This window comes from Sitophilus oryzae, unplaced genomic scaffold (assembly GCF_002938485.1).
Source record: "Sitophilus oryzae breed Bouriz unplaced genomic scaffold, Soryzae_2.0 scaffold_1145_pilon_pilon, whole genome shotgun sequence".
Taxonomy (NCBI): domain Eukaryota; kingdom Metazoa; phylum Arthropoda; class Insecta; order Coleoptera; family Curculionidae; genus Sitophilus; species Sitophilus oryzae.
In genome coordinates, this window is record NW_022145777.1 from 193,673 (window position 1) to 337,851 (window position 144,179).

The 144,179-nt window shown below is 31.0% G+C and overlaps 6 protein-coding genes across 16 annotated transcripts; 2 read left to right on the top strand and 4 right to left on the bottom strand.

Annotated features, from left to right (window-relative positions):
• Positions 1–3,156: 3,156 nt before the first annotated feature.
• LOC115886541 lies at positions 3,157–4,164 on the bottom strand. The gene is made up of 3 exons (XM_030905765.1): positions 4,016–4,164; positions 3,618–3,887; positions 3,157–3,274 (listed from the first exon to the last, which is right to left on the bottom strand). Exons 1-3 carry the CDS (start codon positions 4,018–4,020, stop codon positions 3,157–3,159), a joined length of 393 nt encoding a protein of 130 aa, XP_030761625.1. The 5' UTR covers positions 4,021–4,164.
• Positions 4,165–4,399: 235 nt separating this feature from the next.
• On the top strand, positions 4,400–57,448 carry LOC115886336 (dnaJ homolog subfamily C member 13-like). The gene is made up of 25 exons (XM_030905434.1): positions 4,400–4,699; positions 4,769–5,033; positions 5,093–5,255; positions 5,310–5,490; positions 9,633–10,310; positions 21,708–21,915; positions 21,988–22,143; positions 23,706–23,960; positions 25,578–26,170; positions 28,683–28,842; positions 28,949–29,215; positions 32,653–33,141; positions 34,968–35,122; positions 35,178–35,379; positions 36,040–36,228; positions 40,865–41,000; positions 41,063–41,247; positions 42,931–43,122; positions 47,206–47,553; positions 48,165–48,386; positions 48,443–49,152; positions 50,490–50,706; positions 50,920–51,105; positions 54,618–54,999; positions 57,323–57,448. Exons 1-25 carry the CDS (start codon positions 4,632–4,634, stop codon positions 57,430–57,432), a joined length of 6,717 nt encoding a protein of 2,238 aa, XP_030761294.1. The 5' UTR covers positions 4,400–4,631; the 3' UTR covers positions 57,433–57,448.
• Positions 17,541–19,054, bottom strand: LOC115886354. 10 transcript variants are annotated; one of them, XM_030905468.1, is made up of 4 exons: positions 18,574–19,054; positions 18,356–18,443; positions 18,185–18,273; positions 17,541–18,106 (listed from the first exon to the last, which is right to left on the bottom strand). In XM_030905468.1, exons 1-4 carry the CDS (start codon positions 18,584–18,586, stop codon positions 18,018–18,020), a joined length of 279 nt encoding a protein of 92 aa, XP_030761328.1. In that variant the 5' UTR covers positions 18,587–19,054; the 3' UTR covers positions 17,541–18,017. The 10 variants fall into 10 exon arrangements, 4 of the variants coding, with proteins under 4 accessions (XP_030761328.1, XP_030761324.1, XP_030761315.1 ...); XM_030905464.1 differs by having other exon boundaries at positions 18,356–18,450; positions 18,492–19,054; XR_004050892.1 differs by having other exon boundaries at positions 17,545–17,727; positions 17,910–18,106; positions 18,166–18,273; positions 18,356–19,036.
• Positions 57,449–58,461: 1,013 nt separating the features above from the next.
• LOC115886345 (E3 ubiquitin-protein ligase UHRF1-like) lies at positions 58,462–71,627 on the bottom strand. Its single transcript, XM_030905446.1, has 10 exons — positions 71,355–71,627; positions 70,971–71,296; positions 70,755–70,910; positions 70,238–70,404; positions 69,917–70,100; positions 68,874–69,105; positions 63,992–64,203; positions 62,758–63,040; positions 60,579–60,944; positions 58,462–58,940 (listed from the first exon to the last, which is right to left on the bottom strand). Exons 1-10 carry the CDS (start codon positions 71,514–71,516, stop codon positions 58,779–58,781), a joined length of 2,250 nt encoding a protein of 749 aa, XP_030761306.1. The 5' UTR covers positions 71,517–71,627; the 3' UTR covers positions 58,462–58,778.
• A 509-nt stretch (positions 71,628–72,136) lies between these two features.
• Positions 72,137–78,762, top strand: LOC115886419 (mannose-1-phosphate guanyltransferase alpha-A). 2 transcript variants are annotated; one of them, XM_030905564.1, is made up of 6 exons: positions 72,137–72,317; positions 72,368–72,566; positions 72,623–73,006; positions 73,060–73,339; positions 74,625–74,889; positions 78,563–78,755. In XM_030905564.1, exons 1-6 carry the CDS (start codon positions 72,278–72,280, stop codon positions 78,637–78,639), a joined length of 1,245 nt encoding a protein of 414 aa, XP_030761424.1. In that variant the 5' UTR covers positions 72,137–72,277; the 3' UTR covers positions 78,640–78,755. The 2 variants fall into 2 exon arrangements, with proteins under 2 accessions (XP_030761424.1, XP_030761415.1); XM_030905555.1 differs by having other exon boundaries at positions 72,144–72,317; positions 78,579–78,762.
• Positions 78,763–80,944: 2,182 nt separating this feature from the next.
• LOC115886430 lies at positions 80,945–106,852 on the bottom strand. The gene is made up of 17 exons (XM_030905578.1): positions 106,722–106,852; positions 106,531–106,669; positions 106,294–106,477; positions 105,976–106,241; positions 104,582–104,728; positions 104,401–104,525; positions 104,028–104,140; positions 100,642–100,763; positions 96,967–97,188; positions 94,451–94,837; positions 90,792–90,903; positions 90,559–90,729; positions 90,378–90,488; positions 87,494–90,315; positions 85,490–85,656; positions 81,333–81,441; positions 80,945–81,204 (listed from the first exon to the last, which is right to left on the bottom strand). The coding sequence occupies exons 1-17, from the start codon at positions 106,745–106,747 to the stop codon at positions 81,025–81,027; spliced, it is 5,403 nt and encodes a 1,800-aa protein (XP_030761438.1). The 5' UTR covers positions 106,748–106,852; the 3' UTR covers positions 80,945–81,024.
• Between the last annotated feature and the right edge of the window lie 37,327 nt (positions 106,853–144,179).

Below are 144,179 nucleotides of genomic sequence, written 5' to 3' on the forward strand. Positions count from 1 at the left end.
ATATACGCATGCAAATTTTCAGTTTAATATGATAATTAAAATTTAAAATTTGGCCCCCTCCTCCTAAATACGGGCCTCTGACAGCTCAAAAACTCAATAATTTTGTGTTGTCAAAAACCAAGTGTTGTTTGTTATCGCTTTCAAGTAAACCCGTCCTCCATCTCTCTAAGTAGCTTTGTTTTTAAACTAGTAATAAACTCCAAATATTAATCACAATAAATCAAATTTAACATACAAACTATATCCGAGCACAACGCGATATGTCGTATTCTAGCTTGTTCTGTTAGAAATTCCACAGCGTGCAGACAGCACCGTTTACTCGCGCGGAAATACCGATCGAAGCAGTGACGTCAGGCCGCGTTTAGCGGATTCAAACGATTACGATAATTTCGCACGGATTTTTGAGGCATAAAGCTTAATTTTCATGCATCCGTTATACGTTGATACGTTGGTCCGACGGTGCTCTGATTGGTCATAGCGTTTTCGCGCCACTTTTCATCCGTAAATATTTTACTTCAGCCCGTCAACGGACACGTTCATACGATAACGCATAGATAAATGAAACAAGTTTAGATTGGAAAGTGCCCATAAGGACAATGTAAACACTATTTGGCGCTATTCTTGCAACGGACGCGACCCAAAACTTTTGAAAATTTCGGAGCGGTTCGGCTTTTTCCGGAATTATATCGCCAAATATTGTTTATTCAAATTTATTATTATTTTCGTTTAATTTTATAAATAAAATACAGTGTGTTGCATACAAGAAACTTTATTTTATATAAGGACGCATGTATGAAATACCTATGAAACATTGGAAACCGACGTTATGCCACGATCCACGATGGTTTTGCAGTTCACAGCACAGCTTTTAAGTTTTAATGCCACTTTTCCACAATTATCACCGGTTGGAGTAAATAAAACTTGAATTGAACTCACAAGATAGCAATAATTACTTTGAAAATGGACGCTATAAACACTTTTCGGAATTAATTTAATGAGAGCGGTTTAGATTTTGAAAGATTATTATGATTTTTGAAGATTCTGACTTTGACAAGAGAAAATTATTTCTGTTCATTGCCTGGAAACTTATATGGTGAAATTTTGATAAAATAATTTAGTACTCACTAAAAACACGGTATGTCGCTAGTGGTAGGAAAAATAAAAAAGCGGGGAAAAAGCTTAAAGCGGGCTCTTAATAAGTATATATTTATTTTTTTCTCGGCAACCGTTTGATGAACAAGAAAAACTTAAAAGATCAATTTTATTGAAAAAGGATGGCCAGTCAAGAAAAACATTTATTTTCTTTAAAAAAGCAGTAGTGTACTATTTATGTTAAGCAAAATATCGATTTTTTTTTAATTTTTAACACCCTGTAGATCAGAAAGGAAGTACTTTAGACCCAATGGTTATATAAAAATTATTTTAAGAACAGATGAGGAATCACACCACAATTTTTTAGACTAATTAGGAAACACCCTGTATATTGTCAACTTGACAATGATTGTTGATAAATCAAAAAATATCTTTTCTGTGAAAAAAGCCCGATTTTCGCAGGAAAAATTTTGGTTTTTATTGAATTTGGGCCTGCGTCTGCAAATACCCGGTATGTTGTTTAATATTCTGTCTATCTAAATTTTAAATATCATAGTCAGAAATAGTTTTATTATTTATTAACTGTAAAAATGGTATACTTATAGGTTTTATCAAATATTGTGATTTACTTTCTACCTTGTAGTCAAAATTTATATTTAATAAACTGTAAAATATATATATTCTTATGTTTTATTAAAATTACTCTGATATACTAATATATCAGTGTAACTTTAAAACTAAATCCTTTGAAATCAAATATAAACATAAAAAATATTTACAGCAGAAAAGGCGAAGGCGCTGGGTTAAACGTAGTCTCTACTAAGAACACGGAGGGGCGCTTTGACCCAAAATTTTACTATTAAGTTTCATATCTATCTTATCAAGAGAAAATTATTTCTATTTTTGTTTGCCGTTGTTCTTAGCGACCGCTATAGCAGCGCCAGATCGCGTATAACGGTCGCGACCCAAAATAATTTCGCGACCCAAAATTTTTAAGGGCTTTCCAATCTAAACTTGTTGCATTTATCTATGCGATAACGGACATTTTGACACTTTTTTGACAAATTTAATCTAACTTTAATAAAAATATAAGTAAAATAGCAAAATCGTTATGGAAACGAAAATATAAAATAACACCAACGTATATCCGATAAACTGAGGCATGAAAATGCAATAAATTTAAAAACTGCGTTATTTTCTAACCAATCAAAGTCTTTAAATTCTACCAATAAAATTAATATCGTATCAACGTATCGTCGGACAACGGATGCATGAAAATCAAGCTTAAGTTATGAAAATGAATGTCTCTGTTGATATAAATAAGCATTCGTCAAAAAATGAAATAAAATATTTATAATTTTTTTATAAGGTGTTACTTTTTACCACACTGTCTAATACACATACAAAATTCAGTTTTTTAGTATTTGAAGTAATTATTATTAATCAACGTAAATAGTCAATTAATGTAGTTTGAATACTGGGATCATATTAATTGGTGCACTTTAACAAAAAATATTTAAACAGTTTTTTATTTTTTAATAAAATAAACGAACTATACCGACAATATTAGTATCTGTACTCTTTGAAAATTTGTTACATCTTTAAAAATAATCTAAAATGTCAATATTCCATGGGTATAGTGATAAATGAGGTCTAAATTATAAGAAAATGCATTTTCTACGAAAACCTGAAGAGATATGTAAAAAATGGTATAATACAATTTGGTAGCCAATTAAATTGTGCATCTGATTCTCGTAAAATATACAGAGTGTTCCAAAATGTTGTTTTTGGTGTTCCTGTAAAAAACTAAACGTTTAGCTACAATACTCCGTGCCATATGTGGTGAACAACCCTGTAGACATGTATAAAAAATATATATTCCATAATTAAATATATAAAAAAAAATATTTAATTATTATCTATATTTAAAAAAAGAACCATTCATACAAACACCATACAATAAAAAATATAAATATGTAATATGATATACAGATTAAGAAACAAATTAATAATTAATTTTTTGGTATTAAATTTTTTTCTGCATTAATATGCACTCCCCTGGACTTACCTTTGCCTACTCTTTCTAGGTGCCTCAGACTGGATGCCTTCTATGTCTTCTTTTCCAAGTGTATGCGTAAATTTATTGATCTGTTTTGGATGTTTCAGTTGTTTTGAATTTTCCCTGTAAAAATATTTTAGGTCAATTTTTATTTAAGATCAATTATTCAATAGATCATCCAAATTTTCAGAAAAACAATCTAATTTTCAATTAAATGAGACAACTGCCAACGTCTTGTATTCTTTTGCTAGACAGACTATGTATAAAACTTATAAAGTAAATAAGATCTAAAGTAAATTCTATTATTAAATTTCAATAGCTTTACTTATTCGAAATTGTATTTTTTTTGGGGTTTCCATTACATGTTGGTACACATAACAAAGGATTATAGTACTTATATTGGCAAGTTATCCATATACCTTAAATTAAATCATAATACCTATGGAATTTTATATGAAAAACTTACGTAGACAATGTCTTTTTATAAAGTTCAGAATATTTTTCGCATAGAGACAACAAATATCTCATTTGGTTTAGAGCTGCTTCCCTCCTTTCCTCAGCCTCCGTCTGCTTATCAGCTACATCATTACTCTGACGATAGTATTTTCTCTTGGCTGTAGGTTCAACCTTTACACCGAATTCTCCAGCATTTTCAGCAATCTCTTTTGTTGCTGACTCGTTTGTAGGTACATTGATAGAAGATACATTAGATAGAAACGATACGTTTTCTTTGTCACTAAAAATTAATATCGACATTATTACATTTGTTAACAATGTGTTTATGAAATAATCAAGAATTAAATCTTTATAAAATAAGTACTTCAAATTTTAAATATTTAAATAACTAAACTGTAAATGACTTACTCCATTATTTCGTGAACAATTTTGCTTCTAGTTCCTTTATAATAATTGTAATATCAGTATTAAACAATATCACTGAGACAAAATGTCACAAGAATAAAAACGGACAAAAAATTAAATAATAACTTTTGGAGGGAAAAACGATTTTAAAAAGAAAAATAGGTTAAAACAAATCATGGGAAGTTAGCTATAATTTTTAACTGACGTTACCACAGCATAATATTTTCGTTCATATCTTTCATTCAAAAAGTAAATAGAAAATAGAATTAAAACAACAAACAAGGTTTATTTTTAGATATAAATCAGGTGAATCATTTTATAATGTTGTTCAGGCTGTTATACGTACCGCAACGTGTTTAAAAATTATAATGTATTTTGTATTTTGAAACCGATAGATCGAATTTATCGATACCCAAATATCTTGTTTTGATGATAGAATTTGACAGAAAACAGCTGTTGCTGACACCCCTTAAATTATTTTTGTTTTTTTTGCAAATCTATGTTTTTGTGCCTTTGCTCTAGAGTTCTTATCCATCATTATTTAAGACCAAGTAATAGTTAGAATGTAAAACAATTTTATAACGTTGGATTAAATAATTTACAACGAGCTTAATACAAGATGATTCCCCTTTCGGATAATCGGGACGTTGCTTGTTTTCTTGTGACAAAGCACTCATGGAAGGGAAAGTATGTTTATTATTCAATTAATTTTAAACACGTTAAAGTATTTTCTTTAAAATATACTTATTGTTTTAGGTATAAAAGGATATTTTCTATAGGTTCAAGAGGTATAACCACTTATAACCCTACAACATTGGAAGTTACAAATAAGTGGGCATACAATGACTTCCATTCTATTCAGCCTGTTAAAGGTGGCAATACGCCTAATGAGTTTCAAATATTGGTCAAGAAAGAGAAGAAAATTGTAAAAATGAATTTTTCATCTGAGCACAGAAGTAACATTATATCAGAAACTATGAAATTTAGACATTTATTTATGGAAAAACCAAGAGAGATAAATGTAAACATATAGTATTACTCATCTATATATTATGTGTACACATCAATGTTAATTTGTAGAGGTATCAAGCATATAAACACCACTGGTCAGATATAAGGCTCCCTGTTCTTCTTGAAATAACACCGTACTCTTTAAATCAGTTGGATCCTACGACAAACACTATTCTTGCAAGCTACATGTTTAAAGATTTTGAAGGAATTTGTACGATGTCTGATTATCCAGGTAGGTCTTTTTTGGATCTTTAAAATTTATTAAGTAAAATAATTGATTTTGTAGGTGGATTTGTAATAGTTTGTGGTGGTTTCGGTCGACTCCACTTATTTCAGTCTGTGGATTTTGAAGAAATCAAAGTAAAAATTTTAGAGAATGCAGCAACAAATTTACATGTCACTATTAAAGTATTAGGTCAGCCAATTAGTTTAGAAGATTTTCAAAGGCAGAGATTTGGAAAATATAGGTAGGTTATTGTTTTTGTGCTAATTAAACATTATTACAAGAACTATCTTTAGTAAATGAAATTTTTAAAATTTAATATTTTTATACACCAGATCTATGAAAAGTACTTCATAGTTATTTTTATTCTTAGAAAGATTTAAGTGTGTTTTATAAGTTAAAGATTTAAGTGTGAAAGATTTAAGATTTAAAGGACCAGGAATGTGATATAACTGCTAAGTGAAGTTTAACACTTGTGTGTATTTATTTATTTTTGTTATGATTTACAATTAAAATAAAATAAATATTTTTATATATACCTACTAAACTTATATGTAATATAAACTTCGTTATAACTGAGGTCTAGAAATCCAAATAATCAACAAATAACAAATTCTTTACTTTTGTTTTGTAATTTATTTTTTTTGCATAATATGAGAAGAGGAATTATTTATTTGTATTGTTTATTTTTTATCAATAGTAATTTTCAAAAGTCATTTATATACAGGGTGATTCAGTATTTTTTTACAAAATATATGAACAAAGCTCATTTTTGTATAAATAATTGGGTTTGGTTTGGTTGTAAAAAAAATATACATTTACGACGTTTTTTAAGTAAAAACGGTCTCTTGGTAAAAATCGCTACAAGCTACCATTCTCAAGATATTTAGAATGAAAATAGTTAATACATGTCATTATTGACAAAACATAAACATGTTGAGTAGATAGTTATTTGACTGAAATGATAAATTTGGGAACTTTTTATTTTTTTAAATTAATCATAAATTTTTCTTTGAAAAAATGATGCTAAAACAGTTTCTGTTGAACTTTTGGCACAAAAACATTTTCATTTTATGATTTCAGTCTATTAACTACATATTCAGTAAACATGTTTAATTTATGTCAGTGATGACGACAGGTATTGATAATTTAGATTCCAAATATCTTGAGAACCATTGCGATTTTTACCAAGATACCTTTTTTACATAAAAAACAATCTCTTAAAAAAAGGTCGTAAATGTATATTTTTTTACTCAGTAGTTTTATACAGGTAAGGACGAGTAAGTTATTAGTCTTCAAACAAAGCTTCAAACTAGTTAAAAAATATGTAGGTGGCGCCCTCTACAAGTAGGAGTCTTTATTATTAGGCCATGTGTATTGAGATACTAATAAAATGGTTTATAAGCACTTATATACTATTTAATCTCATATGTATGTATGTATTGTGTTAATTAAGGGAAATAAATAAATTAAAATTTACTAATATCTTCGGTAAAAAAAAACAAAAAAATACACGTAAATAAAGCATTTGTTAATACTGGACTTGGTCGCTTTCTTTTGAATACCAATGATATGTTAATAGAGGAAATAATAATATTAAAGATTACTAATACCTACGGGTTTGTTAATAGAAACTTCGATTTGACATCAATCAAATTTCTCAAAAAACTTCCAGACACCAATTTTCATCCAAATGTTGACGTTACTTCAGAAATTATTTGGAAAAAATCGTAACAAAAATGAAACTTCTACACCCTGTATCTCCGAAACTAAGCATTTTAGGACGTACATTTATACGAACTTTCTTACTTATTTTTATGTGCAGAATATGCTGCCGAAGTTTCCGGAATACAGTTCGGACCACCCTGTATATCTAGAGTTACAGTACAATTATCTCCATGATGGTTCTTAACATGTTAAAATTTTCATTAGAAGCCAGAATCAAGATTATAATTCTACAAAAAATAACATTTATCATATTAAATACAAACTAATGAAATAATGTTTATAAAAGTGGTAATTTAATTATGCTGTTAAAAAAAATCGTTATCGCTAATTTTACTTGGCGAAACAAGGGTTTCATATTACTTTTAGAAGTAAATATAATGTTTATCTCTGCAATTTAATTAAACTATAACATGATACACAAGCCAGACAAATTAACCATTTTTTAGTTAATTTAAATTTATAATTTAAAACAAAACATATAAAACTATGATGTTAATCTTCCAACAATTATGTTTTGTCGCACGTTTGTGATCGTCTTGTACAGCTTTGTGAAAATATCAGTTTTGGTTTAAGTTTATTTTAAATTATCGCAAAGTATCATCGATAATGCAGATTTTTTAATGTATGGAGTGCATGTGGTCCTTTAAAATGAAGGACACCAACGTACTAAATTAGATCACTGATAAAATTCTTTCAACAACCACTATATAAGTATTTATGAAGTTTTATGCAATGTCTTTTTTTATACAGGGTTATTCACCACATACGACAGGGAGTATTGTAGCTAAACGATTAGATTTTTACAAATTGTAAGTTTGGGTTCGTTGAAGGACCATTAGAGCTACAATTTAAACATATTTTTACAAGATACAGAGTGGCCTAAATAAATAACAAATAACAAAGTTGTATTTTTTTAACTGGTATCATTTGTATCATTTAAACACTCTGTATATTATTACATTTTTAGTTTCTAGGATTAAAATAAAGGTAAATTTGATTAAGGTTTATCACACTTAAACCTTACCGTTTTTGAAATATTTTCAATTTTGTGAAATTGCAGTAAAAAATTTATGGCTTTATTTCTCTACTGGTATCAAAGTTTTTAATACTAAATATTTACTGAAGTTTATTTATTGATCAGTTATTGGGTTGCAATAATAAAAGTAATACTACCTCATACAGAGTGTCTCAAAATGTATTTTAAATAATTTCTAGCTTTAAACGGCAATAACTTGTTTAATTTAAATGGAACACCCTGTATATTTTACGAGAATCAGATGCACAATTTAATTATCGTACCTCGTATATTTTAGGAAAATCGGATGCAAAATTTAATTGTCTATCAAATTGTATTATACCATTTTTTATCTACCCCTTCAAGTTTTCGTAGAAAATGCATTTTCTTATAATTTAGACCTCATTTATCATATACCCATGGAATATTGACATTTTAGATGGTTTTTAAAGCAACGAATGTACAAAATGAACAGGTGCTAAAACTAGCTAACTAGTGCTATATTACTAGCCCATTTGTGTACAAAAAGAAAACTATTTAAATCTTTATGTATATCTTTTAAAATTATTTCCGCCCAAATATTAATTAATTACATACTTAATTGTGTTAGTTAATAAATTATTATAAATAAATGTGGATTTGAGTCAGAAATCAATATAATAATAAGTTATCGAATTAAAGTCTCTGTTGTTATAAATAAGCATTTGTCAAAAAATGAAATAACATTTTTAAGGTGTTACTTTTTACCACATTGTCTAATACACAGGCTAAATTCGGTTTTTTAGTATTTGGAGCAATTATTATTAATCAACGCAAACAGTCAATTAATACATTAATTGACTGTTTGCGTTGATTAATAATAATTCCAGTATTCAAACTACAGTTTGAATACTGGAATCATATTAATTGCTCCTCTTTAGCAAATGTTTAAACAGTTTTTATTTTTTAAAGAAATAAACGAACTATATGGACAATATTAGTATCTGTACTCTTTAAAAATTATCTAAAATGTCAATATTCCATGGGTATATTGTTAAATGAGGTCTAAATTATAAGAAAATGCATTTTCTACGAAAACTTGAAAAGATAGGCAAAAATGGCATAATACAATTTGGTAGACAATTAAATTGTACATCTGACTAGTATAAAACATACAGGGTATTCCATTTAAAATAAAGTTTTAGACACTCTGTATAAGATAGCATACTTTTTTATTATTGCAACACAAAATTTAGTAAATAGAAATACTTCAGTACAATATTTGGTTTTAAAAACTTAAATACGCCTAGAGAAATGAAGCATTAAAATTACTACTGTATTTTGACAAAAATCTAAATATTTCAAAAAATAAGGTAAGATTAAAATGTGGTAAACCTTATTCAAATTTACCTTTATGTTCATAGTAGAAACTAAAAATGTAATAATATACAGGGTGTTCGATTTAAAAAAATACAACTTTGATATTTTTTATTTATTTGGGACACTCTGTATCTTGTAATAATATTTTTAAATTGTAGCTGTAATAGTCCTTCAACGAACTCAAAACTTATAATTTGCAAAAATCTAATCGTTTAGCTACAATACTCCGTGTCGAATGTGGTGAACAATACTATAGACTAATAATCATTTTTTTTCTTTTGCAGCGATGACGAATTCCTAACATCCGTCTCCGAGTTCGTTGTGCACAAGATCCACAAACCGCGCCACTCGGAACCCGTGCGCCGAACCCTTTGCTTGTCGGAAGTCTGTCTGCTCGAACGCGACCCCCAAACCTACAGTATTTGTACCTTACAGCCGTTGTGTGATATTTTCGCTTTAGTCCGTAACAATGCAAACCCTCAGTTATTTAGTATAGAATATGTGAACGGCCAGATCCGAACCTACACCACCACAGACAGGGATTCGCTATTAGCGTCTTTGTTAGATGGAGTACGTGCTTCGGGAAATAAGGATGTCCACGTCACCATGGTTCCGACCCAGAGGGGATTTCGCCTGGGTCCGTTGCACATACCGGTCGAAGAAGAGGCGGAGAGTTTACACTTGAAGTTTCTGCAGAATCCGCCCAGTCAATATCCGTTTTCCTTGTGCGTGAGGAGGTTCAACGCTAACGTATCGTACAGTGGTCTGTTGTACAGCGTTACGCAGGAGGGTATTTTTTCGGAGAACAAGGAGAAGCCTATTATCAGCGCTCTGCAAGCGCTTGTGGTTAAAGAAGGTGATCAAATGACGATAACGGCCGAAGATTTGGAAGCTCAGTTTCAGGCGTTGAGGCGATTGGTGGCCAGTAAAGTTGGTTATGCTGCATTTACCAAAGCGCCCGGGTAAGCGTATATATACAGTATGTCCCCGGATTGTCTTTTCAAGAGGAAACCCTTTTTTTATTATTGACCTTTTGAGAAAAATGCATGCTTCAAAAAAAACATTTTGCTTATTCTGAAATGGTTAATCCCCATTTATACTTTTCCATATTTCCATAGGTACCGTTTTAGAATAAATTAAGAAAAACATGAAAATATGGTTGAATTTTTTCCAAGTCCTAAAAATTAAAACGCGTGTCTATGGTAATATCCATTCAATTTCATTCTTTGATAGATGGTTATTATTAATTTTAATTAATGTCATATTCTTTGCTGTTGTTAAAGTATCATATTTTCCGATAATTATTATCACCCTTTCCGTAGCATTGAACTAAATAAATTTTGTGCTTCTTTAACATTTTAAAGCAACAAAAAACATTACGTTAATTAAAATTCTATGAATAACAATCTATCAAAGAATGAAAACAAAGTTATATCTATACTAATAGGTATATAAAATCCTTAAGTGACTGACATACTGATTAATCACGATCCTGCTCAAACCACTCAACGTAAGAAGCTCAATTTTGGCATACAGGTTGATTCTAGGGTGTAGAGGTTTGATAAGAAGGGACTTTTCGAAATTCCAGTTCCAAGAGGGTAAAACCACCCATCAAATATTACAATATTTTTTATTTAAAACACGGTCAAGTTTCCGAAAAAACGCTTAAACACGTATATTTTATTTTGTTTTTTTACATATTTTAAGATTTTTTAAAAATGTATACAGGGTGTTCCGAAAAATCTGGTCATTGATTAATCGCCATCCTGCTTAAAGCGCTTGACGTAAAAAGCTGATTTTTGGAAAACAGATTGACTTTAGGGTGTAGAGGTTCGATGAGAAGGGATTTTTCGAAACTCGAATTCTAAGGGGGTGAAACCAAAGACATCTAAATAAAAGGAGACGAAACAATTTACATTTTACCGCGATCACGAACCGTGTTGCACAAAAATCGATGATGCCAATTTTAAGTGACCGGTGGTAGATTTCGGCTGATTACGGTTTGAGTTCTAAATGCTATTGTCATTACAAGGTCATTAGACTAAATATTTGTGTAGATATATATTTTAATTATAATACATTAATTATACTAGGATTATACCTTTGAAATTATTATTAGTTTTCTAATTAAATTATATTAAAATTACGATTAAAATATATTAGGGGAAATTACTAAGACAATCCGGCATCGCTACGGATTAATTTTTACTACAATTGTCGGAATCTGTAGAAATTACGCTGACATTTGACGTATTCATTCAACTTTTGTCCAACGGAGCATTGTTGCGAGTTTTCTGCGACCGTTGGAAGTGTTTGTGGATTTCGGACAACTTTCGAATAATTATTAGTGTTTATTGCAAAGAAAACTATTTAAAGTAGTTTTTTAACTATCTACAATGGTTCGCCAGTGCATAGTTTGTGAAAGGTGGACTATTCTAACTCCTGATTGATATTTGGACGGTAAGTGTTATTACATTTTTTTACCTTTAGCAATGCCTTTACAGTAGCGTATCTAAGTACTTTTAGTTATAAGTAGATTATTACAAAAATACGTATATTTTCATATTTGCTGGCGTTTTTGATTGTGAAATTAGACTTATCTGTAGTATCGTATCACCGACTTATCCTCAGTTAGACCTCAGGCAAAACCTTGGCAAAACCGATCTACGTTTTAAGTCAATTATTTTAAGTATTTGTCCATTTCGCTGTTACAGTTGGTGGTAAAAAATGCTCACGGGTAATACTGACTGTTCTCAACTTAACATTTAAAAACCTTTTTTATATTATATATCTAAGTACCAACTAACATTCGAAACCGCTATAAATATCATAAAAATTGTGTATGTTATGGCTAATATCTGCTGAAATAAAACAGCTGTTGCTGTTATAGGTAGTTAATACCTGAAATTTGAACACGATTTGAACATCAAAATTATTCAGTTATATTCTATATTAACTATGTACCTATATATATGCTAAATTAGTATGACAAAGTTAGCTAATGTTCAATTAAAGACATTTAATTTTTGTAATTACTTCAGACTTTGGCTAGATAATTTCCACATTTCTCCCCCAATGTTGAAAGAAAACTGTTTTTGCAATCTAAATATTAATATTATTGAACTCTAGTTAACATTAGCAGGTTTTAGATATTAACCGTAACACATGATTGATCTATTATTTATTTATTATAAAAAATTCTATAAGTAATTATATAATAGGAAAGGTTTAGATATAGGTATTCAAAATTCAAATTAAAAAAGTTAATAAAATAAATAAAATTATAATGATGCTTCAGTACTTAAAAAATATGCACTGTTTTGAATAATAATGATAAGCCTTACTTATGATAATTCTTTACTCTTTCATTTATGATATTTTTTTTTTTAGTTTTGGAACCCTTTACACTTTTACCCACACTTACCTATACACCCATACACACGCACACAATTCACAGACGAGTACATAGCTGGTGTTTTAAATAGAGGAAAATAAACCTTGGAAAATTTTTCCTTTAGGTTAATTTTTCCTTTTTTTTACCGCATATTTTTATTATTTTACATATATTATTAAATAGATTTATAATACTTAATATGTATGTGTTGCATATGTAACCAATAGTACTTTTGTAGCGTTCCTATAATTACTGAGCTTAGACAATGATCGATTTCACTCTTGAATTTGAAAAATCAAACTAATGTGTGTCCAAATTTGTTCTGATGATTTTGATAAGAGCAATATTATGATCGCCGAATTAACTGATCGAAGGCAAATAAGACCAAATTCTGAGCCTCAAATAGATAGTACCATTTTTGCTGGGGCTTTATCATACAGGTAAAAAGCAGTCAAATACATTTTAACAGTTAATAAATAAGTATTGTACTAATATTAGTATTTACTCTAGGTTTTCTTCTAGTTTGTACCGCCACCCAAAAAATGTTTTAGGTAAATGAACCTCCAGACCAGCTGAGGGACTAGAGAAGGTCCCTACCTAGTCCCGCGATTGGCAGTTTGGCTGGCCCCTCAAATTTGTAAGAACATTGATACATTTTATACATGTATTTTAATATTGATAATTAATTAAAATTCACAGGATTTTGCCTAAAATCATACAAGATAAACTAGCCCTTCTCAAGAAGCCCTTCCCTCAAAACAACAGAAACGGCATTGGAAAAAGAAGTTGGAATTAACCAGTATGTGCTCTTTGTAAGTGTATTCTGGATGTTTGACTGACAAGGCTTAAAAGCTCTTGTATTTTTAACAGAATGGGAATATAGCTGTATTCATAACAAAGTAATATATATAATATAATAATAATATAAAATGCTAATGTTTATCTGTGTCGTCTCTACTGAAGTAACGACTTGCTCTAGAAAGTTGCTTTTTTTACTAAAAGATAGCTAATTGGCTCATCGCCGGATTTTTTATTTTTCATTTAATTAAAAAAAATAATAAGTATTTTTTTTTCCTGATGTCGTGGCGGATGCGCCAGGCTTCAACTAGTATGTAATATATTTTAAATGAAATACTCTCATTATAACTATTATTGTCAAGTAGTGTACTGTGCCTTATTGAATACAGGTGTACACCCTCTTGCGAAGTATTTACTTTTTAACATACAGGGTGTCACAATGTAAGTTTAATTTTGACATATCCAGGTATTTCTTTAAAAAAATAGAGACGCGAAATTTCGTAGACACAATTTTTGCGGTAAAAAATCTAAATACATTCTTAATCATACTTTTGACGTAACTATAGTAGACGGGATACTTTGACACATTGAGCTTTTTCAAAATAACATTTTTTCTGCTTTTGTTTGCCATCTTAATTATTTAAAAATTGACATCTCTATCTTTCTCGCAGAAAAGGGGACACTTTGTTTATGTCATTAGCAGTAATAGATTTCAAGGAAGCTGTTATAATATCTAATAGAACAATATAACGTAATATAACATTACTAATATCACTTTGTATCTTATTAATTAAGCACTTTATGGGTTTACTTCCCTATCTTAATTTTTATAAAAATACGAGACTTTATCGGTCGAATATCCAGAAACCCTGTATAATTAACATAGCTATCTTTTATTTTATATGTTTTGTCAAGGATATGTTATTTGGAATTATTTTCCACATTATAAGATCATAAACTACATAATTTTTGCCATAGTGTTGGTTTTTGTTTACATATATTTTCTATGAGTGAGCTTTTGTTTTGCACTAGAAAACATTCTCGCTTAATGATAAATTTAATACTATAGAAGGAAATTATTAGTATTTAGGAAAAAATTAAAAACGAAAATAGGTTTTATTGAAAAATTAATTATTAATGTTTTTTTGTTTGTTTACAGCATAGTAAGACAATCCTCATCTTCTGATCTCTCAATAGTTGGATATTTATTATCTCAAGAAAGTCGTCAAAGTATCAGAAAAAGGTAAAAATTACCTCTACATTATATACAAGGTGGTGCCTCTCCTACGACGCGGAGGCTCCAAAGAGAACGGTGGTTTTTATCGTTAATGTAATTTTGGGAGCATATGTAGGATAATGGAAAGCATTTTATAGAAATATCAAGAGTTCTGCGGGGTGTCCCCAAAAAAAGTTATGCATCAAAGTTTTTTTTTGTAATGGAACACCTATATATTAATTGATTTTCGGATTCTAGGAAAGAAATAAAAGTGAGTTTTGTTAAAGAAGCATATGTCTAAAATGTAAGGCTTGTCATATTTCACATTTGGTGAAAATAATGAATAAACTTTAAATTTCAATAACAGCTACCTAGATGGAAATTTACTCATTGTATATTTAACCAAATTAAAATTTGACCTTAAGCATTCTATTAATTGATGAATGCACACTGCAATTAAAAGATCGGAATAGTATTCTGGGTGTTCAAATAAAAGGGAACTTGCTGTGTTCATTTCAAATAAAAGGGAATAAAATTACATTTTAGTCCAATAATGAAATTCACCTTTATTTTTCTCATAGAATCCGAAAATCAAATAATATATAAGGTGTCCCATTCCAAAAAACAAAACTTTGTTGTGTAACTTTTTTGGCGACACCCTGTAGAACTCCATATTTTAAAAAAACACATATTTTATCACATTTATATGTTTAAATGCTCTAAATTAACCTACATATACTCCCAAAATTTAATTTCAATACAAACTCTTTCTCCTTGGTAGCATTTAAGAGGCGCCACCCTGTATCTTAAGTAAAATTGTGCATAAGTTATTTTAATTTCAGAAAGAAGTATGTTAATGAGGCATTATAATGATATTATGTAGAAATTTAAGTCTTGTAAAAATTTGGAAACAAAGAAAATGAAAAATACATACTTTACAAATAGGTCTTAGAAGATTGAAAAATAAAATAATATCAATGCATCAGTTAATTGATTACTTAAAAGAAAAATCTTTGATAAGTGAATCAACTGAATTGACCATTCAGGTATGAATATAGGTATGCAGGGTGACATTTTAAAAACATAATGGTTATAAGTCAAAGGTTATATGTGAGGATCCAAAAAATATAAAAATCAAGTAAAAATCGCTAAAAGCAATTTCTAATAATTGAAGCTATATCTCTTACTGTTTCTGAGATCCCAGTGCTTGTAATTATTATCTTGGACACACTATTTTATATATATATATTTGAGTGGCGGGCGGAGGGGAACTATAATAATGTAAAGTTATCGGCCATTTAATAATTTAGTCCTACAGCCATTATGTCAAAATCTGTCCCCAAGATTCATTAACAAGTTTTAAATTTAGTTCTGGTCTAATTTTGTGAATGATACACTAATCCATATGACAGTGGCATAAATACGATTAATGGAAGGTTCTAATTTCCATGACAAGGCCAGGTCTAAATTTTAAAACCCTTTAGTGAATTTGGATGTGTCTAAAAAAGACTAATAATAATATTATAGAGATATAACATTAATAGAGATAATATATGTTTTTTAGGCTTCCTTAGCTGAACCAGTACAAAGTATTTTTGAAAGAATGTTAAAAGGACCTGCCACACAAAAATCCAATCTTCTGCTACTATCCTTTGCTTTAACATTGTCATTTTATTCGCCAAAAACATTTTATAAGGGATACTTAAACTGGCCCAGAGTTTTCTTAGGAGGCCTCTAAATTCCATTTAGTTTTCAACAATATTTTTGATATTTTTAACTCTCAGAATGGATTTACAAAATATTCATATAAAAAAATTATCAAAAATATAAGAACAACATACTTTTTAATAATTTTGAAATAATTAAATTGTATATTATTGGACTTACTTTAAAAGAAAGGTCAACCATAGTCACAAAGAAAAACGGGATTTTTGGGCTTTCTAATTTGTATGGAAAGCTTACAACGTATGTATAAATACTATGTAAAAGAAAATCAATTATTAAAATATATTTTGACTAACTGGTGGAGGTCCACGTATACAAAAAGCAAAAACGGAAGATAATAATATATTCAATCAATGTAAAAATGAGAAGAGCATTGTGGGATTAAAAAACATGATGGTGATAGATTGTCTAAAACTAATAGGAGTACTGGTATTGTAAGTACTAACCTTTCATTGTGTTTTTGAATTTTTTATTACTTTGAAGAGAATTCAATATATTTAGATATTTTTTCAGTCTCAAAACAAAACTGATGGTTACAAAGAAACAGAAGAAAAGGGATGATACTAATTTACTAGACAAAAGGCTGTTCTTTTGTAATATGGAGATGGGCAAAATTCAAAGTAGTAGTATTCAAAACAGAGAAGAACATAAGCTAAAGAAAAAAAGGGTTGTTAGACATTGAAATAAAAAAAGAACAGTAAAGTTCTCAAAGAGAACTTATTTAATAATTTTAATTAGTGTTTATATTGTCATGTAAAAAATGTAATATATGTTATTTCTGAATAAAAGACATTTAATAATGATATTTTATAGAAATTAATACTCAAGAGATTTAATAACAACATAAAAACATGTTTAGAATAAGTTAAAAAAAAATATTGCCCTAATCTTTCAAACTAATTTATTATTTCTCTTCTTATTAATTTGGTCCATATTTATTTCATCTAACGGCGGCAGCTCTTGTTCAGGCATCATTCTGGCTGTATTGTGTAGCGCATTGAAACAACAAAAATCTAAAAAATTTAAGTACATACATTAAATTTTTTAAATTTTTGTTCTATAATTAAACAGATAATATTTTTCTTAACTCACTGTTGTGCAATAATAACTGACATTGTGTTTTGTAATTTTGGTCTTATACCATAAAACACATATTGGAAAGTGGCGTTTCCATATAACGATAATTCTGAAACATTTCTTCAGCTCTATTTCTGCATATATCCCCTCAATGCATATGCAATCTCACCTTATAACAGATAATAAAATAATTTAATAGAGTATATGAACCCTTTGAATATTTTCACATTTAATTTTAAAAAATTTCTTTCAATTCATCTTATTCGTAAAATATTTAAAATTGAATACCTACTCAAATATTTAAGGAATATATTTTATATAAATGATCTAACAGTAAGTAAATATACGGACCACTAACCAAGCAGGATTTAATTTGAAAAGTCACCAGTCTCCAAGCGGGTCCTTAATTTCCAAAAATGGTGGCTTCATGCACAGACCCATGCCAACAAGCAATCAAGTCTATAGTTTTAAGACTAGCATTTCCAGTAATTTAAATGTTGGGGAAAATAATGCTTTTCTATTTCTAAATACCTCTCCATCAATACCCCCTGTAAAGTATAAGAAACCTTGTGCTGATAAATATTGAAGAAAATATATAGGTACTTACCAGGTGAATGTTTTCTTACATTGTGTTCCATCAACTATCCCTATAATCCCAGGAAACCCAAATATACTATAAAATTGTTGTTGATTTAAGGCAGTTATGCTGTTGTTTCTGGAAATAGTAAAGAACAATGGTTCAAAGTATAAATATAATTAATTTATCTTACATTAGATTTACTAGCATTCCAACTTACCTCTCATTTTGATATTCTAGATTTTGTTCAATTAAACCGAGGTAATTAATAATGATATATATTACAGTGTCGTTTAAAAGTCTCTGTCCTAAAAACTTAAGGAGGTTCATTTCTTGGCAATATGATTTTTCCTTACATCCATTCTTGAGGAAATCCATTTTCAATGAATATACCTACTGATCGACGTCTAGGATATCAAAAGTAATCATCGAACTTACGTAGAGGTATCATAATACATTTTTTAGCTTTCTCAAAGGAATAACAATAATTCTTCCTCGTAAAACAATATTTTTGTGTCTAAGATAGGTTAAGTGACCACTAGCCTGGAAATTTGACCGCTTAATTTAAATATAAATTCAAGTTAGATTAAAGCATAGTGCAAGAAAATAAGCTAAACATAGTGTTAAGTTTTGCTTAAAAAACTTGGTGCAAACGCCCCTACATTGTATATTATCGATATTACTACGTATATTACAAATTAAAATTTAAATTAAAATACACAAAATAACTATTTTAAAATTTTTGATAAAAAAACACCACACCACCGTCACGCCACTGATGGAGTAAAATGACAGAAAGACAGACGAAACTCAACCGTGTTGTCATATTTATGTACCCATCTCTTTTTAACTCTCATAAAAGTGCCAAACCATGTATGATTCTAAAAAATTGAGTTTTATGAATGGAGTGTTCTGTCTACCTATATTTAGATGTCTTTGGGTGAAACCATAAAATAATAAATACAAGAAGTGTCAAGTCAATGTTAAATTATGGAAACAGCGTGGCTGTCTGGGTAACTAATTTTCAGGTATGGCGGCTGGGACATTTGACATGACATAGACATGACAATTTTATGAAATTTATTTCCGTTTCCGGTTTTTAATGGCGGGCTGTTCAGGAGGTTTAAATGAGGGTTAATATACTTTTTACTCTTTCTAGTAGTAAATAATACAACAAAATTACTCAAAAATATTTATTTGGAATTTAGAACAATGTAAATATGCAAATCAACACAATTAAAGAGCTATAAACCAATAAACTACTGTATCAATATTAAATATTTAAATAATATCAGAGATGCTGTGTTAAAGCGAATTAGTAAAGTAACAGTGCATTGACTTACAGAAACTTGAAGATAAATAAATGTTTTCACAGCTTCACGGATAAATAACTGGAAGCAGGAAAAAGGCAACCGGAACCCACACAAAACCTGGAATCAAAAAAAATATGTAAAAAACATAAATATAGGTACATAAGACTTTTGTGAATTAAATCAAACAGGACTTGAATGAAAATAAAATGAATAAAAAATATGATACATATACATCTAATACCTCATTTGTATTTTAAAAATAATCTACATACATAGATTTATAGCATTATTGCTATGAAAATAGATAATAGCAATAATGTGATATGTAATTACGCATTTCTGTTCATCTTGTAGAAAATTAATGTAGGCTAATAATAGTTCAATAATCATAATTTACCTTGTATAACTTGCTTTCAATTGCTCAAAATCACCGATCAGTCTTTAAAGTAGAGATACGGAAAAATCCTTGGCAAAGAATATCCCAAAATCCTTGGGTTTAAAGCTAAAAAATATAAAAACAGTTAATATATTACCTATTTATATATATAATATGGCCCATACCTACTACACGCAGAAACGTCGATTTCATCATTTTCTTCATGTAATTAATATCATATATACTTTATTAAAGTGTTAACAAGGAACTTTATATTAAAAAACATCTTTGTACTTATAAATTTCAGCCGAAATATCAGAAACAAACTTCCAATCAAATCTAAACAGCAAAAATTAAAATGGCGCCCGACCTTGCCAGAGGACTCGGGAGCTGACGCTGACACACAGACAAAAGACAAAAGAACAGGACGCCGACGTGCATAAAAATGTTCCGTAGCAGAGATTGACAGAAATATAGAAATATTCAGATTTTTGTCTAGGACAGTCTAGAAGGCCATGCTTTCTGCCTGGGTAGAACCGCGCCACAACTGTTTCCAATTTTCCGGTTTACTGTCACCCCCCTGGGTGAAACTATCCCTAAAATATTAAAATATTTTTTATTTAAAAACCGGTGAGTCTTTCGGAAAAACTCTTAAACACGTATACTTTATTTTGTTGTTTTACATATTTTAAGATTTTTTATAAATTTATACAGGGTGTTTCATAAAATATGACCATTGAGTAATCACGATTCTGCTTAAACTGCTTGACGTTTAAAGCTGATTTTTGGCAAACGGATTGACTGTAGGGTTTAGAGGTTCCATAAGGAGGGGTTTCTCGAATCTCAAATTCCAAGAGGGTGAAAACGCTCCTCAAATATTACAATATTTGTTATTTAAAAAACGGTTAGTCTTTCGGGAAAACGCTTGGACAAGCATGATTTATTTGTTTTTTTTTTACATATTGTGAAATTTTTTGAAAAAAAGTTGGGTAATTTCTTAACCACGATTCTGCTTAAACTGCTTGACGTAAAAAGCTTATTTTTGGTAAACGGATTTTTCGAAAGTCAAATTCCAACGAAATGAAACTACCCCTCGAATATATATACCAAGTTATATAATAATATCGCCATATTGTTTTTTCTCATGCTGACATAAATGTGAGACAATTTTATCCAGTTTGTATGTTAATGGGAATTCTTGCTTTGCTTTATCATCACCATTACAAATGATTAATTCGACGCGAACGAAGTCGCTGGTACACGCTAGTAACCATATAAACGCGTTTTGAGTTTTAGGACTTTTTAGGACTCTTATTTTTCTCTTAAACGGTATAGAAATTTGGAAAAGTATAAACGGGATTAACCATTCTAGAACAAGCAAAAAATTTTATGAAGAATTAATTTTTCTCAAAATGCCAATAATAAAAAAGTTTATTTTTTCCTCTTTTAAAGACAATCCGGGGACATACTGTAGAGAATTAATAATACAGGGTGGGTTGCACACAATTTTTAATACAATTTTTTTTATTTGTCATACCATGCTGGCATCTCTTTTATTTTTCGGTCGGTATTTACATGTGTAGAAGTAAATCGCATAGGGTTCTCTCTTCATCTTATTAAGTCGGAGTGAGAGAAATGCAACGATGTGCAATTGCGGCCTTGCCACATTTCTCCGGTACGCCTTTCCCTATCAAGTAAAGTAAAATCACGATAGCAAACCGTTTATTTTTAAGACCTTTTTTTCAAAAAAGATAACTAGATAAAAGAAATCTAAGTTTTTTAGCTTTAAATATTTTGTAATTTTTATGATAAATTATAGTAATATTCTATTCAGAAAATTCAGAAATTGTGAAAATTTTTATACTCATTATTATTATATGTAGATTTAGGGAAGCTGTAGGGATGAAAGTGGTTAAAGCACTAAAAAGGAACGATTTTGGAGTGACGCATGCCGCTATCGATATGATCTGCGCTCTGATGCATCCCATGCATGACGATTATGACCTGAGACAAGAACAGTTGAATAAATCATCCTTGTTACAGACCAAATCGTTTTTGGAAAGCCTGTTGAACATGTGGACAACTCACATTGTAAGTTAATCATTATATTGTGTAAAATTTATACATTTGCCCACAATTTTCAACGAATTTATTATGTTTCAGGCTCAAGGTACTGGCGCTCTAGTAGTATCAGCAATGCTAGATTTTCTCACTTTTGCGTTATGCGTACCATATAGCGAGACCACCGACGGAAAACACTTTGACTTGTTGCTGGAAATGGTTGCCGAAAGAGGGCGAATGCTTTTTAGACTCTTTCAAGTAAGATTGTTTTAATTAATATAATCAAATTAGGATTGATTGACGTATTCAATTGTTTTCGGTCACTTCCTGTTTCACCGGAAATGACTACAACTTTTGATTTTTAAATGGCACTCTCGGTATTTTTTTTACCTTATTTGATAGAAAATAACACTCTGAATAGAATGACATATCATATGTCAACTTTTGACATTTTCGCATATGGTTTATTTGAAATTATAACTGGCGGTTCGTAACGAAAATTTGACTCCAAATACCAAGTATGTGGTATCAAATTATTCATAAAAAAATTCTTTTTCTAAATATGCTAATGAGCCACCCTCGTTCCATTTGAAAAAATTGAGATATGATTTAAAATACGATTTGAGCATTTTCTAACTGGCCAAGACAAGACACTAAAAACATTACACGATCAAATCTATTTTTCTAAGGCTCCTTGATTAAGAATTAGTGTTTTTAACATAACCATGGCACTCTAGATTAAATTTTAAAATACGATTTTGTTTTAAGCGAAAATGTCAAAAATTGACATATTATTCGTCATTCTATTCAGAATGTCATTTTCTGTCGAATAAAGTTAAAAAATACCGAGGGTGCTATTTAAAAATCAAAAGTTGTAGTCATTTCCGGTGAAACAGGAAGTGACCAAAAACAATTGAATACGTCAATCAATCCTAATTTACGTCATATACTAACATACCAAGTCTAGTTTTTTTATCTGAAAAAATAAAAAAAGTTATAGGGGTGAGCCACTTTTGAGACGCACCCGGTATACTAAAAAGTCAAATAATTTACAATATACTTAAAAAATCGTAAAAGATACTTAAATCGCTACAAGATACTTAAAAAATCGTAAAAATCGGTCCACTAGAACACAATAATATATAAAACTTTAAAACGCATCAAAATTTGAAAGTGTTCGTTTTTAGGGTTCCGTAAAGCGTAAAAACGGGAACCCTATTACTAAGACTTCGCTGACCGTCCATCCGTCCGTCTGTCACAAAGGTCTATCTTATGAACTGTAATAGCTAGACAGTTGACATTTTTAGAGATGTTATCTATGTTGCCGCTATAAGAACAAATACTAAAAACAGAATTAAATAAATGTTTATAAATAAAAAAGTACTTTCACTAAACATTATCTTTTAAGTAAGAATTTTACATAGAATCTTTCAAGTGCTCGGTGGCCGCGTGGTTAAAGCGTTAGGACTTTACGCTGCTATGACGTTGGAGCCGTAGTAAGGCAGGTTCGAATCCTAGTGAAGGCGATTTTTTTTAAACGTTTTTTTTTAATTTTGACATATTTTTACATATTTATTTTTACTTTTTACATATTTATTATTGATTAATACAATTTTAGTAATGTGTTTCTTCATTTTTTTTAAATTACTTATACGCGCATTCAAAATTTCAGCTAAATCGGAAAAAAAGTTTATAATAATATAGTGTCTAATGTTGTATAGATAATGAATGGTACGGAACCTTTACCCTTCCTGCGCGAGTCCGACTCGCACTTGACCAATTTTTCATACTACGGAAATAAAACTATTTTTTACTTTTAGCATCCATCTATGGCCATTATTAAAGGTGCCGGTTTAGTAATGAGAGCGTTAATAGAAGAAGGCGAATCGGAAGTAGCTGTAAAGATGCAAAACCTGTCTCTGGCCGAAGGAGCCTTACCGCGCCATCTGTTAGCGGCTCTGTACACTCAAGGCTCCGACGGCAGGTTGTTGACGCACCGACAACTGTCCAGACATCTGATTGGTCTGTGGGTGACCGGGAATCCCATAGCAATGGGACTTCTTAAGAGAATCATGGTAAGATAACTTATATCACGGTTAATTTTGTTGATTTTTCTATATGAATATGTTTTTGTTGTTCTTTACTATAGCTTTGTATCATTACTCATTGAGGAAAGCTTGATTTTCATGCATCCGTTGTCCGACGATACGTTGATACGATATTAATTTTATTGGTTGTATTTAAAGGCTTCGATTGGTTAGAAACCGTTAACCAATCGAAGTCTTTAAATTCAACCAATAAAATTAATATCGTATCAACGTATCGTCGGACAACGGATGCATGAAAATCAAGCTTAATTCCTTAAAGCCAATTCTTCACAGACAGATTCTGTGTCTGTCTCTTTTTTTGATAACCGGCTCATTACCATTAATACCACATTGTTCGGATTACATATTAGGATTACTTCTGTTTTAGTTTGTTGGCAATTATAACTTATATTAACTTGATATTTCCTTGCATTTTTTTATGAAGGCTTGTTTATTTAGGTTTATAAGAACTTTAATACTACGGTAATCGCAAAACAATTTCCGATACACGTCATCAGCTTTGAGTGACAAGCGATGGCGACAGCGCTGCCAGATTGTGATGAATTTATGAGATGAATCTTAATGTAAAATTGAGAAACAATATATTTATTATATCATTTTTAAGGATTTTTACGTTTTATTTTTAATTTTATTATTTTTTAGTTTTATTGTTAATATTTTAGTAATTAATTGATTTATTTGTTTTATAGCTTATTTTACTTATTACATATTGGCAAAAACTAGTCCATTATGAAATGATTAGAATATTCTAAGCGTTATTATGGGTTATTTATTTATTGATGTACATCTTACAACACCACAAGTGGTAATAACAAGTAAGAGGGTACTCTTAATGCACAAACTAATAATAACAGAATTTACTAAAAACTAACGTAGAAATAACTTTGAAAGTGCTGTAATGTGCTTATCAATCAAACTTACTTCTCTGACTGCAGTTAAAGGTAATAAAGGACCTTTATTGTCACGTTCTCGTTCAAAATAGTTTATCAGGGAAGCTACAAGCTCTTTGCTTCGACTCTTTAAATGCTTCGGCATATTTTCAACATACAACTTCAAGAAATGCAATACAAAAACTTGAAAATAGTTCTTAAAAGAACTCTTTGTGCTTAAAGGTACAATTTTAATAAAAATACTATGAAAATAGGCAAAAAACGAAAATTACTCATAAAGATTCAAAAACAACACGATATTATACAAAATAATGACTGAAATTATCATAATTGTGAAATAATAAACGACAACGTTGCTGAACGTGGCTCAATGTGACCAACTAGCGATAATAAATTTCGGTTTAAACTAATTCTTGCAGCTTTAAACTAAATAAAATATCTGTTACAATCATTTGCTCTATAAAGTAAAATGAAGAGCTGTTCGGTATCTTAAATTATACAACAAATTTAAACATTTTTTTCAAAATTTCATTTAGTCAGGTTTATAAGCTGTAGTGTCAATTTCGATATGATTGATGACGTGCATCGGAAAATGTTTTGTGATTACCGTATATTGGTTATTTCTGTATGTATACAGGGTCAGCAAGTCCAGCTTTGGGTGCCGATTTTTATACAATTGTACATTTTTTTGCAGCCCATCGGTCTCATAAGCTTCCTCGACTCCCAAGACAAAATCCCCGACTCCGCCAAAGAGCAAGAGCTCCTAAACCACCGCGACAACTTAAAAATGGCCCAAGACCACGCGTCCAAAACGAAACGCAACCCGAACCTGGTCGCCGTCGAGAGACAGATCAAGAACCTAGAAAAACAGGTGGAACACTACACCAACCTGGCCCTGCAACACTGGGGCTCCCGGGTTGGGATGGTCAGCCTGAAACGCGAGGAGAAAATAAAAGAACGGCCGATAGTTTTAAGAAAGAGACGGGAAAGAGTCAAGGCCGAGAGCAACTGGGCGCTGTTCTACTGGAACTTTAGCCAGAACCATGCGCTCTCGAACTTGATCTGGAACCACAAGACGAGGGAAGAGCTGAGAAGTGCCTTAGAGAACGAGATCCGGACGTTCTCGAACGACAGGGAGTTGGCGGGGAACGCGCTGGTGGCGTGGAACCATCAGGAGTTTGAGCTGAGCTACCAGTGTTTGGCTGATGAAGTTAAAATAGGGGATTATTATTTGAGGTTGTTGTTGGAGATGGATGAGAGCAATGACGATTCGCCAATTAGAAAATCGTGAGTATAGATACAATAATACTTATACGAGAAAGTGCCTTACTGCAGTATAATAAAGGCGACTACATAGTCCAAGAAAATAGGCCTCAGTGTGTCTCCCAAAAAAGTTGCACATCAATGTTGTGTTTTTTATAATACCCTATATATTAATTGATTTTCGGATTCTAGCAGAAAAATAATGATGAATTTCATTAGACAAGTATACTAATGGCTGGCAAAGGTTAGTCTTGGGTCGAGATTTCCGTATGTAAGAAGAGTACAATGCGTTTTATAATGTACTGAAGAAAGAGAACAGTAAACACGTTGTCAAATATACGAAATGAACCGAGAAACTGCGCACATTGCTAAGAGACGTGGAAGGGGATATAGCAGATTTGTCGCAGTCCACCGGTCGACCCAATCAGTACCTCTGTCAGTACTTAAAGTTCTAGGGAAAGGTGTACATCAGCTTCACGATTTAATTACGTCTCGCGATACTTTATTTGTATATTTATTAACGAGTCGTAATTTTTCCTATAGTTTGAAAATGTTTAAGTGCAAGTTAGAAACACTTACATTTTTGGTAAAAATAAGTGGAATTGAGTTGGTGTTCGACAGTGGTCGCGCTATTAGAACTCTGAATTCAAAAATCGATATCTCGAAATCCATTAGAAATAACTGATTTTAGTTTTTTTCATAAACTTTCTTAATATTTCTGCTATATTTTCTTCGTAGACAGTATGTGAAAATTCTTATAAATAAAAAAGTTACACGATTGCTGAAAATTGCTATGCACTAAAAGTAAATCGATGGGTTGTTTAAAATTTTTGAATGGAAAAAACAACCTTATCGATTTTTTCTTATTTAAACATATTGTAAAAGATCCGATCTTCAAAATAAAAAAAAGTGTCAATATCTAAAGTAGTTTTTAAGTTATGGCGTGTTATGTGTTAAAAAGTTGAGTTTTTAAATTACCGCGATTACTGAAGTTTTATCGTTTAAAAAAAAACGGACACCCTAACGATATCCTTATAATTCAATTTCAGATGCCCAGAAACATATCTAATGATTTTATCTAGTTATCTTTTCGAAAAAAAAACTCGTTTAAAAATAAGCGGTTTACGATCGTGATTTTACTTTACCTGATAGGAACAGGCGTACCGGCAACGCCGCAACAGCACACCTTCGCATTTCTCTCACTCCGACTTAATGTGATCCCTATGCGATTTACTTCCACACATGTAAGTACCGACCCAAAAGTAACAGTTGCCAGCACGGTATGACTAAGACGTATGGTTTTTGACATATTTAACGAACGTTTTCTAAAAATGCAGAACAAATTTTAAATTGCAATAAAAACTACCTAAATTGGAATTTACCTAGTATAGCCTAATATTTAATTAAAATAACTATTGTTCTTTAAATCAAACTAAAATTTGACCCAAAAAGTTATACAGGGCGAGACAAAGTTAATATTGAACATTGGTCACCTTTAAAAGTAAGTTACTCTTTTATTTTAAATAGAATATCCAGTATATTATTCCGATATTCAACGGGGAATTCATGTCTCTTCAAAATACTATAAAGGTTGCCTACCCCTCAAACAAAGATTTTCATAGATATTTTCATTTTTATGGTTCAGTGTCAGTAGGCATTTATTATTTGATAAAATCTAGGTGGCTGTGAGTTGTCGTTAGTTCATAATAGCTGTCAAATTAGTTTACCTTTAACAACTAGTCGTCTATGCTAAATCAGGAGCATTTAGATTTATCTATTATGGACTTTTTTATAGAGACGTATTATAGACAGTGTTTAAAAAACTTGACCAATTATTGTCGACATCATTTTATGCAGTGAAGAGTAAAGGAAATCTTTTGAGCAGTTGATTTCATCTAGCTAATCTTTATTACATAATTATAATACGTGTATAACTAGTTATTCTTAATTCTGTAATAATTAAAATATGTTTTAAACGTGTCTTACCTTAAAAATCTTTTTATTACCGTTGAATATTTTAGTCTACATCTTTTAATTTTTATTAAATTAACGAATGGTATATCACAACCACCTAGATTTTATTAATTAATAAAGATCTACTGATGCAAAATCATAAAAATGAAAATATCTAGAAAAATCTTTGTAGAATGTCAACCTTAATAGTATTTTAAAGATTTATGACAGGATAAATTACACTTTAGGTAGTTGTTATTGAAATTTAAAAGGGGGGGGGGGGGTATTCTTCATTTTCAAATGTGAAATACGTCAAAAACCTTACAATCTAGGGATACGCTTCTTTAATGGAACTCACCTTTATTTTTTTCCTAGAATCCGAAAATCAATTAATATATAGGGTGTTCCATTACAAAAAAAAAACAACTTTAATACGTAACTTTTTTTTGGGGACACCCTGTAGAACTCTCTATATTTTTGAAAAATGCGCTAAATTAACATACATCTGCTCCCAAAATTTCATTTCGATCTGAATCGTATGAGAGGCGCCACCCTGTACAATTTATGATTGATCACTTTTTAGATATGAATTTTTCAATGATTTGTATCATCGTTTTTTACTTACTAACAAAGTAGAAATGAAATGTATGTGCCTACAAGCGATGTCAATAGTGTATGGAAGATATTTCGAAGATATTGGTCCGTTCAGTGATACAAAATACATGATTATAATGTTAGAAAGGGTAAGAACAGTTATTATAATCTTCTGCTTTTGATATTTTAGAACCTTCTTTCCGTATATGTTTTTTAAATATTTACTTCAATTAAAATAGATGCCTTTCATTTTAGTGCGTTGATAAAATAGAAAGAGATAGACTGATCGTGTTTATATCGAAGTTGATATTACACCGAAAAAATGTAAGGGATTTGCTAGACGTAAACGGAGTGAAAATTTTGGTGGATTTAATGACGCTTGCGCATTTACATACTGCTCGGGCGGTGATTCCCACGCAAACGAACGTGATAGAGGCCGGTCCAGATATGAAAATAGAACAGAAAAGAGAATGGCACTATAATACCGAGGATGGTGGAAAGGGGCCTGTTACTTTAGATGAGGTAAGTTTTATTTGCTTTTCTAATTTAATTATTTGATACTTGATAAGTACCACCCGACGCTTAGTCTGTGAACAGATTCATTGAATATGCCGGCGTCATATAGTGAATTCCGTGATTGCCTAGTTGTTTCACGTATTGCCGATAAACGTAACTCTTCAATTGGTTAATCATTTGACTGCGGATCTCAGGCTTCCCAGTGGAAGCCTGACGGAATTATTTCAGTTTTTTCTTCGTCCCAGGGCTCCCAGTTCACCCAGGTATTCCCAGACGAGTCTCGACGATACCTTTGGGCTCATAAAAGCCTCAAGTGCCGCCTGACTTTCATTTCATTTTGAGCATTTATTGATGAACTTACCTGAGTAAGTTCTTCTGTTGTTTTCTCTCGCACATTGTAGAATGGCGAAGATTTCTGCCTGGAATAATACGGTTGAGTATTTATCCAAGGAAAAGGATAAACTTGCCCTTGGTCTTTCCTCAAATACTCCAGCTCCTGTTCCTTCAGCGGTCTTCGACTCTTCTGTATACCAGGTTAGTCCGTCATGAAGGAATGTTGTATCTTTCCACATTCCTCGGTCTATTTTTATTCAACTCAAATAGTTTTTGGTAGTAGTAGCAGCAAAAAGGTTAACTCAACATTTACTTTACTTTTTCTTCAGGAATAAACGCATATAGTAATCGCAAAACATTTTCCGATGCACGTTATCAATCATATCAAAATTGACACTAAAGCCTATAAACCTGATTAAATGAAGTTTTGGCAAAAATGTTTAAATTTGTTGTATAATTTAAGATACCGTGCAGCTCTTCATTTTACTTTAAAGAGCAAATGATTGTAACAGATATTTAATTTAGATTAAAGCTGCAAAAAATAGTTTAAACCGAATTTTATTATGGCTATGTTGGTCACATTGCGCCGTGATCAGCAACGTTGTCGTTTATTTAACAATTATTATAATGTCAGTCATTATTTTGTATAATATCGTGTTATTGTTGAATCTTTGTAAGTAATTCTCGTTTTTTGCCTATTTTCATAGTCGTTTTTTAAAAATTGTACTACCTAAATTTGGGAGTTTTTATATTGCATTTCTTGGAAATTTCTGATTTGAAAATATGCCGAAACATTTAAACAGTCGAGACAAAGAGCTTGTAGCTTCTCTGATAAACTATTTTGAACGAGGACGTGACAATAAAGGTGCTTTATTACCCTAGTCAAAGAAGTAAGTTTGATTGGTAAGCACATTATACCACTTTCAAAGATATTTCTACGTTAGGTTTTAGTAAATATTGTGATTATTAGTTTGTGCATTAATGGCACCCTCTTACTTGTTATTACCACTTGGTTTGTGGTATTGTAAGTTGTACATCAATAAATAAATAAATAACCCATAATAACGCTTAGAATAATCTTCATAATGGACTAGTTTTTGCCAATATGTAATGTTACGGATTCCGTGGGTCCACTATTTAAACTCACGATAAAATACTTAACGAATTTATTTGTCTCACTCTGTACACACAACTTATACTATTTACAACACAATTTATGCAACTACTATTACTCTAACGGTATTTCGCGGTATTATGAAACTTCAGACTTCAGACTATCTTCAGACTGTCCAACTGTCGTAAGCGCTCCTTTTATATAGCTGTGGTGAGTGTTTCGCGAACAATCCCAAATTATCGGGACGGGTCCGCCATCTACTAGTACATTCTATTGTCTGCTTCGCTTACTTGTCGACTTGATTAAGAGATGGCGCTACAACAAAAAAATGTCTTCAGATTTCTTGACACGTTGCGGTTTTAGTTGCTCGCTTCTCCGACAGATGGCACCACATACACCTTGACAGTAATAAATAAAATAAGCTATAAAATAAATAAATAATTACTAAAATATTAATTAATAAATTAAAAATAAAAATCTTTAAAAAAATGTATAATAGTGTTTCCCAATTTTACATTAAGATTCGTCCCATAAATCCAATCACAATCTGACAGCGCTGTCATTTTCACAGCACAGCCCATTGCTTGTCACTCAAAGTTGATCACGTGCATCGGAAGTTGTTTTGCCATTATTTTAGTTTTATTTTTAGTTTAAGTAGAATCAAAATATAGCTTAATTGCAGGGTTGGAAAAAATCATGATTTTTTTAAAAAAATCAAAAAAATCAGATTTATTTGATTTAAATCAGATTTTTTTGATTTTAATTCAAAACAATATTTAAATTGGTTTTTCAAATGACTAGGACTTAGTTCCAATTAAAGTCCTATCCTAAATGGCTAAATCTTTATAACTCTGCCAACGGGCAGAGTTATAAAGATTTAGCCATTCAAAATGGATTCAAAATCAGTCCAACGATAACGATCGATAACATTAATAATTCTAGGGTGCGTTTTGTCATTTTTCCACATCGGTCACCAATATATTTCGCAAAAAAGTCGCTCGCTTCAGATCAAAAGGATTTTTTTTCAAACGTCTCAAAAGTATTAATTTTTGTCATTTTAACGCCTAGGTATAAAAGTAAAGCACTGTTACGCCTAAGCACAAAAGTACAAAAATATATTATTAAACAAAAAAAAATATTAAGTGTCAAATTCAACGAGCGTACAAATTGTTGCTCGATTGCTGTTTATATTATTTGCAATGTTTGAAATTGATTAAAAATGATTTGTAATGTTTTAAAAAAATAGTATGTATGTTCTGTTAGGAGTAAAAATGTACTTTTTGTGCCTCCTTGTAACGTCGGAATAGCTTTACGATGGTCCTTCAAAGGTACAGTATCATCAAAAAATGTATAATTTTTACTCCTAATAAACAACAATACACTATTGTTCGGAAATACTCTTAAGTTGAGAATGAAATTAATGTCAAAGTGTAAAATACTTACTGCAGATCAAAATGTCGGTAAGAATTTGAAAAAATACAACCATTTCAAAAAAAAATATAAAAAACATATTTCCTGACAACGATTATTATAGATTCTCGGGAATGAAGATATAGTCTCTATATCAGAAGAATCTAGTTCTGCACTAGACTGCGAATGATATGTATTTGAACAGTGAATTTTTGTCACTTATACATAAATTTTAAAATAAATCCCTGCGTTTAGCGGTCTAATGGAATCACACGAAATTACTTAAAAAATCAGTCCAACATTTAAATTGATGAATATATATTTTTATATAGGTTTATAACATTTACAATTACTTTTCGATTTATTATCTGTTATATCTTTTATAGAAATATATTTTATAGTTTTCTAGGACACATTTTTATAACTTTTAAAAAAAAAGCTATTTTTTGATTTATAATAAAGTTTTAATAAAATTATTTTTTTTTTATTTAAATCAATGATTAAAATTAAAAAAATCATTTGATTTAAATCACGATTCAAATCATGATTTAAATCATGCCAACCCTGCTTAATTGTATTTTTCCAGATGAAAGAACTGTTCCAAAAAGGCATAATAACACACAAAACCCGTTGCTGGGCGATGGGTTTGGACGGATGGCGTGCTCTATCCCAACTCCCTCAACTAAAATGGTGCTTACTCGCTAAAGGAAACCCAGTACTAAACGAAAGCGACCTAGCGGCGAATATATTAAACCTTTTAATCAGGATGTGCCAATACTTCCCGAGCAGAGACGCTGACGAGGCCATCATACGACCGCTACCGAAAGTAAAGAGGGTCCTGAGCGAACAAACGACTCTATCTCACGTTGTACAGTTGCTGCTTACGTTCGATCCTATCTTGGTAGAGAAGGTGGCTTTGTTGCTTTGTGAGGTTATGAGAGATAATCCTGAAATGCCCAAAGTGTATCTTACCGGAGTGTTTTACTTCATTTTGATGTATACGGGGAGCAATGTTTTGCCGATCGCCAGGTTTCTGCAGCTGACGCATATGAAACAAGCATTTAAAGCCGAAGAAGTAAGTAAAATATTTATACAGGGTCAATAGTGTGTCAGGCAGCTGTAGCTCTTATAATAAAAAAAAAACTTAGTGCACGGCCACACAGAAAGCGTTTTTTGCGTTTTTAGCGTGATGCGTCTTTTGCTTCTAAAACAAAATAACAGGATTATATAGGAGTGGCCCCACCAAAAGCGTCTAGCTTTCGGCGTGTCTCGCAAAAAACGTAAATGAAAACAAATCAATTTGTTTTCTGTAGCGTCTTTAGCGTTTTCTATGAGACCCCGTCATAGGCGGACGTAATATTTAATAATACACTAAAAATAAATTAAATACATAGTATGCATTTTTTTTAATTTTAGGATATATTATCTAAAAATATTTTTATGATAACATCTACTGTTTAGGAAGATTCTATTAAATTCAAAATTTTGAAGGAAATGTTTTTTGAAAGTAGGAAAAGATGTAGTTTGAAATGTTGAAAAAGTAATAAATTAAAGGAATATTTTCTTACGCGTAAAAAATAGTTTTTTATGCATAAAAAGTTTTTTTCTGCGTAAAAAAGATTTATTAACACAAACAAATAGTTTTTGACAAGTAAAAAATAGTTTTTTACATGTAACAAATAGTTTTTTACACGTAATTTTTTTTGCGCAAAAAAAATTTTTTACACGTAAAAAATATTTTTTTTTGTGTAAAAAGTTTTTTACCAGAAACATTACGATATTTATAGCAAAGTAAGTACAGACCTCCTATAGTAAATATCTAGTCTAGTTTTTCTTTCAGGACTTTCCTTGTATTTTTTATTTGCTTTAAGTTTTTTATTATATGAGCTGGAGATGAGCAAAAACCGCCAACTGCGATTTAATCGCAGCGATTTTAAAATCGCAGTCGCAATCTGCGATTGGCTTTCATAGAAAACTGCGATTGCGATTTCTTCTACCTGCGACTTTTATTTTAGGGAACCAGTATTACTATAGCTGCGATTTGCAACTTTGTTGCGATTGTGATTTTGTAAACTGGGATCATAATTTCTATCTGCGAGTTTAAATTTTTAGTAGTTGCGATTTGAGATATTGTTGCGAATGTATGTTTGTGGTCTATTGAAGCATTTTATAGTAAACTGCGATTGAATTTTATCTCTGATATTATTTATTTATAGAGAAGGTATTATTTTCTAGGACCACGATCAAGAATATACCGGGTGTTTCTCAAGAGTGGTTCATCCTTATAACTTTTTTATTTTTTCTGATAAAAAAATGAGATTTGGTATCTTAGTATATGACATGAATTAGGATTGATTGGCGTATTCAATTGTTTTCGACCACTTCCTGTTTCATCGGAAATTACTAAGTACAACTTTTAATTTTTAAATAGCATCCTCGGTATTTTTTTACTTTATTCGATATAAAATGACACTTTGAATAGAATGACATCTCATATGGCAACTTTTCGATATGGAAATCGTATTTTAAATTTCAATCTAGAATATCGTGGCTATGTTAAAAACACTAATTTTTAATCAAGGAACCCTGGAAAATAGATTTGACCGTCTGATGTTTTTAGTGTTTTGTCCTGGCCGGTCAAAAGATGCCCAAATAGTATTTTTAATCATATCTCAATTTTTTCAAATGGAACGAGGGTAGCTCATTGGTATATTTAGAAAAAAAAAATTTTACGAATAATTTGGTTTGGTAAATATTAAAATCGCAATCGCTGATTACAGTCGCTACGATTTAAAAATCGCAATCGCAGTTTTGCTCATCTCTAATATGAGCTACTTTCCTTATATGTTTTGTCTGTTTAGTAATTTGTTTGAAATCCATTATTAATTATATTTATTTCAGAATGTTACGTCACTTATAATGCAAAAGAGTATCCTAGGTAGGCTTCTTCCCGAGGCCATGGTTAATTACTTAGAAAATCACGGAGCTGAAAAATTTGCCCATATATTTTTAGGCGAATTTGACACTCCTGAAGCTATCTGGAGTTCACAAATGAGGTATAACTTCTTCCCTTTTAGTCTTTTACGTACATTAACACACCTTCGTTTGTAGACGTATGCTTATTGAACGAATAGCGGCTCACATCGCCGACTTCAGTCCAAGACTTCGCAGTCATACTATGGCTAGATATGTATATATTCCTATACCAACAATAAGATATCCTCAACTGGAACATGAACTCTTCTGTAACATATTTTATCTTAGACATCTTTGTGATACAGTCAAGTTTCCTGATTGGCCTATACCGGATCCAGTAAGCAATATATAAAGACTGTTCAGCCATCGTTCATCGTTACGTCATCATTATTTGTCAAATATAAGTTTTAGGGTGTGTCTGAGATCAGTTCATATTATTTAGAAAATTTTAAATACATTCATCTATTATTGATTGAGCAAGTTCCGCTTTTTTCGGCATTTATTCATTTTTTCTTGGACTATTCATCACGATCCCTTTAATTCCAATCCTTTGGACTGTTGAAATTCCTATTTTTAAAGCATCAGCAACTCGCTATATTATTTAAAAATGCTATCGGTTTGTATTTTACATAGGAATATTACACTTTTGCATTGTACTTACCTCATATACGGCGTCCAGGGGCAAGAGTGTTCTACCAGCGTCTCTTTCTTGAGAAAAATAATTAGTAAGCTTAGCAATGAGCTCTTGTTCATTTTGTTTAAATTTTTGAGGCTTCTTTGCAATAAAAAAAATTAATTTTGTTTTACAGCAAACACAATTACTAAAAAGAATATGCAGTAATTTACGAAATACCGTAATAACGTCACCAATCTCTTTCATCTGGTTGGCAAGTGATTGAGAGAGTTCGACAATATATGACGTGACGTTGAACGATGATTGAACGTTCTATACATTTTATTGCTAGGTATATCTTAATGTAATTGAAATCGATTTTAGGTTGGCCTTTTAAAAGATGTTCTGGAGTCTTGGAAATCTGAAGTGGAAAAAAAACCTCCTCTGATGACTGTAGAGGAGGCTTATAACAGTTTGTTTTTGGAGGGAACCCATCATGAAGAAGCGACTATTAGAAAAGCTTATTATAGATTAGCTCAAAAATATCATCCTGATAAAAATCCTAATGGAAGGGTAAGTCAAGTGTTTATACCACATTTTTGAAGCGAAACTTCTTTACGCGCGCTGGGAGTATAAATTCAAGGTCGTGACACTGTCATATTTATTTGAAACAAATAATCAACGAGAATATTCGTATAATTTAATAAAATTACTGTAAATCACTGTAAATAATGAATTGTTTGTTATTGACCTGTAATTTCTGTATTATTAATCCGGTAACTGATGGAGATATACAGTTGTGATTGATTAATATTTTATTTTAAGATGAAACTTTTGTTAACAACATTCTGAGAATTCGAATAATGCATTGAATAATGACGAGACAAGTGACATCTGTTTATAAAAGGCAGCGATTTAGATTGACAATTTGGTTATGTAAAATTTAGAGTTACAATTTTACAAAAGAAATACATATTCTGTGAGTTTACTGGTTGCCTAACGATTAACATCAATTTAAAAATAAATCCCCAACACGAATAATGAACAAAACATTTAAACAAAAACAGACCACAGAACACACAAAACAAATTGTTGGTTAGTAGCAGTTAGTAGTAGCACAGATTAGGTATCCTATAAGTACACAGATAAAAATCTTGTTCCTAATTCGTGGTACGAAAATGGCTTTTTATGACGATGAGCAAACGAGTAAATTTTCTTGTGCGTAAAAATAAACTCCCGTTTAAACAGCGTAATAACTGGGCCGGTCACAAGGCCGGTCAGGCGCTGTCCACAATTTTAGAGGCCATAAGTGGGCGTGCTTGTGCGCAAACTAGTAACCTAACTAGTGCGCGACTCCGAAAATTGGAACCACGAAAAACAATGCTTTTGACGATAAGTTTATAATCTGTGGTAGTAGTCAGAGATACAGATGTAGTAGTATTTTGGTTTAATGGCCACAGCTATCCGGTCGGGTAATAGAATTACGTTTTTTTTAATAAAAATTAAAAAAACATAAAATTATAAAGCTATAATAGGATACGGTTTTATATTAACTCTAATTTTTTTGAAGTTTATAAAAAGCATTTATAAAAAAATATATATCTTTATAATTTAATTATAATCCTTCAATTTAATAGCTGTTAGTAAGAAGTTTCACTTCAAACATGCGCACATAGTGCACACCATAGACTTAAAATAAAATATAGACTACACTATTTACATCTAAACGCGGCCAAACAATCTTTTTTGTACACATGTTTACTTCTGGGTACAGTCGACCGAGCCTTCCTCATCCAGCCTATGTTGTCACGTCTTTAATATTATCAATATTTTTTTTCTTGTTATACACATATATTGAGATATTAATACTACAGTTTAATAAAGTAGGTTTTAATATTCCATAAGATGGTATTAAATAGTCCTTATACTACTAAATTATAAGTCGGATACTGTTTAAAAAGGATAAGTTCTTTACAATATGACAACACCGATTAGAGGCGAGGGAGCCTATTCATTCATTTATTACCTTGTAATACGCGTCGCACGTGTGCGGCAAAGCTTTGTTGCCGCTATGTCCCCGGCTGTATTAACGCATTTTCTTAGCTTGTAGACCTTAAGTGTTGATTTTATTTTCTGTTCAAGAACTATAAAATATGGTTCGCCAGTGCCAAATTTGCAAGAAATTTGACTTAAATAATCCATTTAAGTCTTAAAACGACTTTCGACCGGTAGGCAACTCTCAATTTACCAATTGGGAGTCAGTGGCGTTGTTGTAGAAAGGAGCTTATTTAGATAATATTTTAGTAAAATGTAAAATCTGAATTTTTTCTCTTACATAATCATTTATATAAAGGTTTTTGTAACAAAATCATAATTATTGTAAGCCTGTAAATAATTAATAATGTTTTTATTAAAAATATATTCCGGTTTATTCTAAAAATTATCTTCAGTATCTAAAATAACATACAAGAATTTTAAAATGATATTACATTATGAAACAATATTTTTTAATATACCGGGTTTGTTTCAAAAGTGAAAAAGCTCACCCCTATAACTTGTTTATTTTTTCAGATAGAAAAACAGATTTGTATGGTAGTAGGTATATGACATAATTTAGGATTGATTGACGAAATGATTATATCTTTTGATTTTTAAAGGCACCCTCTGTATATTTCTACTTTATTCGATAAAAAATGACACTCTGAATAGAATGACATATCATATGTCAACTTTTGACATTGTCGCTTAAAAACATATCGTATTTTAAATTTCAATCCAGGGTACCATGGTGTTTTTAAAAACACTAAGTTTTAATCAAGGAGCCTTGGAAAAATAGTTTTGATCGTCTAATGGATTTCGTGTCTTGTCTAGGCCGGTTAAAAGATGTACAAATCGTATTTTTAATCATACCTATGTCAATTTTTTAAAATGGAACAAGGGTGACTCATTAGCATATTTGGAAAAAGCATTTTTTTATGAATATATTGATACCACACACTTGGTATTTCGAGTCAAATTGTCGTTATGAACCGCGTGTTATAATTACAATTAAACCATATGCAAAAATGTCAAAAGTTGACATATGATATGTCATTCTATTCAGAGTGTCATTTTCTATCGAATAAAGTAGAAATATACCGAGAGTGCCATTTAAAAATTAATTAAAAGTTATAGTCATTTCCGGTGAAACAGGAAGTCACCAAAAACAATCGAATGCGTCAATCAATCCTAATTTATGTCATATACTGACATACTAAATCTTCTTTTTTTATTTGGAAAAATAAAAAAAGTATGGGGATGAGCCACTTTTGGGACGCACCCGGTATAATAAAGACAGTACCGAGTTAAATAAATGTAGTTATCATTTTATCCACTTCCTATCACCTTCCTTGCTTTAATGGAACAGATTTATGTTTTCTCTAATTTACATAATAAGACATCACTTAACCAGAAAAAAAATACAACAGTCAACGTTTTTTTTTCTCTCCCTGTCGCCGATTCTATTATATCTGTAGAATAGATCCTGTATTGATTAATATTAGGGGTTGTATATGTTTGACTAAAATTAATATTTTTTTAATAATTTCAAAAATTACGTAATTTCGATTATAAAATTTCTTAAAATTTTATTATTTTTATCCTTTTGGACTCTAAGACGTTTTTCTAAACTTTTATTTAAAAAAACCTCTCCTAAATCTTAATAAAATATAAAAAAATTACCCGGCTATGATACGGAGAGTTCAGGTGTACTTGAGAAACGAAAGACAGTGTTGCACTCTTCGTCAGAGTCGTCAGAGAACGACGGTTACGACGGAGACAACCTATATATCGCTCGTGTCGCACTCGTTATAACCTAAAACAATAACACAACAATAACAAGACATTGTCTGACCGCATGTTCCAGCTATTTATGAATGAGATGCTCAGTCTATATTTTATTTTAAGTCTATGGCGCACACACTTTTTTTTCTCTCCAAAAAAATCTTTTTTGGGTATTTCGCCACTGCACTGCAAGAAAATCTACAAAATAAAATAATTATTTTTTGTAAACACTTCTGCATTAAACCTAAACGGACACTGCTTGTCAGAAGTTATGTTTACAGTTATACAAATTTGCCTAACAAAGAAAAAATGCTTAACGTTTCGGAAAGTTTATCTCTTTCCGTCGTCGGAAGCAAAAAAAAATACAAAGAACATAAAAAAAACTATTTAAAATATTAAAATTCAACTATTCGAGAACACTTTACTTTTTTAAAACAGGTACGTCTACAAGAAACCGTTGACGTTCTGTTAAAATGACATTGTATCCATTATTTATTACGTTATTTTTTTCTTTGTTAGGCAAATTTGTATAACTGTAAACATAACTTCTGACAAGCAGTGTCCGTTTAGGTTTAACGCAGAAGTGTTTACAAAAATAAATATTTTATTTTGTAGATTTTCTTGGAGTGCAGTGACGAAATACACATAAAGGAATTTTTTGGAGAGATGAATCCGCTACATAGGTATAGATTTTTTTTACACTTTTTTATTTTGAAATTCAGCTGAATAAGTTTATGAATTGGAATATATTCCATACTAATATATCATTTTAACAGTCGTAATTATTTTTGAGAGTAGTGCAACGCAATCAGGGTTTAATCGAAATCTCTATACAAGGTGTTTCAAAAAACAGATGCCATCTGTCGAGGGGAGATTCCTCGGTCTCTTGGTCCAATTCTGCTTTGTTTCGTAGTTACAGGAGGGGGTTAAAGTCTTTTTTTTTTTTCGATTTATTATAATTTTCTTCCAGGTGCTTTTAGCGATTTGAATGAAATGTTGACGGTAAAAGTTACTAGAAGTGCTACATATTTAAATACTAAAAAAGTGTCGACATATTCATCAGGGACGTGCATATATGGGTTATCATTGGAATATTTTTCTAAGAAAAAACATGTGCGACACTGACTTTTTTTTATTTTGGGCCGTTTAATGCCGATTAAAAGTTGTCTCTTGATATTTTATCGATTTCGATCATATCGCAATGCTTATTGCGAATATTTGTTGAATTAGTAATGAACTAGATTATAATTTACTGATATGAAATAAAAATTGATTTTGTCATCACTTGTTTAAGAGATACCCTTTATATTCTATATTCTAATTATTTTTTAATAATGTTTTTTCAATGAATTATGAAAAGAGAATACTGATTTAATTTTTGATCTAGGAACTTTTTGAAAAAGTGAATCAAGCTTACGAGTTCCTCTGCAGCAGAACAAGTTGGAACACGGACGGTCCAAATCCAAACAATATCGTTTTAGTATTGAAAACACAATCCATCCTGTTTCACAGGTATTCCGAAGGTAATAATTGAATCCTTTGATTTATTTTGTATTCTTATTACTTTACCGAATTTTTGTTACAGTGTTACAACCGTATAAATACGCTGGCTATCCTCAACTTATCAAGACCATAAAAATCGAAACTGCCGACGATCAGCTGTTTTCTAAGACCGAGCCTCTTCTTGCGGCCGCTACCGAATTGGCTTACCACACCGTCCAATGTTCAGCACTTAATGCCGAAGAATTAAGAAGAGAAAATGGTCTAGAGGTACATTTACTAGAATTTATCTGACGAAACTTGTTTCACTGTTGATTATTCGGCACGTGTTCTTATTGTTTAAGAGTCCGTTTCACTAGTCCGATAAAGTAGCAAAATAAGCGTTCGGCATTTAACGTTTTATGTAAAACTGGCTAGGTATTTTTACACAAATGAAGAAGGAAATTAAAGATAAAGGATTATACTATGTCGGTATTGTAGCACATTTTGAGATAACTTCTTTATTTTTAATTTTTTGATGGTCAAACATCAACAAAATATACCTTATGTTTGGATTAAATTTTCTCGAATATAAAGAAATAATTTAACATTCCGAAAGATTGAAGTTTTGTGATTATAGTGATATATAATTTATATACTTTTGTAACAACTTGGTTGCTATGTTATGGCAAATGCTGAAGCTCGGCAAGCCTTAATCAAAGCACGTGTGTTTGGAATTTTGGGTGTGTCTTAACACCCAATTATTATTGGTTATTAAGCCACACCCAATTATTAATTATTGGGTATTAACACCCAATTATTAATGACAGGATCGGGCTAAGCTTTAGGGCATATTTTTGAAATATAATATACAGGGTGGTCCGAACTGTATACCGGAAACTTTGGCAGCATATTGTGCAGATAAAAATAAGTAAAAAAGTTCGTATAAATGTATGTTCTAAAATGCTCAGTTTCGGAGATACAGGGAGTAGAAATTTTATTTTTATTTCGATTTTTTTCAAATAATTTCTGAAGTAACGTCAATATTAGACTGAAAATTGGTATCTGGTAGTTTTTTGACATGAGACATTTGATTTTGATGTCAATATGAGTCCTATTTCCTACATGTGTTTTAAGTGTTTTTAAGAGTAGTAACTTTTTGTCCGTACCTGTATAAAACAACTGAATGAGAAAATATACATTTCCGTGATTTTTTACGTAAAAAATCTCTTGGTAAAAATCGTTAGGAGCAACCATTCTCAAGATATTTAGAGTGGAAATACTCAATACATGTCATTATTGACAAAAAATAAGCATGTTGAGTAGATTGTTATTTTACTGAAATGATAGACTGGGTAACTTCTAATTTTTTAAAATTAATCATAATTTAATTAAAAAAATGATGATAAAACAGTTTCTGTTGAATTTTTGGCACAAAAACATATCAAATTTATGATTTCAGTCTAATAACTATTTGTCAGCATGTTTAATTTATGTCAATGATAACAGGTATTGATAATTTCGATTCCAAATATCTCGAGAACCATTACTTGTAGCGATTTTTACCAAGAGACATTTTTTAAGTAAATAATATCGTAAATGTATATTTTTTTACTTAATAGCTTTATACAGGTACGGATAAAAAGTTGTTACTGTATCTCCGAAATTAAGTATTTTAGGACATACATTTGTACGAACTTTTTTACTTATTTTTATCTGCAGAATATGCTGCCAAAGTTTCCGGAATACAGTTCGGACCACCTTGTATATATTTCCTTCGGCCACACACCCGCTTTATCCGACCCCTGAGAGCGATCTGAACAGTACAGCGTAATAGACTCTTAAAACAAAAAAAAAACAATTCCCCGTAGTTTTTCGTCAGAAGCAACGATTTTTTTGGGGCTTAAAAAATTAGTAAATTAAATTTTTAACGACCACCCTATTAATTATTTATCTTTTATTTTGTTTAAACAGATTCTTCTAGAGGCCTATACGCGGTGTGTCAATGTCTTAAGCAAATCTTCGATTCCGAGTGACGTTGCCGTTCAAGTGTGTTTGCACATCACCAAATGTTTTACTGTAGCCGCTCAATTCCAGGCATGCAGAGAGCGAATAGTTAACCTACCTCAACTTATAAGGGATCTATGCCGAATTCTCCATTTTAAGGTAATTTATCAAATGAAAAAAATGGTGTGTGTGCTATGTGCGCATATTTGAAGGGAAACTTCTTACTCTCGGCTATTAATTTGAAGGATTTGAAGGACATGTTTGAAAAAGTGTAGTTTTAAATGTTGAAAATAATAAATTGAAAAAACTATTTTTTACGCGTAAAAAATAGTTTTTTGCTTGTAACAAAATAGTTTTTTTCACGTAACAAATAGTTTTTTGCACGTAAAAAATAGTTGTTTGCGTGTAACAATTTTTTACGTTAAATCCGAGCGTTCGTTATATCCCTGGGATCGTTATAACCGAGCTTGATTGTATAGTCTGTGAAACGAATAACTTTGAATTTGACAGTTCCCGCGGGCTTTTCTAGTGTTAATTTTATTAGGTTAGAAACTTGCGGCCATGCTGACGCAATGCAAATCTAATAGAATAGTCTCGGAGCGAGATTTATGACGTCACGCTAGTTAGATACTACGGATTAATAAATATGTTGTAGAATACATGGAAAACATAATTATTCCTCGTATTTTTGGTTTGCATTTTAAAAATGATATAGTTTACATGAAATATACATAATATACAGTTAATAAATACAATATATCGTCCTATTGCTGCCAAAAGTCACTAACTAACATTTTTCCGAACAACCAAATTCAATCACTATGTTTTGAAGCGGAGAATCGATTGCAAAAGTCATTAACTACGATTTCTGGCTATTTATGTTTTATTTTAATACCGAATAGTTACTAACTATAACATCTTTATGCAATGCAATTCATCTTTAGACGCCTTTTTCTCGGAAGTAATAAAAAGTAAGTTAGTGACTTTTGGCAGCAATGGGACGATATATATACTTACTTATAGTAATAAATACTTTGGCAAATAAACTATGAACCATACAAACGCAGCAAATGTTTTACAATATACAAATAATGAATAAGTAAAATATATTTTAAATTTTGGGGTTTGATATCTAATTTAACAAAAAACATTCGATATCTACTAATAGTGATGTATTATTATTTGCATTCAAATTTATATGTATATTTTGCAAGTATCAATGTTCGAAAAATTATATTTGCCAAAAATGCAATATCATAAAAAAAGGCGTCAGCGATGACTATGAAATAAAGATCGCTGTCATTTTATATGTAAAATTATTCTAAAATTTTTGATTTTCTTGGGATTTAGGTTCGGAAAAAACGCTGATTACGTTTTCATTTGGTTTTTCATTATTTTTATTTGGTTTAAAAAAAAGCGTTTCGGCTAACATTATCAGTGTTCGTTTCAGTAACCTCATCAGTGTTGTGTCATATGAAAAAAATAGTATCGAATATATTCCAAAAAATTACATATAAAATATTCACACCACACAACACATAATGTTTACTGCAATTAATAAACTAATATAAACTTGTCAAGTATGGCTGGACCCTAAATTAAAATTTACGGAACACATAATTCGAACTGTACAGAAATCTGGAAAAACACTAACAGCCTTGTCTTGCATCATGCCAAACATTGGGGGACCAAGATCCTCCAAAAGAAAAATATTAGGTAGCGTAATACACTCTCAAATACTCTATGCGGCTCCATTCTGGCACACCGTAACGAGTAATAAAAGCAGAACAAAAAAACTCGCGGGGATCCAAAGACTTACTTCCATCAGAATTGCAAGTGCCTACAGAACAATCTCCACAGAGGCAGTAGGCGTAATAGCAGGCGTCCCACCCATAGACCTATTAATAGAGGAAAGGAAGGAAATTTACAATGGAGTACAGAAGCAAATCGCAAGAGGGGACCTACTCGACAAGTGGCAGGAAAGATGGGTGAGAGGAACAAAAGGAAGATGGACATATAATTTGATTCCTGATATTAGGCAATGGATATCCAGGCCATGCGGAGAGACTGATTAATTTGTCATGCAAGCTTTATCGGGACATGGTTGCTTTATGAAGTATCTAACGGAAAGAAAGAAACGGGACTCAGATAGTTGCAACTACTGTGGAAATAGTGATGACGCAGAACATACACTGTTTAGATGTACGAGATGGGACTACATTCGTAATGATTATAAAACTCATACCGGCTCAGTTTTCAATGCGGAAAATATGATGAAATACCTCACTGGGACAGAGGAAATGTGGAAACTAACTGCAGGGATACTAAGACAAATATTAGAGGAAAAGGAAAATGATATAAGAAGACAGTAAACAGACAGCTATCATGGCGAAGTAATGCGGAAGCGATTTCCACCATGATCAGCGTTAGGGAAGTGTGGGTTTTTTTTAGCCGGTAAGAATCCGGCACTACCCGGCAATAAGGACAGTAGTTTACTGTTATTAGTGCTGGGTGTCTTATGCAAGATTCTCTTTCCCACAGAATAAAAAAAAAAACTTGTCAAAAGATGACCACATATTTTTTTAAATTATTATTCTTAACACTAAAACTATTTACATCGACTATGGAGTACGATTTCAGCCATATATTTATTAATCCGTAGTATCTAACTAGCGTGACGTCATAAGTCTCGCCCCGGGGATGTTCTATTAGAGACGGCATTTAGTCTGATATTTAGAAATGTCAAAAGTTGATGACATTTTACTTTTGACAATTATGCCATTTCGTGTTGATTTTTGCATGAAGAGGAAAAACTGTCACTTATTTTATTATTTTCCTTTTCTATTTCAGGAAAGTAAAAAGAGTTACCTATCTGATTCGTTCAGGCACTCAATTTAAAGAATATCAGTAACTTTTTTAACAGAGGGATTTTATATTTGCCATGTTGGTAAAAAATAACGGTCAAAATTCAAAGTTATTCATTTTATAGACTATATGTATAGAATATTCAGCCATCGTTCAACGTCACGTCATATTGTCGAACTCTCTCAATCACTTGACAACCAGATGAAAGAGATTGGCGACGTCATTACGGCAGTTTGTAAATTACTGCATATTCTTTTTAGTAATTGTCATTGTCGTTTGATTTTGGGTTATAATTTTATTGACGGACATCGATCAATGTCAAAATGAAAATTTGATCGTTGCTGTAAAACAAAATTCAGTTTTTTTTTCAAAAATGCCTCAAAGATTTAGCCAAAATGAACAAGAGCTCACTGCTAAGCTTATAAATTATTTTTCTCCAGAAGGAGACGCTGGTACAACACTCTTGCCCGTGGACGCCGTATATGAAGTAAGTACAAGGCAAAGTTGTAATATTCCTATGTAAAATACAAATGGATAGCGTTTCTAAATAATATAACGAGTTGCTGATGCTTTAAGAATAGGAATTTCAACAGTCCAAAGGATTGGAATTAAAGGGATCGTAACTGATGAAGAGTTGAATAAAAAATAAGTAAATGCCGAAAAAAAAACGGAACTCGCTCAATCAATAATATAGGAACGTACTTAAAATTTTCTAAACAATATGAATTGATCTCAGACACATCCTAAATCGAATATTTGACAAATAATGATGACGTAATCGTGAACGATGGCTCTTTACATACATTTATCATGCATGTATCAGCTTCGCAAGAAAGGCAATTTCACACTTATCCACTCAGGAACGCGGAGCAAGATCTTTATCTACCTACCCCACGGCTCAGAGTTAGTTAAAAGTTTAATATGTTCAAATGCACAATCACCTGCCATTTGAAATCAAATCCATAACATCATTTTCTTCATTTCGCAAAGCATTGAAATCTTATTTACTAGAGACGGCTTCCTGCGCCGTAAATGACTTATATTTTGATAATCGAATTTGATCTTGTAAACACTGGTCTAATGTTTGCTATTACTATATTTACCAACGACATCGAAACAAATTTATCTAGAGGTCATTGATATTTACTATAAACTTACTAAATATTTTTGAATCTTATTTTTATTTTTTTATTCTTTGACATTGGAAACATTTATAAATGTTTATCTTAAACAATAAGACTAACAATGTTATTTGTATATTGTTTTGTATTCTCTTTTGTTTGTTTGTTTACTTTGTTTGTTTATTTTACCTTTAATAAGGGTATTTATTTATTTATTTATTAACTATTTAATTTTTTCATTATTTCTTAATTATAGCATTTAATCAAGTTGTGCTCGGTGGCCACCGAGTGCATCAAGGCTTTAGCAGCAGATCCTATCCTCCAATTAGAACTACTTAAAGCAGGAGCCCTCTGGCACCTGTTATTATTTATCTTCAAGTACGACTTCACTCTAGAAGAAGGCGGCGTAGAGAAGAACGAAGAAACTAACGAGCAAGAAATCAGCAACAGGTTAGCCAAAGAGGCCGTCAAGGCTTGCGTTTCGCTGGCCGGTTTGAGCAATGTCGAGAACGGTGCGCCTAAGAACGAGCTGATTATGGGAATTTTGAGGACGCTTCTGACGCAATACGTCGTTAATCAGATGATAAGTAGTAGTCCAGAAGAGGTAAGCTTCACGTGTTTTAGTTATTTTTGAAATATAATCACAGTGACATTATCAGCATATCTATGCTGAAAAAGTTATACAAATTGAAACACAAATAGCGTCAAATCTTTTACGAAATGTTTGTTCCAAAAAAATATTTCTAGACATAGGAAGGCTCAATCTGAAACAGTATTTTTCTATGCCAATGCTTTGAATAAAAAGATTAAGGAAGGAGTATATTAAAAATAAAATAGTTTTGGGTACCTAGGTCGACTCAGCCTTAAATGAGTACTTGGGTTTCACAATCCTGAGGTAATAATAGGCGGTTGAAGCGTAGTGCTAGCCACATTACATTCCTTGTATACTGAACGTCTCTACCATGGCAAGCTGTACCTTGCTACTCTCAAGGCGTTAAACGCTATATACGGGAGCTATTATTTATATATTTTAATAACTACCAACATTTATTGACAACGTGGAATAGAACAAATTATTAAAAATAAAATTAGAACGGCATTGATAAACTGGAATTTAAATCGGCCATCTTAGCTATATCTATACATCTAAGCTATATAAAATATATACAGCTGTAATAAGAGATTTGAAATACAACAGTAACATTTTTGTTTTAGATTCTGAAAATTCTCAACTCTAACAGCGAAACGCCTTACTTAATATGGGACAACGGTACCAGAGCAGAGCTAAACGATTTTCTCGAAACACAAATCTCACATAGAGGTGATATAGACCTTAATGTAGCGGACATATTTAAATATTCGGCACACTGTAACGAACTAACCATCGGAGGCATATTTATCAGGATATACAATGAACAACCTACCTTTCAAATACAGGTTTGTGTCTTTATTTGCATAAAGTAATTTTTAAATAAATTTTTGTTTTTTTTTAGAACCCAAAGAGTCTTGTCATAGATATACTGTCATACCTCGAAAAACGGTCTGATACACTGTTTAATTTAATGAATATAGCTTATTCTGTCACGATTAAGGATACGTTGGAACATTCTTCTATGGCTCTACAAGCACTCACCAACGTCATACGTAACAACTCTGGGGTAGAGCTTCAGTGCATTGGCCATTTTAAACTACTATTTAGGTTACTTACTGTTAACTTTATAGCAATTCAAACCGAAGCTCTAAACGTTATATCGGTCATAACCAGGAACAATGAGTGTATAAATGACATCGCAGCGTGCGAAGTTCTTAGTTTCCTACTATTAACGCTATATTCTACCGAGGATTTTCAACCGCAAGTCCTCGAAGTTCTCCACGCGCTCATGACCAACACCAAGATAGTTAAGGAAGCCCTCAACAGAGGCGCTGTAATCTATTTACTGGACTTATTCTGTAACTCGTCGAGTCCTCACATCAGACAGTCGTCCGCTGAACTTTTGGCCAGGATGACCTCGGATAAGTTGGTGGGGCCTAAAGTGAGACTGGCGGTGGACGCCTTTTTGCCGCCCATTTTTGCGGATGCCATGCGTGACAGTCCGGAAACTTCCATTACTATGTTCGAGACGGAGCACGAACATCCGGAGCTGATTTGGAACCAGGGAGCCAAAGACAGGGCCTGCAATATTGTTAGGAAGCTTAAAAACGAGTAAGTATAGTGTGTCCAACGACAAGATCCTTGACAGTGATAGATGTGTTTGTCATTTTAATTTGAAAGTAGTTTATTTTATTTTACAATGAAATAAGTTGGTACAACTGGAACGCATAGCAGGAAATTAATATACAGACTGGGTAGATTACACGAAAACGGAAAGATGTAGAAACACAATATTTTATGGGTATATATGGGAAGGCAATGTGCATAATTTAAAATTATTTTGAAATGTACAGGATGTGTCAGAACTAAGATCCATACCAAAGTTATATTTTTTCTTGTGGACCACCCGGCATTTTATTTCATTTTTGGATTCTTGGACATAAAATAAGACATTTACTATAAGGGTTTAATATGTTTAAAAGCTTTGGTTTTTGAGATATTTAGATTTTTAAATATGCATGCTCTAATAAAAAAGTTTGTCAACACCTTGTACATTACTTTTCAGAATTAATTCTTGTGCTGAGTTTAAAGGTAGATAAATAAACTTTACTGAAAAATTTGACTGCTTCTGTAAATGTATACAGGGGTATCAAAAATTGCTGGTCTATTTTAAATATTTATTTTACATAAAAACTTCGTTACTTCAATACAACACTATGTATTCTTTTAAATAAGTCGAAGCAGATTTAAATGCTCTTTCAAACTATATTAGGGTTTCCTATACCTATATTGCTCAAATTTTGAATAAAAAGCGGTTTTCAATAAAATTGTAATCAAGATGGCTGATGTCGCCATGGCAATTTTCTAATGACACTTAGTAGCTATTTTCAAAATAGACATTAGTTTATGGACTTTATTTAAATTTATAACAGGTTATTTTTATTTAATTTACCTAGAATAAGGTTAATAAGCAAGTATTTCTATTTTATCAAGAAAAATGAAGCAGTATCTGCTGACGGAGGGAATGGATGTGTTACCAGTGATTCTATTTTGTGAGGACAATTGCTTGTTGGCCTGAAGGGTTTATGGTCAAAGATAACGTAGAAATTTTCTTGACAAGAGTTTTTTTGAAATGCTACTTTTCCTATTTCGCAGAGCTGTTAGTGTGATATGTGAAAAACCTATTAGGCAGAAACCTCTAGTTGGAAGTGAAGAAAATGAATTTGTCTCCTTGTCGTACTCATTTGCCAGTTGCGAAGTCTTGATTGACGTGATGACTTGATTGAAGTTGATTATATTAGTCAAGATATTTTCAAATTTTTCCAATTAACCACTGTTAGTTCTCTTAGCAAATATTTTATAATATAGACTGACAAAAAATTCATCTAATTTATCAAATCTTTAACACATTTCTCTTTTCTCGCTACAACTAATACTTATTTTCATAGACACTATACGGCTCAAAGCACCAATCCTTCTACACAGTGGAAAAAGCCGGAAACCAACGGTCTTGGTACGTTTGCTGTGCCGAACGAAGTAATGGTAGGCGGAGTATACCTCAGAATATTCATAGCTAATCCTGCATGGACTCTAAGAAAACCAAGAGAATTCCTATCCGAACTTTTAGAAACATGTTTGGATAACATGGCCAAAGATAAACCCAATGTAAGTGTTTGGAACTAGAACTTAAAGTTAACATATTAAAATATGAGTCAAATGTATGAGTCGTATGCAATATATAGAAGTTAGAAATGCGTAGAAACCAACCTAACCTTAGCTTAAAAACATTTTCTAATCACCTATAGTAGTTACAAGATAATCCAAGGTTTTAGTTTAATGGTGCATGAAATATACTAAAGTATTTTCATTCTATTTTAGGTAGCTTTGCTCGAATTGGGTACCAGTGCTCTCTGTGCCTTGCTCCAGACTCAACCAGCCCTGTTGGATATCATTCCCTCCTTAGGTCATATTCCTCGTTTGTGTAGGCAGATGGGGTCAAACAGTAAGCAGATTGTTGTTCCTAAATCGGGTATATTGATCTTAAACTCCTTGTCAATGAGCAATGTAAGTATACTATCAATTTACGGTAATCGCAAAACACTTTCCGATATACACGTCATCAATCATATCGAAATTAACACTAAAGCCTATAAACCCGACTAAATGAGATTTTGCCAAAAATGTTTAAATTTGTTGTGTAATTTAAGATAACGAGCCGCTCTTCATTTTACTTCATAAAGCAAATGGTTGTAATATATATTTTATTTAGATTAAAGCTGCAAAAATTAGTTTAGAGCGATTTTTATTATCGCCATGTTGGCCACATTCCCCCGGGATCAGCAGCGTTGTCGTTTATTATTTGGCAATTATAACGTCAGTCATTATTTTGTATAATATCGTGTTGTAGAATCTTTGGGAGTAATTATCGTTTTTTGCCGGTTTTCATAGTATTTTTTTTCAAATTGTACTTTTAAGCACACACAGTTCTTTTAAGAACTAAATTTTCGAGTTTTTGTATTGCATTTCTTGAACTTGTGTGTCGAAAATATGCCGAAGCATTTAAACAGTCGAAGCATGGAGCTTCCTGATAAACTATTTTAAACTGGAACGTGACAATAAAGGTCCTTTATTACCCTTGACTAGTCAAAACAGTAAGTTTGATTGGTAAGTTTTTTAAACAACTACCACTGCGAACGGCAGCTTTTCATCGGAGAGCAGTCGTGGAGAAGGCATTTCACTGGAAAGAAACTAACCAACAATAATAAATCGAAAATACAAATATTGGGCGCCAGGCATGAACAGAGAAATAAAACACAGTTGTTTATTACTTAAAACTAGTGACTATATTCATTCATGATGTATTCTGATGGTAAATAGCATTGTACAATTTTAATAATTATTATAGGTGGTTATATGTCGAGTTAAGCTATGTTAGAAATAATATTAAATATATTCAATGAAAAGACTATAAAAAAAATACCATACATGTAGTTATAGAAAAGTTATAGAAAATGTATAAAAGGTAGCATTACTTTAATTAATTTGATATATTTTATATGATGTTAAATCGAAGATGTTGCAACCCGTAGATTCTAGAACCTATGTTTGGTTATTCATCTGTTAATATAGCGCAATAATAATATCTATAGAAAGTAATACTATTACAAGATGTAATGTAATGAAACCTAAGATCTAAATCATATTGTAACTACTAAATCGACATAAATGTTCTTAATAATCTAACCACTAAACATAGTCGATAGTGTACGATATTATTTAAAATGTACGTTATTATGTTAAGACTGAAAATTGACTAAAAACTAGAACTTAAATCTACACTTAGCTGTTCTTTATGTAATCATGCTTCAAACAGTAACAGCGTGAGGTGGGCTCGCATCTCTGTACTGTCTCTGGGCCAGTGCAACAAAAAGAGCCAGGGTGAGGACACCATGAACCAATACAGCCGTGACTAATGACTAGGCTTAGAAATAGGAAAGAAGCAGCAAATTATCCTTTATTTTCAAACAAAATAAAGGATAATTCGTCGATTCTAAAAAAAGAAAGAAAAATCACTGTTCCAGTGTTTCCACGGTCAATGCCACTAATGCCAGTAGTAATATCGCAACTAATACTACTAATGCTACAACTGATCCGCGAGCAATGCCCATACCACTAAAGTCGCTACTAATGCCAAATTGTACTATACTGCTAATGGCACTAAGGCGATCGCTTTGTACACAACAATGCCATCGCGGTTTACACCTCGCATTAGTATATCACTGATTGGCAAATTAGAGGAAACCAAGAATGTTTTTCTCATTTTATCAGCAAAGTCGCAAAAAGTCGCAGTATTTTATTTTACTGTATGAAAGCCCAATGTTTACTAAGTAAAACGTATATAGACAATATGCTGAATTCTTCGAAATGCGCAACTAAATCTCTAAGTATAATAAAAATGTCACAAATTTAATCAGATTTTCTGAACGCCTAACTTTTAGTTGCAAAAAAAATTGTTAGTATAGGGAATATCAAAATAAATAATACGTTTTTGTAGAATACATACCTGCAGCTTGCTGAGCCATTTTAAATCAAAACAATAATATAACGTAAAAAGAGCACAAGAACAAGAACAATTTATAATTTTAAACATAAAATTTAGCCATTTACCTCTTATCTGTGAGAAGTAACAACTTTGACGTTTCGTTGAAACAAATGAATGCAACTAAACACACCCATAGCAACGCCATTCATGGCAGACATGATTTAACTTATCATTTATCTATTTTGGGAAATCTTAACAGTTTTGCTTTTTCGAATTTCGACCACCTTTTTCATGCTAATACCCTACCGTGAGGCGCCTTGAAACGATCTTGACAGCCCTCCACAGAAGCAGTGATACGATAACAGGGTTGTTGACTAGAGAACGTAAAAATTACGCCCGGCGCGTTAAGTAAATTATCAGGCCTGAGAGATAGGGAACCCGGTGATGATACGCCAGACATCATATATTATATATGAAAGACATGCAACGAACTAAAAACTTTACAACATTATACCACTTTCAAAGTTATTTCTACTTATTTCGATTTGTAGCGAGGAGCTGCTGCCTTAAATTTTAATATTGCTATTGTGACTACTGTTAAGAAATAAATTAATTACTAAAATACTAATTATTAAATTAAAAATAAAACGTAAAAATCTTTAAAAAATGATATATAAATATATTGTTTCTCAATTTTACATTAAGATTCATCTCATAAATCCATCACAATCTGGCAGCGTTGTCGCCATCGCTTGTCACTCAAAGTTGATCACGTGCATCGGAAATTGTTTTCCGATTACTTTGTTTTTAATAGCCTTGTTAGGGCGGTTAAGTTATTCTAAGGAAGAATTTTTTTACAATACCCTTCATAAAATATGCCTTTCCAGCGACGAGAAGAACAGACTGCATCTAAGAAATGACATACATCTAAAAAATGATCTACTTTTGAATTAAAAGGGGTTTTCTAATAAATTGAGTAATACTCTCCTCTAAACTTTCTCTTTTTAATTTGACAGATGTCGAGTAAAGATTTTTTTTGGGAACGTTTGTTCGTTAAACAGCAAGCAATGGATGGTTGTCAAAAGTAAAATCGATAAAAAATTGAGGTTTAAATGAAAATAATATTAAATTATTAAGTAGTAATCAGTCATGAGAAAATTAACCTGAACACAAACATGATCATAAATGACTCTCAAAAAAAACACAAAGCACAATTTTTTAAATTATTACTACAACCAATAGCAGCACACAGTAAGGCACTCATTTTTTGTCAATCCGTCTCTGTGCTGGGGGGACGTAACGCTCGAACCTCGCAGGTCGACGGACGGAACTCAACTGAAACGCTCTGCAATCTGCCGATATTCGACAGATTGTAAAAACTGGCAGAAAATATTTGGGAGAGTGTAACTACTTTTTTCCTTCTACTATGATACACTTCCCCGCGACTGATTAGTTGATTAAATTAAAGTGGTCGATTTAGCGACCATCAACTTATAAAGGGTAAAATAATCATTTTTCTTTCTCTCTTCTTCAGATATGCGTCAGCGCTATAGCCCAGACCGACTGCATGTACACCCTCAAGCACGCGATGCAGGTCCGAAAGGACATGACGTCCGTCGCGTGCGAAGCCCTCAGTCGTCTCTTCTCCAACAGCCAGGACCAGCTGGTCAAGCAAGCGCTGGACGTCGACTTCATCCCCTTCCTCCTCGGCTTACTGGAGGCGCGGCTGGAGCTGATCGAGAACCCCGCGATGACCAAGGCCCAAATCGTGAAAGCGCTCAAGTCGATGGGCAGGAGCTTGCTGTATGGGGACAGGGTGAACGCAGTTTTGGAGAAGAGCAGCGTGTGGGCCGAGTACAAGGATCAGAAGCACGATTTGTTTATCGGTAGTTCGAACGTAGCCGGATATTTGACGGGTAAGAGATATTATGTACAAAATCAGTTGTTGCTTGTGAAATTCAAATATACCATACATTTACTACAGGTAGACCAATTGTAGTAAAAATCTAACATAGTTATGATTAAGGGACATAATTTGAATGCTACAAAAAACATTATAACAAATTTAATAATAATGTAGGATTATGTGCAGCGATAGGATTTTTCAAAAATGCAGTAATATTTATAGGCCAGTAAGCCAGGATAAAAATAGGGTATTACCTCCGAATTCTTGACACCCGCACCGATTGATGTGAAATTTTAACAGCGAACAAAGATATATGGATGAAACAAAAGTTACATAGTAGCGATGTGTGCTCTCACCCTGGGGGTGAGTGTCCTTCTCGTGGGTAAAAAATAAATCACCCATTTAAATAGTATGTAATATAATGCACATAATTCTAACCAAAAAATGTCCTATAACATTTTTTTTCAGAAAATTAATATTTTCCGAGTTATTTAGGATTGAAAAATGTCGATTTTTCATCTAAAAACTGCATATTTTTCTGCCATTTTTTATAAATAACTCGAAAACCTTGCGTTTTATCGCAAAACTCATATAAAGCTTTTGAAATAACGAATCGATTCATTTTTTGTTGATTACCGTAGGTGTAATAATAGCCGAGTTATCACTCTGTAAAGGCGATTTTTTATTTTTCGAAAACTAAATTGCAACCTTTTACTGTAAAATAATGGCGAAAGAACACATTTTTCGAAGAAAATGAATATCCAAACCAAAATCTATGACTAAAATCATAAAAATAAAAACTATCAATTTGTAGGAAATTACACGAGCTACAAAATAACCTCTATAGTTGAATAGTCTTGAACTCATTTTTACGAGACTTTTGGGTTTTAAGGGCTCAAAGAAGGTGGTCCTTACACGCAAGTCAAACTAAAAAAACGTAATAAAGAAATCTACAGAAAAATTGAAAGAGAGCAAAAATATTGCAAAAAAATAGACCTTCAATTTTACTCTGTTGCATTTTTTACGTATTTTGTTTAGTTTTTGAGATATGACAAAAAAATTAAATTTGAAAAAAAACAAAATAAAATTATTTTCAACTTTTTTCCAAATTTAGGCATTCTAAACCGCTCGAACTTGCAGAGCCCATTGTTAGTACCTAAATTCAGCCAACTGTACATGTATTACGCTTAGTTTTTATTTTTATGATTTTAGTCATAGATTTTATGTTAATTTTTTTCCGAAAAAATTAGGTGACCATTGAGGTGTTGATCATATCCACTGTTAACATTTCACGTCAATCGGTGCAGGTGTTCAGAATTTAGACCCTAAAATCCTCGCTTACTATTAGAACTGCGATGTGATCGCAACTATTCTAAAATCGCAATCGCATTTTGCGATTACCTTTCTAAATTAATAAAATTATATAAGGATTCTTGCCACTTAACTGCTAATATAGAAATTTAATTCTACGCTGTGTTTGTCATAATGCGGATCAACCTGCTCTCACTACCGGTTTCAGAGCCCTACTCCATTATCAGGTGAGCTTGGGAGATCCACAAAATGACAACCACCAGCGCAGAGATAGTTAATTCCGACTTGTCGGAAAGTATCGGTTAGATATTAAGTCCCGAACGGGAGATAGCGGCCTGCGTGCAATGGTAGTACTTTCGTACCACCGAGGCGCAACTATCGATAGTAAAAGGATGGTAAAAGGCTTTTTTTCAGGCAAGCCAAATTATAAAAATAGAAAACAAATTTCTTGCAGTAGAGGTATATAATAAAATTATATAAGGATTCTTGCCACTTAACTGCTAATATAGAAATTTAATTCTACGCTGTGTTTGTCATAATGCGGATCAACCTGTTCTCACTACCGGGTTCGGAGCCCTACTCCATCATCAGGTGAGCTTGGGAGATCAACAAAATGACAACCACAGCGCAGAGATAGTTAATTCCGACTTGTCGGAAAGTATCGGTTAGATATTAAGTCCCGAACGGGAGATAGCGGCCTGCGTGCAATGGTAGTACTTTCGTACCACCGAGGCGCAACTATCGATAGTAAAAGGATGGTAAAAGGCTTTTTTTCAGGCAAGCCAAATTATAAAAATAGAAAACAAATTTCTTGCAGTAGAGGTATATAATATAAAGGTAAGAGGTAAAGAGGTAATTAGTCTAGAGATTTTAGTTTTTTAAGCCTCCCATACTGAAGTCCGCCATATTGGGAAGTTTTAAATGAATACAAGTATACAAAGGTGACTTAAATTTCTATCTGCGAATTTGAATTTTTAGGCAACCAATATTAATATAGTTGCGAATGTGATTTTGTGTTTCAGGTGTGCCATCATCAGCAGGCTATCTAACCCAAGGTCCTAGTAACAGCGTCCACATAGCTCCGCCGCCCGTAGACAAAGAAGATTCTACGTTGAAATATGACGGAGTATAACTTTTATTGTGATAAATCAAACCTTTATGTGATAACTATCAGTGTGTACTTGCCAAGATGCGCGCACGCGTTATACCAAAAGACATATAGGTACGGACATTCCTCAGTTTTCTAGCAATAAATCATATTTGAATTGCATGTATAAAACTAAAATATTCAACTATTGTAAGTAACTGTAAAGTAGTTTGTACGTCTTAAGTATGCTTTATTGGTATTAATATGCCTGAACTGAACAAACTATATTTTTATGAATCTGTATGACAGTTTTGCCCTCTGAAGTTTTTGGAATACATTTCCTTTTTTTTTCAAAAATCTAAAAATAATAAGGCATTTTTGTATATGATACGTTTCAACTACTGTATCTTAATTAGATTTTATGATTGAAGTCCTTTTTGTTAATAAATATATATTGTAAATAAACATGCTTGTTAATGTACTTACAAATAATAAACTTTATTTAAGGAATGGTGATATTACATTTTCATATCTGTCTATTTTGACACAGTGTAAGACCTTATAATGTAAGTTTTGATTTTCATCTAATCAAACTTTAGACTCTCGATATCATCAAATATCAGTATTATTGATTCTATTATATTACACTTAAAAAAAATTAAGGCAATACCATAGACCTTAATTTATTAGATAAAATCTTGTTCAGTTGATCTATTAAAATTCATATACAGGATGTGCCAAAAAGTTCACAACAAATGCTTAGGCGCACTGTTTTCAGCATACCCAAAAATAAATAATTTTGACATATGCCGAGTGACAATTGTCATGACGGCTGATATTTTTTCAAAGTCTCAGTACATGGTATATATTTGTGAAACATACTTTTTGCATATTATGTAAAGAGGATTTTGTAATGGTAAATTTATTGCATACTTTTTGGCATACCCTGTATAAAGAGTCCATAATTTTATTGCGCTCAAAAGTCAATAATTTAAATAAAAATATATTTGAATTTACCAGTCAAGAGGAATAATTATTTAGTGAGACATTTTAGGTAATTATATAAACTCAATGTAAAGGAAAATTACTTTTATTTATTAAAAAATATACTATTTGATAAAATACAATGTCGGCCGATTTATTAAAATTAACATGTCTTTTTAAATTAGTTAGCTTACCTAATAAAAACAATCTAAAATTATTTTATATATTACCTATACTATCTCCTTAAAATTCAATTAGTGGAATTTTTTAAAATTAATCTTCATTATAGAGACGTTTAAAATTAATTAATACCTTATTACGTTAAATAAAACAAGAGAGATTAAAATTATGTAAATATAAGTCAAAATTTATATAAATTGAATAAAATGCTACATTCTACCTAATTTCTACTTTGTACCATAACCTGGGAATAGTAAATTTAGAGCTACGCTCAACTTTTCGTTCCTTGGTAATTTTCCAGTCGCTTCTGATTTGTCCAGACTTTCTCTACAGTGAGGACAAAAATAACTGTCGGATTCGGAATGTTTGAAAGATTCTTTTAAGCATATCTGAAAAAAATAATACGTCAAATATTAGATCCCATAAAGAATAACAGAAGAAAAAACTAAAGGACTCTCTAATGTATGAATACTCAGCATATATAGCAGTAAGTAATGTATGAATATAAAAATAGTTATTTGACTTTCCTTTGACTATATAGTAAACGCCACGAATGTTTGGGAGTGATTCATCGCTTGATGAAGGGAATTGCATTACCTATGGGGAATTCCATTTTATTATATATTTATAACCATTGCCTGGAAACTTATATGGTAAAATTTTGATAAAATAATTTAGTACACACTAAAAACACGGTATGTCGCTAGTGGTAGGAAAAATAATTTTTAGAGGTTACTAATTTATTTGGTTGCCTGTGATATGCATATACAGGGTGTTTCCTAATTAATCTAAAAAATATAAAATCGTTAGAAAACGAATTAAGGCGGGCTCTTAATAAGTATATTTATTTTTTTCTCGGCAACCGTTTGATGAACAAGAAAAACTCAAAAGATCAATTTTGTTGAAAAAGGTTGGCCAGTCAAGAAAAAAATATATTTTCTTTAAAAAAGCAGTGGTATACCATTTATGTTAAGCAAAAAAATCGTTTTTTTTTTAATTTTTAACACCCTGTAGATCAGAAAGGAAGTACTTTAGACCTAATGGTTATATAAAAATTGTTTTAAGAACACATGAGGAATCACACCATAATTTTTTTAGACTAATTCGAAAACACCCTGTATACCTATTGTCAACTTGACAATGACTGCTGATAAATCAAATAATACCTTTTCAGTGAAAAAAGCCTGATTTTCGCAGGAAAAATTTTGATTTTTATTGAATTTGGGCCCGCGTTTGCAAATACTGGTTTGTTTTTTTAATTTCCTATCTATCTAAATTTTAAATATCATAGTCAGAAATAGTTTTATTATTTATTAACTGTAAAAATGGTGTTTTGTTGTTGTGTTGCATCTTGCAAAGAAACTAACAAAACTGCAAAAATGTACGTGTTTCCAAAAGACGATAAAGTATGTATCTTAGATAAAAGAAAAATATATGGTATGTATTCATTGTTTGATTTTTTTCGTTCGCTTTAAAATCTATAAATCTCGGTCTATTCATTAGACAGCCAGTCGACTTCCGATCATTTACATGAAACTGTAAAATAAATTGTAAAATATATATATTCTTATGATTTATTAAAGTTACTCTGATATACTAATATATTAGTGTAACTTTAAAAATAAATCCTTTGAATTCAAATATAAACATAAAAAACATTTACAGCAGAAAAGGCGAAGGCGCTGGGTTAAACGTAGTCTCCACTAAAAACACGGAGGGGCGCTTTGACCCAAAATTTTACTATTAAGTTTCATATCTATCTTAATAGTAGATTATTTTCTTTTATCTATGATTTATAACCAAATATATGTTTTGACAAAACTTTGACAGTTAAAACAACAAATTACAACAGATTATATATTGATTATTATATGACTTGAAACACCACGGCACTGGAATTAAGTTTTATGTGACCTTGAACAGATTAGTTCACATGGTAGCGACCGATGAATCACTCCCAAACGTTCGTGGCGTTACTATACACGCATTATAGAGTGATACAGATTAAAAAACTGATAAATAGTTACCTGACATAAATTGTGTCGACATTTGAGCGTCACTGGATTAAATACAAGCTCGATGCATATGATGCATTGGAAAATCTCTTCAACCTTATCCAGAAATGCCTTCTTTCCATTCTTAACTGCTGACTTACACTCAATCCATAATTTTTCATTCACTGTATCCTCCTTTATAGCCTTTTCTATAGCACTGTCAATTTTGAAAACTTCTACTTTCTTTTTCTTATTGAGTAGGTTGTCTAACGGGCCGCTAGTGGTTTTTCTTTTATGTCCTTTTTTCGGTGACGATTTTTTCGATGCCGTTATTTTCTTGTTTTCTGTCTCTTCTTTCTTCTTCTTAGCTTCCTCAAAAGCTAGGTACCCTTCGGGGTACTAAAGAAAGAAATAAAAACTATAGAAATATTTTAAATGGTTAATACAGGGTGAGCCAAAAAGTTTGCAACAATTTTATTCCGTGGTTGGCAACAATGAATTTAAAAATTGCGTCCTCGTTTACGTAACAAAAAATTTAATTGGTATTGAATATATATTATAATTTCACATTTATTGCAAACTTTTTGGCACTCCAAAAGTAGCAAAGATTAAATATAGGTTATCTACCGCAAATATGGAGTATCAACCAATTGTAACTGTTAGTGTTGGGAAAAATCGGATGAATTCAATCCTCGAGGATTCCAATAATCGAATGATCATACGAGGAATCCTCGGTCATAAAATTTTCTCTGTATAATATCTCGATCGACACCTGAATAATACTCGCCGCTGGGTGTGAGTGATTTTGCTTGCTGTTTTTAACACACTGTTGCCATGTACTTGAATGACTTAAATAATGTAATAAAAATAAATACTAATTATTTTAAACACTTTTTTTATAATTTTTAATATGTTCGTGTATAATTTCATGTGGGAAATAAAATTTTCATAGGTTTTGCTTTAAATTGTGGTGATTTTGTTTCTTTAACTCCGACTTTGAGGCTAATCTGGAAACCGGTCAGCACATTTTCGGGCCAAATGAAACCAACTAATTCTAGGAAATACGTGCGGCTTTTTAAAAAGGGCTTCTAATTTATTGTTTATTTGTCGGCGGTCGGTCATTGAGATAAAAAATATATTTTGTTTTACTTTTTAATAGCGTACTTTCACCGAAAATAAACTGTAGGACCTAATAAATTGTAGTAGTATTGTGTTATTGTGCATATTTTAAGTTTTTGTGCGACATAATATCCAGTTTTAAAATTGAATTTACCAACTGTATTGTTTGGGCACAGCTTAACTAATAATCGAAAAAAAATTGTTAATGATGATTGTTTCGGATTTTCAATCTCTTTCTCTTGTGAACCTTCATAATAGAAAAATATTAACTAATAAAATTTTACTTAAGGCCGAGCCTAAGGTTACAACGAGTCAGCTGTCGCTTTAAAAACTGTTTGAAAAAAAATGAAATAAAATATACAGCAATATTGTTATTGTTCTTGTTGGCAAATTCCGCAAATCATTCACTTTATATCTACGTTCCATCACACTAAATTTCGATTATACTTTCATCAGAATATAGTCTCCCAACGTACAACTACAAGCAAAGGTTTTTTTTACAAGAAAGCACGTAAATTGAAAATTAAAAATGCAAATAAAGCAAAATCTCCAAAGCCTTAACCCAAATAAACAACTGTGGTTTTGTCAAATGGAATTTTGAAAGTCGAAAACTGACGTATTATGAATTTTCAGATCTTTCAATTCTGAATTATTACACAGAAAAAATAACATTATATTATTATATCAATGGTTAAAAAACTATAAATCTTAAAATATAAAGTATGCAGAAAAAATCTTTATAATTTAAATAAATATTATAATTAATATATCCTATCTATCTAAACAAAAACAAAACAAAAATAAGTAATGTATTTCTGTTCAAAAATGCAGGTTACTACTCTGAAAACCGACTATTATTGCGAGCGATATGCGAGCAAGTGATTAAATGGTTATCCTCTGTCCTCTGTAAAAAAAGTTTCAGCATTCATTCACACCCGATGTTAGTTGCGTGCCGAGTAATCCTCGAGAATCGACAAAAATACTCGAGACATACCGAGGATATGAATACTCGGATGACCGAGTATTTTTCACTCGAGTGATCCCATCACTAGTAACTGTTTTAACAAGTAGAACAAATCTCCATAAAACTTACAATCATCTCATACTGTTTGGCATTCTCTTCCCATGGTGCCAGAGCTGGGTCGTCCCTCCTCAAAAAGTACCTCCAGACCATAAATCCAGACTTTCCTTTTTCTGGATAATACTTAACGACCTTATAGAGGCCGTCATATCTATAACCATCCTCCGGAGCATACTTGGAATGTTTCGCTAACTTGTAACTTCTCACTACACGTACGGGTTTGCCGGATTTCCAGTCCGTGGCTTCTGCACCCTCTTTGTCGTTGAAAGGCGCGTTGCAATTCAACGCTAAGGCCCTGTTATAAAATGATTTGGTAAATAAAAGTAAACAGGAACACGTATAACTTCGATGCATATATACGGTAATCGCAAAACATTTTCCGATGCACATCATCAATCATATCAAAATTACACTAAAGCCTATAAACCTGAGTAAATGAAATTTTGGCAAAAAAGTTTAAATTTGTTGTATAATTTAAGATACCGAGCAGCTCTTCATTTTACTTTATAGAGCAAATGATTGTATTTTATTTAGATTAAAGCTGCAAAAATTAGTTTAAACCAAATTTTATTATCGCTATGTTGATCACATTGCGCCGTGTTCAGCAACGTTGTCGTTTATTATTTGACAATTACCATAATGTCAGTGATTATATTGTTTAATATCGTGTTGTTGTTGAATTTTTTGTGAGTAATTCTTGTTTTTGGCCTATTTTCATAGTCTTTTTTTTAAAAATTGCTCTTTTAAGAACTAAATTTTCGAGTTTTTGAATTGCATTTCTTGAAATTATGTGTTGAAAATATGCCGGAGCATTTAAGCAGTCGAAGCAAAGAGCTTGTAGCCGTTCTGATAAACTATTTTGAACGAGAACGTGACAATATAAAATTAAAAGAAAATAATAATAAATTTGAATAAACAATATATTTGGCGACATAATTCCGGAAAAAGCCGAACCGCTCCGAAATTATCAAAAGCTTTGGGTCGGGACCGTTGCAAGAATAGTGCCAAATAGTACCGTATGATCGAAAAAAAAACGTCGTCCAGTTTGCTTGGAAATGACGATCGATGACATTTCCCATATAATTTTACATATAAAATGACAGCGATTTTCATTTCATAGCCATCGCTGACGCCGTTTTTATTCGATTATACGGTATTTACATTGTCCTTATGGGCACTTTCAAATCTAAACTTGTTTCTTTTATCTATGCTTCCTTAATCTTTTTATTCAAAGCATACAACTTACTTGTTTGTTCTGGTCAGCTCTTGGTCGAAGCTCTGGTTACTTGTGCGCTTGTTACCTGATAAATCTCTTCCTCCCGAACCGGTGTAAAAAAACTCGTTGCCGTAGTCTATATCGTCCTCGTAACCGCCAGATAATACGATGCTGTATGCGCAGTCGGATTCTTGTCCATGTATTCCTGCTACAGGCGGTCGATGAACACCTGATTCGGCAACCTAATAATGAATTAAATGAAAATAGTAGGTCACTTCTTTCAACAACAAATTTTTTATTGCAATATCATAGAATAATGCAATGTAAATGTTGAAACTTCTTTATTTAAAAGTGCGTATACATTAGTTGCGTGTTGATACGTGTTTTCAAGCTGCGCGCAAACCGCTTGCCGCGGACCATCTGTCGGTTTTTCGACGCTCCGCATTGTATAGAATGTTCAGCCATCGTTCAACATCACGTCATATATTGTCGAACTCTCTCAATCACTTGCCACCAACATGAATGACAATGATGAAGACATTACGACATTTCGTAAATTACTGCATATTCTTTTTAGTAATTGTCATTGTCGTTTGATTTGGGGCTATAATTTTATTGATGGGCATCGATCAATGTCAAAATTAAAATTTGATTGTTGCTGGAAATAAAATTCAAATTTTTTTATTACAAAAATGCATCAAAGATTTCACCAAAATGAACAAGAGCTCATTGCTAAGCTTATAAATTATTTTTCTCGAGTAAGAGACGCTGGTAGAACACTCTTGTCCATTGACGCCGTAAATGAAGTAAGTACAATGCAAAGGTGTAATATTCCTATGTAAAATAGAAATTGATAGCGTTTTTAAATAATATAGCGAGTTGCTGGTACTTTAGAAATAGGAACTTCAACAGTCCAAAGGACTGGAATTAAAGGGATTGTAAATTGTAACTCAGTGGCGGCTCGTCAGGTGCAGTAGGTGAAGGGACACTTCACCAAAAAAAATACTCAAATTAAAGAAAAAACTTTATTGCTTAAAATATTAATTTAGTTTAATATATTTACATGTATCTAAATAATAAAATGGTAATTTATTATAAGATATTTATTTTTTTCCGGGCGGACCTCTGCATAATAGGTCCACCGCATCGTTAATTCCGGCCGAAAAAGTAGCATAATAGGCCCGCACGCACCTACAAGCCAGAAATGCAAGTGAAAATGTTTGCATTTCTGAGCCAAGCGGCTACACGGTTTCCATAGTAACGTGACGTCAGCCTAGCGGCAGATGTAAATCCCCCCGAAATTTATTATCGGTGACCGATTGAATGAGTTTTTGGGTTTTGGGCAGTTCTCTTCGTCTTCCTTCAAACTTTCAACTTAGTTGTTCAGGAAATGCGTAACGGCGGGTGGCGCACAGAGGGGATTTTTTCCAAATTCGTGGCCAAAATGATTTTTGTAGCATAAACTTACTATTTCTTTTCGAAACTAGTATTTACATTAAAAGTGAGTCATATTTACTAAGAAAATGTCTATTATACACTTTGATGCTATACAGGGTGACAAAAAATTGCAAAGTTCGAAACAGAGGTAATATTAATTGTTAGAAGAAAATATTCAGTAGTTTTCATCTTTAAACATGTATTTTTTGCAAATTGTTCTTATGTTTTCATTTTCATTACATATAAATTTTAAGGGAGTGTACAACCCCTAAAATATGTTTTATTTTAAAAATTGGTTAATTTTGCAGAAAAATGGTTGAACACGTATTTTCTATCGCTTTTCACCAAAATCAATAGTTTTTTAAATAAAAAATATTTAAGAGGTTCATCCCTTAAAATTTGGGTTTTGAAAAATACCCTACTTATTGAACCTCTACACCTAACAATCTATACGTAAGCCAAAATTCAGCTTTTTACTCCCATTTGTTTCAGCTTGATGAAAAGGGGGTTGTATTCACCCCCTATGGGACAATCGTTGTGGAAAAAAATATCTTCGTATGTCAAAAACAAAAATAAAAATACGTGTTCAAGCATTTTGTCGCGAAACCAGTGGTTTCTTAAATAAAAAACATTTCAATATTGAAAGGATAGTTACAACCCTTTTAAATTCAAGTTTTATAAAATTCTTTCTTATTGTTCGCCTACTTTGTATAAGAAACCTGTGTGCAAAATTTCGAGTCTCTAGACCCAGAGGTTTAAGCTGTGCATTGATATGTGCCTATATCCGTCACTTACAGTCACTTTCACAGACATTTTTTTAAGTGTCCGTTAACTAAAGGACAATTAAATTTAAAGGTTCCATTTATTTGACGTGACGTACAGGTCATCAATCAGTGTTAAAATGGCACTTAAAAGACCCTTAACATAACGGTCTCTTAAAAGAAATGTTGATGCAAGTGGCTGTTAGTGTGTGTGTGTGTGTGAGACAGTTTATTCTATTATATAAGTAGATTTCACATTACGTTTAGAGCCAAAAATCTGTTATTTTGAACAGATTAGCAAAAACTAGCAGTCACTTTTAACACAGATAATAAGATTAAGCATTGATAAATAAGACAGTGAAAAGCATTGAGCTTAATACACATTAATAGGGTACCAAATGCTTAACCGAATGAACGCTTAATTTTTTCTTTTTTCATTTTGAACAATAGAAAACAAAACCAATAAAAGTTTATATATGCATTTTTAAAGTACTACTAAGTAAAATATTATATTATTCTACATACATAAAGGTACACAATCCATGTTTCACTTTTCGCAAAAAATTATTGGAAACACATAAAACCAAACGTCATTAATAACGAAAATTTAAGTAATGACAGCCAGCATAACATTTTGTCTTGCCAAAGCTAACTTTGGATCAACGTAACTAGAGAATACGGTAAAAATTTATAATAATTTTTTTTTAGCTTAATAGATAGATATGTTGCCTGTCGTTTCAAATATTAATTATGAGAATATTGCTCATTTCAGAATTTTAAATTTTGACCACGAATTTGGAAAAAATCCCCTCTGTGTGGCGTGGCGCATAATTTATGCATTTATGCTAATATTCGGCTACTTCCGCGAGTAATTAACCGTGTAAAGACTGTAAAGTTGTTGTTGATTATTTATTGTTGTTTGTTAATGGTTTTTGTTGATTTAACTTGTTAATTTTTGCTGTTTGTGTTATTGTTGTGTTTTAAAACTGCTTTGTGTGTGTGTATGTGTAAAAAATGAACCCAATTAATGACTTGGTGTGCAATTTATTGGAAACTCCCTTCAGACGGTGGACAGATGAAGATAAGAGGGATGTTTTATCTCAAGGGCGACCAACTGAAACTTTAACAATAAATTGCAAAAAAGAAATAAGAAAAAGTGGTAAATCTTATAATATTAAATTTAAGTCTTCCTGGTTTTCTGATTTTAATTGGCTATGTAGTAGCATTGTTTTACAAAAATTGTTTTGTTGGTCGTGTTTACTATTTTCTAATAAACATGGCATTTGGAATAAAGAAGGGTTCACTGATTTCGTAAATATAAGAAGATCTTTGCATAAACACGGGGATTCTGCAGAATATTTAAAATGTCAGTTAATGGCTAAGAAATTTAAAAAAATCAAAATACAATAGCCAATGCTTTAGAAAAAAACGCTAGACTCTATAAGCTTAATTTTAATGACAATGTTCATTTAAATAGACCTTAATGAATATAATTAATTAATTAAATGACGATATTACCGATAAGTTTGCATCAATAAAGAACAGAAAAATTGAGCTGATATACAAAAATTAGTAAGGTTAGTAATATAAAATAAGTTAAATTTATTTTGGTTAATATTGTTTAGTAAACATTAATGTAATAATAATTAATGTAGTAATTGAATAATATTTGAATGGCTCCTCCATTGTAACCAACAATTTTTTCAATATCGAAATTTCAGTGAGAAAGCCGAGGAAAAACCGTTATACCTACGAAAATTACAACCTTATTTCACTGAAATCTCTATTTTGAAAAAAAATGTCGGTTACAACGTTTTTCGGGGAAGCCATTCAATAATTACAGTGTTCGCCATAAAGTTGGATCCATATGGACGGTTTTTTTGGTATTAGAGTTAAAAGAAACTTTTTGTGACAATCAATTCTGCTTTAAAAACAACTTAAAATGCACCAAGTCAAAGTTGAAACATAATTTTGTTAGTCACATTTTTTAAAATAATAATAATTTAACCAATTTTTAAAAATTTCTTTTAAATATTTTGTATTTGATGTTAGCTTTCAACTTTGACTAGGTGCATTTAAAGTTTTTTTCAATACAGAAGTGATTGCCACAAAAAAAAAATTTTTAAAACTCTAATATAAAAAAACGTCTATATGGATCCAACTTTATGGTGGACACTGTATATAATGTTGAAACTGGTTGTATCTCTTTTTACTTAATGTGTTTTAGCCCAAACTAAAACGAAAATATTATAGGTATTTGTGTATAAATAATAACAAAATAAAATGTTGACAAAATGGTGAACGCAGCAAAAAATTTTCAAATATTTTAAAAAAATGTTGACAAAATGGTGAATGCGCCAAAAAAATTAATTTTTCAAAATTTGCAATTTAAAAAAAATGAATTCTTCACCTAATTTTATACCCACGAGTCGCCACTGTGTAACTGATGAAAAGAGTTGAAGAAAAAATGAGTAAATGCCGAAAAAAAAAACGGAACTCGCTTAAAATTTTCTAAACAATATGAATTGATCTCAGACACACCCTAAAACTCATATTTGACAATTATTAATGATGACATAACAGTGAACAATGGCTGAACAGTCTTTATGTTTGTTGTTCAATTATATAATAATATAATAAACACGCATTCCGCGCGCCTTTATCTGTGACTTTGTTTTCTTTGAATAAATTCTCTTTTTATGTTAAAAACTTACCCCATGTCTAAACTTCCAGCAGAAACCAACTTCCACGCCTGGAATCGCTCCAACATGTGTTTTGGATACTTTATCGTTGCGTTTTGTCAGGCCAACACAAGCCATTCCCTTGCCCCAATCTCGCTTTGTGTCTTTCACCTGGCTAGGCATGTTCTGCTTTTTCTTGCTTTTCTTCAGTTTTTCTCCTGGCTTTACTATTTCTGAGTCATCTGTTTTGCACTGAGGGCAATACCTACAAAAATAAAATTGTTAAAAACAGAACAATTTATATGAATAAAAAATTGGTCAAGTGCGAGTCGGACTCACGCACGAAGGGTTCCGTACCACTCATTATCTATACAACATTAGACACCATATTATTATAAACTTTTTTTCCGATTTAGCTGAAATTTTGAATGCGCGTATAAATAATTTAAAAAAAAATGAAGAGACACATTACTAAAAATTGTATTAATTAATAATAAATATGTAAAAAGTAAAAATAAATATGTAAAAATTAAAAAAAAAACGATTAAAAAAAAGTGGCCTTGACTAGGATTCGAACCTGGGGTGCGATTCTGTAAACATATTTCCTGTCTAGTGACTCATCAATCGTATACAAATAACATAGGCTAGGCAAGAAATTTCTTGCTACGGAGCTTACAGAATCCCACTGCTGCCTTACTACGGCTCCAACGTCATAGCAGCGTAAAGTCCTAACGCTTTAACCACGCGGCCATCGAGGACTTGAAAGATTCTATGTAAAATTCTTACTTAAAAGATAATGTTTAGTGAAAGTACTTTTTTATTTATAAACATTTATTTAATTCTGTTGTTAGTATTTGTTCTTATAGCGGCAACATAGATACATTATCTGTGAAAATTTCAACTGTCTAGCTATAACGGTTCATAAGATAGACCTTTGTGATAGACGGATGGACGGACGGACAGCGAAGTCTTAGTAATAGGGTTCCCGTTTTTACCCTTTGGGTACGGAACCCTAAAAATGAATAATAAACTTTAATCACCTAAGCTTTAGTTTGTCATCTACTAAATTTACTCACCAGTCATCATCTGGTATAGCTTCAAGTGGTGGGTTCAAACACGTTGTGTGATGCCCCTGATCACATTCATCACAAAGAACAATCTTATCCCAATCGTTCTTTCCTCCACAAATTTTGCAACCACACGCTTTACAGAGTTTCATCTTATTGTCTTTGCATTTCTCACAATAATATGGATATACACCTAAAATTTGTTGTTTATAAATGTCTATTAAGTATATTTTTTTAATAATTTTTAGTGAAGATTATTTGAATCACTGTTTCAAAATAAAATCAGTGAATATTTTTCAGTTTTAGTTCTAAAATTTTGTTGTATCATACGTTTCTTATGACTTTTCACTTCCTCTCTAGATTTCTTAGGCTTAGTTTCCTCTATTCGCATGACCTCCTGGATAAATTTAATATTACAGTCATCGATGCTACCATCTACAATAAAAAGCTTGCCTATAACGTCAACACTGGCAACTTTGGAAATTTCAAAATCATACCTGAAAAAATATATAAAAATGTTTTTTTTTATTAATACTTAATAAACCATATTTTTTAAAAAGATTATTGTATGTTGATGTTTGTCTACTTTTAAATTGACAATATACAGATATTTAGAGCCAAAATATTATACACCATCTAGAACAGATCGATTGTAGATTAGATAATAGATATATTGTGTCAATTATATTTTTAATATGCAACTTCGATATAAGTAACAACTTATTAGGAAATAAATATCAACTCTTATTAAGTATATGGCACATATATATATTTAAATAATTTTTAACATAATTTTCTTTCTAAATACTTAATTAAGATTTTTTTATAGAAGTTATAGAATTATTACCAGAGGCCTCTACTTCTTGGTGAATCAATATTATAATTAACTAAAACTCTCATTCCTGGTGATAATTCTGGTATTTTATAGGTATAATAACTTCTAGGCCTTATGTTACTAAATTCTACGTCTTCCTCAAATGGTACAATTGATACATGTTCAGCACTAGAATATATCTTAACAGTCAATAAAGAGTGTATCATTGAATAGGTTTTGATAATTTACCTTTTAACTCGAAATACAAGATGTTCTTCCTTAACTTTCTCATCACTTTCTTTTCTAAAAACATCTATTATAGAAGCCTCGTACCAAGCTCCAGTGTCTAAGAATCTGACATCCACTAAATCATTTACATCATAAAAGTCTGATACAGTTTTAACTAAAACATCCTTCGCTACTGGTTTGCTTTCACTTTCTTCCTCAACTATTGTTGATGGTGTCGATAAGACATCGTCTTTAGTGCTTTGTTCCACTATAATTTGTCTTTTAAATACCACTATTACGTCATTCGGTAAAATTGAATAATCATTTACATTGTGGCCGTTTACCAACTAAAAATCTATTTGTTACATCTATTTTATTTACTATATAATAAAAAAAATAACGTACCTCTTTGCCTTTGTAAAATAAGCGTTGTAAATTCGGTTCTAAATCAATTTCACTAAAAACTAGTTTCCGAAGTTCTTCAATTGTTGTTGTTTTTGATAACGGAATTACGCTTTCCCTTTTTGATTTGTCTTCAAGCCAGTCGGCTTTAATTCTAATATACATTTTAAAAAAAATTATATCATCTATATAAAACTACAGTCATGCTACGATAATTTTGAATTTGAGCCAGATGCCAGATTCGTGAGATTCGGGCTTTGTTCATTTGTTTGCCTTTTAAAAAATATAGGTTAGGTGCGATTGATTAAAATTTTATTGGCGGGAAAATTATTTATTAGGAATGTACGTATTAACAGAAGATATCGATTTTTCCTTGAAATTGTCATATATAGTATTTAAAAAATAAACAGAAGTTTTAAGAAATTTAAGTTGAACTGTACGGCTAATTTTTCAAGTTACCAAAAATACTTTTTACAGAAATTTGATTAATTATTGTTTTCCATTTTTTTAACATACTTATTGAAATAATCAAATTAATTTTAAAAAAGAAATTAGATTAGGAGTTAAAAAGAGGGAGATTGTCTTTTATACAGTTGTAAGTAGGATATTTTACTATTATTGGATTTATGGATGTTTTAATTAATTCTTATATTATTTTTCTGTCGGTACGATTTGACAGCAAATAAGATACGAGTTCAGGTCAGGGAGGGTGGGTAACTCTATTTTCCGGCCGGATACGCCTAGCAGCTTAGGCCTTTAAATTTATTAAAATTAATGGAAGATTTAGCAACTTAGCCTCGAAATTAAAAATGATAAAAATATTTTTAAAAAATTGTTTACGTGTCTTTAGATAAGCTTTATTTTATTAATAACGCACATTTACTTAATTTAAATTATATACTAACAAAGAAAACAAAAATCTCACTATGTTAAAGGCTGTGATCCTAATTGGAGGCCCCCAAAAGGGTAACTTAATTTGTTTGTTATTAAAATGCATTATCGTAATTTTGTTATAGGCACCCGTTTTCGTCCATTATCGCTAGACATTCCAAAGCCCCTATTTCCCGTCGCCGGACTTCCAATTATCCAGCACCACATTGAAGCTTGTTTATCTGTAAAAGAGCTAAAAGAAATTTTTATTATCGGATTCTATCCAGTTACCCAAATACAACAATTTGTGAATGACATGCAGTTGCAATATGATATTCCCATAAAGTGCTTCAACATATTTGAGTGCTTGTAAACACTCTAGTTATTTAAATATTTTTTAGGTATCTCCAAGAGTTTACAGCATTGGGAACAGCAGGATGTCTGTTTCACTTTAGAGATCAAATCAGGTTGGGTTCTCCAGATGCCTTCTTTGTAATGAATGGCGATGTATGTGCTGATTTCTGTTTAAACGATTTATATCAATTTCACAAAGACAGATCGGCAGAAGCGTTTATTACAATAATGAGTACAGAAGCAACAAAACAACAATCGTTAAATTATGGTTGTTTAGTATTGGACAAAAAGTCTAATGAAGTTACTCATTACGTCGAAAAACCAAGTTCTTATGTGTCTACACTGATTAACTGTGGTGTTTATGTTTTTTCTTTGAAAATATTTAATATTATTGGAGAAACATTCATGTCAAAGCAAGAAGACTATTATAAGTATGTTTATAAAACATAATGTTTGATAACTTTTATATAATTTTCCTTTTTAGGAGTAATGGAAATGGAAGTAAAGATGCAGGTTATATCCAACTGGAAAGAGATATTTTAACACCCTTAGCTGGTACAGGCAAATTGTTTGCTTTTCCTGTGTCAAATTGGTGGTCCCAACTTAAAACTGCCAGTTCTGCTATTTATGCTAATCGCCATTACTTGGAATTATACAGAACAAAGTATCCTGAAAGGCTAGCAGGTGGTAGACAGTCTGAACAATGTAAGATAATTCCTGATGTTCACATTGATGATTCTGCTCAAATTCACCCAACAGCAGTGGTAAGAGTTACTTTATATATATTTATAGTAATAATTTATAAATGCAGTATTTCATTGGTTAATTATCAAGTCATCAATGTTAGTTCAAATTAGTTCCCAATTTTCCACATGATCATACAATTCAAGCTCATTTAATGTAAAGTATTGAAATAAAAAAATGTCTATACCTATGTTGCGGATTCATTTCTCCAAAAAATTCTAATATGGCTTATAAGAATATACCTACAGGGTGGCGCACCTCATTCGCTTCGGTTGATTATACGAAAACGGAAAGATGTAGAAACAAATTTTTTTATGGGTATATGTAGAGAGGCAATATGCATAATTTCAAATTATTTTCAAATGTACAGGCCTTGTGTGCAGTGTCAGAACTAATATCCATACCAAAGTTATATTTTTTCTTATCGAACGCCCTGTATTTTATTTAATTTTTGGATTCTTGGGCATAAGGCATTTATTATAAGGGTTTAATATGTTTAAATGCTTTGGTTTCTGAGATATTTAAAGATATTTAAATATGTGTGCTATAATAAAAAAGCTTTTAACACCCTGTACATTACCTTTTAGAGTTAATTCTTGTGCTAACTTTGAAGCCAGAGAAATAAACTTTACTAAAAATGTTATTGCTTCCTTAAATGTATACAGGGGCATCAAAAACTGCTGGGCTATTTTTAATATTTATTTTACATAAAAACTTCGTTATTTCAAATACAACACTATGTATTTTTTTAAATAAGTCGAAGCAGATTTAAATGCTCTTTCAAACTATGTTAGGGTTTCCTATACCTATCTAGCTCAGATTTTGAATAAAAATACAGGGCGTTCCATAAGAAAAAATATAACTATGGTATGGATCTTGTTTTCCCACATATACCCATAAAATATTTTGTTTCTATATCTTTCCGTTTTCGTATAATCCACCGAGGCGAATGAGGTGCGCCACCCTGTATATACTGCTGTTAAACAAAAGATGTTTATACTATGCTATATACTGCTGTTATATAGCAGTGTTTACAAAAAATAACTATTTTATTTTGTAGATTTTCATGCAGTGGCGAAATACATATTAGAATTTTTTGTATTGAAATAGTAGCTTTTCAAAATTTGAAATAAATTAAAATTCTCAGTAAATTTAATTTGAATAAATTTACTGAGAATTATAGGAGATCTCAGTGACTTTTTTAAATAAAAAAAGTATTACATTATTTTGAAGGGATGCGACGCCCATCACCCGCATCATTAAAAAACTTTGCTACCGCTGGTAACAGGTATTCCTTATTTTTAGATTGGACCTAATGTAAGCATAGGGCCTGGAGTAATCATAGGGGCTGGCGTTAGAATAAGGGAAAGTATAATATTAGACGCTGCCGTGATCGAAGAACGCAGTCTGATACTGCACAGTATTATTGGTAGAAATTCCAAAGTCGGTAAATGGGCTAGAGTAGAAGGCACACCCTGTGATCCTGACCCTAATAAACCGTTTGCTAAAATGGAAAACCCTCGCTTGTTTAACATCGATGGAAGATTAAATCCTTCTATTACAATATTAGGTAAGTATCAAAGTTCTATACATTAATTCTAGAAATGCCATAGAAAACAATGATTATGTCTAACAAGTAAAATTAAGTAATGTTTAGAAAATATTTTCTTTAGTTTATTTTAAAAAGATAAAAAAATAAGTCACGCCAATATACAGGGTGTCCCAGAAATAAGTGCAAGTATTTTATTGGGTGGTAGATCTGGCCAAAAGAAACATACTTTCTCTTTACCACTTTCAAAATAAATTTAGAATAACCGAGTTCTTTGAGAATTTAAAAAAATGCAACATTTTCAGAGCCGCTGGCAGTAATCGATAAATCAGCGACAGATACCAAGCAATTACGCCTTATACTACCAGTTAAAATGCTTGCATTTATTTCTGGGACCCCCTGTATAATAAAAATAATAAATAGTCTTTATTGTAATACATAAAATACGTACCAGACATAAAATAAGAATCACAAAAGGCACAATTAAAAAATATATTGATATGTATAAATGTATTTTAAAAGAATATTTTCAATGTTAAAACATTTTTCTAGAGATTCAAAATATCTAAAATATTGTTCTAAGAACTCATTTTAAGATTTTTTTTATGAATTTGTTTTTTTTATATTTAAAACTTTTTATTTTCTTTAACATGGGTAAGCCCATGTAAAATCTGTTCAGTAAAAGAATATATGACATATACTGGGTGTTTCAAAAAACATGTGCCATCTCGCGTGGGGAGATTCCTCACGTAAAAATAAGATTAATTTTTCATATCGGCATAGGTTCGATTCCGCTTTGTTTCGTAGGTACAGGGTGTTAAAGTCTTAATATTTTTTCGATTTATTATAATTTTCTCCCAAGTACTTTTAGCCCGAATGAAATTTTCAGGGCAAAAGTTACTATAAATGCGACATGTTTTAAAGCTAAAAAAGTGTCGACATATTCACCAGGAACGCCACTGACTTTTTTTTCTCTTGTTAGCGAAGTAAGCAGTTTAATGCCGATTAAAAGTTGTCTCTTGATATTTTGTCGATTTTGGTCTCCTTGATGAGATAAACGCAATTTTGATTAATTTGCCTTGATCCAAGTCTAATAGCAACCTTTAAAAAATTTAATATCATTAACTTGCGAACGTTTTAAATAAGTACTCATTGATTCCTCTCAAAGTTCCTATAAACTTGGTTATGGAAATGCATAGTTTTAGAGTTATAAGATGTTAAAAATTTTTAAAATTGGATTTTTTGTAATTATTTTAAATACCATTATTTTTTTATTTGAAATTGCTCTAGGTTGGACTAATAGTAATAATAACTAACAGTAATAATATTTAATAATAAATTAGGTAAAATATATAATTTTTTAATTTTATTTTTATTTTAATAATTTTATTAATTATTAGCGATGGGAACTATCGAATGAATTAGACTATCGAATGATTACTGAATGAATGATTTCAACTATCGAATGGTTTTATTCGAATAAAATCATTCATTCATTTGTATGCTAAAGCATATGTGACAACCTCGCCGTGCGACTAAATGGTTATCGTTAAGCCACGACTATCGAATGCTTTTGATAAATGAAATTTAGTATTCGTTTGATTTTTGTTTGCGTGAGTGCATTATTAGTTCTTCCAATTTTTTATAACTTCGCCTTATAAATACTGTGCTATTTTTGCGTTTATTAATAATATTTAAAATACTAAAATAGTAGTTTTTTTTTAATTGACGAATTGTGTGCGTGTGCAGGTGGTCAAAAATTTTCCGAAAATTTGTGTGATTTTCCGTAGCCCGATCTTTCAATTATTTTATTTTATATGGTATATGGTCTATTTTTTAATGGGAAATTTTGAGAAGTAGCAATTTTTAAGAGAGATGAGATGAACTTAGAACTAATTTTAAAAATACATATTTGTATTTTAGATGTTTTAATAATATGAATTAGTTGAACTTAATAATCATATTTAAGTAATGTGGTTAAGTAAATGGTTATCGAACTCAAACTATGGGATGAGAAAATTAAATTGAAAGTTTTACACGTGCCAATTTAAAAAAAAGTTAACAATGTTTGTATTTTGTTTATGCTAATTCTCTTACATGTAGTTTTTTGCGAAGAAATATTTCATTTATTTTTTAAAGTAAATGCCAGTAAAAGTAAATATTATTTTTAAATAGTAATATAAAGTACCTAATATAAATAATTTTGATTTCTAATTTTTTATTTATATTTTCCTTCCCTTACACTGCATGCTTAGAAAATTAATAAACGTTTATATTTCATGATTTTAAAGTTTGTTGTTAATATAACAAATTAGTTCTGTAATTATTATTATTTAATAAACCAACGTTGGCCAAAAAATGTAAAGACTATATTATTTTTAAATAGGATCTAATATAAATAATTTTGACATCTAATTTGTTGTTTATATTTTGCTACTACGTAAAAAAATGTTTATATTAAATTATTTTAAATTTTGTTGTTAATAGGTATAACAAATTATTACTGTTATTATTATTTTTTATTAAACCAGTCTTTGCTTAAAAACATTAAAAATCATTTTCCTACATCCAAAATAACAAGTATTATTGCAGTGTAACAACAGAATATTAATAAAAAAAATGCAAAATATATAGACATACTATCCCTAACTAACTAAAGCCAAACAATAATATTCTTTGCTAATATCAACTAATACCAATATATGGCAACAGCGCCCTTCATAATGTATTTTCTGTGTAAATACTAGCACCAAAATAAAAAAAAATGTGTCCTTATCTTTATATGACTCCGCAAAAAATCAAAGATGCCGACTTCTTTCATAGCATTGCCACCGACCGCTGTCGGGTTTCTCGGAAAGAAACCTACGTCGCCGGGCGACAACTAAAATCCAGTTAATATTTTATGATAATCGATCCTGACGAATAAATGAATTTCATAAATGAATGAATTTTATAAATGAATGGTTTTTGCTGTCGAATTACTAGAATACAATATTTCAAGGCAGATGACGCATCTACTCGATAATTTTTATTCGAATAGTTTTCAACGAATGTTTTCTTACTAGCTATCGAATTATTCGAATGAATTGCAACTATCGAATGTTTCGATAGTATTCATTCGATAGTTCCCACTACTATTAATTATGATTAATAAAATTGCGTTTATCTCATCAAGGAGGCCGAACTCAACAAAATATCAAGAGATAACTTTTAATTGGCATTAAACGGCCTATATAATTTTGATATCAAAAGAAAGTCAGTGGCGCACGTTTTTTTTTTAAATTTTCCTGTTATAACCCATATGCACGTCCCTGATGAATTTATCGATACTTTTTTAGCATTAAAATATGTAGCACTTATAGTAACTTTTACCCTCAAAATTTCATTCGAATCACTAAAAATACTTGGAAGAAAATTAGAACAAATCAAAAGATTATTAAGATTTTAACACCCTGTAGCTACGAAACAAAGCAGAATCGGACCTATGTTGATATGAAAAATAAATCTTATTTTTAGGTGAGGAATCTCCCCACGAGAGATGGCACATGTTTTTTGAAACACCCTGTATATTAGTAATTTTTAAGTATAGTTGTTATCTGTGATTCTAATTTAAAAAATATATTGTTTTTTCTGACATTTTCTGGAAAAAAAAATCAAATCTTTCTTTAGATAAAATATTATATTGTGATTACAGCATACAACATTTTTAGGTTGTTCAGTGAGTGTGCCATCAGAAACCATACTTTTGAACTCCATTGTACTGCCAAATAAGGAACTGTCAAAGAGCATAAAGAATGAAATTATATTATAATTTTTGTCACTAATAATATAAAGGAATATTTAAATATTCATATTATATGTATATGTATACTGTAAATAAACATCTAAAACAAATAATATTCTATATATTTGTCTCAATCAACAGATATTATTATCTATATTTATCTGATTGATTGATTATTTGATTTTGTAGTGGCTTTTGAAATGATATACAATGTCTGTCAAACTAACTTCTATATAGGGTGCGTCATAAAGTTCGCAAGCAATGGGAAACTATTATCAGATTATAGACTTTGTTTTTTCTTTATTGTGTTTCGTGGTTCCAATTTTCGGAATCGGGCACTAGTTAGGTTACTAGTTTGCAAGAACGGATATAGGCAAAGGATTGCTCATCCTCATAAGACGTACGTTCGCCTCTTCCCGCGCTTCAGCTGACAGTTGTGACGTCATTGTAGCCCTTGTCAAAGCCTTCGTGGCCTTGTCATGATAGTGTGTATTATTAGTTGCCTATGGTAAACTTATAAAAATAACAGCTGAGAAATTTTGAGTTAATTATTTTGTTAATTTTAAATGTGAAAAAGGTGTCCTTAAAGTTTTTAGAGCTATAGAGTGTATAAATACGTTCATTTTGTGTTGTGGATTGCGACAAAGTGCATACTAAGTGTCCACGATTTTGTTTATTAATTATTTTAAAGCAAAATATGGAAGTACTCTAAAAAGAATGCTTGCAAAAGGTGATGCTGGGACCTGCTGTTCTTAAAAATGCATTATCCGAGTATTTAATACGATTTATACAGTTAATTTTCAATACTGCATACATATAAGATGTTTAAATAAATAAACTAAATAATGAACGTTTTGCATTCGGTAACCAATAATGCACGTGTGTGTATTATTGGTTGCCGGATAAGGACTAATAACAAATACGTTTAAATAAAATATACGACGGCCTCCCCATAAGAGCAATGAGAGGATTTACGTCCCAGTATTGTAGGAGGACAGAAAATCGAGTCGAATGTTCAAGACATAGGTTCATCCTTGTTTAGTCAAACCTCCTACAAACCAAGGATTGACTTATGTAGGAAATGCATTGAAATTCTATAGCCATCCTTCAATATCGGGACAGGAATTTAAGCGGTACCCTCCGTATACTTTATTTTAAACGTATTTGACTAATAACCATGACAAGGGCTACAATGACGTCACAAAGCGAGTAGTTTTCGCATGCACCTGGCGGACACTTGGCTGAATGAGCAGTCCTATTAGGTTAACTGTTCTTGACTAGTTTGCGCACATAGCACGCCCACTTATGGCCTCTAAAATTGTGCACAGCGCCTGACCGGCACAGATATTAGAGAGATATCGGAAAACCGAATAGCGTCATCAGTATTTACGCGTACCTTATCATGGTTACGATATGCGCGAGTCAATTTTTAACGCAACACCCGCTAATCGTTACCGCCTGACGTCATTTGCGGATCAATTACACCAAGCGCTATTTCTAAATAACGTTTAAAAATTGCTTAAATGGCCATGTGCGGGTATTTGACAAACGGGGCCGGCCAGCGAGATCTTTTTAGGTTATGTTTGAATTGTTTTATTAGGTAATTTGATATTTAAGTAGCTTGGATTAGTTTTAATTAAATAAATATGGCCCAAAATATGGATTCCACCTCTTCTAATATTAAAGAACCTATAAAGAGGCTTAGGTTTACAGCAGATTACGACTTAGCCCTTCTAAGAGAATTTGTTGCTTGTTGCCCTAAATCCACTGGCAGACGTTGAACAATAAAGCACTGGAAATAAGCACTTTAGCCCTTTAGTTTTAAAATACCTAGTAAACAAAACAATTTCAAAGTTAGGTTAAGTTTAAATAGCGGACGCGACGCGAACAGAATTCTTTCCGATCCGATAACTATAAATGAAGAGAGTTTATACTTTTATTGTTAATCTAAGGTTTATACCACCTCACGTAAAGGAAATAACACCTGGCCTTATTAACGTCCATGCACGCTATTCGGTTTAGCGATATCTCTCTATTACGCTGTTTATTGTTATTTTACGCGAGTTTATTTTTGCGAACAGGAAATTTTACTCGTTTGCACATCGTCATAAAAAAACAATTTTCGTACCACGAATTAGGGATAAGATTTTTATCTGTATACTTATAGTATACCTAATCTGTGCTATTATCGAGTATAATAAAACAAAAACTAAATAATAGGAAAATTTATATTATTCTAATATAACGGTACAAAAAATAAATAATAAAGTAACTTTTGGACCCTATGAATAATATTTATAAAATTATGGCATTTATTTAACAAATATCACAATGGCGTACTCAGATCTAAGGGCAGTTTGAAACGTACAATTTCAATCGCTGTCATCGCTCAGAACCTGCATAATTCTCCGTCTTTTCGGCTTCTGTGTTTTATGTTCTTGGCTCTTTTTCCTCTTTTTTTGTTCCTTCAATTTCCGTTCCAGAACTTCTAGTTCGGACAGTTCGTGGTTTTGAGACAACTCTTCGTCATCAGCGTCCACACAAAATGAATCCTATAACAAAAATATTTTACATTAGCTTTGTTTACAACATTAATAAATGTTTTCCAATATAGCATTGTAATTATCTTGGGATTTTAATGTGTTATTAAAAAAAAAACGATCATAATTAAGTACAATACCTCAAGGTAATTGTCTATGTCCTTCTCTACTGGCTGGGAAAAAACGTTGACAACATTTTCGGCAGGCTTAAGATGTATCTTGAATTTAGCTCGATTATTAACAGGACTTCTAAAATATAGTAAAGTTATTATATTGAAATTACAATTACGAAAATATACAGGATGGTCCGAACTGTATTCCAGAAACTTCGGCAGCATATTTTGTAGATAAAAATAAGTAAAAAAGTTCGTATAAATGTATGTCCTAAAATGCTTGGTTTCGGAAATACAGGGTGTAGAAGTGTCAATTTTATTTCGATTTTTCCAAATAATTTATGAAGTAACGTCAATATTTGGATGAAAATTGGTGCCTTGGAGTTTTTTGATATGAGAAATTTTGTTTTGATGTCAGTATGACTCCTACTTGTAGAGGGCGCCACCTAGATATTTTTTAACTGGTTTGAAGAGTAATAACTTTTCGTCCGCACCTGTATAAAACTACTGAGTAAAAAAATATACGTTTACGACATTTTTTACGTAAAAAAGGTCTCTTGATAAACATCGCTACGAGTAATGGTTCTCGAGATATTTGGAATCGAAATTATCAATACCTGTCATCATTGACATAAATTAAACACGTTGACTAAATAGCTATTAGATTGAAATCATAAATTTGAAATGTTTTTGTGCCAAAAGTTCAACAGAAACTGTTTTATCATCATTTTTTTGCAAAAAGTTTATGGTTAATTTAAAAAAAGTAAAAATTTCCCATACATACATACATACATACATCCGTACAGCGTTACTCGCTGACGAGTATTCGATACACATAAAGAAGATGGTCACGCAAGGCGTTTTCTTTCATGAGCTTTTCTGTGACTGAAAAGACCGATACGTGATGTTATCTGCCTACCGCACTCCGGACATTCAAAAATCTCATTGCTTTGTTGCCTCTTTACTTTTTGGTTGCCGCTGTTAACTGAGTTTACAACTCTTCTCCATTGAGTTCTATTGTGAGCTGCTTTTTCCCACTCATTCTGCATGTTAATTCCCTTTAAGTTTTCGTGGAAAATGTCCTTGTACCTTTTCAGTTGTCCACCCGGCCTCCTCTGACCGTCTACAAGCTCACCGTAAAGCAGAGATTTTGGTATGCGGTTTTCTTGTATTCTACATACGTGACCAGCCCATCTTAAGCGGGATTTTGTGACCATGACTTCTATACTCTCGCAGTTCGCTTTTTCAAGGACCGATACGTTTGAGACATGATGGAACCACCGGACTCTAAAGAGTTGTCTAAGGTGTCTCTGTTGCAACTTGTTTAATGCGTTCATGTGTCGACGGTACGGCACCCAGGTTTCGCTCCCATATAACATGGTGGGGATTATAATTGCTCGGTACACTGCAAGTTTTGTTTTTGTACTTAAGTCATGATTGTAGAAAACCCTGTCTTTTAATTTCCAGAATGCTCTTGAGGCGCTACTAATCCTGCGCTGAATTTCAGAGTCAATATTGGCCTTTTCCGAAATCAAACTGCCAAGGTAATTGAATTCCGCCACATATTCCAATAGTTCTTCTCCGATTTTTATAGCATTGTTGTGATCTTCCGGGGGAGTGCACATGATTTTAGTTTTGTCGATGTTTAGCTTAAGGCCCAAAGCCTCGTATGCCCAGGTATATGTGTTCAACCTTTCTTGTAATTGCTGTACCGTGTTTGCAACTAGAGCGCAGTCGTCAGCGTATTGAAGTTCTGTGATAAATTTTGTACGTGTTTTTGCCCTGAGTCTTTTTATGTTGAACAGACCGCCGTCATATTGGTATCTAATGCCCAATCCTCTCTCCTGCAGTTTGCTGTCCACTAAATATTTCCCAAATTTATTATTTCAGACAAGTAACTATCTACCCTCAACATGTTTATTTTTTGTCAATAATGACATGTATTGACTATTTTCATTCTAAATATCTTGAGAACGGTTGCTCGCAGCGATTTTTACCAAGAGACCTTTTTTAAGTATAAAGTCACGGAAATGTATATTTTTTCACTCCATAGTTTTATACAGGTACGGACGAAAAGTTAGTACTCTTCAAAACAGTTAAAACACATGTAGGTGGCGCCCTCTACAAGTAGGAGTCATATTGACATCAAAATCCCCAAATTTCTCATGTCAGAAAACTCCCAGACACCAATTTTCATCCAAATATTGACGTTATTTCATAAATTATTTGAAAAAAATCGAAATAAAAATGAAACTTCTACACCCTGTATCTCCAAAACTAAGCATTTTAGAATATACATTTATACAAACTTTTTTACTTATTTTTATCTGCAGGATGTACTGCCGAAGTTTCCGGAATACTGTTCGGACCACCCTGTATACATATTACAAAATATAAGTAATGTATTGCAGTCTTTTCCCATTGTACTTATACCTTTGGTATTTTATGTATCATACAATCGGAAAAAGACGACTGGGAAAGGACAATCGATGACAATTTTGGCGAGGTCAAGCCCTAGAGGTCATTTATTTGGTCCGTACTCTTTTTTATTTTTTATTGCGCCAACTGCCTGTTGGTCTAGTTGTAATTTATTTTAGGTTGTAATTTATTTTATAGGCTTGGTGCATGTCAGTTGATTTAAAAAAAATCCGACCAGCAGCGCTGTCTACGGTAGAAATCAGACATTTTCGCTATGTATTTCAAGGCGCCCCGGTTACAGTTCATGCTGATCGCATTAAAATAATATTGCAACTGTGGCTTTGTCATAATATTTAAGTATTTTAGTTTTTTGATAGTGCAGTTATTAAAACTATAAAAAAACTGAAATACGAGGTTTGTGTGATGTAACGCTATTTTTGGTAGTAAAAAATGAGTTAAAAAGAATCCGAACTAGGCGTCGTGTTGTGTTGTGACAATTTCAAATGTTAATAAAATTGTCGAAAAAAATGTTAACGCGTAAAGGAGAGCGTTATTGTTGGATGCAATAACATTTAATAACTCAAGCTTCCCGGATATTCAACTCTCCCGAAACAACATTTTATAGCTTTATAGTTTCTCAAACCGATTTGATCAAAAGCAAAAATGGATTCAAGCAGTTCGACGAAACAAGTGAATTATTATAGTTAAGCAACTCACATTTTCATTGGAGGATATTGTCATATATCAAACCAATAATCAACCAGAATATTCGTATAATTTGACAAAATTACTGTAAACCACTATAAATCCGAATTGTTGGTTAGGTTCAAACATTTTTCTCTTCTTAAATAAATTTAAGTGTTAACATTATTAGGCATTTGCATAAAAGTGTGTATTTTGGGTGGTTTTACACAAAATTTGCAGGCTATTGAGGGAACAGAAAATGTACAGATGGCAGAAATAAATTGAAAATAATATTTATATTAAAACAGCATTATATGTCACTTTTTCAAACGTCCTTCAAATCCTCCAATCTAATAGCTGTTAGTAAGAAGTTTCACTTCAAAAATGACATAATGCATACACAATTTTTTTTGTTTTTATTAGGGTTCCGTACCTAAAGGGTAAAAACGGGAACCCTATTACTAAGACTTCGCTGTCCCTCCGTCTGTCACAAAGGTCTATCTTATGAACCCTTATAGCTAGACAGTTGAAATTTTTACAGATAATGTATTTATGTTGCCGCTATAAGAACAAATACTAAAAACAGAATTAAATAAATGTTTATAAATAAAAAAGTACTTTCACTAAACATTATCTTTTAAGTACGAATTTTACATAGAATCTTTCAAGTCCTTGGTTGGCTGCGTGGTTAAAGCGTTAGGACTTTACGCTGCTATGACGTTAGAGCCGTAGTAAGGCAGGTTCGAATCCTAGTCAAGGCGACTTTTTTTAAATCGTTTTTTTTTAATTTTTACATATTTTTACAAATTTATTTTTACTTTTTACATATTTATTATTGATTAATACAATTTTTAGTAATGTGTTTCTTCATTTTTTTCTTCATTTTTTTGAGTCCGACTCGCACTTGACCAATTTTTTTGTTTATCACAGTAAAAAAAATAATGATCACTTATATTTGTAATTTTTATATAACTTTTATTGCTTTTTCTGGTGTAAAGATAGATCTTATTTTTTTGAAATTCGTAAAATATTTCTTATTATAAAAGTGTGAACATTAGGACCGGTTTTTTTTTCAAACTTACCTTAAGGATTGCAAATATTTTGCATGCATTTCTGTATTCACGTATTGACTTTCATCATTAACAAAACTTCCTTCATAACAATCAATGTTTTCTTCCCTTTCATCATCAGATATAAACACGCTTTCATCCTCAGATAGTTCAGCTTCTAAGTCCAGAAATTCATTAGGCTAAAATTAAAAAAGTAAAAACTACATCACACAGTATCATTGAATAACATTTTCGTTATTAAATAATTATATTGACATATTTGATTTTTTTTCTAACAATTTTAATACCCAACTAATAAAATTTATTGACTCAACCTAAAAGAAACGAGCTTCTAAAGGTACGCGCACACTGACTAGAGCAGCACGCGCCGCAGCGACCGAAGAAAAATATTGTTTGTATTACCACAGATTATACTGATTATAAACTTTGTTTTTTCTTTATTGTTTTTCGTGGTTCCAATTTTCGGAATCGGGCACTAATTAGGTTACTAGTTTGCGCACATAGCACGCCCACTTATAGCCTCTAAAATTGTGCACAGCGCCTGACCGGCACAGTTATTAGAAAGATATCGGAAAACCGAATAGCGTCATGCAGTATTTACGCGTACCTTATCATGGTTACGATATGCGCGAGTCAATTTTTAACGCAACACCCGCTAATAACGTTACCGCCACATGTAATTTGCGGATCACTTATACCAAGCGCTATATTCTGGTCGCTAGACAACCAGGGCCGGCCGGCGAGATCTTTTGTTTTAGGTTATGTTTGAATTGTTTTGAATTATTACTTTAGTTTTATTAGGTAATTTGATATTTAAGTAGCTGGGATTAGTTTTAATTAAATAAATATGGCCCAGAATATGGATTCCACCTCTTCCAATATTAAAGAACCTATAAAGAGGCTTAGGTTTACAGTAGTTTAGCCCTTCTAAGAGAATTTGTTGCTTGTTGCCAGAAACCCACGTTGAACAATAAAGCACTGGAAATAAGTACTTTAGCCCTTTAGTTTTAAAATACCTAGGAAACAAAACAATTTCAAAGTTTTAAATTCAAAGTTAGGTTAAGTTTAAATAGCGGACGCGACGCGAACAGAATTCTTTCCGATCCGATAACTATAAATGAAGAGAGTTAATACCACCTCACGTAAAGGAAATAACACCTGGCCTTATTAACGTCCATGCACGCTATTCGGTTTAGCGATATCTCTCTATTACGCTGTTTATTGTTATTTTACGCGAGTTTATTTTTGCTCACAGGAAATTTTACTCGTTTGCACATCGTCATAAAAAACAATTTTCGTACCACGAATTAGGGACAATATTTTTATCTGTATACTGATAGGATACCCCTAATCTGTGGTATTACTTTCAATGAAGGTGCGCACCCTAGCCAGAGCCGCACGAATCGCATCGACGAAAATGCGGCCAGCATTGTAAGGCCAGAATGATTTTCGGTAAATGCGGCTAGTGCTGCTGACGTCACACGCAATTCCTTCCACTCTACGTAGCGTAGGCAGCCGAAGAGGAGATTAGAAATTCAATATGCTAAGAAAGTTCGCAAATTTTTCATGGCTTATATTAAAAAAAATAGTTCATCCTCAATTAAATATGGAAATAATGTGGATTTTTGCAAATATTGTGAACCTACAACTTTCGATTCTTTTTCGTGATTTCTTCTTCTATTAGCTATTAAGGAGCTTATAATTATTTCTTGTTCTTTGTCATTTATTGTCGAGAAATATTAAAAAAAACACGTTTATCACCGCAGACAGGACTCCGGAAGCTACTGATGAGAAATTCGATTGGCAAATACGGGTGTTAGTAGGGGAAAAAAGAAACTAAATAGCGAATAATGCGGCGCGTTCGGTACGGGTCAGTGTGCGCGACAAGAAAAAAAGTGCGATGCGTGCGGCGAGTGCGGCTCTGGTCAGTGTGCGCGTACCTTAAGAGCCTAATTTTATTTCGATGATATACACCTATCTTAGTATTTTTATTCAGTGGAAAATATTAAGTCTTACCTTTTTCTTCTTTTTATTACTGCTAACTTTCTCATGAGTTTTACTTTTTGATGTACTAAATCCTGGAACAGGTGGTTTGAGAAAATGAAAATCGTCAAAATCATCAACACTGGAACGAGTTTCTTCACGATTTTTCCTGCTAGATATTTTCCTATTATCTAATATCTTACTACAATTACCATTTGTACCATTATCTATATACAGATACGAATTTTCACTACGTTTTTTTGAACTAGAAGCCTCAACTACCGGCGGTATAAATGAACTACTGAACTCTTCATAGTTCGCCAAGTTGTCAAAAATGCTCAGATCGTGTACTGGAGTTGTGTGTGAATTTTTAACAACTTTTTTCTCTGAAAGTCGAACATTTTCTTTCTGTGAAGACTTATTTATTAAACTTAACATTTGGGTTATGGACAAGTCGGAATTGTTTGTCGAACTTAAAACGTGTTTAGAGTTATCAAAGCTTGATAATTCTAAGGATGTATTGTTCTGTAATATTGATACATCAGCATCTTCGTTGTTGCTTAAACGTTTCCTTTTATTACAATCTTTTGGACTCTTTTTCGGTTTTGTAGTTTTCTCAAAACTTTCATGTTTTTTGTTGATTTTTGACAGAGGACTTGGTTTTCTGTTAACGTTGTAAATAGGAGTTTCAAAATCATCATCACTATCATTAAACGATAAATGTCTCCTCGTTATAGTCCTAAAACCCTTTGGTACATTTGACCTACTGTTTGTTTTTTGTGATTCCAGATCATTATTAACATTTCTCTTTTTCCTTACTGTAACATTAGTGCTATTCTGAATATTCCGTGGTAATTGATCTTCAACTGAAACTGCATTTGACAAGATCTTTCTGTCTATCTGACTAGGGAGAATAAACTCTAAGTCATCATCACTAACATCATCTACTTTGTTATCAAAAATCATCTTTTTAGGACCACATACTTTTGATTTTGTATTTCCAAGAATTGGAGACATGTTAGTCTCCATAGTAGTTTCTTGCTCTATATCTGTAATATCAGGGGTCCGATCAGGGCTTTTAGTTACTATTCCAAATTCAGCAAGATCACATATTTCACTTATGTCAAGAATATCTTTTTGACTAATTTCTGTTTCACTTTCTTCCCGTTTTGTGTTGGATTTTGGTTCTTTGATTGACAAACCAAAATAAGACAAGTCACATATTTCATTTATATTAAAAGTGCTGTTTCTGAAAGCAGAATATTCTTCTGTTATTGACTTGTCTTCAACACATGCTTTGCTATCTTGTTTCACACTTTCTTGTTTATTATGGTAAGAGATAACAGATGAAGCTACATCGAAATTCTCTAAATTTGTTGTATTTTCATTCTGAGAACTGTCAAGTTTGAAGCAAAAACTCTCGGTTTCATTATCTCTAATAATGTTTTCTTCTTTGAGAAAAATATCTGTAGATTTTTTTTGAGATTGGTCTAATACAACATTCAAATTTTGAGTTTCTTCATCATCGATATAATTTTGATTAATATTTATTTCACTATCTCCTTCAATAAATAGATCTTCAGATTTTCTTTGTGATGCAACATTCAAATTTTCAGATTCTTTATCACGGTTGAGAGTAATACAATTTTGATTAATATTTACTTCATTATCTCCTTGATGAAATAAATCTGTTGATTTTTCTAGAGATGCAATACTCAAATTTTCAGTTTCTTCACAATTTCCTGAACTATTAAGTGTGTTATTTTGTTGGTGCTTTGACTTCCTCATTATTCTCTTTTTAGCCCGTTCTCTGTAACTGGAAGTTATAACTGGAGAGGTGGGTTCATTCTCATCACTTAAAGCATCTATATTTGATACTGTAGGGGAGTATATAACCGTCTCTTCTGATGTTTCTATTGTGGTGTTCCCGAATAAATCTTCTAATGAGTCTAAATTAAACATTTTCAATAATTCTTTTTCAGACAGATTTTTTGAAGCGCAATTATTATTATTTTTGCATAACATTTCGTTTTGCGATTGGTGATGTATTATAGATTCCCCAAATTTGTCTACTAAACTTAAGAATGATTTTGGTGCTTCAAAATTAACAGATTGGTTTGTATTTTCTTCATTTCCATTCTCGTTTTCAGATAGACCTATCGATGCATCATAGTTTTTGTATAACGTGTCGTTTTGAGGAGACTGTTCACCAAATTTGTCTAATAATGATTTTGATGCATCAAAACTTACTGAATGCTTAGTATTTTCTTTATTTCCATTCTCTCTTTCAGATATATCTCTCGATGCGCTAAAGTTTAAATTTTTGCATAACTTATCATTTTGAGAAGGGTCTTGTATTATAGATTCACCGAATTTGTCTAATAAATCTATAAACGATTTTGGAGCTTCAAAATTGACTGACCGATCTGTATCTTCTTTACTTCCATTCTGTTCTTGATCGCTTTTTTCTTTTTCTATTTCAGCTATATCGATATTTTCAAAAATCTGCGAATCCAAATCATCACAAAATATTATGTCATCGTCGTTTTCATCCATTTTATGCCCTAATAAAGAATTGTGGAATACTTTTAAGTCTGAGAGGGATATAGTATCCAGTATATCCTCTGATGGTATCCAAATATTATTATTTACAGTGGAAGGTTGATCTACAGTTATCCACAAATTTTCTTCATGTAATCCAGGTGGACAATGTTTGCATTTTGATTCCCAATCGTTCATTTCACTCAGCACATAGCTTGATATTACTTCAAAAACTTCTTTAGGAACATTGCACGATTCTGAGGTAGTTTCTTGGTAGTTTTCTTGCATAGTTTCAACAAATTGAGTTGAAATATCTGAATTCAAATAACAAAAATTCGGTTAAAAATCAATTATGCGATGATAAGAATAATATTACCATCATTATACTTCTGAGTCATTTGAAAATCATTTTGGCTGGAAACCTTTACAAACATATTTCTTATATCTCCTTGCTTTAAGTTTCTTTGGGAGGTATTTTCGGAATACACTGTAATACAAAATAAAGATAGAGGAATAATAAATTACACTTGTAAAAAAATAATTAATAACCTACTTACATTGAATTTGTGTGGGGATGTTGAATCTTTTTGAATCAGCCCAACTAAGTAAATTGGTTAATAATTTGGTATTTCTAGAAGATCCGATCATGTAAGGCTTGTGTATAGTTCTTTGTTTATCAATATATTTGGAAAACATATTGTCAAACTGGTAGGCGGTAGAATTATTATCTGTGGATAAATACGAAAAAAGCAACAATAAAAAAGATACATTAAAAATTACGTAATTTTACCTTTCATAAAATACATATTGCGTTTAGGAATTTTACTAGGTATATCAGTTATTTGCAGGTTTTGTGAAAACACTAATTCTGATGAACTGCTAGAAATGGACCGTAGCATATCCTAAGTTTAAAAGCAAATTTAAAGTAACCAATATAATTTTACATATAAGTTCATATCAAATAAACTTTTAGTCACGTGATTAAGCTTGACCGACACAACTTTGCCCTCTTTTACGACATTACTACCGCTTTCCCGTTCAAAATATTCTAATAAAGTTGCGATGAGTTTTTTACGGCTATTAAGCTATCTTGTACACTTCGCACTAAAAGAGGTTCTAAAAAGAACAATGTTCAACTGCAAAAGCCTGCTACTAAAAAATTTTAAGCTTAAAATATCACAATACAATGAGGAAGATGCATATATTTTATTTTTCGCCAGAAACTGTTCAATTTATTAGAATAAATATGTGTAAATGCAAAAAAAAAACTTTTTTCTTGAAAGCAGTACCACAATTTTATAAAACGGGCCATTAAAATACTATGGATAACGCAAACGACGCACAGTGCTTCGAACATATGGCTCTAGAGGACAAAAATCCAAAACTTCTCTTTTATTGTAAGCAATTTATTCAAACTAGGTTTATTTGACACAAATGATGAGTACTCTCATTGTACTAAATGATGATGTTCTTAGTCCCACGTTTATGAAAAAAAAATCTTATAAATAATAATAATGTTGGAGCTGTGTTCCATCTAAGCAAATAATAAGTTATAGTATGAAAACGGTGTAAGTATTAAATAAATTCCTGTGATAAAAAGAATTTAAATAACATTAGAACATGATTCCTACAATATAAGCCTATATAAGATAAAAATGTTTTTCTTTAATGAAAAAGAAACATTAATGTTATATTTAATTAAAAAAAAACTTAAGATACTATAAATTTACTTTAGGACAACAAAATGCATAGATCGTAACTACTCTGATTCAGGAGAATTACTGCTGACAGAATCTTCCAAATTTATAGTATCCAAATCACAGGTAGATGAAGTATCCTCACATATAATATATTTCTGTACATCATTTTCTAATATGTTACTTTTTCGCGTTGTTACTGTTCATTTTGTCGGTATGAGGGGTTCGGATGTTAATAGTTACATCTTTAATATACCTTCTCCATATATTATTTTTTCCTTTTCTTGGGTATAACATTTTATAATAAATTGAAAGATGGACATTTTTTTTATGCGACGTTTCGCTCCAACATAGTGGACTTTTTCAGGCACAAGTGGTGTCTCATTTGACTGGAAGGTTCATCAATATCTAATAAGAACATATTTTTTGAAATACAAATAATTTGAGTTCTTGTCCTTATGATCAAGCCAAGTATTAGCCAGATCGGCATTGCTTATCAATTTTACTCCATCTGAAAAGTATTATAAAATAAAGTTCGTCGCAAGCAGACGCAGGTGAACTATACAAAAATTAAAAGTGTATGAATATGGCAACAAAAATATGCAATAAATACGATATGTTTTGATATGTTTTTTTAAATGCCTTTTTGAAGTTTGAAAACGTAAAATTTTTATACCCATTTAAGAATAATCTTAAAAAATAAATAAAAACTAAACAATCACGAACTTGTTTAGAAATAAATTTAAAGTACATACCTTGTTTAACAATATCCATAGTTGCTTTCAATTAAGTACATACCCGTTTAACTCCATAATATACAGAACTACTATGAATGTTATTCTTTTCACTGATGAGATAATGATCTCAAAATTTATTTTTAGTGAAAATATTTGCTAACAAAAACGCTGTTTATGAAAAATAATATACAGGATGGTTGAACATTGCTATAAGTATAAAATTATATATTCAGATATTAGTAAATTTTAACTTATTTTTTGATTTTTGTCCATGGGACGAAGCACTGTGCGACGCCTCGCGAATTGAAACGATATTCTATTGGTCACCCGCCGTTCTCGCCGACGCGCGATGGCCAGCAGCAGCCAGACGTGTTCCGTTTATGTATGTATTTAGGTGGCGTACTAAGACATTTTTGTTGCTTTTAGCGTTGATTGAAGGAGCTTTTTATGCTTTTTTGTGCAGTTATTATTTGTACGTGTTGTGTGTTCTGAGAATTTTTTTAAGTAATGGCAGATTCCGGGTTTGTAAAAGCACAATCAGATAACTTGCCAAAAGTCGATGCTTTTATGTTGGCTGCTTTTATAAATACAAATTCCCAATTTATTGGTGCTGAATTACGAGGAAAAAAACAGAGAGGTATGTAACATTTATTCTTTGTAGTATACTGAGGCATATTTAAGTATAAGTAGGTACCTACTGTTACGAACTTTTATATAGTTATAAATTAATGTTATAAACTAATTTTTCAGATCAGGTAGGGAGACGTATGGAGATAATACTGTAGGTTATGTAGAAGTGAAAAGAGACAAAAATATTTGTTTAGTACGTGGAAAAATAACTCCAGAGCATAGCGTGAAACAGAAAGTTTTTTTATATATTGACACCCCCTTACCCTTGTTATTTTTAAAGATTGTTTTTTTTACGAAATTATAGGAAATAAATTGTTTATCAGTAATGAAAATATTATACAAGGTGTCCCATAAGCAAACGCCAAAATTAAGTTACTTTTTTAAGTGAAACACCCTATATATTTTTGGATTCTTCGGAACTTTCTAGATATTCTAGATATATTTCATGTATAATATCCTATACCTATCTTCAAATGTTTACGAAATATTGACAGTTGAAAAGCGAAAAATACCTACAATTTTCTGGACCACCTTTTTTGAGACAGCCTGTATAACTAGAATTAATTTTAAAAGAGAATATATGAAAAACCATGCAACTTTTTTATTTAATGTTTTCTTCTAAAACTTGCGGTTAAGGCTGTATGTGGGTGTCAAAATATAATGAATAACCCTGTACATTCAAATTTCATATACCTATGTAAGACAATATACATAAATATATGAACTTACATCAAAATGATCTTCACAACAAGAAATAGAGGATAATTTAACGTAAAAATAGAGGATAATTTAACGTTTTTCTTTTAATCTCTTCTCATGGCCTTGGACCATTTTTTTCTGTTTTCGCTCATCCATTACTATTTATAAATATCACTAAATACTAATTATGTATTAATTAACACAAATAACTAAAATTTTGACTCGGATTCAACAACGTTTAAAAGCAAACTGTGTAAAATAAACACGCGTCTGGCTCCACTCAACCAGAAGAACGGCGGGTGCCGTCACAGCGGCAAGGCGCGGTAGAGAGCGTTTGCCCGGCCATTTAAATTAACAATATTTAATTATTTTATATTAGAGGCATTTCTTAACCGATATCAACGATTTTTTTTTGTTCAATTTGTAATTATATGAACTATTTTTTAAAACCATTATTTAAAAACATGCATTTTCCTCATTCATTTAAACCAAAAACTCGTAATACAAAACTAAAGTGTCAAAACAAATAACAATGTAAGGAAAAAAAAATAAATGTGGCAACTTGACATTTTATACAGCAGGACTACCACCTTTTTAAACCAATTTAAAAATCGCGCCCTCGATTACGTAACTAAAAGTTTAATTGGCATCAAATATAGATTTGAATTGATTTTTCCACTACTCACTTTGATAGATTTTTTCTTCTCTAACTTCTTTACTGTTATAAAAATTTTCTCACATTTAGGAGTTAAATTATTTGGCACCAATCTAGGGCTTTCATTATACATGCCAGCGCACAGCTGTTTAGAACCCAGTACGAAAGTAGAAATATTGTTTTTGTGTATAAGGCAATCTTTTAAGGTTTGCTGTTCTTTGCCCTCCGTTACCAGTACCAGAACTTTACCCTCTCTTTTTCTCCCGGTTCTTCCCATTCTTTGTACCATTCTGATTGGCGATTTTGACGATATGTCGAAGCAAACAATTAGATCTACTTCGCCCACATCTAAACCTTCCTCTCCAATACAAGTTGATAAAAGTGTGTTACACCTGCCTTCTCTAAATGCTTTTACTACCTAAAATACAATTAAATTCTTGTACAATCGAGGGGCAGACTTTCTAGAGGTATTTGTCCATTTTTTCGACTTTTGGCAGACAAAGAAAAACTGCCACATTTTTTGCTGGAAACTTACCGAAAAACTAGTGTACTTTAAAAATTGGTCAAGTGCGAGTCGGACTCGCGTACGAAGGGTTCCGTACCATTCATTATCTATACAACATTAGACACTATATTATTTTAAACTTTTTTTTCCGATTTAGCTGAAGTTTTGAATGCACATATAATTAAAAAAAAATGAAAAAACACATTACTAAAAATTGTATTAATCAAAAATAAATGTATAATGTAAAAATTAAAAAAAAAACGATTAAAAAAAAAAGTCGCCTTAACTAGGAATCGAACCTGCCTTACTACGGCTCCAACGTCATAGCAGCGTAAAGTCCTAACGCTTTAACCACGCGGCCACCGAGGACTTGAAAGATTCCTGTGTAAAATTCTTACTTAAAAGATAATGTTTAGTGAAAGTACTTTTTTATTTATAAACATTTATTTAATTCTGTTTTTAGTATTTGTTCTGATAGCGGCAACATAGATACATTATCTGTCAAAATTTCAACTGTCTAGCTATAACAGTTCATAAGATAGACCTTTGTGACCGACGGAGGGACAGCGAAGTCTTAGTAATAGGGTTCCCGTTTTTACCCTTTGGGTACGGAACCCTAAAAATGGATAAAAAATCGTACACCTACATGTGCAAAATCTAGTTTTGATGAAAACTATTGACTTTACTTTAGACGTGAAATTTGTCTTTATTTTTCTGCTACCACAGTCTGTATCCACAACTACATGGTCCCCATTCATAGTTCCATTCATTATTTTAAGTAGTATTTTTCAAAAAATAGAGAAGTTGTAGTACAAAAAAAACTCTTCATCTGGCAATGACAAACAAACAGCACTATGTCCACAGCACACAAGGACATACTTCTGTTTGTTTGTCTACCGCCACACAGTGGGGTATTTGACACAGATAGTTGATCGAAATTTTTTTATGTAGACCTTATATAAATTATTGCTATTTTCAATTAAAGAGGAAATAATATGAACAAAATAAAGGATAATTCGTCGATTCTAAACAAAGAAAGAAAAATCACTGTTCCAGTGTTTCCACGGTCAATGCCACTAATGCCAGTAGTAATATCGTAACTAATTCTACTAATGCTAAGACTGATCCGCGAGCAATGCCCATACCACTAAAGTCGCTACTAATGTCAAATTGTGCTATACAGCTAATGGCACTAATGCGATCGCTTTGTACACAACAATGCCATCGCGGTGTACACCTCGCATTAGTATATCACTGATTGGCAAATTAGAGGAAACCAAGAATGTTTTTCTCATTTTATCAGCAAAGTCGCAAAAAGTCGCAGTATTTTATTTTACTGTATGAAAGCCCAATGTTTACTAAGTAAAACGTATATAGACAATATGCTGAATTCTTCGAAATGCGCAACTAAAGCTCTAAGTATAATAAAAATGTCACAAATTTAATCAAATTTTCTGAACGTCTAACTTTTAGTTGCAAAAAAATCGTTAGTATAGAGAATATCAAAATAAATAATACGTTTTTGTAGAATAGATACCTGCAGCTTGCTGAGCCATTTTCAATCAAAACAATAATATAAACGTAAAAAGAGCACAAGAACAAAAACAATTTATAATTTTAAACATAAAATTTAGCCATTTACCTCTTATCTGTGAGAAGTAACAACTTTGACGTTTCGTTGAAACAAACGAATGCAACTAAACACACCCATAGCAACGCCATTCATGGCAGACATGATTTAACTTATCATTTATCTTTTTTTGGGAAATCTTAAACACATTTGCTTTTTCGAATTTCGATCACCTTTTTCATGCTAATACCCCACCGTGCGCCAGTGGACATACAGTACATAGAAAGTTTAAGGTTTTTCGCCATTTAATTCGAATGGGATAAAATGTATTTAACACGTCATTTTTGGCATCATATTGTAACTCTGTGTATGTAGTGTCTGCTCCTCAATTATTGAACTACTCATTTTTAATATTTCTGGTACAAAGCACTTATTCAGTAGTATATCATACTAACTACTAAAGTAAACTTACCCCTATTTGTATTTTCTGAGTGACTCCTGATCCCTGCCCAAGAAAAATCATAGGCTGTATAAGGGGCCTTGACTGAAGCAGAAGTGTATGAGCTTCCATAACTGACTCTCTATATTCAAAGAAAACTATGACTCTGGTGTTGCCTGCTCCAGTGAAGTGTGACACAAGAACATCTCGCAATTTATAATATTTTGGATGTCCAAACACAATATCAGTTGGAATCTACATAACAGATAGTAATTTGATACAGTATTTATTTTAATAAATACGTTATATTACACAGGGTTGTTCACCACATACGACACGGAGTATTGTAGTTAAACGATTATATTTTTACGAATTGTAAGTTTTGGGTTCGATGAAGGACTATTAGAGGTACAATTTAAAAATAATTTTACAAGACACAGAAGTGTCCCAAATAAGTAAAAAATATCAAAGTTGTATTTTTTAAATGGTATATTACCCTGTATATTATTACATTTTTAGTTTCTACGATTAAAATAAAGGTAAATTTGATTAAGGTTTATTACACTTAAACCTTACCGTTTTTGAAATATTTTCAATTTTGTGAAATTGCAGTAAAAATTTTAAGGCTTCATTTCTCCAAGGGTATCAAAGTTTTTAATACTAAATATTTACTGAAGTTTATTTATTGATCAGTTATTGTGTTGGAAGAATAAAAATAATACTACCTTATACAGAATGTCTAAAAATTTATTTTAAATAATTTCTAGCTTTAAACGCCAATAACTTCTTTAATTTAAATGGAACGCCCTATATATTTTAGGAGAATCAGATGCACAATTTAATTGTCTATCAAATTGTATTATAACATTTTTTACCTATTCCTTCATGTTTTCGTAGAAAATGCATTTTCTTATAATTTAGACCTCATTTATCAATATATATATACCCATGGAATATTAAAATCAATATAATAATAAGTTATCAAAACGAACGTCTCTGTTGTTATAAATAAGCGTTTATTAAAAAATGAAATATCATTTTTAAGGTGTTACTTTTTACCACACTGTCTAATACACATACAAAACTCAGTTTTTTAGTATTTGAGGCAATTATTATTATTCAACGCAAACAGTCAGTTAATGTAGTTTGAATACTGCAATCATATTAATTGGTCCTCTTTAACAAATATTTAAACAGTTTTTTTTTTATTTTTTAATGAAATAAACGAATTGTATCGACAATATTAGTATCTGTACTCTTTACAAATTTGGTACATCTTTAAAAATAATCTAAAATGTCAATATTCCATGGGTATATTGATAAATAAGTTCTAAATTACAAGAAAATGCATTTTCTATGGAAACTTAAAGAGATAGGTAAAAAATGGTATAATACAATTTGATAGACAATTAAATTGTGCATCTGATTCTCATAAAATATACATGGTGTTACATTTAAATTAAACAAGTTATTGCCGTTTAAAGCTAATAATTATTTAAAATAAATTTTTAGACACTCTGTACAAGGTAGTAGTATTTTTTAGCGATGGGAACTATCGAATGAATTAGACTATCGAATGGTTACTGAATGAATGATTTCAACTATCGAATGGTTTTATTCGAATAAAATCATTCATTCATTTGTATACTAAAGCATATGTGACAACCTCGCCGTGCGACTAAATGGTTATCGTTGCGCCACGAGCCACGACTATCGAGTGCTTTTGATAAATGAAATTTAGTATTCGTTTGATTTTTGTGTGCGTCAGTGCATTATTAATTCTTCCAAATTTTTATAACTTCGCCTTGTAAATACTATGCTATTTTTGCATTTATTAAAATATTTAAAATACTAAAATAGTAGTTTTTTTTAATTGACGATTGTGTGCGAAGTGGTCAAAATTTTTCCGAAAATTTGTTTGATTTTCCGTAGCCCGATCTTTCAATTATTTAATTTTGTATGTATATTATGGTTAGATTAGATTACATTTTTTAATGGGAAATTTTGAGAAGTAGCAATTTTTAAGAGAGATGAGATGAACTTCCAATTAATTTTAAAAATACATATTTGTATTTTAGACGTTTTAATAATATGAATTAGTTGAACTTAATCATCATATTTAAGTAATGTGGTTAAGTAAATGGGGTTATCAAACTCAAATTTTGGGGTGAGAAAATTAAATTGAAAGTTTTACACGTGCCAATTTAAAAAAAAATGTTAACAATGTTTGTATTTTGTTTATGCTAATTCTCTTACATGTAGTTTTTTGCGAAGAAATATTTCATTTATTTTTTAAAGTAAATGCCAGTAAAAGTAAATATTATTTTTAAATAGTAATATTAAGTAATAAAAATTAATATAAATAATTTTGATTTCTAATTTTTTATTTATATTTTCCTTCCATTACACTGCATGCTTAGAAAATTAATAAATGTTTATATTTCATGATTTTAAAATTTGTTGTTAATATAACAAATTAGTTCTGTAATTATTATTATTTAATAAACCAACATTGCCATTTAGAGCTATATCATTTTTAAATAGGATCTAATATAAATACTTTTGACTTCTATTTGTTGTTTATATTTTGATACTACTTAAAAAAAATGTTTATATTATTAAATTATTTTAAATTTTGTATAACAAATTATTAGTGTTATTATTATTTATTAAACCTGTCTTTGCTTAAAAACATTAAAAATCATTTTCCTATATCCAAAATAAAAGTATTATTGCAGTGTAACAACAGAATATTAATAAAAAATGCAAAACATATAGACATACTATCCCTAACTAACTAATGCTAAAGAAAAATATTCTTTGCTAATACCAACTAATACGAATATATGGCAACAGCGCCCTTCATAATGTATTTTCTGTGTAAATACTAGCACCTCAATAAAAAAAATAATGTGTCCTTATCTTTATTAGACTCCGCAAAAAATCAAAAAGATGCCGGCTTCTTTCATAGCATTGCCACCGACTGCTGTCGGGTTTCTAGGAAAGAAACCTACGTCGCCGGACGACAACTAAAATCCAGTTTATATTTCATTAAAATCGATTCTGACGAATAAATGAATCTGATAAATGAATGAATTTTATAAATGAATTGTTTTTGCTGTCGAATTACTAGAATACAATATTTCAAGGCAGATGACGCATCTATTCGATAATTTTTATTCGAATAGTTTTCGACGAATGTTTTCTTACTAGCTATCGAATTATTCGAATGAATTGCAACTATCGAATGTTTCGATAGTATTCATTCGATAGTTCCCACTACTAGTATTTTTATTATTGCAACACAATAACTGATCAATAAAAAAACTTCAGTAAATATTTAGTATTAAAAACTTTGATACCCTTGGAGAAATAAAGCCTTAAAATTTTTACTGCAATTTCACAAAATTGAAAATATTTCAAAAACGGTAAGGTTTAAGTGTAATAAACCTTAATCAAATTTACCTTTATTTTAATCGTAGAAACTAAAAATGTAATAGTATACAGGGTGTTCCATTTAAAAAAACACAACCTTGATATTTTTTACTTATTTGGGACACTCTGTATTTTGTAAAATTATTTTTAAATTGTACCTTTAATAGTCCCCTAACGAACCCAAAACTTACAATTTGTAAAAATCTCATCGTTTAGCTACAATACTCCGTGTCGTATGTGGTGAACAACCCTGTATACATGGCAGATACTTACTTCTGGATATGTACCATCGGGCAAAACTTCAACATTAGGAATGGGACCCAAGTAATCTCTAACATTATTTAATATACTTCTTATTTGAGTATTGCCTTTAAGTAAAGGTTTCTCAATATGTTCTAAAATTATATGTTCTTGTATATTTGCATGCATTTATTATATAGGGTGACCCAATATTCCAAAAATAAAATGCCAGATCGTAGTAGCTATGAAAATTTTACAAAAATTCTCATAGATATACAGAGTGATTCCCAAATAAGTTTTTACACTAAATCTATACCGGGTGTTGCATCGTCGAGCGGGACATAGGAAATCCCATGTAAATTTTAATGCGGTCAATTATTGGTTTCCATAATTATTTTAGAGAATAATTCTATTTAGGTTTATTGAAGAGCACTAAAACCCACATTCAAAAGAATAACTTTAGATATTTTTGATTAGCCCGTTTACGAGTTATCTCGCCGATTTCTTTTTAAATATTTCTCCTTTGTTATGGCCCTGTATTTACTTATGAGCACAAGTCAAGGTAAAAGATAACTGTCAAATGAAGTTGTCATTTCAGAAATTTATCTATTTAGTGCTTTATTATTATTATTAAAAACTCATACCTACATTGAAAATATTAGCCATGAATTACACTACCGAAGAAAAAGTATTGATGATTAAATGGTATTATCAAGGAAATAATTATCAAAAGGTGTCGGACATGTTTGCTGCTCTGTATCCGAATAGACCGATACCTGGAAAATCTACAATCGCAAGGAATATCCAGAGATTTGAGACCAAAGGTACCCTAATAAATAACTGCAGATGTGAAGCAAGGCAGGAACAAAGAGAGGATGCAAGAAATGATACCGACTTGGAAGTTTTATTGCGCGTGGAAGAGAACGATGGAAAGATCAGCACAAGGAAACTTGAGGATGAAATAGGAATAGATCACACTACAGCGTTTCGAATTTTGAAACGACATAAATACTATTCCTTCAAATATGAAAAGCACCAAGAGCTACGAGATGGGGACGAAATACGGCAGCAGGCGTTTTGTTTTGATATGATGAAAAGAGCAAACACGGATAGGGAATTTTTTAAAAACATATGTTTCACTGACGAATGCACGTTTACCTTAAATAATGAACCCAATGTTCAAAATTATCGATATTGGAAGAAAGAAAACCAACACAGGTTTGTCGAAACAAGGACGCAATATCCACAGAAAGTAAATGTTTGGGCAGGGATATTCGGACACAATATTATCGGGCCATTATTTCTTACGCGAAATTTAAATGCTGAATATTATTTGGAACTACTCGAAAATCATATTTTACCTGCTTTACATGATGCCGCTAGGGAAAATCAGGAAGTTTGGTACCAAATGGATGGCTGCCCGGCACATAGTACCCTGGCTGTTCGGGAATATTTAGACAATAGTTTTAACGAAAACGTTATTGGCTTAAATCATACAGTAAATTGGCCAGCAAGGTTTCCTGATATTTCGCCAAATGATTTCTTTCTCTGGGGCCATTTAAAAAACAGGATATACAAGGATAAAAAATACCCAAATCTAGACGAGTTAAAAAATGCTATTTCTGCCGAATGCAATAGAATTTCAGTTTACCAACTAGCGAATGTAAGAAGAGAATTTTATGATCGCCTGGGTTATTGTCTAGCAGTCGATGGAGGAATATTTGAACATCTTCTTAAATCCTAAAGTTCTAACAATTTAATAGTACCTAAATTAATAAGTTTTTGAATGTTGTAACAATACTATAATTAACCTTGTAATTGATTACTTTATTTTACTTTAATTCATATTAATTTGTATTTATAAATACATCTTTAAGATTTCCGATGTAGGAATGAGTTTTCAATAATAATAAAGCACTAAGGCTGTATTCCGTTGCAAAACCAGGCGAACTAGACCGGTAAACTACGGTAAAGAGCGGTTCCTGAAAAACATCGGTTTGATACGGAACGGTTTGGTAAAATACTGGAAACGTCAAATGTTGACGTTTTCTAAATTTCAATACCTCTACTGACCTCTATTATAAAATGTATCTTTTATGCATTTTTAATGTACCTATTCTCTGCTTTTACGTTTGCTTATTCTTTTCAATGGAGTTTAATATTGAAAAGTACTTTATTAATAAACTGTTAAACTCTTTAGACAGCTCAAGTGAAGATTTGCAGGACCAATATTAAAACAGATCAATAATAAATAAACAAATCTAATCAATATTTATATTTTTATAGCTTACAAAACATTCACGATTACTTGTTGTCTTGTTTTTCATGTTTTCTTTAAATGTTCCTGACAAGAAACAATGGCTGCATGATAAGTTTAAATGGTCCTAAAAAGTCATTCTATTTAGTTAATAAAATTTATTTACCTTTACTGCCTACCTCCATTGCTTTTGGATGTAAATACAAAATATTATAACAAATTTTAGAAATGAAATGAGAATTTCACTCGAACTTCCAATATTTGCTTGATTTCTGTCACATAAATGACATTGATTGGCAAACAAAACCAGAAAAATCAGCCTTCTCGCACTGGTTAGTTTGGTGACAGTTATTCAGTTCTAACCGAATTTTTCAGGAACCGTGTTCCGTAATAAGAAAACTTTCAGGAAACCGATAGAAATGGAACATAAAACCATAACCAAGGTAAGCAACGGAATACACCCTAAATAGGTAAATTTCTGAAACGACAACTTCATTTGACAGTCATCTTTTACCTTGACTGGTGCTCATAAGCAATAATAAAAACGTAATAAAAATAATAAAAGCATAATAAAAACATTTCATTAGACTACACGATCACACCAATACCTTACTTCAGCCTCTACTTGAACCAGTACCTACAAGAAGACTTAAAAGACAATGACCATCTGATTTGAAAGAATATTAAGGAGGATTTTTCACTGGAGAAGACCTCATCACGTTAACTGGAGCGTCATTGCTCTCAAGTCATCAAATTAGCGCATAGAATTTCCTTGCAAATATTCTGATTGCTAATAAATCATAATAAAAAAAAAATCGATTTACAAAAAAATCCCATCTCACAATTTATACAGAGTGGTTTTTGTAAAAAAATGGTGAATAATAATTTCACCAGAGAGAAGACCTCATCACGGTAACTGGAGCGTCATTGCTCTCAAGTCATCAAATTAGCCAATAGAATTTCCTTGCAAATATTCTGATTGCTAATAAATCATAATAAAAAAAAAATCGATTTACAAAAAAAATCCCATCTCACAATTTATACAGAGTGGTTTTTGTAAAAAAATGGCGAATAATAATTTCACACAGGAATCCTCATATGGTCATTTTTTTAGATATAGGGTCACATTTAATATAAAGACAATACATAATAGCATACTAACCATCAAAAAACGAGAGAAAATTTCTAAGTCCATGCTTAATCAGTAGCTCATAGGCATGGTACAGTGTCACACAGATGTTTAGACATCTCATAATCTCAGAATAATTAGAAGACCTACAAATAGGTATATATTTTAATGTACATTTTATTAAAAAAAATTGTGTGTGTGCACTATGTGCGCATATTTGAAGTGAAACCTCTTACTAACAACTATTAAATTGACGGATTTGAAGGACATGTTTGAAAAAGAGTAGTTTGAAATGTTGACAGAGGAATAAATTGAAAAAATGTTTTTTACGCGTAAAAAATAGGTTTTTACTTTTTTTACAGCGCGCGTAAAGAAGTTTCACTTCAAAAATACGACGAAAAATTACTTGGTTCCTCTACACTTATTCTGGAAATCTTTCATCAGCATAAATATTTTTCCTTTAGTTAGTGAGCCACAGTTTCCTTGAATTACATTAAACTTTCTAAGGGTCTTGACATAATATTCTAAAATCTAAAATAAATTTAGTTCAATAAAGTTGATTGTAAAAGTAAATAGCCAAAAGTTACATTTAGGTATTCATCTTTCACTTCTTGCAGTTTATTACCCAGAGGTACTACAATTGTTTCTAAAGACCGTTGATACACATATGGATGAACGTCTATACTTTCCTCTGTCCTGAATTCCAAGTGTGAGATCATTAAGTTTTGAATAACCTACAAAAATAGTTGATTAAAAAAAGATAAAGTTGAGGTGTCAAGTTGGCTTTAAAAAAAACATGGCCTAATGTCATATATTGATAATGGACCCTGAAATCTACACACAGATAAAGGAAATTAGAAGGGGAAAGGAAAAGAGATTAGATTGGAAAGCCCGTCAAAATATATAATAATTGTTTTGGGTCGCGACCGTTGTACGCGATCTGGTGCTGCTATAGCACTTGCTAAGAACAACCGCCAAACAATAACAGAAATAATTTTCTCTTGTCAAAGTCAGAATCTTCAAAAATTATAAGGTCTTTCAAAATTTAAACCCTATTTACTCAAACCCGTGATAATTGTGAAAAAGTGGCATTAAAAACTAAAAACTGTGTTGTGCACTGTGAACTGCAAAAACCATCGTGAATCGTGGCATAACGTCGGTTTCCAATGTTTCATAGGTCACACATACATGTCCTTATATAAAATAAAGTTTCTCGTATGCAACACACTGTATTTTATTTATAAAATTAAAAGAAAATAATAATAAATTTGAATAAACAATATTTGGCGACATAATTCCAGAAAAAGCCGAACCGATCCGAAATTATCAAAAGCTTTGGGTCGCGACCGTTGCCAGAATAGCGCCAAATTGTGTTTACATTGTCCTTGTGGGCACTTTCCAATCTAAATTTGTTTCATTTATCTATGAATCTACATAAACATAGTCCCAAATTGCAGCAAAAGACGCCCATTCCTATCTAAAATTCACTATAAATTACGTTACTGCAGCAAAATCCGTCTTATCCACATATATTTGCTTTTTATAGTCATTATTGTTGCAGATCCCCCATTTTTTCATAGGCTTTTTACACAAGTATAATATTACTACTGGCGTTTTATCCATTTCAAATTGTTACCTAATTTTAATAAAATTATCTAATAAATCAAGTTAGGATGTAAATATCTTGCTGTAGTAAACACTGCAATATGCATCACACTGCAACAAAACCCATCTTATCTGAATTATTTTTGTGTTATTTCTCTTTAAAAATTAAATATTAATTTTATATCTAGAAAAAGGAGATACAATACGATGATTCCACTCAACGGTTTTTTTAAATAACGCTTCAAACATTTGCTAAAGCAGTTTTTGCATATTATCTCAAAACAACCTCAATTCTAGTTCTTATCTCTTATCTGTTAACTACTTTTCAACAAACTTTATGAAAAGAACAAAAATTGTATCATAAATTAATTCTTACTTCTAAGACATCATTAACATTATTTCCTGGAGTAGCACTTAAAGCCAACACTCGAAAGTACTTGTGATTTTGTGCTACTAATCTTCTAATAACTTCACAGTAAGCATGGTTTCCTCTAGCTTTGTGGGCTTCATCAAATACAAGGCACTTTATACCTTCCCCAAGCTCTGTTATACTGTTCAAGTCGTTTTGTAAAATTTGTGGTGTAATAAAAAACACCCTTTTTTGTTTCCAAATGTCTGTTCGAGATGCTGATGCTTTGGCACCTAAAATTAGCAGGTAAATTTATATTAAAAATGTTATATTTCTTTATCTCACCTGTTAATTCAGCAGTTGAATCTGGTGGAATTGCCATTATGTTATAACACGCATCAACTTGTTGCTTAACAAGTGGTTTTGTAGGAGCCATAAATATTATTTTTCCTTGGGGATACCATCTGTAGAAATTGTACATAACAACTGCCGCTATAAATGTTTTGCCTAAACCTGTAGGAAGACTCACCTAAAAGGCATAATCTTTGTAGATTTTATAAAATGGTTTCGTTAAAATTTTACCAATGTATTTTTAAGTAACGCCTTTTCGATAATATTGTACTGATAATCGCGAGTAGGATAATTCGTTGGATAAATCCATGTTTTTCCAGCTTGTAGATCAAAACCTTCAGTATCAAAATCTTTACTTAATCCTAGCAACCTGCAATAAAAACCTTTATGTCCTTTTATCAGAATTTGTTTCGCTAACTTACTGGCTGTCGGTAAAATTAGTTGCCATTTAATAATATTCTTTTTATTATTCCAAGACTAGGCGTAAATATAAATTTAAAAAAATATTTACAAACATTACTGTTTACATAAATTTCAGAATTTTATGACATACAGGGATACAGGTTAGGTTTTGCAAATCTACTTCTTTTCAGTATAGAAATGTACAACATCGATTTTTGAAATATCGATATTATGGAGTGTTGAGAGACATATCTCCATGTGTGTACTCCGTGCATTAAAAAATGGCCAAAAAAAGGGAAGGCTTAAGATGGCGCTGGTGTAGCAAAAAGCTAAAATTTAAAATATGCGCCGAAAATGTTGAACAGGAAATTATTCAAAAGACATAAATATTTGACGTGAAGGTGCGTGTTTCAAAGAAAAATCAAAGTTTATTTTCATGTTACGTGAAAAAAAAATTAAAAAAGAATTAAAAAATTAATTATTTAAAGATTTTTTTTATTCTCGCAACTCTAGAATCGATAGATTATATTAATTTGTTAAATGCTCGTTTGTAATTTTTTTTTCTTTCTTTTTGTCATTAACGTACTTTGTGTCTAATGTGCCATACGCTAAATAAATAAATAATAATTAATGTTAATTATAATTAAGAAAATCTGTACACTGCATAATCGATATTTTTAAAGATGTATAAAAAATGATCGAAAAACAAACGGCGTCCAGTTGGCTTAGAAATGAACATCGATGACATTCCCCATGTTATATTTAAAATCGTGGCTTTGTCTTAATAATTAAATATTTTAGTTTTTTTTCTAGTACAGCTATTAAAAACTATAAAACACTCAGGTAGTTAAAATTAAGTGAAAAAGAACCGGAACCGGCGTCAAAAAAAAAAAACAACCGTGTGACAAAGTGACAATTTCAAATGTTAATAAAATCTCCGAAAAAATTGTTAACGCGTAAAGCAGGGCGAAATTACGTGGTTGTTGGGCGCGATAACATTGAATAACTCAACTTTCCGAGATATTCGACTCTCTTGAATCAATATTTTATAGTTTCACAGCTTCTTATACCAATCTGATCAAAAGCAACAATGGATTCCAGCAGTTCGACGAAACAAGTGAGTAAACAAGTCCAACTATATAGTGCTTAATTTTTTTACGAACATCTAAAATTATAATTATGTACCTTTAAAAAATATATTTTAACCGAAATAGCCCCAATTATGTCTCCGCTATCAAAATCTGTGCGTAAAACTATGCTAGCTACCGTAGTTGAACCCATTTAACTTTTTTTTTATTAGTTAACATTATTTTAGCTGGAATAATAATTTATAATACAAGTTAGACCTTCTGAAGATGTTTCTGACTTTTTTATTTTTACCAATTTGGAATTTTATAATTACCAGTAACAAAAATGTAAATAGGAAAAATATTTGTTATAATTTGTGTGTATATTTTAGTTACTTGTTCCTTATATAAACTACTAATCTTGTTTGTCTTCAAACAAGCGCTTAGACCTTTGCTGTTAACATTCTGACTTTGGTTTTCTTTGATGTTTGAGCTTATTCTGTTTGATCCGGGTCCGACAATGGTTAAACAGGGGAATGGGAATTTTAGTGTTTGTTTGCGAATTTGTAATTTCTTGATTAAATAGGAGGCAACTTTGTCTACTAATTTCTCAGAGGTTGGCTCATTGAGCTAGATACAGGATTAGTAAATACAGGGTGGTCCGAACTGTATTCCGGAAACGTCGGCAGCATATTCTGCAGATAAGAATAATGTATGTCTTAAAATGCTTCGTTTCAGCGATACAGGGTGTAGAAGTTTCATTTTTATTTCGATTTTTTTCAAATAATTTAAGAAGTAACTCCAATATTTGGAAGAAAATTGGTACCTAAAAGTTTTTCGACATGAGAAATTTGATTTTGTTGTCAATATGACTCATAGATAAATGAAACAAGTTTAGATTGGAAAGTGCCCATAAGGACAATGTAAACACTATTTGGCGCTATTCTTGCAACGGTCGCGACCCAAAACTTTTGAAAATTTCGGAGCGGTTCGGCTTTTTCCGGAATTATATCGGCAAATATTGTTTATTCAAATTTATTATTTTCGTTTAATTTTATAAATAAGATACAGTGTGTTGCATACAAGAAACTTTATTTTATATAAGGACGCATGTATGAAATACCTATGAAACATTGGAAACCGACGTTATGTTACGATCCACGATGGTTTTTGCAGTTCACAGTTCACAGCACAGCTTTTTAAGTTTTTAATGCCACTTTTTCACAATTATCACCGGTTGGAGTAAATAAAACTTGAATTAAACTCACAAGATAGCAATAATTACTTTGAAAATGGACGCTATAAACACTTTTCGGAATTTCTTTAATGAGAGCGGTTTAGATTTTGAAAGATTATAAAAAAAAATAAAATTATGATTTTTGAAGATTCTGACTTTGACGAGAGAAAATTATTTCTGTTTTTGTTTGCCGTTGTTCTTAGCGACCGCTATAGCAGCGCCAGATCGCGTATAACGGTCGCGACCCAAAATAATTTCGCGACCTAAAATTTTTACGGGCTTTCCAATCTAAACTTGTTGCATTTATCTATGATATGACTGCTACTTGTAGGGGGCGCCAGCTACATATTTTTTAACTGGTTTGAAGAGTAATAACTTTTCGTCCGTACCTGTATAGAACTACTAAGTAAAAGAATGTACATTAACGATTTTTTTACGTTTAAAAAGGTATCTTGGTAAAAATCGCTACGAGTAATGGTTCTTGAGATATTTGGAATCTAAATTATCATCAATACCTGTGATCATTGATATAAATTACCTGTTGACTAAATAATTATTAGACTGAAATTATAACTTTTTGTGCCAAAGGTTCAACAGAAGCTTTTTTAATATCATTTTTTCTAAGAAAAATTTATGAATAATTTAAAAAAATAAAAGGTACCCAAATTTATCCATTTCAGTCAAATAAATATCTACTCAACATGTCTATTTTTTGTCAATAATGACATGTATTGGCTATTTTCATTCTAAATATGAATAAAAAACGGTTGCTTGTAGCGATTTTTACCAAGAAACATTTTTTATGTAAAAAATCACGGAAATGTATATTTTTTCGCTCAGTAGTTTTATAAGGGTACGGACGACAAATTATTACTCTTCAAAACAGTTAAAACACATGCAGGTGGCGCCCCCTTCAAATAGGAGTTGTATTGACATCAAAATCAAATTTTAAAAGTCAAAAAACTCCCGAACACCAATTTTCATCCAAATATTGACGTTACTTCAGAAATTATTTGGAAAAAAAACGAAATAAAAATGAAACTTCTACACCCTGTATCTCCGAAACTAAGCGTTTAAGGACATACTTTTATACGAAGTTTTTTGCTTATTGTTATCTGCAGAATATGCGGCCGAAGTTTCCGGTTAGGTTGTGATGTTAATATATAATATTTTATAAAATCACACATATTACACTGTAAAATTCTTTGAAAAAATAAAATATTTGACAAAGAAAACAAAAGAGCCTTACACAGGCAAATTTTTCCTCAAATGTCTTTTATAAACGATCTTTGACAAAAAAAAAATTATAGTGTAATACCATCTTTACCTAGTTAATAATCTTGCCCCATTTGTGTTAGTTAGATCTCTTCGTAAAGACAACGAAATATTAGTTACTTGATTATGTTAAAAATAAAAATAATAACATAGAGTAAAAAAAATACATACAACCATAATTTAGCAAAAATCTTTGATAATGAAGCCCTCGTTTATTTAAGCCGTAGGTCATTGTCTGTCAATTTTGGCAATCTATCAATTTGAATAATTTATTATAATCATACCCCGTTTTAGTGTCGATCCCTCTATCAACTTGAATTTACATAAAGCAAGGATCAGTGGTTTTGAATTGAAGGGTAAGTTCTTGACATCGTTCAGTCTCCTTTATCCGTTATAGATTAACATATTTTTTGTTATTGAAATTGGTGTAGAACTATTCAATATATTCTAACTCACCGTCAATCTTGATAGCATCGACAAGATTAACAACTTACGGATTATAGTATAGTGATATGGCATAAATAGGCTTGATTGATGTCTTATGTTTTATTAGTTTATAGTCAAGATAATGTGGTACAAGCGATTAGTAAAGTAGAATTAACAAAATGTAGTTCATATATTAAAAAATTATGAAAAATATTTTTTCAATGAGTAATAATTTCTTTCTTATTGTCTTATTATTGTTCATAGTTACTTAGAAATGGGGGAGGGGTAAAATCTACCAGAAAAAATAATCACATATAGGGTGTATCGTTTAAGAAATATGAGATTTTTTAATTTTAAGTAGTTGAAATTCATAAATATATTTGAACACCCTGTAGCATCTAAAATAAAATGGCAATCAAGATGGCTGGTATCGCCATAACAATTTTCTAGTGACAGTTAGTAACTATTTTAAAAATCGACATTAGTTTATAGACTTTATTTAAATCTATACCAATTTACTTTTATTTAATTGACCTCCAATAGTTTAATAAATAATATTTATTAATATGTATTTATTATTCTATCAAGAAAAAAAAAGAAGTAGTTCTTTGTTTTATTTTACGATAACTTGTACATATATGAATTTTTTATAAAAGAGCCATTTACGGCAAATTCAATTTCTTCACTTCCAACGACAGGTTTCTGCCTAATAGGTTTTTTATAAACTACACTACCAACTCTGCGAAATAGGAAATAGGACAAGTAGTTTTTCAAAGGAACGCTTATCAGGAAGATTCCTATTTTCATATCTTTGAGCATTAGCTCTTGAGGCCAAGAAATAATTTTCCTCACAAAAAAAAAATCACTAGTAACATCTCCATTCGTTCCACAAGCAGATATGGCTTTATTTTTCTTCATAAAATAAAGAATACTTACTTATTGTGGGTAAATTTTAGTAAACTGTTTAAATAATAATGTCCATACACTAATGCATAGATAAATGAAACAAGTTTAGATTGGAAAGTGCCCATAAGGACAATGTAAACAATATTTGGCGCTATTCTTGCAACGGTCGCGACCCAAAACTTTTGAAAATTTCGGAGCGGTTCGGCTTTTTCCGGAATTATATCGCCAAATATTGTTTATTCAAATTTATTATTATTTTCGTTCGTTTATTTCTAAATAAAATACAGTGTGTTGCATACAAGAAACTTTATTTTATATAAGGACGCATGCATGAAATACCTATGAAACATTGGAAACCGACGTTATGCCACGATCCACGATGGTTTTTGCAGTTCATAGTTCACAGCACAGCTTTTTAAGTTTTTAATGCCACTTTTTCACAATTATCACCGGTTGAAGTAAATGAAACTTGAATTAAACTCACAAGATAGCAATAATTACTTTGAAAATGAACGCTATAAACACTTTTCGGAATTTCTTTAATGAGAGCGGTTTAGATTTTGAAAGACTATTATGATTTTTGAAGATTCTGACTTTGACAAGAGAAATTTATTTCTGTTTTAGTTTGCCGTTGTTCTTAGCGACCGCTATAGCAGCGCCAGATCGCGTATAACGGTCGCGACCCAAAATAATTTCGCGACCCAAAATTTTGACGGGCTTTCCAATCTAAACTTGTTGCATTTATCTATGCACTAATGTCGATTTTGAAAATAATTACTAACTGTCACTAGAAAATTTCCATGGCGATATACCAGCCATCTTGATTGCCATTTTATTTAAAAATCGCTTTTTATTCAAAATCTGAGATAGGAAACCCTAATATAGTTTGAAAGAGCATTTCATTCTGCTTCGATTTATTAAAAAAATACAGGGTATTGCATTTGAAATAACAAAGTTTTTATGTAAAATAAATCCGTAAAATAGGTCACTAATTTTTGGTACCGCTGTATAAATTTAAGAAAACAATAACATTTTTCAGTAAAGTTTATTTCTTTACCTTTAAACTCAGCACAAGAATTAATTCTGAAAAGTAATGTAAAGGGTGTTGATAATCAATTCTCTTGTAGCATGCATATTTAAATATCTTTAAATATCTCAATAACCAATGATTTTAAGCATATTTAACCCTTATAATAAATGCCATTTTTTGGGCCCAAGAATCCAAAAATGAAATAAAATACTGGGTGTTTCATAAGAAAAAATATAACTTTGGTATGAATCTTAGTTCTGAGACACCCTGTATATTTCAAAATAATTTTAAATTGTGCACATTGCCTCCTCACATATACCCATAAAATATTTTGTTTCTACATCTTTCCGTTTTCGTATAATCAACCGAGGCGAATGAGGTGCGCCACCCTGTATAACATTATTAATTTATTAGGTAGAATTTTACCTAAAATCTGAAAATAAAAAAAAATAGAAGGTTGCATTTAAAAAACATTCGGCAAACAATTTCCGACAGCGTTGCCAGATTGTGATGGATATATGGGACGAATCTTAATGTAAAATTGGGAAACAATATATTTATTATATAATTTCTTAAATATTTTTACGTCTTATTTTTAATTTAATAATTAATATTTTAGTAATTGATTGATTTATTTGTTTTATAGCTTGTTTTACCTACTACATATTGGCAAAAACTAGTCCATAATGAAGATTATTCTAAGCGGTATTATGGGTTATTTATTTATTGATGTATAATTTACAACACCACAAGTGGTAATAACAAGTAAGAGGGTGCCATTAATGCACAAACTAATAATCACAGGATTTAATAAAAACTAACGTAGAAATAACTTTGAAAGTAACGTGCTTACCAATCAAACTTACTTCTCTGACTGCAATCAAGGGTAATAAAATATCTTTATTGTCACGTTCTCGTTCAAAATAACTTATCAGGGAAGCTACAAGTTCTTTGCTTCCACTGTTTAAATGCTTCGGCATATTTTCAATACACAAATATAAAGAAATGCTATACAAAAACTCGAAAATTTAGTTCTTAAAAGAACTGTTTGTGCTTAAAAGTACAATTTTTAAAAAAAGACTATGAAAATAAGCAAAAAACGAGAATTACTCACAAAAATTCAACAACAACACGATATTATACAAAATAATGACTGATATAATGATAATTGTCAAATAATAAACGACAACGTTGCTGAATACGGCGCAATGTGGCCAACATAGCGATAATAAAATTTGGTTTAAACTAATTTTTGCAGCTTTAATCTAAATAAAATATCTGTTACAATCATTTGCTCTGTAAAGTAAAATAAAGAGCTGCTCGGTATCTTAAATTATCTAACAAATTTAAACGTTTTTGCCAAAATTTAATTTAGTCATGTTTATAGGCTTTCGTGTCAATTTCGATATGATTGATGACGTGCATCGGAAAATGTTTTGCGATTACCGTATGTTATATCCGCCACACGTTTTTGAAATAATCTGGATACTATGTAATAATTTTAAAATGTGTATCTTAATCTTCCTTTCTTATATAAAATGTGTATCTTAACCCTTCCCTAAACAATTTTTTTGTAAACCTCGAAATGAGATATTTCGAGGGAAATTTAATTATATAACGTATTTTTTTTGTATCATTATAATCCAAATGAGATATTGGTCTTTATTCTATCTTTCACTCACCCTGTATATCTTCTTTGTCTAAAATTGCTCATTCTAGCTGTATTTCGACCCAGGAGAAGTATAAAAGCTTTTTTGTATTCTGGACATCTTCGCATCAGCATCTTTCCTCTTGCTTTTCTTTTTCTCAGCGATTTTAGACCAGGAATATACGAACGTAAAATTCTCTGTTTGTCGCAGGCAGCGGATTCGCTTGATGTAATACACGGACGGTAGCATTTTGTATGAAAGTTTTATATTGACGTAGCTGATCTGATGGACGTCCTGTTCACATACCTATAAAATTATATTTTCAAATTTTTATATTTACTATATTTTATAAAATTTTATGGATTATAATATTTGGTGTAAAATTATACTTTAAAAGATATTGAATGATATAAAATTATATGTTTATAACATAGATAAATGAAACAAGTTTAGAATGGAAAGTGCCCATAAGGACAATGTAAACACTATTTGGCGCTATTCTTGCAACGGTCGCGACCCAAAGCTTTTGAAAATTTCGGAGCGGTTCGGCTTTTTCCGGAATTATATCGCCAAATATTATTTATTCAAATTTATTATTTTCCTTTAATTTTATAAATACCGTTTTTCAAATAAGTCCAAAATAACCGAGATATTTTACTTTGAAAATAAAAAATAATGATTTTTAGCTTAAATTTTGAGAACCACTGGATATCTCCTGGATTTTCTTCATTATAAATTTAATCTACTACCTATATTGTCATATTATAAAGATGTTATGTTTTTAACTAAAAATATAAATACAATTCTAAAAAGTGTTTCAAAAAATTCTAAATTTTCATTTTTTTTGCGAAAAAAATATACATAGACGTGTCTCTGCGGTCAAAATATACTAGCCCTAAAAATATTTGCACTTATTTAAGACCCACCCTGTATTATGTTATATGACAAGATATCAAAAAGTATCGAGGAAAGTTGAAAATTCAAAATATAGGTATCAATTGTCAAAAAACATCCCTATTTAAAAATTTTCAATGTTTAGACTAGTTCCCGAAAATTTTTATTTTAAGTATATTTTTTTGCATGGCATAAAAGAACGTGAATGTAACAATGACTATACAGGGTGTTTCAAAAAACATGTGCCATCCATCGCGGAGAGATTCCTCTGAAAAATAAGATTTATTTGTCATATTAACATAGGTCCGATTCTGCTTTGTTTCGTAGCTAAAGGGGTCTAAAATCTTCATCTTTTTTCGGTTTATTATAATTTTTTGCCAAGTGCTTTTAGCGATTCGAATGAAATTTTGGGAGTAAAAGTTACTATAAGTGCGACATATTTTAATGCTAAAAAAGTGTCGACATATTCACCAGGGACGTGCATACAGGTTGTCACTGGAATATTTTTCTGAAAAAAAAATATGTGCGCCTCTGACTTTTTTTTTCCTCTTATTAGCAAAAGTGTGTAGGCCATCTAATGCCGATTAAAAGTCGTATCTTGATATTTTGTCCATTTTGATCTCCTCGATGAGATAAACGCAAATATATTATCAATTTTTACAGTATCAACAAAAACTTCGCAGTATGGAAATCCCTCAAAACCGTTTTTTTAATAACAAGATCTTACTTATTTTGTATAATCACTATTATCTGAAACCGGACGCATTGAAACGTTAACACGAACGAAATAATGATATTAGTTATCCCAAAGGAAACTGGCTATTAAGTCACACGAGGATCGTTAAATGCTAATAATGCCTGATATATCATCGCGCGAAGCAAATAAAAAGAGGGAAACATAATGTTCTATGCACACGACATTATTACATTCATTTCGAAGATAATCATATAACAACTGCACTGAAAATTACTGATAATTTTCAACAAACAAACACAAAAAGAAATTAAAGACACGAGTCTTCTTATTGCACGAGTAAGATTTGTAGAAAATTATATCCAATTTTCATCGCACGAATTACAGATATTTTATTAGAATATTTCGCGAATCAACAAAAAAAATTGGTCAAGTGCGAGTCGGACTTATCGACGAAGGGTTCCGTACCATTCATTATCTATACTACATTAGACACTATATTATTATATATTTTTCCGATTTAGCTGAAATTTTGAATGCGCGTATAAGTAATTAAAAAAAAAATGAAGAAACACATTATTAAAAATTGTATTAACCAATAATAAATATGTAAAAAGTAAAAATAAATATGTAAAAACTTGTAAAAATAAAAAAAAAGACGATTAAAAAATAGTTGCCTTGACTAGGATTCGAACCTGCCTTACTACGGCTCCAACGTTATAGTTAATAGGAGAGTCAATATTTGGACAGTTAAAAATTTGCATGGGATTTCCTATTTCCAACGACGATAATATTATAATATACAGGGTTGTTCACCACATACGACACGGAGTATTGTAGCTAAACAATGAGATTTTTACAAATTTTAAGTCTTGGGTTCGATGAAGGACTATTAGAGGTACAATTTAAAAATAATTTTACAAGATACAGAGTGTCCCAAATAAGTAAAAAATATTATATTTGTATTTTTTAAATGGAACACCTGTATATTATTCTATTTTTAGATTCTACGACTGAAATAAAGGTAAATTTGATTAAGGTTCATTGCATTTAAAGCTTACCGTTTTTGAAATATTTTCAATTTTGTGAAATTGCAGTAAAAATTTTAAGGCTTCATTCCTCCAAGGGTACCAAAGTTTTTAATACTAAATATTTACTGAAGTTTATTTATTGATCAGTTATTGTGTTGCAATAATAAAAATAATATTACCTTATACAGAGTGTCTAAAAATTTATTTTAAATAATTATTAGCTTCAAACGGCAATAACTTGTTTAATTTAAATGGAACACCCTGTATATTTTACGAGAATCAGATGCACAATTTTATTGTCTATCAAATTATATTATACCATTTTTTACCTATCTCTTTAAGTTTCCGTAGAAAATGCATTTTCTTGTAATTTAGAATTTATTTATCAATATACCCATGGAATATTGACATTTTAGATTATTTTTAAAGATGTACCAAATTTTTAAAGAGTACAGATACTAATATTGTGGATATAATTCGTTTATTTCATTAAAAATAAAAAAAACTGTTTAAATATTTGTTAAAGAGGACCAATTAATATGATTCCAGTATTCAAACTACATTAACTGACTGCATTGATTAATAATAATTGTTCCAAATACTAAAAAAACTGAATTTTGTATGGGTATTAGACAGTGTGATAAAAAGTAACACCTTAAAAATGATATTTCATTTTTTAATAAATGCTTATTTATAACAACAGAGACTTTAATTTTGATAACTTATTATTATATTGATCTCTGACTCAAATCCACATTTATTTAGAATAATTTATTAACGAATACAATTAAGTATGTAATTAATTAGTATATGGGCGGAAATAATGGTGCTATATTTAATTAATGGTATACTCTTTTATAAAGATTTAAATAGTTTTCTTTTTGCATACAACATTATTGTTTATAGCAAAACGATAATGTTACTAGAATGTCAATATATGATGTCAATATTCCATGGGTGTCAATAATAAAATGTCAATATTCTATGGGTATATTGATGAATCAGGTCTCCATTTAAAAAAATACAACTTTGATATTTTTTACTTATTTGGGACACTCTGTATCTTGTAAATTATTTTTAAATTGTACCTCTAATAGTCCTTCATCGAACCCAAAACTTGAAATTTGTAAAAATATAATCGTTTAGCTACAATACTCCGTGTCGTATGTGGTGAACAACCCTGTATATAATATAAATACTCTTATTATACCTACGATTTTAATAATATTCCTTTAATAATTTGTATTTACAAAACTTATTAATGCTTATTGCGATATTAAAAAACATAACATTGTGGAGTGATCATAATCTTTTAGGATATGATTATCACGTTATATTTTTTTCTGATATAACAAGTTGTGAAATAAGAATATTTTATTAAAAACTAAAGTTTGAGAAGTTGTCGATGCAGGAATTCTTAATAGATTAAAAGCAAAAGTTTTATTTGCTATTTAAAAATACTACTGTTATGCTGTTAACTTTTTAATACCAACACTATCTTTTACAAAAAAATATTAAAAAAAACTCGGTATTTAATTTTTTCATTTATAAAAAGATATTTTGCAAGCTTGCGTGACACTACTTTATCTCAAAGTTAGTTTCGGAGCTTCCACCAGCAAAACTGAGAAATTTCAAACTATAAAGATTTTCTGTTTGTTTTCTAAGCTTTTTCGTCTAGACATATGCCACAATATTTTCAACATAAACAAAACACAAAAATACACTACTACGATACTACGTCGAAAATTTTTTGTACGGAGATTCCCGATCGTATTCGAACCCACCCGAAAACAGACGCACTTTGAATGTTCGGATGAAAATGTCGCGCCTTTCAGTAGTGTTTGCGCTACCGCAGAGGGTGTATCGGGATTTCGCGGAAGCCGAAGGCGTCTTGCAATCACCTGTTACACCTCGATCTCGTTAACATGCAAACAAACGTGCACATCGACACCAAAAACTTGGGATCGTCGCCTGATCACCGGCTTAAGGGGTCTGGGCAGTCCAAGAGGACATTAGAGGTACGTGGAAGAATGTATTAGAAATATTGTGTATGACTTAAATTTTTGTTATGATTAAATTTTGCCGGTTACGCATGAAGGTTGGCTCATTTTTGTTGGAAATATTGTATAACGTGTGGTGCATCGGAACGCGTCATAGGAAATCCCACGTAAATTTGGATAAGGTGAAATATCATCTCCCCAGATGATTTTAGGCAAAAGTTTTATTAGACTTTTTTGAAGAGGCGTTAAAGTTGTACTTTCGTCTAGAATTTCGTTGTATTTGGAATAGGCATTTAAAAGTTATTTGCAAAAATCTACCTTCAAATTACTAAAAATTTATAATACGGCCCAGAGAAAGCTACAATTAAAATACCAACAAAAATATGATTTTGTCATTGCCAAATTCGATGTCACATTTTGTTTACAAAATTTGAAGGAACCAAATAGAGTAATTTTGTATAAAATAATTATAAATTTCCCAACTTCTGAAAAAGTTGATGGTTAAACGGTATTTTGACTTCTCTGGGCCGTATTAGAAATTTTACTAATTTGAAGATAGTAAGTGTTCCAAATGAAACGAAATTCTAGACTAAAGTACAACTTTAACGCCTCTTCAAAAAAGACTAATACAACTTTTGCATAAAATTATCTGGGGAGATAATATTTGATACTTTCAAAATTTACATGGAATTTCCTATGTCTCGTGTTCCGATGCACCACACGGTATACTAAAATATGTTAATACTAATATTTTTTCAACTCTTGTTCTTGGTATTATACAAGTTGGTAAAGAAATATATTCTATTAAAAACTTGAATAGAAAGCAGTACCTTGCTGTATCCAATATCTAATTATTTTAAACTAACCTAACCTAACCGTATCATTTTAATCAAATTTAATTGTTTCTGTATGTGATTAATTTTTATATTGTTTTAACTTTGTAAATTTTATCTTAGAATAATTATTATAACTACAATTTTAACAACCGTCCTTTAATAACTTATGTTTATAATACTTATTAAAGCTTTGGTAAGTATGAATGGTCATAATTTTTTTGGATATGATTGTAGTCTTGGAAGATAAAAGTTAGAATGAGTCCTATATATTTCAATGTTAAAAAACTGTCGACAGATCTACCAGGAACGTACATAATATGGATTATCACTAAAACATTAAGAAAACATGTGCGCTACTGAATTGTTTCTCTTGTTAATATGAATGAATTAAATCATGTAGGCTGTTTAATGGCGCTTAAAAGTTGTATCTTGATATTTTATTGATTTCGATCTCGTTAATGAGATAAAGGCAATGCTATTAATAACAATAAAATAAATAAATTATTTATTGAATATAATTTATGAGCATACTGATGTTCTGTTTAACACTGATGTTCAGTACTACCTAAAGCAAATTTGAACAAAGAAAAAGAAAGATAATTTTATTTTTTTAAGATAATTACAAAATACCTATTTTTTAGTTTTAACAACTTGTACCTTTAAAAATGTCACTAAAAAAGCAATTTCCGCACCCATGTTTATAGGAACTTAAGTTTTCTAATTTACATAACTTTAAAATCTAAAAATAATTTCATTTGCTGTTAAAAAAACGAAGAGGGGAATGAAACTATTAATTTCCGTGCATAACATATTTATGCATGACACACTTTTTATTCAAGGCATAAAAAAGTAATTGGAATAGCAATATATCGTGGCCTATTTTTCTTAGTTAATAATTTTAATTATAGCTGGTATATTAACTAACATTTATCTAGATCTTGTTTCTTGTCGTTTACTTTTAAACTGCGTTTTTTAATGTATACGAAATATGCAAAATGTCAGTATGTTACTTTTACGAAAGGTGTACTTTTTAAAAGTTAAATTTTGAAAAAAAAAATATTTGATATTTGCATCATATTCTTTTTACAGGTTAGGCTCTGAAAATTGATTAATACATTACATTCATTTCATAATATTAATAATAAACGTCTTTATCATATAACAAATGGCGATTTTGAAGTTTAACTTGATATAATGTCATTTTAACAGAACGTCAAAGGTTTTTATAGGCGTATTTGTTGAAAGAAAAACTAAAGTGTTTTTGAATAGTTGTATTTAGATATTTTAAATAGTTTTTTTTGTTTTTTCCGTTTTTTTGGTTCCGACGACGGGAAGAGATATACTTCCCGAAACGTTAAGCATTTTTCTGTTCGTTAGGAAAATATATTTATTAGTAAATCACTGCTGAGAAGTTGGATCTGACAAGTCTCCGTTGGATTAAAGCAGCAGTGATTACAAAAAATAACTATTTTGTTTTATAGATTTACTATATTTAATATTATAATGCAAGTGGCGAACTACTCCCTTATACTAACTTAGAACAACTAATAAATTCCTTCAAAATAATTAAGCGGTTTTGTTAGTTGTGAATTGGTCATCAAACAAAGCTTTATCAAACTTAATGTGTGTCTAAATTCTAATCTGAATACAATCCATGTTCTAAGCCTGATTACTGGCGTAAATGATTAGATTTTATACTTTAAAATAGTGGATTAGTACATTTAACACTATGCGTGGTGGACAACAACCCACGGTAAATTGTCATTAATCTAAGTACTAACGTTGAGGCTTAAAAGCAAATCAGTGTATCGACATTACCATTGCTCCTACCAACAAATAAACTTTAGTTAAAGATACATCGGGCTTTTTAAAAATATCGTTTATACGGTAGATGTTTTTAAAATGTATTTTTAACAGCACCAGAAATATTCTATAATTTGTTAAAAAAAAAGAAAATAAACTTTAAATAAAATTAAATTCATGGATTTATTAAATTACAAAATTTATATGACATAAAAGCTTGTCCCAAGATAGGAAACCTATAAAACTACAGTCAGATGCAATAAAAACGCAACGGAGAAATTTTTCGTATATATAATAATTCATTCGTATAATATAATAATTCTTGTAATTAAATAAAAACAAATATTTAATACTTTACTATCAGAATATAAACGAAAATAAAATAAAGAAGTTTTTGCTCCGACCCGGATTCGAACTCTGAATCATCGGTTCGTGGTCGGAAACTCTACGCACTGCGCTATAGAGACATGTTCGATTTATTTTCAATACTAGAATTTAAAGGACTAATAAAAATATAGGATCTTCTTTCAATGAGCAGTAGGAAACGCAACGTTTATCGGCAGCCAGACGGGCCGCATGCTGTTCTAGAGAGCATAGTAAAAGATATATCAAAGATCCAGACGTCTTAAAATACTTGTTTTTCCGACGTTGCTAGCTCTCGTACTATTTTAAGAGCATTTAAATAAAAAACTTGCTTTTAAAAATATTTTTTAATCTGTTTATTATACATATACAAATATACAGTTTTACTTTGTGTAATAATTTACAAAGAAAAAAAAAATAAATTTAATTTACAAAGCTTCTTATTTCGGTTAATGATCTTAAAGTATACTCTCCCAAAATTTTTAATCAATACAAAGGAAGTTTAGTCCTTAAGTTAAAATATTAGAATGAATGAGCCATTCTTCTGAATTGCCTATATTGTCTGAAGAGGATTATCCTCACAGGAAAACAAAAAGATCCTTGTATAAAAACTTTGTGGAGGCATTTTCGGTTTATTTATTAATGCTTTGTTTTCGTGGCATTTTGTTTAATTAATTAGCTGGTATTTATTTGTGTGTGTGAAACCCTGAAAGCGAAGCCAGCAAAACAATTCAAGCAAATAATAATATTGTTTTTAAATACGCACTTTGTAGAAAAAAAATGAGGATGGAATCTTCGGTGTTATGATAGTGAAATAACACTAATTTTATTACAAAACACAATAATACTGTATTTTGCGCTCTGCATACACCTATTGAACATTTATACAGGGTGAATCTTAAATAAGTGCAAATACTTTTAGGGCTGGTATATTTCGACCCCAGAAACGCATCTATAAGGCTACTTTTGCAAAAAATATGTTTTATGATGTGTATTTTCTTTTAAATTTTTTCCTATATTTTAGAAAACTTTTAAAACTGCCCTTTTACCGCAAGTTTTCCCATGGTATAGTTTCTTAATCTCTGATATTACCATGGTTATGCCTACCATGACATATTATGCATACCATGATACCTGTTTGTGACGACACTAAAAGGGATGCAAATACAAAAAAAAAATCCGGTGGCTCTCAATTTTTTTTAAACCTATATAAATTTTTTTTAAAAAATTCAAACTTGTATGAATCGGTTATTTTGGACTTATTTGATAGTAGATAGTGGTTCTCAAAATGTAAGCAAAAAATCTTTTTTTTTTTGAAAATTTTCAAAGAAAAATAACTCGAGAATATATGTTTCTGTTATCGAAATCTACCAGTCCTGAAAATATTTGCACTTATTTAAGACTCACCCTGTATATATGTCGCAGGAGGCTTATCAAATAACTCGGCATTTTGCAAAAAGACTAGGCATTTTAGAGCCTATCTGTTTTCAGACGCTTTGTAAAATGCCCAACGAAGACCAGTCAGATTGCACAAAACATTTTACGCGGAATTGGTATAACTAACCTAAATTTATCCAACGATATTTCTTGAACTTCTCTTTAGATAATTCTGTTAAATAGAGTATGGTCATAGAAGTGGTATGGTTAAGGACGATTATTATAAACATACACAAAGAAGCAACCCTGTACACGGAATCGAATTACAAAATGTAATAATTAAGTGAGATATTAATATTAAGGTTTTAATATCTTTTGTATTTAAAATCATTTTACTTAAGTCCCATACTCACACTTCGCTCCTTCCTCGCCTTACTTCCTCGCGTTCCTTCGTCCCTTCGCTTCCTTCCTTCGTCCATTCGATGCTTGGAAATTAGTCAATTATGCAACAACACACCACAAAATATTTTTAATATAGCAGCTACATGTTTAATACGAAATATCTAGTAACTTCTAAAATTTTTAAACAATCCGAAAGGCGCATAATTTTTATTTTATAAAACTGCAATTCTTTGTCGTGTCAAAAATAAAAATTGAATTTTAATAATATATATTTTTTTTAATAAATCCGAATATTTCAGTATCATGTACAAGGTATATCAGTATGAATGTACAAGGCGAGTTAACAATAGAGTAAAGTTTATTATGTAATTTATATCGAAACCATGAAATATGACATACTAATTAAACGTTAATGATGTCAATCCCCATTTCTTCAGATATTTTTGTAAAGGCATCATGCACACTATTTCTATTTTTTTATTTTTGTCGCTACGATTACATAAATATGGACATGCATTTTTTCACAAATACGAAGACAATAATGTTTTTTTCTTCCATTTTTTAGACTATTGTGTGTGAATTATTTTTATATCGACTGGCGATTGCTAGATGTACAGGATGTCCCATTTTTGTGTGTTTTATGGGGTTTCTGGTTTATGAGTAGAGATATAAAGATACTGTTTTCACATCATTGTTCTACTTATTATGAAACTAAATATGCTACACACATATTTATCCTTGCCTTCTTAGTTCAAAGTTATTTCTTATTTCTATATTTTCCTTTTTATTTTTTAATTAGTAGAAATTTTTGCATTTTTCGATAACCTTTGTATCTCGATTATCTTATAACTTATCGAAAAGGTGAAAAGGGTCAGTGATGAGCGGTGGGTAAGTACCAAATTTGTAGATAAACAAAATCTGGGTATATATGTGTATACCTGTAGATTTAGATGAACATCTTAATTTTAATAAAAGGAGTTTTCGACGACCGCATAGTAAATACCCGGTATAATACCGGGAATAGAAATATACCAATATATAATATCTACAATATATATATATATATATATATATATATATATATATATATATATATATATATATATATATATATATATATATATATATATATATATATATATATATATATATATATATATTGTAGATATATGGTATTTCTGATATTACTGGTAATATACCGGGTATTTACTATGCGGTCGTTGGAAAATACCTTTATAAAATTAGACTGTTCATCTAAATGTACAGGTATATACCGGATACCCTGATTTTATTTTGTTCTACCTATTGAGTACTTACCCACCGCCCGTGTCTCGTTTTTCAGGTAGAATGGCAGTGACGAAAGTGGTTCTTCGTTGGGAGCTGTCTATTTCGAAAAATGACTCAAACTTATGTTCTTTTTTTTAAACAGGACACTCTATATATTATTTTTTATTTTATTTGCCTTGTTATGAGCTTTCGAAAATTATAATATACTCTATATTTATTTATTTAGGTACTGCTAAACTGCTAAACGGCTCTTATTTTATTTAACTTAATTTTACCAGATAATTTTGCTTTGCATCGTGATATTTTGATAAACTACATGGAAACTGAACTTGTGCTGCTTTTAAATAACATGCCAATAACCAACATTTTACGTCGAATAAATTAGTTGATTGTTTTGATTACCCAATTTAAACCGGCCGGCTAGGTAATAAAGTTAAATAATGCATTTTTACCCCGTTTATGAAAATAAGTATTTTAGAAAGCCCGTAACAAGGAAAATAAAATAATATACCACATATCGAATTTAAAAAAACATATGAGTTTTAGTCAATTTAAAAAAAGATAGATTCCAACGAAGAAATAGTTACGTCACTGCATTATACGTGAAGAACTGTATGGGAGACCGTTTTCACCTTTTCGATAAGTTATGATACAAAGGGGATCGAAAAATGCAATAATTTCAGATTCGTCCTGTATTTTAGGAAGTAAGACGGTTAGGACATATCTGTATGTAGTATCTTTAGTTTCATAAAAAAGTAACAGCGTAATGTGAAAACCGCATCTTTGTATCTCGACTCATAAACGAGAAACCCTGCAAAACACACGAAAATGGGACACCCTGTACAGACGTACTGCCAAATCAAGAAATAAACTACGAATGAAATCCAAGATCGATTTATATATTTTATATATTTTAATATTTTTTTGTGTTCGTGATAATTCCTTTGCCACTTCGTCCAAAAACCGACAGTACGGGGAAGGAGCGTTTCGAGGAAGTAAACGGATGAAGCAGTGTTTTGACGAAGGAACGAAGGAACTCATAGTCGCATAAAATCGACATTTCTCATAGTAAATATAAGATTTTTGGACGAAGGGACGCGACGAAGGAAGGAAGTGAAGTAGCGAAGTGTGAGTATGGGGCTTTAATTTACGAAATAGGGTTCAAGTTGTTTTCGTCTAAACAAAGTAACATTTTGATATAAACTATTGTTTTTGTATAAGAAAATATGGGGTATTTTTATTAAAGCGTAAATTATTCAATAATGCTTATAGCCAACTAAACTTTGATAATTTTTAATTTGCCTGGGCTTGATTTGGAATTTTGTCGCTTCTGCAAAAAGACTCGATTCCAAATCGAGGCCAGGCAAATTAAAAATTATCAAAGTTTAGTTAGCTATAAGCATTATTGAATAATTTACGCTTTAACAAAAATACCCCATATTTTCTTATACAAAAACAATAGTTTATATCAAAATGTTACTTTGGATAGGCTTTTTGTAAAAAATCCTTCTTTTGTTTAAAACGGCGGCGTTTTATAATATGCCTGGTCATTTTGCAAAAACTCGGATTATTCTATACGCCTGCGACATATAGAGGTATAGATCTTGAGGTTAATATTGCCTAGATCTTGAGGTTTGGTTTGGTTTGGAAGAAACTAGCGATGGGAACTATCGAATGAATTAGACTATCGAATGGTTACTGAATGAATGATTTCAACTATCGAATGGTTTTATTCGAATAAAATCATTCATTCATTTGTATACTAAAGCATATGTGACAACCTCGCCGTGCGACTAAATGGTTATCGTTGCGCCACGAGCCACAACTATCGAATGTTTTTGATAAATGAAATCTAGTATTCGTTTGATTTTTGTCTGCCTCAGTGCATTATTAGTTCTTCAAAATTTTTATAACTTCGCCTTGTAAATACTATGCTATTTTTGCGTTTATTAAAATATTGAAAATACTAAAATAGTACTTTTTTTTAATTGACGATTGTGTGCGAAGTGGTCAAAATTTTTCCGAAAATTTGTGTGATTTTCCGTAGCCCGATCTTTCAATTATTTAATTTTATATGGTATATTATGGTTAGGTTAGATTGCATTTTTTTAATGGGAAATTTTGAGAAGTAGCAATTTTTAAGAGAGATGAGATGAACTTACAATTAATTTTAAAAATACATATTTGTATTTTAGATGTTTTAATAATATGAATTAGTTGAACTTAATAATCATATTTAAATAATGTGGTTAAGTAAATGGGGTTATCGAACTCAAATTTTGGGATGAGAAAATTAAATTGAAAGTTTTACACGTGCCAATTTAAAAAAAAAGTTAACAATGTTTGTATTTTGTTTATGCTAATTCTCTTACATGTAGTTTTTTGCGAAGAAATATTTCATTTATTTTTTAAAGTAAATGCCAGTAAAAGTAAATATTATTTTTAAATAGTAATAAAAAGTAATATAAACAATTTTGATTTCTAATTTTTTATTTATATTTTTCTTCCATTACACTGCATGCTTAGAAAATTAATAAATGTTTATATTTTATGATTTTAAAATTTGTTGTTAATATAACAAATTAGTTCTGTAATTATTATTATTTAATAAACCAACGTTGCCATTTAGAGACTATATTATTTTTAAATAGGATCTAATATAAATACTTTGTTGTTTATATTTTGCTACTACATAAAAAAAAAATGTTTATATTATTAAATGATTTTAAATTTTGTTGTTAATATGTATAACAAATTATTACCGTTATTATTATTTATGAAACTAGTCTTTGCTTAAAAACATTAAAAATCATTTTCCTACATCCAAAATAAAAAGTATTATTGCAGTGTAAGAACAGAATATTAATAAAAAAATGAAAAACATTAGACATACTATCCATAACTAACTAATGCTAAATAATATTCTTTGCTAATACTAACTAATAGGAATATATGGCAACAGCGCCCTTCATAATGTATTTTCTGTGTAAATACTAGCACCTCAATAAAAAAAATAATGTGTCCTTATCTTTATTTGACTCCGCAAAAAATCAAAGATGCCGGCTTCTTTCATAGCATTGCCACCGACCGCTGTCGGGTTTCTAGGAAAGGAACCTACGTCGCCGTCGCCGGACGACAACTAAAATCCAGTTTATATTTTATTAAAATCGACCCTGACGAATAAATGAATTTGATAAATGAATGAATTTTATAAATGAATGGTTTTTGCTGCCGAATTACTAGAATACAATATTTCAAGGCAAATGACGCATCTATTCGATAATTTTTATTCGAATAGTTTTCGACGAATGTTTTCTTACTAGCTATCGAATTATTCGAATGAATTGCAACTATCGAATGTTTCGATAGTATTCATTCGATAGTTCCCACTACTACTAGAAACCAAATTCTACATAGACCAGTTCATTTTATGTTTATATTTTTTACATTTATAGATTGTTATAATAATTAATATTTGTGGATGCTGAAATATTTTTTAACTCGGAGTATATTTACCATTACTGAATAAAATATTTAATAACTGTTATAATATTTATACGAAGGCACATATATGATTTAGATCGTTATAAATATGCTAATTGTAATTTTAGAGATAAAATGATTCCTCGATATAATTCTATTAAAAAGCCAATTAATAAGGGTAGACGGGTAGACAAACAATGTATATTTAGTAATTCGATTATAAAAATAATTTGATGACAAGGTTGTCCCAATTTATTACTATTTCTATTTCACTGGTCTTTTATAACTGGTGTTTGGTTTTGTCACCAAACCAATCTTCTTGACTTTAATCGTTTGTTTTCGACATCTAGAATAAGAGACATAAATCTCAACCAATCGGCAATTAAAATTGGAATTACAGGACGACAATTGTTTTGTTTGAAGTATTTTGACGAGGCTTGAATAGCTGAATTGAGTCAGGTCATTTTTCATTTAATCGGTTCACTCGGTTTTTGTAAATATTAAACATATAAAAATTAGTGAGATGACCCGTCTATTTACAAATAAACATATTTCTTTAAATTTAAAACATTCAGTTTTAAGACACTCTGTATACTTAAATAAAATATTATTTGCAAACAAGGGAGAGGGAAATCAGACAACAGATAGAGACGATAGGTGTTAGGTAATAGTTTTGAGACTACCGTTCGAGACACGTTGATGTTATTTTGGTTATTTTGTCAAAGAATATTATTAAAGGTAAAGTAAATGTTTTCTCATTATTTAACTAATGTTAACTAAAGTATATATTTTATTTTGCTGTTGAAATATCTTGTGCTAAAACTTTTCTTTATTTATTTAATCTGACAAAGGTATTATAACATGTATATGTATTTAATGGATTTGATTTATGCTGTGAATAATTTCTAGTTTAAAATTAAATATAAAAACAATCGTTTACTGTCCATTTGTGCCGATGTTTTTGGTTCAGTATAACCCTTGTAAATATATTTTTAAAGTAGATCAACCTAAGATGTTTATGGACTAAGACTACTAGATGGTAGGACCGGTTTCCCTACAGAAAAATATTTTTTGTTACTCTGATTTTGAAACTACCAATAAAAACAGAGAAAATAAAAATCGATAATTGTCAGACTGTGCCAATTGGTTACTAATCGACCAGATACTTTTTACCTATTAGATACACTATAAAAGCTGGCAATTATACAATTCGACCATTGTAAATACCCGACAAATTCTTCAAGGCCGACAAGGCCGATGCTTCTCACTGATAAGAAATAAAAATGTTTGTTTAGATAATTTTCGAGGTATTTTTTCTTTCTGAATGCACATTTTAAAGTATTTTATATTCTTTACCTATTAACCTGGTTGCACGTATGGAAGTTCTGTTTCTTCTAGTTGTAGTTGTAGTGTAAAATTAGATTAATTTATTAAGTTTAATTATAGTGTTTAGTGTAGCATGTTAGTGTAGTCTACCAAAAATAGTTTAGTAGTGTTTTTATAGTTCATTTTGTAGTTAAGTAGTAGGTGAAGGGATAATTTTGTTATTTTTTCTTTTTGTTTGATAAATTAGTAAGTTTGATAATTTGTTCAGTGTAGAATACAAGAATAAGTAGTTGTGTAGTGTTTTTAAGAGATTATATTCGTTTATTTTGTTGTTGAGTAGTAGGTGAAGGGGTATTTGGGTATTTCTTCTTTTTGTTTTTCTTGTAATAATTGTAGTAGTTTAATAGAAACCAAATCTTCCTTCAACTTCGTTGAAAAGTGCGTTATCATTTAATCTTGGTTTTCTGGTAGCAGAATATACGAAAAAAAATCTGATCAAATTTATTTGAAATTAAATTAATCTAGCCTTATTAATCAAATTAAACTAGTCAAATAATAATAATAGTTAGTTTCAAAATACTAAACAGGGTGAGTTTCCTACGATGTTCTCTATGGGCATCTCGGAAACTACTGGAGATAGAGAGTCGGTTAATGGGGAAAGAATTGCAGTTTTGCGGGGTCATAAATATGCGTCTTTCGGATTTTTGAAAAAGTTTATCGCTTACTAGATATTTCGAAAAAAAAAACAAATTTTGGCTATTTTAAAACTTGTCTCTAATTCCATTATAAACTATTTTAGACAAAAAGTTGTAGATAATCACATACCTAATGAGTTTGTGTTTTCTGATTTTTTCTAAAGCCTATAATTTTTGACCATAGTTGGCCATGACTTCATAAAAATCGCCATTTTCAAGCTTTTCGTCGATATTACAGTTAGATACAGAGTTATAGTTATAGCCAATTCTTTTCTTTCTTGGCTAATTTCACTTAGTTAGCATGGTATTCTTACTCTGTTATGATTTATAACATAAAAACATAGAATATATTATTAAACGGTTCTTTACGATTTACATTACGCAAACTAGAACTTAACCCCATACACTTAAGTTATTTTAGAAAATGTTCTCCCGTACCGCCTCTTCGAGGGGCCCATGCAATTGGTCCACCTCTTCCGATCCCTGAGTTTGTATAATTGTGATATAAATAATTTTTAACATTTCTTTCATAATGGGGGGGAGGTGTCATAATGAAAGTCATGTTGGAACCACCCTATTAATGCGTCATTATCTAAATTTAACTTTTCTAACATGTCTTGAAAACCGTTCTCTAAAAAACGTAAATAACGTTAACCGGTCAACGTACCCTGGAACATGTATGGCCAAGAAAAGTTGAACCAATAATCCTGCACGCTTTTCTTCATTTAAAAAAATCATATTTACAATTTTTGTTTAAGCAAGTTGCAATTTTTTGAACATTCGATGAAGAATGTAAAAAGTTTTATGTTTTCAAAAAAAAATATCGTAAAATTCGTAAAACACTCAATTTAGAAAAAAATAATCTAAGAATGAAATGATTCTTTTATAAACCTGCATTAAATCAAATTAAAGTTGGTATGTAACTTTTTCTAAATATTAATTAACAGTAATTAGCATTATCATAAATTATAAAAAATGTACCAACATATCGAAATAATAATTTCTTTGTTAATACAGTTTATAATTTTTAAAAAAACAGGCAAAAATAATCCACAATCTACAATAAAATAAAAGTTTCGTTTAAATTTCTTAATCAGGTGATCACTATTAAAGATGCAGAAACCCGGGCTATATTATTACATTACTCTGAGGAAAATAACGAAAATAATCGATATTTTTGACTCCGCCCCGAAAGGTTCACGATTTGTCCTCCAGTTGGCAGCACATTTTGTCTAGTCGGTTGAACAACTTTAAGAATATATAAACAAGGGTATAACTTAGTGTGACAATAAGGATCTTGTTGAGTGTACTAATAGTTTCCAACCGTGCCTGGGCGAATATCTTAGCAAACAAGTGAGCAGTCAAAACCAAAGAATAGTATAACTTATAGTCTAAAGATATTGGCACCAAACGTATCAACTATAGCTGAGTAGCCTTCCGAATCCAGGGACCTCAGTACCTGCAGGTGGGAACCTGCTAACTAACAAAATCTCTTGAGTTATGAATGTTTTAAGTGTGTTAAACCTCAAACCATGGTATGAAGACAGTGTTTGTGTTATTATTTTTTCTCTTTTATTAAAGTTTCGAACAGCATATAGTCTGTCCAACGAGAAGATCCTTGACAGTGATAGATGTGTCTGTCATTTTAATTTCAAAGTAGTTTATTTTATTTTACAAAGAAATAAGTTGTGCAACTGGAACGCATAGCAGGAAATATTTAAAATTTGATTGACAAGATGACAAGTGATTACTTCAAAATATTGTGAAAAAAACTGTATAAAATTAAAAAAATGTAAGCGAGTTATTTTATTTAATAAAAACGGTATGTGTTAATACAAAACAAACAAGAACAAGACACTACATACCAAAAAAATATAAAAAAGAACTATTATTTACTTTCAAGTTTTATGAAACTACCCGCATTTATGATTATATTTATCAATATAACTTATGAACAAATACAAATTTGTAATATTCCACAGGAATAAATAAAACAATATAGGTAAATAAAACAAACTATTTTATTAATAATAACACCTACCTAATTTTATACCTTAAAGGTTGATTAATTAACTTTAATCTTAATTTTTTTAAACCAGTACCTTTTGACATTATTTTTCTGCAGTACTAAAATCCATTATTTACCTATCGTGTGATGTCGATATTTTACAGCTACTCCAGTTTTTAGTATGTGTTTAGTTTGATCCTTCTACCATATACGAGATGGCACTTATCTACGACGAAATGGTATAAAAACTTTATCGATGGCAACTTCAATGGTGTATAAGACTTTCTGCCTGGGCAGCGAGTATTAATCATAAACTGTGCTCTGGGTCTACAGTTAATTTTCACTCGATTTTTCCTCCACTTGACTTCAAAAGACACAAAACACACGTAATAATACGAATCAAAATGCATCATCTTCCAAAACGCAGGGTATTTAACAAAAGTTGACACAAAATTATAACCTATAATTTGGAAAGACTTTGACAAGCGTCAAAAATGACAAAAATCTAAAGGCGAGTTCATACGCATCGGCGTCCGTTTGTCGTTCATCGTTCCGTCAAACCAATAAAATTGAAATACGTCTGTCATTTTTTAAATAAACCAATAAAACTGGTTAAAAACAACAAGACACGACGCATGACGGATTTATATTTAAACCCATCCATAGATAACTTAAAAATTATTAGAAACTTTTTTTAGTAAAATAAATAGATTGGTATGGGACGTCATCTGCTTTTCTTCTGTCATCGTCTGTCGAAATCTTAGTGCGGCGTTACACGGTCCGTTTTTGCAGGTCCCGCACTGCGGGTCCCGTTTTGCGGTATGGCAATATCGCATGAGATGGCATGGCAGATGTAACACCATCCGTTTTTGCGGGATGTGCGGCGACATGCTGCCGCAATGCAGGATTGCGGGATGCGGGAACCTTGGTGGCGACACAGTCAGTTGAATGTAAACTGTAGCACGGTACGTTTCTGCGGTATGCCGCTTTGATCGCGAAAAGCAAAATATGTTTGATACGGACCAATTGATCGCGCTAATTCGTGGGCTACCTGCCCCTTGGGACAAATAAAACCCTGAATATCCAACAAAGATGCACGACAAAGGGCATGGGTGAATCCTCATTGTCGTGTTTTGTTTCGTGATGCTGTGTCTCAATATTTCAAGCAATACATCAAAAGATTTTTGAGACATCCGATAGTAGCCAAAGAATGTATCATTGTACTTTCGAGCATGTCGCCGCACATCTCGCAAAAACGGATCGTGTTACATCTGCCATGCCATCTCATGCGATATTGCCATACCGCAAAACGGGACCCGCAGTGCGGGACCTGCAAAAACGGACCGTGTAACGCCGCACTTACCTGAGAAAAAAAACAGAGTATAGTTGGATTCTTTGGAATAGTGATCAAGGTTTCCTCTGCCGTGCGCTTTTACTTGTAAATTCCAGGCAGAGTACGGGACTCCTTTCATTTCATTTAATAAAATAAGTATTTAGAAATTTAGCGTTTGATTTATATAACCTATTCTCAAATTTCCCTAATATTGCTTCTGTCGAGCGCATTCGAGGTAAATTACAATAAAAATATTTTTAACACAATGTTGTTATACTACAGTAGTTTAATTAGACTTTGTAAATAGTTTTTTGAGTAATTTTTGACTTATACAATCATTTACAGTATTGAATAGTGAGAATAATGATTTTAGTATAAAAAAGAGACGCTATGAAATTTTAATTATAATTAACGTCAGGTAAGCAAATTTAAGAAGCTTATAAACTATGCACTGCGAAAATTTTTCTCTGTTCTAAAATAACAGGGAAAATACTTTTCATAACATTTTTAATTTCACGCGACTTAATTCTTGTAAATGGGAGATAATTATAAATTGTCACATTTTAAGAGCCATATTATTTCTTTAGTGTAAATTTTTAGTAAAATTTCTTTAGTTTTAAACATTTTACTGTGTCTACAACTTTATTTATGAAATAATTTTTAATACTCGATTATCTATACTAATATATAAAATCCTTAAGTGACTGACATACTGATTAATCACGATCCTGCTCAAACTACTCAACGTAAGAAGCTCAGTTTTGGCACACAGGTTGATTCTAGGGTGTAGAGGTTCGATAAGAAGGGATTTTTCGAAATTTCAGTTCCAAGAGGGTGAAACCACCCCTCAAATATTACAATATTTTTTATTTAAAAAACGGTCAAGTTTCCGAAAAAACGCTTGAACACGGATATTTTATTTTGTTTTTTTACTTATTTTAAGATTTTTTAAAAACGTATACAGGGTGTTTCGAAAAATCTGGTCATTGATTAATCACGATCCTGCTTAAAGCGCTTGACGTAAAAAGCTGATTTTAGGAAAACAGATTGACTTTAGGGTGTAGAGGTTCGATAAGAAGGGATTTTTCGAAACTCGAATTCGAAGGGGGTGAAACTATCCTTCAAATATTAAAATATTTTTTATTTAAAAACCGGTGAGTTTTTCGGAAAAACTTCGGAACACGTCTATTTTATTTTGCTGTCTTACTTTTTTTTGAGATTTTATAAATTTATACAGGGTGTTTCATAAAATATGACCATTGAGTAATCACGATTCTGCTTAAACTGCTTGACGTTTAAAGCTGATTTTTGGCAAACCGATTGACTGTGGGGTTCGATAAGGAGGGGTTTCTCGAATCTCAAATTCCAAGAGGGTGAAAACGCCTCTCAAATATTACAATATTTGTTATTTAAAAAACGGTTAGTCTTTCGGGAAAACGCTTGAACAAGCATAATTTATTTGTTTTCTTTACATATTTTGATTTTTTTTAAAAAATCATACAGGGTGTTCCAAAAACTTAGGTAATTTCTTAACCACGATTCTGCTTATACTGCTTGACGTAAAAAACCTATTTTTGGCAAACGGATTTTTCGAAAGTCAAATTCCAACTAGTGTTCGACCGATAGGCTTTTTTTGGCCGATACCGATAATCGGCCGATACCGATATGTTTCAGGCCTATCGGCGTATTTTTTTTAATTGCCGCGATGGCCGATTTTTATAGCGGCGAGGTTCAGCTCAAGTTCTTCCGCCTAATATATTATGCATATAATTTAATTCCGAACATCTGGCAACATTGCACCACAGTAGTAGTAATAACTTTGGTAATAATAATAATGAATTAATGACCTTGGTAAATGCTCTAATCGTCTTCGCGACACAGCGGCCGTTTCCGAGCATCCCGAGTTTCTTTATTATTCGGTATTTCCCAGAACACGCATTTTTCGTTCACTAGACTCTGGGCTTGTTTTGGGATTGAATTTGTCTAATCCTGTTAGGGTGTTTATTTTTAAATGCGCGTTGTGTTTAAACTAATATAAAATGGCTTCAAAGAAAATTATTTATTGGAAATATTTCGAGAAGAATAAATAATCTGTGACAGCTAAGACTTCGACGGTTAAGTGCCAATTATGTGTTTTATTTATTCGTTACTGTTTATCTTTTTGTCTTATTTTAAGGAAACCGTCCGGTTTGTGTTCCTATAGATTCCTATACTAAAGGTTTTTTTAGACAGATTTAAGGGAAATTTGTTTTTTCAAATTTTTTGTTTTAGTTTATTTTTCTGTTTATTATTTTAAAGAATCCGTTTCAGTTTTTATTCATATATGTTTAATAAAGTTGTTCCTAAAAAAATCAAGTTCAGTTAATTTTTTTATTCCTTTTTCGTGAATAATCAATAAAATAAAATATCGGCCGATATACATTTGTATATCGGCCGATACCGATAATCGGCATGATGGCTGATATGGCCGATATTTTCATATCGGTATCGGTATCGGTCGATCACTAATTCCAACGAGATGAAACTACCACTCAAATATTACCAAGTTATATAATAATATCGCCATATTGTTTTTTCTCATGCTGACATAAATGTGCGATAATTTTATCCAGTTTGTATGTTAATGCAAATTCTTGCTTTGCTTTATCATCACCATTACAAATGATTAATTCGACGAATTTGTCTCTCTCCTTAGCCTCTTTCGAGGACCTTACTTTGCGCATGCGCATTGAAAGTTATATCAGTTATAGCACGTATTTCGAAAATAATCACAATTTTATACGGTTTAGAAAGTACAAATTATACATTGTAATGGAAACCAACTTTTCATTGTCATCATATTGTCATAATCTTATTTCCATTGTGTAACGACGCTTGTTTATTGCGTTTTTTATTTAAAAAATTGTATTAATCACTGTTTTATCGACTGCTTTTATACAGGGTGTCCCAGAAATAAGTGCAAATATTTTAAGGGGAGGTAGATCTCGATAAAAGAAACATATTTTCTCTTTATCGTTTTTCAAATAAGTCTAAAATAACGGAGTTATTTTACTTTGAAAATTTGCAAAAAAAATATTTTTTGCTAAAATTTTGAGAACCACTGGATCTTTTCTGGATTTTCTATCTTGTAAATTTAATCTAATACCTATGTTGCCATATTATCAAGAAATTATGTTTTTTAACTAAAAACTAAAAAAAAAATCCAAAAAAAATTTCAAGAAATTTCGAATTTTCAAAACTTTTTTTTCGCGAAAAAAACTTCATAGGCGTGTTTCTGGGGTTGAATTATACTACCAGTTAAAATATTTGCACTTATTTCTGGGACACCCTCTATAGCCAAGGATGCAAGTGTGTTCAGTGAGAAGTTAATTTTAGGTTCGTGCAACTATATTTCTATTTTTTGAGTGTGTTTAAAAAGTGAATCAAATTATTATGTATAAAAAATTATTTGTTACACGTAAAAAACTATTTTTACGCGTAATTTTTTTTTGTTTCAATATTTCAAAATACACTTTTTAAAACATGTCCTTCAAATTCTTCAATTTGATAGATTTGTTAGTAAGAAGTTTCACTTCAAATATGCGCACATAGTGCACACAAACGTTTTTTTTGTAAATTAATAAACTCTAACATCGATAAAATTCGTTGAAATTCATAGAATATTTTGGTGGAAAAACTCTTATCAATACAGCAAGTTGCGTTTATGAATCATTCATTTGTCACTTAAAATTTCCATTTTGTTTAACCCAGCCAAACGTAGCGCATCCGCGAGTTGCATCATATTTCAACGATTGTATTGGCGGATAACTTTTTATCAAAATAAAAATTTGCCTATGAATCATTCACTTGTAACGCTAAATTTTCATTTGCTTTCACGTTCGAACTAAACATTGAATGTTGGGTGACAAAAGCACGAATAAAAAAATCTGGCATGCCTATTTTGTCAGTTATCCATAAATTTATGCGACACGTTTTAACAGGCCTTAACTTGGGTTCCAATATTTCATTGTTCTTATACATATTGAGTTTAATTGATTTTTAATATACCATTCGATTATACACTACTAATATACACTCACCGGCACGAAAAACGGACAACTTAAAATTTTCATGTATTTTAAAGTTTTATACAGGGTGTTTCAAAAAAATATGTGTCATCTCTCGTGGGAAGATTCCTTGCATAAAAATAAAATTTATTTTTTATATCAACATAGGTCTGATTCTGCTTTGTTACGTAGCTACAGGGTGTTAAACTCTTAATATTTTTTTGGTTTATTATAATTTTCTTCCAAGTAATTTTATTAATTTGTCTTGATCCAAGTCAATAGCAACCTTTAAAAATCATTAACTTGCGAAAGTTTTAAATAAGTACCAATTGATTCCCCATCAAAAAATATGAAAAAAAGTTCCTATAAACATGGGTATGGAAATGCATAGTTTTAGAGTTACAGGATGTTAAAACTTTTTAAAATTAAGTTTTTTGTAATTATCTTAAATATCTATAATAAGCATTAAAATATGTAACACTTATAGTAACTTTTACCCCCAATACGATATGGATTTTCGTACTGACGACTGTAGAACCTACTTCAAAGAATAAATCTCTCCTGCAAACAATATGGGCTGAATATGAATTTGAAGAAAACAAAATTCATGATTATAACAAAAGACCAAAATGTAAATACTTCAATATCAATAAACAGCACGCAAATAGAAAAAGTCTAACACTACAATCATCCTTCAGTTCTATGGTGTATTCAGAAAAATTAAAACTATGGAAGAAGGACCTCTAAAGCATATTTTGAATATTAATACGAAATTAAATTCGTGTATGCGCCACTTTAGTGAATATATAAATATAATAAAAGCGAACACTAGTTATGTGGTTGTAAGACACTCAATAATCTTTTTTGTTGGCCTTGTCTACTATTTTATCTAACACATACGTTCACAGCTTTGTTTTTTTACCTAAATTTAGTTCTTTTTTTAAATTGGTTTGATTATTTTTTTAATGTGTTATATTTTTTGTATAATCTATTTTTGTAATTTCAAAATTAAAGATTTCAATAAAAAAACTGTATTGTGTTGGTAAAATGTTAATTGAAATTACTTATTACATCCCTTTGTACAGGGTGGCGCCTCTTATACGCCGCGGAGGGTCCAAGGAGAACGACAGTTTGTATCGAAATGAAATTTTGTGAGCATATGTAGGTTAATTCAGAGCACTTTTTAAACATATAGAGAGTTCTATAGGGTGTCCCCAAAAAAAAGTTACATATCAAAGTTGTGTTTTTTGTAATGGAACAACCTATATATTAATTGATTTTCGGATTCTGGAAGAAAAATAAAGATGAGTTTTATAAGAGACTAAAATGTAAGATTTTTGATATATTTAACATTTTCTAGAAATAAAGAACAATTTTTAAATTACAATAAAAGCTACCTAAATTGGAATTTACCCGGTATAACCTAATATGTAGTTAAATTAACTATTGTACTTTAAATCAAATTAAAACCAAATTATTGATCCAAAAAGTTATACAGGACGAGACAAAATTAATATTGAACATTGGTCACCTTTAAAAGCATGTTACTCTTTTATTTTAAATGGAACACCCAGTATATTATTCCGATATTCAATGGAGAATTCATGTATCTTCAAACTATTATTAAGGTTGCCTACCCCTCGAACAAATATTTTCCTAGATATTTTCATTTACATGATTTGATCTGAGTAAATCTTATTTGATTTATTATTTGATAAAATCTAGGTGGCTGCGATATCTCTGACGTAACTTCAACATAACTGTCTAATTAGTCCAACTACAACAACTAGTTATCGTTTTGTGTTAGTTAAAGCAAACTAAATTCTGGGAAATTTGCCGAAAATGCAAACTTATCCTACATCAGAGAGAAATGATATGATTCTATTAATAGAATACTAAAAATGCAATGAATTAATAGAATACTTAAATGCTCCTGATTTTATCTAGTCTGTTTTTTTATGGGGACATGTTAAAGACAGTGTTTACAAAACTCGACCAACTATTGGCGACTACATGAGAGAAATTATTGTAGCTGCTTTTCCAGGTAGAACTCCACATATGCCTTTTAAAATGAAAAGATCCTTTTGAAAAGACAATTATTTTATGCAGTTAACAGGAAAGGAAGCATTTTGAACATTTGATTTCATCTAGCTAATTTCTGTCACATAATTATAGGTTTATACCTATCTAGTTTTAATTTTGTAATAATTAAAATATGTTTTAAACGTGTATCTTTTTATTACCGCTCTACAATCTTTAATTTTTGTCAAATTAACAAAATATATATCAAAATATATAATATATCACACACCCACCTAGATTTTTTCAAATAATAAAGATCTACTGACGCAAATTCATAAAAATTAAAATATCTAGGAAAATCTTTATCTGAGGGGTAGGCAGCCTTAATAATATTTTGAAGATATATAAATTCCCCATTGAACACCGGAAAAATATACTGGGTGTTCCATTTAACATAAAGAAGTAACTTGTAAAGTAAAAGTGACTAATGTTCCATATTAATTTTGTCTCACCCTGTATAACTTTTCGGGTCAAATTTCAATTTGGTTTAACATACAATGGTTACTGTAATTAAATATCAGGCTAAACAAAGTAAACTAAAATTTAGATAGCCGTTATCGAAATTTAAAATTTACTCTTCATTTTCACAAAATGTGAAATATATCAAAATTCTTAGATTTTAGGTGTATGCTTCTTTAATAAAACTCACCTTTATTTTTTTCCTAGAATCCGAAAATCAATTAATATATAAGGTGTTCCATGAGAAAATACACAACTTTGATGTGTAACTTTTTTTGGAGACACCCTGTAAAATTTTATATACTTTTATAAAATGCTTTCAGTTAACCTACAGATGCTGACAAAATTTCGTTCTTCTTGGATCTTCCGTGGCGTATGGGAGGCGCCACCCCGTATGGACGCTCGCTACCCCGCTGCAAAATTTCGTTTTTTTTGTCTGAAAAAATAAAAAACTTGTAGGGGTGAGATACTTTCGAAAAACACCCGGTATATGAAATAAAATCTTTCGTTCGGCTTCTATAAAATACAATTTTCTAAAATCGACTGACATAAAAGATGATCAAATAATTCAGGCTAGGCGAAGAAAAGAAAAAGGTGCGAAATGTCTCTAAGCTGTCTAACAAATAAACTTTTAACAAGGTATAATCTGGATAATATAGTTCGAAGCGCGCGGTCGCAAACAGCGATAAAATCTGTCAGGTTGATCTTTTACGAGTTGCGCTTTTATATCTTCGGTAAAATCGTTTTGAGGTAAAACTTCCCGTAAAATTTATTAAAAGGGCATAGTAAACCGAAACTGCAGATATTTTCTATGTGATTTGATTTATTTCTCGCTGTGATATAGGTTTTCTTACCTATTTTATGTGATTTGATTCGATAACCAGCAATAACAATTGAATGAATTTATATTAAGTCTTTTTATGAAATAGTCATATCTCAGCTATCAAGGCATGTCTAACTAACTAGCAATAAGCGATATCAAATAAACTTTTGATTACGTCATCGAAGGCGCTATTATTAAATTCATTGTTGCCAATTATGGATATATTTGGCGCCGGGCTGACTAACTGGCATTTAAATTCCCCGCTGGCGATTCAGGTGGTAGCTCGGCTCTAAATAATGTCAAGTTGCCACAATTTTTTCATTTATTTCCTGACATTTTTTTCCTGGTTCGTTTTAGCGGTAGAGCTGGTAGAAACGCATGAACTTGATAAAGTTGTTTCCGAAACGCTTCAGTCCGTCCGCCAAAAAAATGTATGGAAGGAAATGATATGGAACGGAAGGTAAACGGAACGGATAGTGTGCATTGTCCTATTCATTTACATGATAATATTTTATGTAAACGGAAGGGAAACGGAAGGGAGCTGATATGGAAGGTATAGTGAGAATCAACCTTTAAGTGTCTAGGTTTCGCATGCATAGGTCATGAGTCGTAGGACACCTTGCTCAAATGTTTTCTTCTTTAGATAAAGTAGCATTCTAGATTTTAATATGAGTGCTTATATTAGAAGGGTTTGATAAAAAAAAGTGTGTATCATAACTTCCAAAATTATGAGTTACAATTAAAAAGCAAATTAGAAAGATTTTTAAACTAAATAGACAGTATACTGATGTAGCTACTTTAACCTTTCCGGGACCGTGCGGGGTATTTTAGGTACCCCAGATGCGTTTTTTCTTTAATAACTTTTACAATTTTGATTTCTCACTTTTTTCCTACCAGGTAATCCTAGAATATATATTACAAAACCCTTTTTTAACAAAAATAGCCAAATAATTTTTTTAATTTCGGCGAAAAACTGAAATTTACTTCCAGGGATACCTCCGTTACTCTGCACGGCCAGCAGTGATTCGAAGTCCCACACGCACTATTTATGTTTTTTCGTGTTGGTGACTTTGTATGAAGACGTAAAAAAGTTCTATATTCAGTTTAGTGTTGGTATTTACTGTGATGTAGTAAGTTAGTGTGTGTATTTATTGGAAAATGGCGCAAAAGGAATATACTAATGATGGGCTAACAAAAAATAAATTCCTGTCGAATTCGCTTGGAGAGCTGCGAAGAACAATCCTTCAGCACAAGAACTTGTACTTCTAAACGTTTTAAGAAGTAAATAAAATAATAACAAGTTTCACAAAACTGTAAAAACAGCAAAAAAATTATTTCTTGCCAAAAGCACAGTTCCTATAAATCCTGCTAAAAATTCAACCTAATTCAAACCGAAGATGCGGCTTTTGCGCCAGATCACGTAAGAGAAAAACAAAAATATTACGTAATACATGCAAAAACCCCATTTTTAATATTCTCGGCAAAGAATGTAAAACGTTTTCATGCTCTGACTGCTAAAATAATGTGTAGAAAACTAATAAGAGTTTTTATATTAAACAAACACAAAATATTTAAATTATTGACGTTTTATTATTAAACTTTACAAATAATTACTAATAATTTACCTGAGTGACAAAATATTAATAGTTTTTGAAATATTTCAGTGGGGTATCGTAGTTAAGTAACTTTTAGTAGCAGTAACTTTTTGTAGCACGGTCCCGGAAAGGTTAAGTGTTCTTGAATGAGATAAAAAAATTCAATATTATTTAAATATAATAACAAACAAAAAAAATATTAATGGGGTTTGATCAGAGACAAAGTGCGCATCATAATTTCGAAAGTTATGAATTCAAAAATTCTTTAAAGATTTTCAATCTAAATAAAGATTATTGTAGGTATCTTAAAACTTTTATTAGTGGACATTATTCATAATTATTTGACTTATATTAACAATTAACTAATATTTTGAACGGGAAAGTGGTAGTAATATTTTTTTAAGTGCTGCTAGGGAGGTGAGTTGCGTTGATGTAAATAATAACTGTTTATAGGTATATTAATTAATTTATTTTTATTTCCTAAAATATTTTGATCAAAAGAAAGTTTGTGAAACTGGGCAAAGCTGTGCCGATCAAATTCATTCACGTGACTAAAGAATGTAGAATGTAGAATGTCTTACTCATTTAGGGAGGGGGTTAATCACCGCGACCTTAAAAATCTATTGTGTCTTCCTTTCTTGAGTTATAACTCATCATACAGTATATATAACTCATCATACATGGGGATCTTCCTGTTGTAGGGGGGACAGGGCATTTTCCATCCTCCTCTGACTACAGATGTTCTTCCTCAGAAGGTCCTCCGTGCCCTTCACAGTCGAGGAGCTTGTCTCCGGCTGAGGTACCCGTGAGGTAGAGGCTGGAGAATCTGTCTCCATTTTCTCCACCTCTTTAACATGGTGTCTCCTTATACCTGAAACTGGTGTTGTCTCGAATCTATAATAGAGGCTATATCTCTCTTTCTCTATTGCCTCCTTGGATTCTGTCCATAAATAATAATGAAATAATAAAATAATTCCATTCTATTTGCATTTTTTTAAAAACATTTTGAGAGCCACCGGATTTTTTCTGCAATTTGTTCCTATCATTTTAATCTACTACCGATGCGCGATGTTGTCACGTTTTTAAGATATTAAATTTTTTAACTGAAAATTTAAAATTTTCACCTAAATGGTAGATATTTATTACACGCCATCCAAAAGACATTGCAAATTGTTTCTTGTTTAATGGTGTTTGCTAGTAGCACTGTTATGCAACATAATAAAAAGAAAAAACTTACCTCTGATATTTAAATAGGATATTATGCTATTATGTTATTATTTATTATATTCTTAACGTGCAAGTCCTGCCTTATGTGTAATTGTATAAGTTTTAGTTCTGATTATTTCTAATT

What these genes read in the sequence shown, in the direction of transcription:
- LOC115886541 (XM_030905765.1), bottom strand. An exon ending in TATAAAAAGACATTGTCTAC is followed by an intron (nt 3,275 to 3,617) that starts GTAAGTTTTTCA and finishes ATATTTTTACAG; the next exon opens with GGAAAATTCAAAACAACTGA.
- LOC115886336 (XM_030905434.1), top strand. Translation starts at nt 4,632, where the DNA reads ATGATTCCCCTTTCGGATAATCGGGACGTTGCTTGTTTTCTTGTGACA. An exon ending in AAGCATTTAAAGCCGAAGAA is followed by an intron (nt 33,142 to 34,967) that starts GTAAGTAAAATA and finishes TATTTATTTCAG; the next exon opens with AATGTTACGTCACTTATAAT. An exon ending in TAAGTAGTAGTCCAGAAGAG is followed by an intron (nt 47,554 to 48,164) that starts GTAAGCTTCACG and finishes TTTTTGTTTTAG; the next exon opens with ATTCTGAAAATTCTCAACTC.
- LOC115886354 (XM_030905455.1), bottom strand. Translation starts at nt 18,513, where the DNA reads ATGGATTTCCTCAAGAATGGATGTAAGGAAAAATCATATTGCCAAGAA. An exon ending in CTAGAATATCAAAATGAGAG is followed by an intron (nt 18,274 to 18,355) that starts GTAAGTTGGAAT and finishes TACTATTTCCAG; the next exon opens with AAACAACAGCATAACTGCCT. An exon ending in GATAGTTGATGGAACACAAT is followed by an intron (nt 18,107 to 18,184) that starts GTAAGAAAACAT and finishes TATACTTTACAG; the next exon opens with GGGGTATTGATGGAGAGGTA.
- LOC115886345 (XM_030905446.1), bottom strand. Translation starts at nt 71,516, where the DNA reads ATGTATATTAGAATTAAAGCCGACTGGCTTGAAGACAAATCAAAAAGG. An exon ending in GCTGGAAGTTTAGACATGGG is followed by an intron (nt 64,204 to 68,873) that starts GTAAGTTTTTAA and finishes ATTCATTATTAG; the next exon opens with GTTGCCGAATCAGGTGTTCA. An exon ending in GTCGACACAATTTATGTCAG is followed by an intron (nt 58,941 to 60,578) that starts GTAACTATTTAT and finishes TATTTTTTTCAG; the next exon opens with ATATGCTTAAAAGAATCTTT.
- LOC115886419 (XM_030905555.1), top strand. Translation starts at nt 72,278, where the DNA reads ATGTTAAAGGCTGTGATCCTAATTGGAGGCCCCCAAAAGG. An exon ending in AAATTCACCCAACAGCAGTG is followed by an intron (nt 73,340 to 74,624) that starts GTAAGAGTTACT and finishes CCTTATTTTTAG; the next exon opens with ATTGGACCTAATGTAAGCAT. An exon ending in TCCTTCTATTACAATATTAG is followed by an intron (nt 74,890 to 78,578) that starts GTAAGTATCAAA and finishes CAACATTTTTAG; the next exon opens with GTTGTTCAGTGAGTGTGCCA.
- LOC115886430 (XM_030905578.1), bottom strand. Translation starts at nt 106,747, where the DNA reads ATGGCAACTAATTTTACCGACAGCCA. An exon ending in AATAAGTGTAGAGGAACCAA is followed by an intron (nt 104,141 to 104,400) that starts GTAATTTTTCGT and finishes ACCTATTTGTAG; the next exon opens with GTCTTCTAATTATTCTGAGA. An exon ending in AAATATTTGCAATCCTTAAG is followed by an intron (nt 81,442 to 85,489) that starts GTAAGTTTGAAA and finishes ACTATATTTTAG; the next exon opens with AAGTCCTGTTAATAATCGAG.